This window comes from Cuculus canorus, chromosome 13 (genome assembly GCF_017976375.1).
Source record: "Cuculus canorus isolate bCucCan1 chromosome 13, bCucCan1.pri, whole genome shotgun sequence".
NCBI lineage: Eukaryota > Metazoa > Chordata > Aves > Cuculiformes > Cuculidae > Cuculus > Cuculus canorus.
In genome coordinates this window covers 11,908,984-12,010,000 of record NC_071413.1, presented here as the reverse complement: position 1 = coordinate 12,010,000, position 101,017 = coordinate 11,908,984, and the positions used below count along the sequence as shown (strand labels likewise).

At 38.1% G+C, this 101,017-nt stretch overlaps 2 protein-coding genes across 7 annotated transcripts; one reads left to right on the top strand and one right to left on the bottom strand.

Moving 5' to 3' along the window:
• The first annotated feature begins 22,967 nt into the window (after positions 1-22,967).
• Positions 22,968-37,683, top strand: BRD7 (bromodomain containing 7). The gene is made up of 17 exons (XM_054078640.1): positions 22,968-23,100; positions 23,274-23,488; positions 24,239-24,368; positions 24,743-24,800; positions 26,359-26,503; positions 27,788-27,898; positions 28,246-28,430; positions 29,305-29,428; positions 30,108-30,183; positions 30,852-30,959; positions 31,474-31,606; positions 32,484-32,595; positions 33,728-33,784; positions 34,633-34,744; positions 34,891-35,034; positions 36,053-36,196; positions 37,156-37,683. Exons 1-17 carry the CDS (start codon positions 23,052-23,054, stop codon positions 37,218-37,220), a joined length of 1,968 nt encoding a protein of 655 aa, XP_053934615.1. The 5' UTR covers positions 22,968-23,051; the 3' UTR covers positions 37,221-37,683.
• A 713-nt stretch (positions 37,684-38,396) lies between these two features.
• ADCY7 (adenylate cyclase 7) lies at positions 38,397-100,687 on the bottom strand. Of its 6 annotated transcripts, XM_054078638.1 has the most exons (29): positions 97,685-97,817; positions 94,964-95,092; positions 80,673-80,826; positions 70,389-70,928; positions 68,895-69,095; positions 67,726-67,890; positions 66,460-66,609; positions 64,119-64,267; positions 63,690-63,801; positions 60,684-60,811; positions 60,290-60,448; positions 56,778-56,910; positions 55,329-55,514; positions 54,360-54,403; positions 53,953-54,033; positions 53,095-53,167; positions 52,239-52,336; positions 51,672-51,756; positions 49,950-50,087; positions 48,676-48,738; positions 48,035-48,073; positions 46,490-46,653; positions 45,551-45,632; positions 44,858-45,013; positions 44,032-44,178; positions 43,508-43,615; positions 42,575-42,689; positions 41,852-41,976; positions 38,397-41,730 (listed from the first exon to the last, which is right to left on the bottom strand). In XM_054078638.1, exons 4-29 carry the CDS (start codon positions 70,557-70,559, stop codon positions 41,584-41,586), a joined length of 3,219 nt encoding a protein of 1,072 aa, XP_053934613.1. In that variant the 5' UTR covers positions 70,560-70,928; positions 80,673-80,826; positions 94,964-95,092; positions 97,685-97,817; the 3' UTR covers positions 38,397-41,583. The 6 variants fall into 6 exon arrangements, with proteins under 6 accessions (XP_053934613.1, XP_053934610.1, XP_053934611.1 ...); XM_054078635.1 differs by lacking the exons at positions 80,673-80,826; positions 97,685-97,817 and adding an exon at positions 100,616-100,687; XM_054078636.1 differs by lacking the exons at positions 80,673-80,826; positions 97,685-97,817 and adding an exon at positions 100,364-100,500.
• Between the last annotated feature and the right edge of the window lie 330 nt (positions 100,688-101,017).

Sequence of the window (101,017 nt, the reverse complement as noted above, 5' to 3'; positions counted from 1 at the left end):
ATCCCAAACCACCTAGTGTGCATTTCATGAAGATGCCCACAAGTACTAGAACATCATTCACGATGCTCAGGCTTCACAACTGTACTACGTCATTGGAGAGTCTGTGGGAGCTTTTCTAACTGTCCTCTCATGAACAGGCTACTGTAAAGTTAATAAAATGCCCAATGTAAAATCCTCAACTTAATGCTATTTACTTGACAACCTCTGTGACAGCTCTCTATGCTAATGAGAAAGTAGATTGCTCTTGCACAGCACCTTGTAGTAAAATATCTGCATTTGTTTCAACAACACTAATCAGCTGAGGATCAAACTCCAATTTCTACCCAATTCGGTGTACCCAGTTTAGGTCAAAAAGAGATCTAAAGAAGCTATGAAAGCTAAGTACTATATAGTTGTGGCAGTATGATCCAGAAGCATGGATGTGTGCAAGAATAAGGGAAGGGTTGTACTGATTCGAAACAAACTCCATACATTCTCTTAGAGTGGTCAATAGAAGACTCATAGGGAACAGCGTTAAGGACAGAGTAATCATACAATGACTCTTCAGTCTACTATTCTAACAGCCTCCAGCAACCTGCAGTTCAGGGACCTTGTAAACCACACATGGATGCCTTTCTGTTTAAGTTTTATACTTTGTCATGACTCACACAGCTACAATACGGTTTATTCTTACCTATTTTTGTGAGGACTAGCTTAGCTTTTTCAGGATTGAGTCACAAATATGCCATCCATGATCATATGGTCACATCAAAGCATGGCTCTCTCATCTGACAGGCCTGAAATAACATTTTTACAAGAACTGCACTGATCTGAGTCAAATAGCAGGCGTGCACAGTGAAGATGACAGTGCAATTAGACTGGCTTTTATTAGAGTAAATCTAACAGGCCTAATTAAAAACACTACTAAAGCCACCTGGCACTAACTACATTGTGGACTACAAAACGAGATATAATCCATTTAATGGACCCTTCAACTCCTGCTCAATGATGCAGCCCTATGTATCATATCTCTGCTACTACTGTTACTGAAAATTAAATCTGACTCCAGTATACATATCTGGGCTCCAAAGACACCACAATTTTGATGTGTTGATGTCGCCTAAGTCTCACTTTCCTAAGCAATACAGACATTCACAGGCATAAATATTTCACTGAGAGTCACTGGGACTGGGACACATGGACAGTTTACAAAACATTTATACAATCAGTTCAAATTTTCCAGTTTCCTTAGACACTATGTATTGTCTTACTGAACCTTTCTCACTTATTTGTTAATGCAAGCAGAAACAGTGGTAGTATATACTTAGAAGTTTGAAAAATTGCCAAATATTCCCTCTGTCAATGTTGTCCTTGGTAGAGTCATTTTTAAGCCAAAATATACGGAACTTCAGAAAACAGAAATGTATTTAGCATGTTAACACAACAGAATTTTCAAATTCTTTCCCTCCATTAGTAAAGCTGATGCTGAATACCTTTATATAACGCATGTTATTCTAACTTGGACTGCATACAATATATGTCACAAACAATAACGCAATTAAGTCTCACTTCTTTGTAGTGGCACTTAGGGACTTTTTGGATTAAACATAAATTTCCTAATCACTACTTCTGTGAAAAGATTTAGGCACTATTTTGACCTGGTAAAGCATATCACAAACTATCTTGATCCTCACTTACTAAATTTGCACAGCAATGTCTTGGGTAAGCAATCACGATATGCAGACATCTGTTATCTTTCTTATTCAGACAACTCTACGGGGAAATAATTTTATACAGTGAGGTTTTCAAAGGTAGAAAGGGAGTGAAGGATTCAGTTAATACTGATTCTCAGTCAGATGTCTAACTACCCTTTGTAGTTTCAGAAATTGTTTCATAAACATGGTATTTTACAAAGCAATGAAGCATCCTTATCCAATACACTGAACCATTCTGGCCAGTTTCAAAAAAGATAATAGAAACATGAGGAGGTTTGACAGTGCAACGATAGGGTCAAGGAGAGAGGTAATAAAAGAAAGAAAGGGGTGGCTAGGAATTTGTCTTCAAAAAGGAAAGAAATATAGACTAACATGGTGAAGATTTTAAAGTAACATAGAATGTAACTCAAACAATGCTTTTTATCCTTTCCTTTAAACAAAAAACATTGGGCTCAACCAATGAAGTAGAAGGGCAACGTACCTAAATCTCCCAAAGGACATACATTTTCCACAATAATGAATTGATGAATACTTACCCCTGACAGTGAAAAATTAAAACTTGGAACCAAAGACAGTAACATTATTTCACGGAAGTAAACATGCCATTATTTATTTTTAATAGCACTGTAGCAACCACATATTAGGATTTCACCACTCCAAGACCTTCAATTTTCTTTGCCTTTTTTGTAACCTTTTCCCAAAACTTTACACCCTACAGACACATCTTTAATACCATCTCTGTAAACATACCCAACATGGCTTTAACCTGGTTAGTTCAAAAGAAGACCTACCAGCACAAAGTACAGTACAAGTTAACCATGAAAATATTTATCCTGAACCTCAGCAGGTGCTACAGCTTCTCCTAAATTCTGTGATGGAATTAACGTTCCCAGCCACCCAATCTGGACATATCCATACCACAATAAAGTCTCTACATATTAGTTATTATAGTAATCAATGACAATTGTATAACACTACTTTATGTCTTACATTTTTTTAGTTATTACAAAAGAGCTTTGAGGGGAATTCTAAAAATCAAAGGATGAAAATGTTTAGATGTTTACAGGGCATACATATCACCTAATCATAAGGCAGTTTGGAAGAAACCATAAAGGTTACATCAGATTTATTTAATCTCCTTTTATGAAATAACAAGTTTGGCTGATGAAGGTAGGAGGTACAGACATAGTACACTTCCATTGCTGCACAACCTTTTATGAATTATTGCTCTGAATTTCAATTAATAATTAATAAGAAAAAACATGCAATCAGAAAAATTAAAAACTGAATCATTATTAAGACAACTGAAATCTGTGGTCAGCAGTGTTTCCTGTTTTCAACAGTGGCAATGAAGAAAATATATACATTTTTATAAAGTTTGCAAATAGCAATGGATAGAGAGCTGAATCGTGGCAAGAAAAGGTCATTTATATCCAATTAAAAACAGTTATACAGAAAGTCAGACGTAAGATCATATATCCATTGACAAATATAGGTGGTCATATTTATAACATGAAGTATTCTGGAAAGCAGCAACTCTGAAAAGAACCTTAAGGTCATAACAGTTAGCAGACAACCCAATAGGCATGAGCTCCCTGTGTCATGCTGTGGCTACTGAGATTGCTCTTCTGGTGCAAAAGGAAGGGAAAATGAAATAGGTTTATTTATCGTTTAGATCACTTCTGGAATACAGATCTTGAGGATCTCATTTTCAAAATTAGTAAATACTGACATATTTGTCCCTTTTTTCCTTCACAGGACAATTAATAGTTCTTTTGAAGCAAGCAAACAAAAACTCCATATAAAAGAACAACAGTACTTGAAACAGAAATACATGTGGTTGCACGCGTAAAAGCACTGTGGAATTCTGTCTTTTTTGGCTATCTCTTAAAAACAAAGAAACAAACATGTTTTTACAAGTAAAATCAGCAAAACAGAAATTAGGTTATACTTTCTTTAAATAAAAGCAAAACAATTGAACCAACTTTACATGCAGGACAAACAAATGTAACATTTGCGGAGAGGTCACAGAACACCTGATATACTCATCTATATAAAATACTGTCGGGCAGGGCGATTACTACTATATACAGATCTAGACGGTTCCCTGTTGTCAGGCAGATTGTTGTTGAGAATTTTAGGATGCTTAGAGTAGTTAATTAAAGAGAAGTGCTGGGAGCATTGCAAGGCTATAAATTCCTACCTCATAGCTTATGGGGCTCTGTGCAGGAACTTTCCATATGTCTGTTTTTAACTAGCATAAACTTGTTTTGACCTTAATCAGTATTTTAGTCTAACACTACACAAGGAGCAGAGAGAAAAGGAGGGGAGAAACTAGTCAAAGAGGCTTGCTTTAAGATCTGTGTAAGGGGAAGATCAGCACTCCTGGTTTATCCATCAGTATGTTAAAAGATTCAAAGCAAATACAACATGGCATTTTATAATCTAGCTGTTCGACAAGAACATAAATTAACACACATTTTGCAATCAAACCAGCAAGCAGTTGAAGAACAGGTTTGTTATATGTAGGTATCAAATATCATACGACACATAAATTAACGAGTCTGTAGATTATTAAATGACAGATGAGATGCCTGCTTTCCTTTTTTTATCATGGAAGGTATTCCCAGGATCTGTGACATCTGTGGCGGCTAATCCCTCATAGAGAAACTGACATTAAAAGGAATTCACACTGTGGTAAAGCCATACACCATTAAAATGTCTGCTGTTGGTTTCCAAAGCTCTCCTGGATTCTAGGATACAGAGCAGAACATGAGGGGAAAATGACATGGTTGGTTTCCATATTTGCATTGCAAACAATAGCTTTATAAACATGATTTTGAGTTACTTCACTTTGGTGAAGATTTCCAACATGGTTTGGGTTGCAAATCTCCTCTCTGCATCGCCTTATTGTGTTTTCAGATTCTTTGCTGCACGATAACCTTTCCAGTACAAACTATCTCAAAGACTGACTCTTCCTTCAGGATAGAAGGTTCATGTCATTCAATGATTCCATCACCATTCTTCCAGAAATACAACCTGTAGAATCATACATGCATTTGAATTGGAAGGGAACTTTAAGATCATCTAGTTTAAAACCCCCTGCCATGGGGAGGGGGGGATAGTCAATGTAATCCAAACTAATCATTGTAGTCCTAACTAATTATCACTATAACAAGACTAAAGAGAAGAAACTCAGAAATCAGCAAATGACTTTATAAAAGACCAGTGTTTCAAACTATAGCTTCATTTGTCATTCCTTCACATCAGCTGTAAACAGCCGCCTGCTGTAAGTAGTTGGGTTAGCAGTTGTAAACAAGCTGTTCTCTGGGACAGACACTGTGAAGAAAACAGGCAAGTACCCCAGAACAAACTGCGTCAGTGAAAGCAGAACTGCTATGGAACCCAATGGAATTTGCATTCAACATTTGCCTCTGCTAGAAAGATTTCAAATAGGAAGCTGTTTCTGCTCCATTACTTTTAGAAATAAAACTCCTAAAAGGGACATGACCTTTATACATCTCAACAAGGAATTGTAGGGCTCAAGCTCATTTATATCCCACAACTAAGTCTTTATAGTGGTACGACAGTAACTGCACTCACAAAAAAAAAATCAAAAATACTTCACTTCTAAAGCATTAATCATACTTTCCACTAGCCTTGAAACACAGCATTCTTTCATTCAAAATAACATCTTCAAAGTAGGACTACATATCTTTACTTTGCTGCTATGATAAGAATCGCAATTATTGACTATGCACATAGTTTCTGCTTGTTTAGTTAAAATTACCCATTCTTTTAAAATGAGCATTTTATAGTAGCTTATATGATAGTAAAGATATAAATGAGAACTTTCTATACCATAATATTTACCTCTTACATAAGTTAAATCAACCCTTAAGTATATCTGAATTGCAACTCTGTCCCATCATTATACATTCATACCTCACTAGACCTTCATTCTTCCCTTCAGTACATCAAATAATCTTTCAATGAGTGCTTGCTTCACCGTGCACTCTATACTATGTAGGATAAAAGCATAATTAATTAGCACTGGGGAGAGAGAAGAAACTTCAACAAAAAGCCTCAAATAACTAAATAATTAAAATAAAGGTTCAAGTTACATCAGAAGAATCATATTTTAAGAAAGGCTGACATATATCATTCTAAAAGAATATCAACAATGTAGATAAAACACTGACACAATCCCTCCCCAAATAATCTAAGAAAGGAGGCACCTAGTCATTACATGGTAAACACTGTAACATCAGCAGAATTACAGCTCAGTCCTAGCAATCTCTTTTTTTTCTGTATTCCCAGATACTATCAACTTCAACAATGTTCTGCCCCATTACTCTGAACTCTTTAAGCTGTATAAACACATTACAAACACGCTTCTTCTGAACATTCAATGCTTCTCAGAAACACTGGATCTGTTGAGCACAGTGACAATTACAATGAGTCACTGGTCCTTGAAAGCACCTGTCTGACTGCACACCAACACAACAGCAACCCCGTGCAGCACTACAGGTTCTATCTACTCTTTGGTTTCTTTTATTTTAAATCCTGACACATGACAGATCACACAAGTACAAATCTATGAAGAAATGAAACTGTGAGATGGAATGTTTATGTTTTAAAAGCTTTAGCTTTCTAATGTGAGCTGTGAGTAATGTGGAACTAGGTGAAATATAGAACTTCAGTTCCATATAGAAGCAATAATTTCTATATTACCAAATCTGAAACCCTGTCAGATATCCTTGTATTGAAATCTCAATTCTATGCAGTATTGCGAGAAAACAAATGTTGAACTAAATGTTGAATAATATGCTCACATAAAATGGGTCAAAACCAAGGTAGTACAACACAGGCATTCCAAGTGGTGCCAGCTGTACTCAAAAGCCTTCTAGCTGTCTTCCCAAGGTTTTTTGGCATGAAATAGGCATGCATTCAAGCCCTTCAATGGTTTAATGGCTAAAATGTTAGACTGAAGATCAGATAGCTCCCTAAGAATGGGGGTTTGACCTACTGGTAGGCTTCTAAATAGCCTTTGGGCTAGTAGATACAGGAGACACATGCCATTATGAGAGGAGCTTAACAGCCATTTTTTCATACTAACAGCAGAGCAAGGCAGCCACCTTTCCCAACACAGTTTCTGCAACCCTGAGGTTCTAGAAATTGGGCCAAGTGGACTGAGGTTTTTCCTCACACTTGAATGCTAAAATCAGCCCGCAGATCTGTGGCAGTCATCTGCAACTACATGAAGGCAAGTTGGGGTCACAAGAGGCAAAAAAAAAAAAGTAAGCAGCAGGAAAGTCAAAGGCAAAGGAAGAAAGGCATGGTAATACCTCCCTGAAAGAAAGCCAAGATAGAAACCAAGGGAACAAGTACACTTTTAAAACCAAAGGACTAGGAACTATAAGCAATTATTTGTTCCCATTTGATCCCGACCACGCTTAGATAAGCAGTACTGTATGTATTGTCTGTAAATAAGGAACTGCTTTTATGTGTCTTTGCATATAAAAATTTCTTCTCTTAACAGTAACAGCCTTTAAAACTCTAAACAACAAGTAATAAAGCTCTTACGCTATTAATATCCTGAATTTCTGAAGTACTAGTTGCCATTGAGAACACTCAGTCTACCCGTCAGTCCCAGAGAAACCAACCCATTGTAAAATGTTCAGCAAGTGTTTGTGTGATTAGTAAAGGACCACAACACATAAATCTACATTTGGCTAAAACAAATGGGGAAGAAAGAATACAATCATATTTGCTATGGACATCTGAAATTCCTACATCTTTATTTTGGAAGATACTCTTCCTAAGCACTCATATAGATGGTAAACAATCTGTGTCTCCTAATATATTTAGATAATTTATTAAAAATGAGCAATGTGATTTGTCACTGCACCTGCAGCAGATGTAACACAGAATTCACACTAAGAGCTCACCTTAGCATTTTCCTTCAGGGAAATTCTTTTATCCAAAAGATAATACACTCATTTTAATAATTCAGATATTTTAGAGTCTACTAACTAACAGCGAAACTATTCAGAACTCCCTCTCCCATGCAAACACTGCCCAACCTCTCTCCCATGCCTTTACATTACGTTGAGTCCTAAACAACAGCCTCATCAGAAAAATCTTTGTTTGGTGGATGTCTTTATAGCCTCTGCATCACACAGTGCTTGGAGTGTCTGGAACTGTTCTTGTAAACTGCAGTGTGATCCTGCATTTAGTTAAACTGTATTCTTAGGCAATCATATTCCTCCGGTCAAACAAACAAGATCCATCACTTCTAGTCACACTGATCAGCAGAATTCTATATAAGTAGTCCCCGCTAATAAGTATCCACCCAAAGGATAATCAGTGGGACTAACCTGAGAAGGAAGGCTAACATTATTCAAAAGTATTAAGTAGAATCTGTGCTAAAATTAAAAAGGAACACAACACCCCAGAGGTCCAACATACTTGCCAACATCTTTCCCTTTCGTGTGTCCTCTAGAGGAGGAATCAAAACTGAACTGTAACCAGGAAACCAACATAATAGCATGAACTGAAGTTTCTTTCATCTAAACTGACCCAAAATGCCCTGCTGAAAAAAAAAAAAAGGAATGAAGCAAAAAAAAAAAAAGAGCTTGTCTTCCCACACTACTGCTAAATCTCTGGGTTAAAAATCCATGCAAATCTAATGCAATGTAGAAATGTGATGAAAATGAAATTAATGTACTTTTGTACATTTGAGGATTTGGAAGAATCCCCTTTTCTTTTGAACATATAAAATGAAAAGATCCACAACACCCAGAAGGCTGTGAATAATTATTTTTACTAACAGGACTGCCAGAAATTTTTAAACACTTACTAAGCACAAGATTTCAAGATTAAAAAAAAAAATTAACTTTTAAGTTTTTTTCCCCAGATTCCTTTCCTCAACAGACTTCACATATAGAACTTATTTCAATTTTCCCCTCCATTAAAAATAAATGACATTAATAAAGCCAAAGAGGAGGCATTTCTAGTCATCTAAATTCTGCAAGGAAGCATATTTATGCAGATGGATGTGCTAGTGAACAGTACAAATCATTCAGAAGTGTGGCTGCAGCGCTTCAGTTTTGGCCTTCCTTGTGAAGTAAATAATAAGCTTGATTCTGCTCTGTTCACTTACTGATTGCATAGGTCTCACTTACAGCATATTTTCACAGCTGATAGAATATACATCTCCATCTTATTTCTTGTGAGCTTTCAGTAGTTGAAGCTCTGCACCAGTCAGTGGCAAACGCAGGCTATGGAATAGAACTCAGAATTATTTACAATGAAAGCCAACAGAAAGCTCAGATTCTTCTGTTGTTTGCACTGAAGTAATCCTAAAGTAACTTGATTGTTAGGACAAATTTGAGTTTTGAATGAATTTTTGCCAGAATACTCCAGGAGTTGTACAAAAAAATAACTGTAAAGTAGTCTGTGGGCTAAGCTAAACTCTTCTAAGGAGGCAGCATTTAACTTGTTATGAACTACACCGTACCTGAGAAAAAACGTTGTCCTGTCTATTTTGCTCTTCTGTCTTGCTGGTCAGCAAATATTACTATCAAGTTCTGATCTCCAGAACACGTCAGTGTGGGCTGTGAAATCCCCAACTACAAAGCCTGACATGAAAACTGAAGTATTTTTAGCCTTTGTAAAACCTACTCTCAGTTCTCTAATCTGGTATCAGAGATGGCAGTATTACAAAACCAGAAGCACACCCTGGCTGCGCCTGTAACCTCACACTCACAGAACACGCTTTCTTAGTCAAATGCATGTTACAGTCTGTTTCTAACACAAAGTGGCCTGAAATCTGTTAACAGAGCCTACTGGAAGTCTGACTCTATTTCAAGGTGTGAAGAATCATGCATTTAGCTGAAAGCTATTTAATTAGCTGCCCAGTGGCTAACAGAATTGATATTGTTTACACCCTAACTTCCTAATTTAGCTGAATGAGACAGGAGCGCACCTTGGCCCAGTTAATGCTTTCTTTTCTATAGTTGTAAATGTAAAGATTCTAGACATCAAGATGGTTTATACAGCAAAACATTCAGAACTTCTTCAGTGAATAGCTGCCAAAGAATTAAAGCAAAAAAAACATCACCTGTAGTCAAAAATAGCCTATGCAAGTCCTTCACTGTAAAATGAAATGTACTTGAAGGACACTTAAGACAACTATTCACCTGTGTAAACCAGGTGAAAATATGACATCTGAATTTCAACTCCACACTTACCCTAGAAAAACAACTATTCTGTTTTTTAAATCAGTTTGTGAAGATGTATAAATAAGCATCACTGATAGCATAATATAGTTCTAATGAAAGCCTGAAACAGCCTGAGGAGGCTGCTAAATATGTCATTGTGCTAAAGAAGTGCTGTATTTTGGTGAAATGCTTTAACACTACACAGATACTGGCAGAACCATGAGAGCCTAAGGTAAATAAATATTGCCTCCCTTTTGAGAAAGCTGTTTGCTTCATGTTATCTTATCCTTCATAAAGGCTCCGACTCACTTTATATGTTATACCTTTTTTCACAAAATAATGCTTATTTTAATCACTTCAGTGGAATACACTGAGATGACTCCAGGCAGGTAGGAAGGTGGTCAGGCACCATAGAGTCAGGTATCAAGAACCTGTAGAACATCTGTACGTTAGGTTTAAAGACCAGAGCCATATGCAATATGTACACATTCAAAGAACAGGATAAACCAAAGAAGGGCTATTTATGTATCTAGCACTTTTTATGTAGCTGTCCTAAACACAGTATTTGAGTAAGTTGGAAGTGGTAGTAAAATCAGAAAATAACTTTAAAACAATAGAATAAAGCTATTCTACTTCACATCCTTCTGGTTTTAGCAGATATTATAATTTCAGAGCATAAGCTGTTGTTTTTTGTTTATATTTAGTACTAGAAATCCTTCAAGATCACATACCGTGCAACAACCTAATATACTCAGCAAGAGATGACAGAAAACAAAAATAGTGAAGAGGAAACATGGTGCAGTACTAGTTAAGAAATAGAGTTAATGAGATTAGAGGGAGAAAAAAAAAATCAGTGTAACTCAAGGCTTATGTGAGATTTGGGGTCAGACTATATCTCTCCTTTTCTCGACAGACCTGCAGCCCCACTATGTAGTGTATGCTTAAGCCAGCCAATCTCTGTAATCAGAGATGCTGTAGTCCACCGTGGCTCCCTATCTATGCTGGGCATTTGTCCCTCAGCTCTAACCGTAAGCTTTTATTCTACCACTCCCTGACAAAGTGGAACATCTTAATGGACTACTGCATAAACAGGAACTTCATTTTGATTGCATATCAAAAATATGAAATAAAATACCTGAACAATATTAACTTATCTAGAAAAAATCATTAAATATTCCAGTACGAGGAATCCATCAGGAATTCCATGTAAGAAATCTCAAAAATTGCACAGCAAAATTGCACACCTTCCTTTTTCCTCTTGCCCAACCAAATAACAGCAAACACCATAGACAAGGTTGCACATACAATTCCACTTTTGAATTCTGAAGTGTGACTCTTAAAGTCATGCTTAACCGCCAATCTTTAGCTGGCGGTAGAGGACCTAAATTAAATACTATTAGTTTTGTCTGCACTCCTTCACTGATTATCCCCAAAGAAGCATGCCAGTTTGTATCTGCCCATCAAGGGATGAGGTAGGAAGCTGTTAAAATAGAAGCTATTGTAAATCTTTGGTAGAGTGGCTCCTACAGTTACTATGGTGATACAGCAAAATAAAGATGACTGCAACAAAAAATTCTACAGAAACTACAGGTTAATAGCACTCATATCATTTCTGCCTTCATTGCTGCCTTAGCTGGCTGTACCAATACAGGACTCAGCCACAACTTCATTTTGGTACAGATATTTATAGCTACTTAATATCTGTTCAACTTTGTCGCCTATGTCTACTCAGGCCAAGCACAAAGATATTCATTTCTGTTCTTTCTTGGCCATGAGGTTGGCTTAGCAGTACATATATAGTTTCAGTTTTCACCATATATCCTATTGCTGCACTAGCATTATCCCATGCTTTACATCGTGTATTTTGTCAGAATTATAATGAATCAAACCAAAACACATAATGGCGGTGTTTACCTGATATGAACATGCTCTGAGAATGAAATTAGAGTTGCTAAAATGCACATGCATAAAAATTTAATCATTTATATACATCATTAAATAGTCTTAAAAATATGTAGGTACATATTGTTATTGAAGTGTAGTTCAGCACAACATGAGCTACTGTTGGAGCTGCTAAAAGTTCAATGTCAAACAAAGGTTAGTTGTTACATGCTGTGAGAATACCTCTTTTATCATATTTAAGCCTTAATGGATTTTTGCTACTTTCTCTTATCCTTTCCCATCAAGATTTTCTTGCTACTTTTCTCACAACTGTAACAGAATTTCACAATTTCCAATTATCTGGGATTTTTCCCCTCCTCATTTGCTTCACTTCTTCCCTGAATAAATTATGTCTGTGAAACAAAATAGTTTTAAGTTTATTAGCTGTCAACTCTCAGTGGTTGGTATGTAAACATGTATTTTTGCTCTCATGGTTGCTCAAATGAGTGGTAAATTTGGTCAGGTGGAACTGAGATCCCAGTACTTCCTAAAAGCCACAGTAAGACTGATAAGAATTTGATGATCTTGTAGCCTACCAATGAAAACACTCATTGCAACTATAGTCTCATTGATGTTTGTTTCTTCACCCTATTAAAAGCCAGGCATATAAATGGGGGTAAGGAACTGGAGTAATATCTATGATACAGAAGCCTCTTAAAATGGTCTGCATCAGTACTTCAGTTAAATAACCCCCAAACTTTCTTCTCCTTCACAGTGTCTTTAACGTTAACATCTTTAACCATGTTGTACACTCAGAATAGATTCTATGACATTTTGACTTCTGTGTGTTCTTAAAAACAGCAATGAGACCAAAAATGTATTTTGGTAAGTATTATCATAAAATATTTATTCTAGTTTAAACAGAAAAATAAGCAACCTGACTGGTAATCAAAACATTAAGACTAATAAAAATGCTGTAAACTTTATCTTATTTTATCTTACCATTCTTCCAAATAATGTTTGTTTATAGAAATTAAAATAAGTATCACAATGTGCTAGATAAGAAACTTTCAGATTGACTAAATAAACCCAGTGCTATTTTATCTTTAAAAAGCCACGAGACTTGCAAAGAAAATACTCATTAGTAATTTGAAAACCATGTTATGCTACACTTGCATTTAATAAGGTAACAATTTACATTTATGCAGTACCTTTTATCCTGAAGCAATTTACAATTTACAGCCAGAGATTATCACTTCATCTCCAGTGAAACCTGGCAACTGTGAAGTGTTACTCTGTACTATAAAGCAAGAATTCCGGCAGGTAACAATAAATATAATGTTTCAGTAGAATAGGTATGACTCCTATATTTATGCCCCAAATTAAATCAATCAAAAATGTTAAATTATTTTTCTGAAGTTGCATTGCCCTTTTTCTCTAGCATCCACTTGCAAAATGAGGAACAGGTTCTATAGAAAGCAGAAAAACATTTGCAACACTCCCTCATAGATTACCTGAAACAACTATTTCCAGTAATATTGCTGGTCCAATATTAAACAAAATCAGTTTGGGTTTTCCAATAAAATTTGACATCATGGCAACTATGACTAAAATTCACGCTTTTCTATATGGAAAAAACTAGGGCATGTAAATAAAATTAAGGACAGAAAATTTAAATACTACTAAGAAAGAAAACACCTTCTTGCCCGATCAGCCTGTGGAACCACCTGTCATAAAACAGATGAAGAACAAAATAAGAGTTTAAAACTTCAAATAGTGTTGGACAGTTCCACACACAGCATGCAAGGCAAAGTCCTTCACAGAAATAAATATTCAACATCAGGAAGTAACATCAGGATATAATCACGCCACCACACATTTAAGCTGCCGAATGCAACTCTATGTAAACTTTCATAAGCTGTGAAGATAAGTAGTTTCTAGAATTAGCAGTCTCCTTTGGTGACATGAAGACTGCAAACGGGAAAGAAGGGTTTACAAAAATGTACACAAAAAGTTCATTCCAATGCCAAGATCAGAATCTGATTCTTGCCCCAGGGCCTAGAGTGCTGTAATTTTGTTAACCTTCTACTAGAGAGGGAAACAAGGAAATAACTACAACAAGAGGCAGGTCTCCTAAGAACCTGTAGGTGACAGAATTAGACAGAGCACTGATCTCATTGATTTCATTTCATAGGATACATAAGTATCCTATGAGAAGTTGCCATATTGTTGTTTTCACGTTTTAAATTAATAGAAATAAGAAATAAAGCACTAATTGATCATCTACTGTGAAAAGATTAGGAAAAATACTTAAAGCAGCAATGTGGATACCCTGTCAGAATAAATCATAAAGCATGCATTTCCATATATATTGTAAATTGAATTCTTCATGCAGTCTGACAAAGCCATTTTGAATGATCACATTCAGTTCTTCTTGGACACTCATGCATAAACACTTGGTACAACAACATTAATGAGCAGTGACATAAGGAATTTAGGTCTAACCAAACAGAATCTATCTGAATAGTTACATACTTAAATCCTTAAACTCCTTCCCTCCATTCCCTTGAGCAAATGAATTATCTTTTTATTTAAAAGTGGTCAAAAAATTGATTGTATAGTTGTCATTTAATACATTTTCTTCAGCAAATGCTCTCAATAGAAGGGCAACATGATAAAGAGAAGCATAGTAAGAGTACAGTGGAGCCATGTTCCTCCCCACAGACTGCTTCCATCTCGCCTCTCATTTCACATCAGGCTGTTACTCGCAAAGACTTTGGAAGAACTAAAATTGGTGCAGAGTTCTAGTAAATGAGCCTAGCTGGAAAAATGTCTCCTCGTTTTCATTTCATTTCTGCAACTGTCAACTTTCTAATCCTAGCCAATCTCTTCTAAAGGATCAGCATTCTACTGAGTCGGTTCAGAATTAAAACAACAAAAAAAAAAAAAAAAGCAGACGTTCAAACCAAAAGTTCTTAGTAATTTCTAGCTAGCAGTAATTTCTAAGGGATTCATAGCCTACAACACATCCTTAATTGAAATAGTATTATTTTAGATACATGTAATTAGCAATCTAAAAGGTCAAGTGATCTTATGGCACATTCTGTTTATGCTGCCCTCCTCCAAGCTTTCAGGCAGAGAACAAACTAGCATAGGATAGAGAAACTAGTGCAGCTAGAGGATTATGCCACATATTGCATGTTCCCCATCCACATCCTTGGCTACTAACACCACTTGAAAGTTTTGGGAGACAATGATAGTATTAGAAGATCAATTATTTGCCACCTGACTTGTTATGGGAAAGCTATAATATTTCAGGTCTAATTTCTGTAAAAATCTATGAAGAGCTGGAGGTGTTCGAGGAGAACACAATCCAGGATGTCACCACCCACACCAACAAGCATGATAAGCAACATATCAACCATCACTGATGATGTCTGTCTTTTGAAATACAGAAGTACACTCCACATAGTTTAAAGAGTAAGCTCCTCCCTATAGACAATATGTGAAGGTCTCACTTCAACTACACATTCCGGATTGACAGAAGAACATAATAATATGATACAGACAAATTAATCTAAGCCAAGGTCCAAGGTGATTACTACCCACTTGGACATGACCCTGCTCACTTGTTCTTAAAATTAGCGAGTACCTGCTTCTTATTTTAGTACCAAGATTTGATACCATCATCAAGGACAAAGCTAAATCATATCTTTGGTTTAAACTGAACAGCCCAATTTTAAGTTGTTCTAAAATTTTACTTCATTTCTCGTCTGGAGGTTAAAAAGCCAAACCAAACTCAAGCCAAATACCAGCTAAACATCTTTACTTTCCTCTTCCTCAATCTGAAAATTAAACTTAGCTGTTGTTTTTATGTTTCTGTCAAACAGGAATGGAAACTTCCTCCTTTTCCCCTTTGTTTTCTTACCCCCAGAAAAGAAAATTCTGATTACCATTTCAGAATAATAGCTTGACTAAAACTGACATTCCTTAGCCAGCCCTACTTAGCATGGAAAATGTTTACTTCTGCTAGAATTTGCAGAGCAGCATTATACTGATTCTTTTATGCTCACTTTTCTCCCTTGACACGAACACCAGTGCATACAGTACAGATTTTTGTTTCTGCACGCACTGCTCTGCAGATCCTCTGGCATCCTGCTGAGCTTAAATATTTTGTACCTGCCTAAAAGAAATTTGAACTAAAATGCTAAGGAACGTTGGTCCTTTCATTCTTCCTGTTGCATGAAAAAAATAAACTGGCCCCATCAACCTCATCTCCCACACATCACCCTCCCGTTTGGTATTCACTGCATAAGTGTACATGTGTTTCCGTATTGCCATGCAAACTCATGTACCTTTGGCAGGGGTATGCATTTGCAGGAGAGTGCACTGGTCTGTCGGCCCACATCACTCTGCTTTCTTTCCAAGGCTTGTGCAGTTCAAGATATCACCCAAAACGATACAATGCCACAGCTTCTCCCGAGCTTCTCAGTTGTGTATAAAATACAAAGAGTCAAAGAGACGCGGTTGCACCTGTTGTGAATGTGAAGAACACCGGATGAAAACCAAAGCTGTTACTGAATTCACACACAGGTGAGGGCTGCAGATTCCATGTGGCCCTTTCCATTTTTAAATCATAGATTTTCCACTGTGAACTGGTTCACAATTTCTGTACCAATTGGCAGAACATTATCTTGAACATAAACACTTTCCGTAAGAGCTGAGCTAAAACCAGAATCTATCCTACAAAATGTACTTAACCTCTTGCTTGGAATTAAAGGTCTTTAAAAAGTAACTGTTCATGGCAATGTCTTGTGCTGTGTTCAATCAGATAATAAGCAAATAAAAATGGTCTGTTATGTGCATTTTCTTCGAGTGGGATAGAGTCCTTTTCCTTTGCATATTACACCACCAAGTGGCCTAATGCTCTTATTTTTTTATGATCACTGTGCTTCCTCTATAGACATGATTATGTAAAACAAAATAAAATTTAAAAGCTGAATTGGTACCTAAAGATAAAAAATTGACTGGAGCATAAACTGACAGATTCAGCTGGACACTTGCATCAAACTTTCTCCTATTACAGCTTACAAGTGCACAGTAAAAACAATTATCTGTTTCTCCTCTTACAGCAACTTAAAACTTACTAGGAAAATGTTCATCTCCACCCTTATCTGAGTGGTACAAGTGTATAACAGAATAGCCTGATGTGTCTGCTATGAACCCAGACATTTTTGGATAGTTAATTTAATTTAAAATATGACAAAAGTAAATAAAATGTATACTACAGAAAAAAAAAAGTGGTTTGGAACTTTAAATATAGCCTGGCCAAGCAAGTGAATGAAACAAATTTATAATAGCATTTGATATCTAAATTGACCACACAAAGCTTGCAGGTCTTTGAAATAAGCAGGACTACACACATGAGTGAGGGCAACAGAGTCAGACCCCAAATAAATACTAAATATAAATTGGTTACATCTACATAAAAAAAAATAGGTTGCACCTATCTGCTAAAACTAGAGCTCGTACTTTCAATCCTTATTTTCAGTGCCCAACCTTGCACTGCTACAAGGCAGCATGGCTTCATCTGAAAAACTGTTCCATATTTAGAAAACATTTAGCTCACCATTTAGACAATATTGAGCTCGAATTTTTATGTTAAAATAATGTATTCCTTAAGATATCTTACTGAGATGACAATATCAAGAGTTAAATACTCTTCCAAGCCTGAGAGAGACACTTCTTTCAATATGATTACAGCAAATGCCAAGCAAAATTTTGGACCTTGTTTCAAGCACTGCAGAGAGACAGTAGCCAGGCTGCATGCAGCAGTCACATAGATTTGAGCTAAACATTCACAGAAACGGAGCTCCTTCCCTGCTACGTGGATACAAGCATATCGCAATCACAGAAGGAAACTTCTGTTTCTTATTTGTTCCACGAAGTCCACTCAACAGTAGCTGCTGCTATAAACAGCTTACAGTTGTCTTCTTGGACTTCTGAGGCTGAGGGGGTGACCTTATTACTCTCTACAACTACCTGAAAGGAGGTTGTGGAGAGGAGGGAGTTGGCCTTTTCTCCCAAGTGACAGGGGACAGGACAAGGGGGAATGGCCTCAAGCTCCACCAGGGGAAGTTCAGGCTGGACATCAGGAAAAAAATTTTCACAGAAGGGGTCATTGGGCACTGGCAGAGGCTGCCCAGGGAGGTGGGGGAGTCACCTTCCCTGGAGGCATTTAAGGGACAGGTGGACAAGGTGCTGAGGGGTATGGTTTAGGGAATGTTAGGAATGGTTGGACTCAATGACCAAGTGGGTCCCTTCCAACCTAGTCATTCTATGATTCTATGATTAAGTGAAGTAATGGGATGCAGATTTCAACTACCTCAGCCCAGGTATACAAGTGTGATTTGGATTCAGAGAAGACTAGCTAAATGGAAAGAATGTGGAGACGGAATGAAGATAAAACAAGTAGGGCTGGAACAAGTCACCACAGGACACAATACTCCGCACTGAAAAATGGCCGTGGCCAGCAACATCTCTGCTCCCTAAGGAAATTACCTGCTGCAACTGCAAAGGCAGGCTTCGGTTCCAACTTGCTCACTATCCAGGTTTCTCCTTTCTTTTGCTCCAAATCCTCCACTTAAATAGGAAGAAGCAGGGATGGTGGATAAGTCCCATTTGTCCATCTGTCTCCACTCTTGAGGGAAGCTATGCAGACCAACCTGAATCATGTTTGATTTTCCCAACCTATGCAGCAACATCAGCCAAGAATTAAGGTCATAAATATTTAAATTTCATGCAATTTCATTCATGCCTAGCAAAAATTTTGCTATTTCAGTTCAGAGGTGTGCAACAAGTATTTCTTCAGGTGCATAAAATTACTTCAGAAGAGAGTTATTAAAAGAGCTGCCCACTGGATTTGGACAAGATCACAGGAAAGATATCTATGAAACACAGTCTTATACAAATACAGACACATCTAACAGCATGATCAATATGACTGTTCTATAAGGTATTGGTTCATAATTATGATTTAATCACAATCTTATAGTTTATTACAGTCTTAAGGATCTTAGGGTAGAAACAGATATTACCATGAGTAAATGAATTAGGTTTTCTTTTCTTAGGCAAAGTAAAGTGCCATTTCTTCACCTCTAATAATTTATGATGTGTTTTCAGATAGGACTTACCTGCCCCACAATATGCAGCACTTCAGTGCTAAAGCAAAAAAGGGGAAAATGCATCATAATGACGAGATGGTCTCTTCAAACTAGGAGAAAACTTCCATCTGCCACTCTTGATTTTGTCAGACCATTGCATGTGGAAAATGGCAATGTCCCTTCAATACTCACAGAATCAAGAAAATAGTTATATCAAAGTCTGCAGCTAACAAATAAATTATTTAAAAGTCATATTGATAATAATACATCAATCAAAATATTGACCACATTCTTCACTTCAGCCATATGTGTTTGGATATTTTTTAGGAGGTGCTAGTGTAAAATACTAGGTTTAAATACACGTCTGTCACAAAAACTGTTTATCCCAATGTTTCTGTGTCAGAGACTACAAACCAAACCTGTTTATGAAAAGCTCCCAAGCTTCTACATGCTTGTACGCTCACAGCAACTTTCTTCCAAAGATTTTAGCTCACTTGCCTCCTGTGCTTTGCAGTGGTCTCTTCATCTACCCGCTGTTACCAGAACCTACCTCTTCCTCCTGGGAGACCCTAGTGACTTGAAAGAACACGGCTTCAACAAGTTTTTTTCTCTCTCTGTTAACGTTAAATTAGATTGGATATGCTATATACATACCAATCAAAGACAAACTCACAAATGACTGTGTTTATTTGCACAATGTTTTGGAAAAAAACCCATGACTAATATAAATAATTACATTATTTGATATCTCATTAAATGAATATACACAAATATGACCTTACGCTATCCATACGTTTCGATCCAAGTTCTTTAAGAGATGGAAGAATGTACATGTGAAAATACTTGTATATCTATTTTCAAACACTTTCTCCATTACTCTTAGTGGCTAACAGTGATAACAACATCCATTATTGTCTCTTATATGCAAATGCTAGTTGCTATAGAAACTTGATACTGGTTAAGATGAGGAACAAGATCCTCAGAAAATATGCAGTGAACTGAAACTATTAATCCTACATATTCAACCAACAAGAATGAGACCTTGCATTTCTAATACCAGACAGTGATAAAACTCTTCATAAGTTTAAAATGGCATTTTAGAAATGAAGCCCAAAGAGACTTTTTCCAAATAATATCATGCATGGAAACAATGTGACCTGAAGCAGGTTTTTACACGCTAACAGCTACTGCCGACTATTTGATTGGTAACAAAAAGTATTTCAAAGAACATAGGTAAAGGCTTTCAAAGCAACTATTCAGAAGCAACTGTTGACACAGAGGCTCTTGACCTACCCCAGTTGTACGGTATTTTTGTGTACCTAAGCTGCAACAAATTTCCTTCTTATTTTGTGATGCCATTCTAGAATCCATTCAGTTGACATTTAAAACACCTCTGTCCACATTAGCAAAACACATGCACACTTCATGCACTTCAACTTGCAGTCACAATAACAATTCTACCATTTTATTGCATTAGCTAAAATCATACGGCTTCAGCAACACGGCGATCTTTTACAAAGTGACATGTAGACCAAGTAACAACAAAAGCTATTAACTTTCCCAGGTGACAACACAATATTTTGAAGTCCAAAGTAATACTGCCTTTTTCTTTGTAATTAATAGAAGTTTCTCTATTTCCATTCCCTCAAAGAGTAAATTATGCAGGAAGACTAAATCTACTTTAAAAAGTCACATATAAGAAGTTATAATCTTTGTCATCAACTCCCAACCAAAGTTTCTGTAACCTTTAGAAGAAGCAGAAGACTTCTCATCTATTTAGCCCTGCAATAAGGTTGTCTATGCTGACAATTCTTCTGCGATGGCACTGGGCATACATTGTACTGGTAAAGCTTTAGTGAGCTTTAGCCAGCTCTAAAAACCACCAACCTCCACTTTTACTGGGCAAAAGCGTAATTTGTAAACAATGTCATCTTAATTGAGAATATGAAAAACTATTGCTAGGAAATAAGGAGATCATAGCAAGGCTTTTTTAATGGTGATATAAAAAATTATTCTTCAAACATTTAAATGGCAGCTGTTTCAAGAAATATCCAACCTCCGTGTTGAGTTGTAGGACATTAGGACTTCAATCTTTCCTCTTTGTGCAACTGAATTGCCCTGAAGATGGAAGGGCTGTCCCTGAGCAGGACCAAGAAGACATAATACATCAGAAGAAGAGGAAAGGATAAGATTCCCTTACTTTTCCTCTGGTGCTACAGCTAACAGCAGTTGGTTAAGTATGTATGAACGCTGGCTCATTTCTCAGGGAAGTGAGAAGACCCAGCAACAACGCTCTCAAACACTGCTGAGAAATGCATCATCTTCTGTTCCCAACTCACCCAAGCTGAGCTGTGCTTTGAAAGGCTGCATGAGTGTTTTTGAAAGGAAAGAAATACTGTATTTAAAATGGAAAAGACAGCTAGAGATAAGGATGGCAAAAACAATGTTCATTTTATGTATGTGTTCTGCACTAACAATTAAGGGAAAGTATCTTTCTCTGACCCAGGGGATGTTAGTCAACCAGGAACCTAAAAAGGGCAATGTTGGCAATATCTCACATGACTTGTTTGTGCATAATTCTCTCAAATTTCATTAAATTCAGGACAAGATTAGTCCAGAAATTTCAGAATAACAATTGAACAAATGGTCTTTCCATATAACACAAAAGAAAACTCAGAAAGTCTGCCAGTCCCCTTCTGGGAATGGAGGATATAGCAACTTTTTTTTTCATCCCATAAAACATGTCCTTTAAATATTTACTAGTCTTGTTTCTACATGTGGTCACATCCCCAGCAAAAGCCCTTTCCTCTCACTACAGTATGCTTAAGAACAGTCACTGCATATGTAAGAAAAGTATTAAATCATTCAGATGTGAATTAGAAAAACAATTGTCTCTATTATAGCTGAATTTCAAACTACTGGAGTAAGATCAAGCAGGAAAGTTGGGGTTTGTTCCAGAGCACCACCCACGCCATTCTCTGAGTAGGTTACCAAACGGCCGTAAATCCAACCAGTAAAATGCAAAACAAAGCTGTCACATCTGATTAAATTCCCAGTGACTGAAGGGGCAACGGGAAAGAGATTTTCTCCAGATTCTCAAGCTTTCAGGATAAACGCTGTGTAGATGTACAGCCACACACAGCCTAAACTTCCAATTTACAACTATTATTTTCTTTGGCTAGAAAATATCTACGTATGATTCAACAAGCTAGAGGAATACTTGCAGGACTATTGTGCGGGAATAAAGCTTCTCCTTCAAAGCAGACCTGGGTTACTTTTGCCCTCCGAGCCTGAGAAATGAAATTTCAAGTTTTGTTACAGAAGAGGTGTGAGAAGCAAACACCTACACAATGCTGGTGAAATGGATGAATGAAAGGTCAAATGAAATATCAGCAAATGGACTTTTTAACTTTGGAAGACCATATAATCAGCATTCTATTCGATTTTGAGAACTATTTTCTTGCTTTGAGAAGCGCTGCCAGGAGAACGCCTTAAATTCCACCATCCCTAGGAGGTCCCAACTTCTACCTAAATTATTTTATAGCCCGTAAAAGACCATACACGTGTTGGTTTGCCTCACGGTTATAACCTGATCATGAAGGATTTGCTTCCAAAACTTGCAAATTCAGGAACTCAGAGGGGAAAGGGGGGGAAAGGGGTGAGGGGAGGGGGAGAGGAGAGGGAGGGGAGGGGGAGAGAGAGGGGAGAGGGAGGGGAGGGGAGAGGAGAGGGAGGGGAGGAGAGAGGGAGAGGGAGGAGAGAGGGAGGGGAGGAGAGAGGGAGGGGAGGAGAGAGGGAGGGGAGGAGAGAGGGAGGGGAGGAGAGAGGGAACGCGAGGGGAAGGGGAACGGGAGGGGAGGAGAGAGGGGGGGAGGAGAGAGGGAGGGGAGGAGAGAGGGAGGTGGGGGCGCGAGCGCGAGGAGCTGTAAAGGGAGGGGTTGCGGGAGCGAGGGGAGGGGCCGCTCTGAGCGCCCGGAAGCCCCTCCCGCCCCGCCCCTCCGCCGCCCTCCATCCGACAGGGGGCGCTGTGGGCAGCGCTCAGCGCGTACGGGGCCGCTCTGGGCGGCGGCACCGCGGCCTGTTCCGCCATGGGGAAGAAGCACAAGAAGCACAAGTCGGACAAGCACCCCTACGAGGGTGGGCGGGCGGCGCGGGTCGGACGCGCGGGGGTGAAGCCGGGGGTGCGGGGAGGAGAAGCAGCTGCGGGGCCCGGGGGGGAAATGAGCCGCGGTGACAGCGCCGGGGAGGCGCCTGCGTCCCTCGGGAGGGAGAGGCCGCGCTCAGCCGGGTTTGTTCTCTGCTCCTTTAAGAGTACGTGGAGAAGCCGCTGAAGCTGGTGCTGAAAGTTGGAGGGAGTGAAGTAGCCGAGCTCTCGACTGCCACTGGAAATGCGGGGCTGGATTCCAGCGCTTACGAAGACAAATCCGAACATGAAAAACACAAGGACAGAAAAAGGAAAAAGAGAAAGAAAGGGGAAAAACAAGTTCCCGGAGAAGAAAAGGAAAAAAGAAAGAGAAAAGTTAAGGTATGTATTGATGATGGTGCGTTTTAGAAAATAAAATGCTTCAGCCTTCTGTAGTCTTCAGGTCAAAAAGCGAGAGGATATGACTGTAGCTTGTATCCTTAAACTGGAATACTTTTAAACTCGATATATTTGGTTTGCCAATTACTTTTCTGCAGGTGCTTTTATTAGAAAAAGATGAGTGAATTCATCTGAAATTTCTCATCTGTCAAAAAGTATTGGCAAGTGTAAGAGTACAGAAAATAAGGAGGAAGACAAATTCTGCGTCTAAAGAAACCCATTAATGTAGAGCAGAATGAATACAGGTTCTTAATTAAAATGAAAAAATGTATTTCCCTCTCATAGTTCATAACATAACTAATTATAACACATTTGTTTGAAGTACTATAAGTACCTCAACCCAAATTTTACATTTCCTGACTGTTTCTTACTAGTTTTTCTAAAGCCTTCAAAAGTCATCCCAGCAGCTTCACTGGAGACAATTCTTGCAGAGAGTAGTAGAGTCATTCCTGTTGGGCTGTAAGTGGCTGGCTGTCACACTTTAAAATAAATAATAACCTACAAACAGCTGGATTGCTTTACTGCCCAGCAGATGGAGCCAGTACACAAAGAATAGAAAGTTTTTAACAACTTGGTTTTTTGCTTTTTTTTAAACTATATGAGGCTCTTTTGAAAAATCCAGAGATCATTATGTGCAATAATACTAGTTCTGCAGGTTCTCTTAGGTTTCTGTAGCAATTTTTCTATTTCTAGGAGGATAAAAAGAAACGGGATCGAGACCATGTGGACAGTGAAGGAGAACAGGAGGTGAAGTGTCAGACTCCTGTCAGATTGGAATTGCCACCAGAGAAACCACTGACAAGTACTTTGTCAAAACAGGAAGGTAGAAAAAAAATTCTCTTGCCGATTCCAATTTTCTTCAGTTGACTCACATTTTGTTGTTCTTTGTTTCTATAGCAAGTGACTTAACATCTTTGCCATCTGTTTTTCCCCATCCCATACAAAGTTTTGAAATTATGTTACTTTATACACAGAATGGTACCTATGTCGGAGTGAGCAGCATTTAAGTCAGGCCAATGAGAAGAGTACATCTTCTGCATGCCTTGTGGGTTTTGCCCCTGTATTCTTTTCATTTATGATTCATTCTTAACTTAGATGAGTTTTGTTTAGTTGATTTCTAATATCTTGGAAGTTTGGTACCTGTTGCAGTCAAGTTCTGTCTCACACACTTTCTCCCCCTGCTTCTTTTTGGTCTAGAAGTAGAGCAAACGCCACTTCAGGAAGCTCTGAATCAACTCATGAGGCAGCTGCAGAGGTAAATGTCTGTGTGACAGGCTTTCCGAGCTATCAAATGAAAATAACATACATTGAGGGAAGAGGTATATGAAAAGCTGAGTGAAAATGTTATTGTCGAGTACTTTGTTAACAGGACTATTTTAGGAATTTAAGTACTAGTTTAAGAATGCATACTTATAACTTCTCAGCTGAGGCTTCTTATAAACACCTGCAGTTTCAAGCTTAAAGTGTTCTTTTCCAATAAAGTGATGCTTTGTTTTCAAGATCCTTTTTTTCCCACAGAAGTATAAGAATTTGAATTGAATTTTACAAAACTTCTTTCACCTTGAGTTCTCCTATTTTTAGCATTATTTACTATTAAAAGAAAAACTTAAACCTCGTTCTCTTACTGTCTTCTTAACGAAATGTCTTTTGATTTAAAAAAAATCAGATTTGCAGAATTTGCAGTTTTAGTCTGTGGTTTAAGGTATTCTTTCTTGACTTTAAGAATTAAGAATATCTGTATGTCTTGTACGAGTGGTTGGAAGATCTTTCACTTTACCTGTCTCACCAGATTAAGCTTGAAACTTGGTTTGAGAGTTTTCTCTTAACCCTAAATTTTCAAGATCTCGGTGTCAGTTTGAAGAAACTGCAGCCAACTATCAAAAAGCGCCTCTGTGTGTTCTGGCTGCCTCTCCATGTATACTTCCAAAGAAGCAGCCACTTTTGTTTTTGAATCCTGCCTCAGTTGGAAGCTGTTGTGCAAGCGTTCCTCAGGTGTTGCAGAACGTCTGCACTGTGTGCTTCTGCAATATGTGTAGCGAAATGCTTTTCACTCTTCTTTAGTAACTTGGGGCAGTCATATGCAAGTTATAAGTGAGCCTCGGGAAAAAGGCCTGAAATGCCAAGAGTTTTACCCAGTCTCATGCTACAGAGTTCAGCAAAAACAGAAAAAACAGTGGCTCTGGAGGAGAGATTCTTGCCAGCTTAACAACTGTCCCTGATCCGAAGGAAAAACTACAAACAGTCTTTAGTTTCAATGCTGTTAGAAGCACACAGGACCATCAGTGCATGTTGGAGATCATCAAAACTCTTTTCAGTGTTAAAAAAAGAAATGAACATTGTGTAACCTAAAAATTAACATAATTATAAATACATCGCTTCTATCAAAAGTTTTAACAAGCTTTCCCTCTGTGTTAATTTCAGAGTAAACAATGAGTGACAAGTATACATTCTTATGACATTTGTTCCCTTTATTTTTCATTTACTTAATTATTATAAAAATATTAGCTTTCAAAATGCTAAAACCTTAAAAAAAGTGGGTTTGGGTTTTTTTAATCTTCTTGGGAACGTGGGTAGTTACCAAAATTAAGAACTAACTTCTAAAATATCATTGTAGTGCTTTTTTGGTATATGGATTTGCCTATGGGTCTTTCCAGACTTCAAAAGTGAAAGATTATGCTGACACAAGACATTTCTAGCTCTGTGTTTCTGATTAATTTTCAGCTTAGTCCTTTCCTTTCTTTTTTAATTCCAAGCTCAATATGTTCTTTGTTATAAGTTGAAACATAAAAAATGGTCCTTTCATTTCTTAACAGAAAGGATCCAAGTTCTTTCTTTTCATTTCCTGTGACTGACTTTATTGCCCCTGGCTATTCCATGATCATTAAAAACCCAATGGATTTTAGTACCATGAAAGAGAAGATCAAGAACAATGAGTATCAGTCCATAGAAGAATTAAAGGTAATTCTGTAAGATTTATTTTGCATAGAGATGAGTTTTGCTCAACTGACTTGAACTCTGGTATTTTATGAGAATATGTGGATGCCAAAAGAACCAGTACTTCTGCCTGAAGAAATGTTTCCTGTTGAATTTTTGTGAGCAAATGGGTTCTGGAAGTGAAAGAAAACACTTCTGGTTTGTAAAAAGATGTAGATTGTTTCAGGTTTTATGCAATATTAAATAGAACCTGTCAGTTTGTCCTTCAGTGTATCACTTTAGATCTTTAGTTAGAAATGCTAACGTTCTCTTTTTTAATGTATTGCCTCTCAGAAACAAGAAGTGTGGTGAATTGGCTTTGCCTGTCTGTTACTGCTTTCTTATTTGTTTCCTGCCACCTCTGGGCTAGCCAGGTTAGTCCTGTATGCCCACAACTAGTGATCACAAGATGATCTCAGTCATCTTGGCAGCAACTGCTTAACCCTGTGCTGTAGTCTTTCTAGTGGGTTTGAAGGCCTGTTTTGAAGACCCCTAATCTTTTAAAAGGTGGAAGGCCTTGTTTTGTTTTCTTCAGCAGAAATATTCTCTCATTCTTTACTGGGCTAGATAAGGACCCAAGAAATGTAATTTGTGTATAATTAACGGTTGAATGTAGGCTGATGTTAATTAGTAGTGGGGGTTGTATTTTCTTGCACATTCTTCTTTAGAGCTCCAAAACTGAAGAAGAATATTCCCTTTTGTTTCAGCTGTTTCTGGTTAATTTTTCATTTCAACTTACTGTCTTTGTAAATAGCTGAGAAGACAATAAAATAGATCTACCTTGTAGAGGCTCTGCAGGGAGTAAAGCATTGAGGGTTCCAGCTCAGTCATTCAAAAAATGAACTTGAAACAAGCATACACAAACTTTGGCATATTCTTTACAATGAATATGCAGCTTCTCTGTTTTCAAAGTTAGCTTTATTGTGGTTTAGGTTGCTTTCCTTTTTTTATTCTAATGACTGCCAATTGGTCAGGGAAATGGGTAATTTCAGCTAAGAGGACTTCTTTAAAACTTTAAAAACTGCAAACAAAAGTCAACACACAAGATGACTTTCAGGATGTTTATTGGGGTGCTGGTTTTGAGACCTGAGTCTAATTTACATAATTATTTCTGTTTCATTGTTTAATAAAATAGATCTAATTCATTAATTGATAGTGTTCTTTGAAGGTCTTTTTCCCCTAATGCTCAAGACCCTGCATTTGCAACAAGGATTTTAAAATGATGTACTACACAATTTTAACTTTCATTCCACATTTACGTCTATACAGGATAACTTCAAATTGATGTGTACTAACGCAATGATTTATAACAAACCAGACACCATTTACTACAAAGCTGCAAAAAAACTGCTGCACTCAGGGATGAAGATACTCAGCCAGGTAATAGAAAATACAAGCCAAAATATTTAAAAAATATGCTACTTCCTTTTTAATCTCTCTTTCATTCAAATTTTGTTACAGGGGTCTTAAGAAAACTAATAAAAATGTGTCTAATATTTGTCAAATGCTTGTATATTAGAATTTTAATAGTACATTCTTTTAAGGCTCGTGCTTTAGTGCTGCTATCAGATCAGTTACTGAATGCTTGCATTTAAAATTTTACTTTCTAAACTGCCTTTATAATTTCTAGTTTAAGAAAGAAAGAACTGAAATAAAATCATTCTCTATGAGTAGATTATTAAAAGATTAATTCAAGTAGCAAATAAAAGGATTCTGATGTGTTTTAGGAGAGAATTCAGAGCCTGAAACAAAGTATAGAATTCATGGCTGACCTGCAGAAGTCAAGGAAGCAGAAGGACAAGACAGAAATGCAGCAAACTGGGGAAGATGAAAATGGTCCTGGGAAAGACAAGGGAGAACCTTTGGACTGTGACACCAAAGCTTTCAAAACACCTAGTAAAGAACATAAAAAGTGAAGTATTATCTCAATGATGATTTCAGATACACTTTTTAAATGCTGCTGAAATGAGATGACTTTTAGGAACCAGTGGCTGTGGGTTTCTGTCTTTCTGGTGCTAGGTATCCACTAAGTTTTCTTCATCTCAAGGGAGCAACATTTATATAAAGCATCCTTATATACCAAAATAAGTTTAGACTCTTTTGCGATACCACATTTTTTTAGGTCAATAGCCCTGTGCTGCTCATCAACTCCATTCCTTCAATTATTTTGTTTTAATATCTATTTCACATCAGCAGTGTTGCTTTGGAGGAAGCTTGCAAATGTGACCTTGTAGACATTTTGGTACCAAGAACAACATAGCAGATTTTAGGTACCTTTTGGTTTTTTGTGGTATTAGTTGTATTAGAAGCATGCAAATGGACTCCTACAGACCAGATGTTTCCTGAAGCATCTTTTAATATCTAGAAAAACCTCTCTCAGCGTTCTGAAACACTAGTGACTTTATTTTTATACATTTGAAATAAGAGATAGTGGAATTCAGAGTATCGTTAAGATTTTGTTGTACAAAAATACCTTTGTTAGTTTTGTGGGAGTGACAATATAAAATCTGGCAACATGCTAAACGAGGACATCAGCATGGCTGAAGCAAGCAAAACACAGAAACCTTTGCAGTTCCTAATACAAAAAAGCATTTGCTGATATAAGTCTTTGTCACGTATTTTCCCCAGCTATATTAAATACACTGCTTTTTTCTGTCAGTTGTTTTGTCTACAAAAACAATGTGCATAGTTGGCAAAAAGAATTTCTTCACTGTATCCTTTCAAGATACTCAGCCAATTGGTGCCTGTTAAAGCCCATAACTAAGTTGTGTGCGTTTTATTCACAGGAAGGACAAAGACCTGCTAGAAGACAAATTACGAAACAATAGCTTGGAAAGGGAACAAGAGCAGATTGATCGTATTGTTAGAGAATCTGGAGGGAAGCTAACAAGACGACTTGCAAACAGCCAGGTAAATATTCATATATTGGGTAACTCCTTTAATTTTTTCATTAACCAGGCTTATTTAGTGTTTTATATCACTTGAAATGCTGAGTATTTTTACTACAGTTATACGACTAATCATCTATGTAACATTGTAAAATTTAAAAAAAGGCATATCAGTTGAATGCATGTTGAATTTCATCAGCAGAACAAATTCAGCTTAAATTTTCAGGAGACCTAAACTAGTCTTTCTACTAGTTTAGAATAGTTTCTACTATTTCTAAACTAGTAGAAAAAGAAATAGTAGGAACCTCAAGAAAATAATTCAAATGTGACCTAAAAAAAAAAATGTTAGTTCTGAAACAGCCACGTGTCTGATGAAAGGTTATTAATGTTACAGGAGAAGGAACCCAGTCTGGCAATGCTGGGCCCATTTAATTTACTATGTGAGTTCATATTTTACCTCTTAGTCTCTGCAGAAATATTAATATTTATCATAATTTCTTAATTCCTTGTGCTTATGCTCATAATAAAGTTTTTGTGAAAATAAAAATAGTTAGAACAGCACTCACCTCTGAGCGTGACTGACCTTTCCAAATCCTTTTCTGATTTCTATGGATAGAACTGTTTCATTGGATGTTTTTATTAGTCTGAGGACTATGAATTTCAATGAATATGTAAATTGAAATAGTCTGATCTTATTTCAGTGTGAATTTGAAAGAAGAAAACCAGATGGTACAACAACTCTGGGCCTTCTTAATCCAGTTGACCTTAATGCAGGAGGTAAGTTGGTACAGTGCAGGTAACGAGCCACTTTCACCTACTTGGTCTGCTCCCCCTTTGCTGGGGCAGGTCAGCAAATGCTGGCTGAACACCTAATGCCTCTTTACCCTCTGATAGAGATCTGGATTTAAAAAGCTGCAGCTGAATGAGCAGGTAGATGGGCACCAGTTGTGGCTCTTATTAGGAGCACCTGGAGGGAGCCCTCAGTGACTGTTGTTTCTCCCTTTTTTGTGTCAGCTTTTTGTGGGAGCTTATCTCAGAGCACAACTGACAAGGTCTAGAATAGACAGAAACCAAGCTGAAAACTTGATTTCTTCCCTCCGCCTATTTGTGCAGTAGAAAATATCAGCAAGAATAAATCAAGCGTGGCCTTTCACATCAAGGATCAGATCCTCATTAATGATGCAACCTCTGATAGGGAAGGACACAGGAAGAAGATGAATACTTAAAACTTAACATTGAGGTTAGATCTTCTATACTTAACTGGATTCATGTTTAGGACTACACACACTCTTTAGTATGAAGCATTTGGAGAGGAAAACACACTTTAAAGTTGTTTCCTGTTATTCTGAAGTTTCTGGCTATGAGTATTAAATGAGTTTGGACATCTTTCTATGTCACTTAACTATGCCTTCTTTATTTCCATATTTTGATATATCCTGTTGTAGAACCAGGTTACTGCCCTGTAAAGCTGGGTATGACAGCAGGAAGACTTCAGTCGGGAGTTAATACATTACAGGGGTTCAAAGAAGATAAAAGAAACAAGGTTACTCCAGGCAAGTGCTGATTTTTTTTTTTTTTTTTAAATATAAATCTTCCTCCTTATATATAAACAAAACGTTGATCTCATTATGAGCACACAAATAGTTTGTAACTATCGTGTTTATGATAAAGCACATTATTGCAGGTATCCATCCCAAAACTGAACAGCACACCCCAAAGTCTAGCTTAATTTGCATGTACAAAAGGAGGGGCGTATTTGATAAAATGCTCATCTGTATTGAGAATAGCAACTAGAGCAGATAAAGGTTTTTGCTAGCTTTGAAAGCACATAGAATTTTTATGTTGTGTTAAGGCATACAATACTGTTAATAAAATATTTACAAATAAAAGTGCATTTGTTAGAGAAGTTCCCGTGTGAACAGATGGTATTCTGTGAAAGGTTGTTTTTAGCATAAGAACAGTGTTCCTAAAAGTTGCTTTTAGGGGAGATTGTTTTACAACGCCTTTTCATTTTTATCCGATATGTGTATATCAGAGGTAATAATTAGTACTGTTGTTGTTCATTAGTGACATACTTGAATTACGGACCCTATAGTTCTTACGCTCCAACGTACGATTCTACCTTTGCCAACATAAGTAAAGAAGATTCTGACTTAATCTATTCAACGTATGGAGAAGACTCTAATCCTGGATCTTCCAGGTAAGCAAACTAGGATCACAGATTTCACATTCAGAAGCTTTACGTGCAGCTCTGCAGAATGGGCTTTTCTCTTGAGTGATGTCACTATTAGTAGTTTGTTTGTTTGTTTGTTTTAAGAAACAAATACTTTATTTTATAAGACAATTTGCCTGTAACAGGAAATTAGCCCAGACTGAAGGATTTCGATGCAGCTGGTACATAAGAATACAGTCTAAAGCTTAAGTATATTTATGACTAACTCTGAAGAACTCATGTTCAAAGCCAAAAAATTTTGAGTGATACAAATGTTTATAAAACCAGGATTTTTGTAATCTTAATGAACTTAATTACTGTTCTGAGTGAGATGCATCTTTGTTATTGTAAAACACTGACCAAACTGCTATGGTCGTAGTGGGAGAGTTGAGTCCAGAGATAGTGATTCTCAGTTTCATTCTTAAATAGTGTGGGTATTACTTGATTTTCATGTTCTTCAGTAAAAATAATTCATTCTCTTTGGGTTTGTTATTCTGGATTATGAAAAAATCCATCATTAAAGTCCTTTTGTTTTATGAGAATCTCAAAAATAGACTAGAAAGTCGTATAATTTCATACATGTGGGAATAATTCACATTTGCACTGTACTTAAGTGCCTGTGCAAATTTGCTCTCAGTTTGATGCAGCTGCCTGCGGCACTATGCTTTTCCTAGTTTTTCAGATTTGTTAGGAAACTGAGTGGGTTCCTCATACAAAAGGCACAGATAATTAAACTAAAGCAACCCATTCAAATTAAACTCTGTGCTACTTTTTGTGTTTTGTGCTGTACATATGGGTTTGACTTAACTTTTTTTTCCATTGAACATTTGGTATGAAAGTCCTTACCTATTTCTTGATCTTCTAGCATTGATGATTTTTTGATGAAGTCACAAGATTATCCCTTCTTAATGGCTGATAGTTTGCTTGATGTCCTAACTAAAGGAGGACATTCCAGAGCTCTCAGAGAACTAGAAACGGTAAGGGTGGAGTTGTGAACCGTCTGGTTTTGGTTTTAGCACACAAGCTATAAAACAAGAGAAAGATGATGCTGATCCTATTGATGGGCTGCCTTTCAATTGGTAAAATATGGAAGTGAAGACTGATCTTTGTCTCCAGATGATGGATTTTCTGGAAAGGGATTGTTCTGGCTTCTTAATTAGTTACATGTGAAAATTAACAAAATACACTAAATAGAGACAGTCTTTCTCTGTCTGCTCTCTCACTCCCATTGGCACTGGCTCCTGTTCCATACCAATAAGCATTTGTTGAGAAATGAGGTGACCATACAGAGGGTGTCTATTTCCATGAAAAGTTCATCATGTTCCTAGCAGGCACCGTTTAATTCAGAAGAAGTTCTAAATAGTTCTTACCTTTACTCACTGCAGTGCTTTTAAACTCAAATACGTACTATGTAAAGGTACTAAACGGCTACTCTTCAAATTCATAGGGCATTTCAATACTCGAATGTGCCAAACATCGCTGGAATCAAAGGGGCTGATAGGACTTCACCTAACTGACAACCCATGAGTTAGTTGAGAATCTCCACCAGACAGTTCCTTTTAACTAAAAGTCTTGATCTGAGTTCCACATCAATATTGTTTAATGAAATAAAGAGATCATAGCCTTTTACTAATGAGTCAAATATTAGCTAAATTAATACTATAAATAGTTCATGGCTCAAAGATCAAACTCTAGCCCCAGCTCAGACTTTTGCTTGGCGCTACTAGTTTAGCTCTATGTAAGTACCCAACAGTGACAGTGATTTACAGGGTTCAACAGCTACAGTTATGTATAGAAACACAACACATTTCATCATCTAATTGCCATCCTTCCTTTTCTTCCTGCCTCGCCTCTGATGTGACCTCACTGGGGAAAGCACATGAACTTCACAAAGAGCAACAAAATGTGTGCTATAAAAATGTGGCTTAGTAAACATGAGTATCTGAAGAAAGCCCTCAAAAAAAATAGCTACTTTGTAACTTTGTTTACAGGGAAAGCTCATTATGACCTAGTGTATTTACTTCACTTTATAAAACTAGGTTTTGTAAGGTTTTACTTTGAACTTGATGAAAACATTAATGCCTTCTTTAACATCCTTTCTCTGTTCAGCCATTGGAAGAAGCAGAAGACCCAAATGAAAGAAGTGACACAATAAAAGATGTAAAGGTACAATTTTTCTTTACTAATTAAGTACTGTCTAACCCCGCAGTTACAAAACTTACACCCATAGGGCCTGTGCAGCCCCAATGAGACTTTGACAGCTGTAAACATGCAACGTGAGACTCCTGAATCTCCAGAAAAGTTAAAACATATGCAAGAGTATATGTCAAAAGAACTGGAAGGAAGTGCTTACATATTTTTGTTTGTGATTGTTTAACCATGCATTAAATCATCTGGTTGGCAGCTGTCATTGTTTTATTCCTATCCTAGTCTGATTTGGTTTAACATGAACTTGTAATGTAAGTATAAAACATCACATGATAAATAGCTGTCATTGAGAAGGCTTCTCAAATACATTATGTGCCTTTAGGGGCACAAGGTATCTCTAAAATTGTTCTATCCAAACTTTCTTCAATTAGATGCAGCATAGCAGTAATGCCAGGGAAAGGGCTGCTCTCCCGAGGCCTTCATCTGCATCAGACCAGGCTAGTTTTCAGTTTTGGCCTTAGACCCAAGATAAACCCTGGTTTAAGTAGGCACAAGGATTTTTAGGTTTTTTTAAATTGGGGTGCTAGTCTTAAGTTCCCGCATCGTTTGTGCGTGCCCCCAGTGTTTGTGGCAGATGCCGTTTTCTACTTGAACATGAAATAGAACAGGCAACTGAGTAATGGTAGAATAGTGGCAGATTCAGTGGGTATCTTTTCAGCTTTTGCTCTATACATACGTTTTATTTGTAGAGCAGACTAATCTTACCCAACTTTGTGTTCTGATTTTCCCTAGACATTTGTGTTGTTTCATGGTTGATGTAAATATTATCTCAATTATTACCTGCTGCTTTTTTTTTCTTTTTTTAGATTATGGAAATGGATATTGCTGCCAGGTTGGAGACTGCTCATAACGACAGACTGACAGCACTAAAAGCAGTTACAAACTTCGGCCTGCCTGTTGAAGAGTTTGATTCAGAGGGTGAGTGTTCTTGGTACTTGTACTTCTAATAGGTTTGTAACTGTTTCAACTTCTCAGTCCTTTCACATAGCCAGCCTTTTTTTATATCAAAATGTAAGTAAATATACTCTCTTAGCAGTTAGGACTTTCTTTTATTCGTTAAACAGAGGCTGAAGTCTTCCAGAGGAAACTTGATGAAACAACAAAGCTTCTCAGAGAACTCCAGGATGCTCAAAATGAACGATTAAGTACAAAACCACCCCCTAATATGATTTGTCTTCTGGGTCCATCCTACAGAGAGATGCACTTGGGTAAATACACTTTTTCTCATCATTCTTGCAGAATTGATCAAGTCCCAACTTGTGTGAACTCCAAGAAAGACAAAAGTGTAACAGTTACAGTGCAGAATATGGGCCCTGTTAAGCCTAGAAGATTAATTTTTTTGTGTGTATGTAAAGCCAGATGAAAGATTTGAACAGTAATTACAAGTATTTCCTCTCTATTAATACATTTCCCTAGAACTGATATTGAACTTCCTCTGTGCCACGGGGCAGACTATAGCCAAATGCCTCCAACTTCATGATTTTTACCATGTCTTTGAACAGGGGCTGCTTAGGCATTACCAGGTTCTTAGTGTAAAGCTAGCTTTATTCCAAGTATGAGCTAGTTATCAGTCTATTTTATTATACCACTTAATACCAGTCATACAGTCTTAAAGGACTGTGAGCAGAGGGCACAAGTGCAAGTAAAACTAACTTGTGCAGTATCAGGTACTGCATACATGGCCTAAAATAACCACCTCCATGTGATAAATGCCCTGTTATTGGAAAAATATTACCAATTTGGTATTATACCCAGTCTAAACTAGATTGAATATTACCTTTCTTAAACTTACAGCTTCCTCCTAGAAGGCAAAAACACATTTTTAGCAACAAGAACAGTCTCTAGTTTACATACAGAAATAAATGCAGAATCCCAAAACCCAGCTACTGCAAACCCAACTGCCCTGTGGGTACCACTGGACCTCTCCCAGCAGCTCTATTAGAGGGCCCCAGTGCCATTAGCTTATTCGTTAACTTTGGGTGTTTCTTGGTGGCAGCAAGCCTTGGTCAGCAGCTGTTTCATTCCTCCTGTTCTTCTCAACAGTCTCTTACAGTTCCCAGTATGTCTGGCATGATTGCACACACCACAATAAAACTGTTCTGTTTCAGAAACATTAGTTAACATAGTTCCACTTGTATTTCAGTTAAACTGTTTATAGGGTAAAGGGCTCATTTCAGCATTTTGTGTGTACATTAGCTTATAAAGACATCCACTTATCTTTTCTAGCGGAGAGAGTAACGAATAACCTGAAAGAACTTGCACAACAAGTGACTCCAGGTGATATTGTTAGTACATATGGAATCCGGAAAGCAATGGGAATTTCAATTCCTTTACCTGATACAGAAGACAGCTGGGTGGATTTGACAGAGGGTGAGTATATAAAAATGTATTGTAGCATCTGTTCAACTGAAACAAAACCACATCTGTAGATCATTAGACTGGCTTGTGGTAGAACTTGCAGTAACTTAGTTCCAGCTTTCAGTTCTTCTCCCCTTCATAAATTCTCTTTCTAATGGAAAGTTGCTGTGTCTGGTCTCAGTCCAAAATTAACCTTTTGCATGTGGGGAACTTTGGCTCAGCTGCATAAAGCAGTTATTTTGCCATTTACCTTGAGCACTGCCAAATTTTACAGCTTGGCAATCCATTCAATATTTTAGTTTTTCCATTTAGTGTGAAGTTACAAGAGTAGAGTTTAAAATTCCTCGCTTGCTAAAACAAGACATTGTGCTTCCTTCTTCTCCAAGTTCTGGCTGTGCACTCCTTTTGCTGTATTTGGCAGCCAGCTGTAGTGCTTTGTAAGTTGACAGCATCAGTTCAACTGGACTCATCCAGCCAAAAGTAACTACTGGGTTTGCTGTATTAAGGAGTCAGGTCAGTGGAAAAGAATGTAAGTGCCAGACCCAGATCTCCCCCTTGTGGCACATAAACGGTAGGAGCATACCCAGAGTTTGTGTTTGTCCTGTTTTTAGGGCAGGTAAGAATTTTCTTTCAAGAAACATAATTCACACAATTACCGTGGTTTTTAAAAAGTTTCAGGCGAGATGGTATTTAATGAAAAGAGCAGGATAACTTCAGGAACTTACCTTTTTCAAGGAAACTTGATATTTCTTGAGCAAATTATTGAGCAATTTCTTTTTCGTGGCACTGTACACAAGGCTGGGCAGACAGAACCAGCAGACAGTGTTTTCTTGGACTGTTAACGGAACAGCTACTCAGGACTATCTGCACAAAGAGCAAACACCTTTAGGAGTGTACCCTGTTGTAAATGCATTTCTTTCACTTACCAGTTATTTGTGCTAATTGACCTGGGATCTGTTGTAACCTTTCAGACTTTCAAGAACCTGAAAAGACCATCACCATCCCTGAAAATGAGTGTGGTCCAATTACAGTCTGAAGCTGCCATTAAGTTTACAGCTGTTTGATTCTTTTTATGAACCAGATAAACTTCCTTCAGGTACAGTCACCGAGCATGTGTACAGTGTGTGTTTAACTGCTTTTTTTATTACATTTGGAACTGATGACATTTGAAATCAAATGGTTTGTATTAGAGTTACTTCTGCTACACAAACGTATTAAGTTATTCTTTCTGCATTCCTTCTTACTTTAAAGCAACTCTGCAGCACTGAAGTTTTTTTCCTAGATTGTTGAGTGTCTGGAAAGGTCAAAGCATTAAGTGAGAAACTTGCCTGTATATGGTGCAGGCACTCACTTAAGTTTGTGAAAGCAAGGTATAGACTCTGTATCTTAATTCAGTTTGGGTAAAAATCATTCATACCTGAACATGCAAATTTCCCTTTGTAAAATTACTGTGTAACTCTTACAGTGAGGAGGAAGAGAAATAAACTTTTTAAATAAAACTGATGTAGCCTGATGAATTAACAAAAGATCAGCTTTGTGATGAGATTTTGAATGTGGATGAATCTCCTCTCAGAGAAACACCACCATCTGCTCAGAGTAGTCTGAAACGTGAGGGCAAGCTCAGAAACACGTCGTAACAATAAAGTGGGATGAGCAAACCTGCTGCTGCCGGTAAGTAAAAATACCCCATGAATATAGCACACTCACATAGACAGTTCATATTACTAAACCCTCTCTAGGTAATGATTTTAGACTTATCAGAAAGGATAGCGTAGTTAGAAAACTCTCAGCATTAAAAATCAATTCCCTCTTCACCAAAACTGCAGACAGAGCAGGCTGACACCCAGCTGTCTGGCACAGAGGAGAGTGCCAGCACCTTTGCAGTGTTGTATATGGAGACTGCGACCCCTGTAAAGTAGACATTTACATGTTCCCATCAGTTACTTACACACAATGACACAGTGCTACACATAGGGATGCCCGTGGTAGAACCTAAGTGTTTTTAAATGTTGCTCCTTTTTACCCCAGCGTAACCTTGGACTCCCAACCGGAACGGTGTGCAGTGTTACAGTTCAATCGGATTAGAAACTGCTCATTCTGTGGCACAGAATTGAACTAAGAGGTAATTTTAAAGGCAAAGCATAATCATGAGCTCTACCCTCTAGGCCCAGTCTTACAGCCAACATTACTCTTACGCGCCCTTCCTTCCTCCTTTCTGAAAACAGCTGCAGAAGTGGGTTTTTAATCGTTTTTAAAATTTCACAAGTCTTAAATTTCTTTCTGAAAAGGCTGAACTGTCAGCTTAGATTTTTCTCCAGTAGTTTCAATTTTTCCATAACAGTTCTTTATTAAAAAATTCACTAGAATTTTTTTCATTATTCTGGGTAATGGCAGCAGAAATATTACTCCAGGAAATAAATTTTCCCATTAATATTTAAGTCATTTTCATGCCACAAGAGTAGATACCATGCACAACCACCAGGCCGGGCAACTCAATAGGAGCTCCTTGCAGCTTTGTCCATCACCTACCTTTCATGGAAGGCAGCAGGTGACCATAGGTGACAGAAAATAGAGTACTGAGATTATTCTCTAGCTGTTGAACTCAAGATGTCCCTCTACACGATTTCCATTTACACAATTCTTTTTAAAAAATGCAAACACCAAGTTTATGAGCAAAACTCCTCTCATTGACACTATGGGGGATAAGAAACACAGCTCCTTTTCATGGAAACTCTCATCAAAATAACTGCTAACCCAAACAAGTTTCAGGAAGTGTTTTTTTATTTACCGGTAAAAACAAAAGTTTGTTCTTTAAAATAGATCGCTAATTCAAGACATTATTAGCTCTTCAAATTGGATACAGTGCCATTTTCTCAGTTTAAGAAAACAAAAATGCTGTAAGGAAGATTCTTCTACCAAGGTTATTTCCTCTATCTTAAACATCACAGTTCACTCTCAAATGACTGCTGAAAACAATTATTTAAATACAGTTGCTTCTTAAATTGAACTTTTCCCACAACTCTCACATTACACAGTTCCAGCTCTGATGAGAAATGAGAAAGTCACCCTCAGATACAGCCCCCTTTTCATTGCAGTTTCTAACCTCTCCAGGCGTGCTTCGCACAGTGCTCTGGCACCGAGAGAGTAGTGCAAGTGAGTGATCGCCTTTTTAAACTGCAACAAAACTCTTCTTCCTCCAGTTCGGAAGCTACAGGTCTTGATACCACTTCTGTAAACAAGGTTAAGTTGAAGTTATGCCAAAGCAAGTCACTAGCCTGAAGGGCAACATCATGTAAACAAAAGCAATTCAAAATGCTGTTACAGTCAGGAAATTTTCTTTCATAGATAACTTGCATCTGCATTCTCCGAGTTCTGTGAACACTTCAGAGCCAGCTCTACCTACAGGCATAATGCGCTTCTCAAAATATATTCACGAGGCAGTGACTTCACCTAACATATGACATCAAAGGCTGCTAAAAGGAGTCTTTGACACGTGCGTGGTCCTTATAAAACAATAAATAAATTCTCACAACAAATGCTTGCTGAGCATCTGTTACTACAAATACACAACATACAAGAGGAGCAAAATCTGTTTGAAATTTTATTCAACTACAACACTGACCTTATACTGACAAGACACCAAGTATGAAACTTCCTTCTTCAGCAGAGTCCATACATGAGCCAGGCAACTTCCCACTAAGGTTTGCTAACGTGCCATTTTCTGTTGGAAACTACAAACACAGGTTTGACCTACCCCACTGACAAAGGCTATGAGCACAATTTTAATCCACAGTTGGACAATATTTAGATTTGTTCCTGTTTTGAAACATAGTCACTTAATCATCTAAAGAAATTACACAGTAATTAGAAAGTGGCAGTGATGCACAGGACTGCTTGTTAAACACTTTTCCAGTATGCTATGGTACTAACCCAGAAATACGAGTAAATGCTGCTTTGTAGAAGAGTAAGGCTTAACAAAACAGTTGAACTCATGGATCACCATGCTGCTTAGTCGTGCTGCTACACGTGGTGCATAGCAGGGGAAGGGGGAATCCATCCTTAGTTAATACATATAACGGGCACAAGATGTTGGCCTTACAAAAAGTATCATCTGCATCAACGGAAAGCAGATTGATTGCAATAAGTAGAAAGATGCTAATTTAGCAAAAGCCATAAACAGCTTAAAAATGTTTCAGACTAACCTAACTTAGAGCACGTCCATTTCCATCATCATCTTACTTATGCTCAGTGCATACTTTCAGCATCAAGGCTCTGCTGAAACATTTCCATACATCCTTTTGTAATCTTCAAAACCAGTTTGTTTCATAAACTGCATTGCCTTTAAAAAATACATAAACCAGCCAGTAGCTGCTCAAATCAAAGCAAGAAGAAAAAGGAAAAGGAACCCCAAACAGAATCTATACAGTTTCTAACACTTCTCACTACTTAGTTCTGTCCTTCCATTTCCAAACAATTCAAAACAGTTGGGTTTTTTCTTCTGTAAGTGCCTTCAGCAACGCAGGCAGCGTGCAGAACTCCTGCCAGGTGCCAGTGACACAAGGTGTGAGCAGGAGCTCAGCACTCCTCATGAGTGGGTACGTTTGTTGGAATTTAAAGCCAGAATTTTAAAGACATTTTCCTATGCGACTGTATAAAATGTGCAGGCAGATCCTAAGCACAGAGATACAAAAGAAGAACATGTAATATAATGTAAACACTCTGAACTAGGTGAAGTTATTTCTGAATAGCTGTTAGTGATGAAAACATTAGCATAATACAAAGTTCTACCATGGAGGCGGTGAGGACAATAAAGTGATCCAATGCTGTGCAATTAATATTTTTTCCCCACGGGAGCTCAGCTCAATGATCATAGGATACATTTGAGTTTACTTGTCTTCCTCTCCATTTTTCAGCCATCTTCTGCTGTGAAGTTTGTTTAGCGTTCAAAGCAGGATACGCAGTGCCCCGAGTATCATCTCGCAGGTCTGTGACAAAGGCAATACTGTAAACAGGTGCGTGTCCAAGAACGAAGCAGTGGAATGTTTTAACGTGGTAATGACTTCAACAGTGCATCCATGTACGTTGTTACTGGAGCTGTTAAGACTCCCACAGTGCAGGTAAGGAAATGAAATCACTGAAAATGCTTCAGGGCAATTCCAGGTAAATCCGCAAGTTATTTCAGGAAGAGGCAGCCTTTTTCAGACTAGTGGTCAGGAGTCTTTTGGGAACATTTCAGAAATTCTTTCAAAAGAAAATATTCTCTTTTCTTGAGATGTAGAAGAAATAGGAACAGTACATATATGGTTTTAGAATAAATTCCTTCACATAAGGAGGGAAATTCTACGTCTTCACAGAATGAAGGCAGTTCTAAGTCTATTTTTATTAACGTCATCCTGGCCTCAATTCAGTCCCATACCTTGGAATTTGGCAGTCTCGGTGCAAACAAAGTAAGTCCTCAGTTCTCCCTTGCCTTTGACATTAATGAGTCCCCTGCATTCACACGAATATCCCAACTCCTGTAGTATTTTACTTGTTTCTTCTGTGACCTTTATGTGAAAAGAATTAGAAACTCTTGTGAAATTCTTCTGATTCATCACATTTTTAAAAAAAAAAATCCATAACCGATTAGAAATAATTTCTTAGACAATCCAAGGCTGCTATGTTTACCTGGATTTTCCCAAGCTCGCCCGTGCTCTCCATTCGGCTGGCAACATTGACAGTGTTGCCCCAGATATCATACTGAGGTTTCCGGGCACCGATCACGCCAGCAATCACGGGGCCATGATTTATCCCTTAGTATAAACAAAAGCAGGTGTCATTACTGCAGTAAAAAGTTAGGTGACCTTTCACTTCATTGTTAGCTGTAAGTCATGGTCTTCAGGGGAAAACAACCCAAAAGCTAACCCTGCAACCTTCTCCTAGCTATCAGTATTCCTGCTGTTCAATAAATATTAGTATTGAGGTGCAGGAGATGTGAAGCGGCTCCTTCATTGTAAAATGGGAAATCCAAGAAAGAACTAGGGCAAAGTTCATGCCAAAGCACATTTCTTCCTTTTCTACTTTTAATATATAGAAATAAACCCCTGTATAATGACAATACTGTCTTTAGTCAATAACAGGGTACTCCAATCTTCACCCATGCCCATAGTTCTCTCCAAAGTGATCCAGCTGCAGCCTTTGTACTGCTACCCCTCGTGATTAGAAAAGCCCAGCCTGAAGGAGCTCGGTATATTTACAAAGCTGGCCTAGACAACACTACCTTTCGCTCTTCAGCATTCTATAATCCAAAGAGTGTTCAGAAGGGCCCCACAACACTCAGCAATTGACCCAAGTCATCCTGCCTAATTTTTCATTGTTATGGAGTTTACATTCTTCACAAGCTGAACTTACCAATGCGCAAGCGGAAGTTGTTAAAGGAATGTCGGTTGATGCCATCCAGTTTACTCATCAAGGCGATTCCATATTCCACCATAATCCCAATGTGAGCATGCTGTCTTTCCTTATCCTACACAATTCATAGAACACGTATATATCATCAAATTACAACAGAAGTTTGTGTCAGTCTACAATTCCAAAGCAATACTCTTAATGACTAAAGTAAATATTTATAAGGATGAAACCATTCATCCTTTTAAGTGTGCAGAATTGCACAGTTCAGCAAACATTCAGATATTCAAAATGGATTTTTAAGACCATGTTAAATTTAATTGGAATGGCTAGGAGGCAACAAGCATGATATGATTAAATTTTATAATTATTTTTTGTCTGTCCTTTAGGATTCCCAATTTAATTTTACATGTTGTGTATATATTGCATACGTGCATCCTAACATCATACACAAACCTGTTATAGTGAACGTGAGCATGAGTACAAAACTGATTTTAATTCTTCTGGGTGACAGTGTCAGACTCAGATCTAACATGGCACAGAAGGGTTCTCTTTTTATGCCAGTTCTAGAGTGCCACAAAAAGCTTACTGTCCAGTTCTGAGAAGGCCTTTTCTTTGGCAGCCATTCTTTGACTCCCCTATGATTAGGGCTACGATGTTATGCATCTGACATGTTAAGCTACTGGAATCAAAGATGAAAGATATAAAAATTATGCTGGGGTTACAGACTTAATCCCTGCTTAGGAAAATAATGGAGCTAGGAGGTAAGCTGGGAATTCAAAATGAAACAATACACCCTTATAATCTTTTTCCAGAAAGCTTCAGAAAGTCACTCTTGGCGATTTACTTTTCTCTTATATATCACGTTACATTCTGTTACTTTGAAGGCACTGTGTACACCCAGAATACTGAAGGCAGACTCCAGAGACAACGTACCTGGCTGTTCTCTTGGCCTGGTGTAATGCTGAGACCAGCAGCTGCCATGTAAGTGCTTCCAATGGTTTTTATTTTTTCAACACCACTAAATTTAGGTTTTAGCAAGAGCTGTTTGAAGGGAAGCAAAATAGACACTTGAGACTTTAATACCATATTTCAGTGTGAGATTTAACCACAAATCTTATACTGTCTACAATAAGCATTAAACATCTATAGAAATACTATCAATCGCATGAAGGTTAGATAAGAAAGTACCGAGTTTTGCCTTACCCACTCATAGGGGAAATACAGCATGGAAGTACTGAAATTCTGGATTTTCAGACCATACTACTAATGCGTTAGATGATGTTATTGAAAAATCTCATCAGATAGGAATATATCTTTCAGTACTGCAAAGCTGAACCCAGAATATTAGGTAAGCATAACAGCCTTTTTTCTGCCCCTCTTTTCTTCACAGATCTAGTGACATGTTTTCTTTTGCAGTAAATATGTAATCCAGTCCCTTGTACCAGAAGCTTAATTACCTCATCAAAATCAGCAATGATTTCATTTAGCAGCCGCAGGCATTCCAGACCTTCTTTATTGACATCACATTCAGTATAGAACACCTTAAAATCTGGCACTGATGCAAACATGACACAGACACAGTCATAAGATTGATGGTACCAGTCCTACAGGAAAACAATACATTCACACATTGTCAACAGTCACCTTCTACCAGGTATTCAAAATATGATCATTGTTTGCAAGCAGTAATCAAGTTACAGTTTTCCTATGAAGTAAAAACCAGTACTTTACAGTGAGAGTCTCTGGTTCTGTCAAAATCATTAACAAAGTTTATTAGCCTCAGGAAAAACCAAGAGATCTGTGTATCTTCAAGACTCTCATCTGTTCTGGAAGGTGCTCGTCTTCTACCACGTGCAAGCAGCAATATTTATTCTTGATGACACACTGGCTGATTAAGATGTTGTCTTAAAAAAAATCATTATCGATGAACTTCTCACTGGGGTTGTTACCAAGGAAAGCCTCTGCCTCAACCAAATTCTTTAAAAAAAAAAAAAGCCTAGCATCTCTGGTAAAATGCCATAAATCCTTTTAAAATATTTGCCAAACTCCAACTGTGTCATGAAGCCAAACTATTAATTCTGAAAACAGATTTCGGAGACTGACACGAAGTTTGCATTTTTTGAGGCCATCTGGATAGCAGATTCTTGGGTTTGCAAAGGTCTTGGGATACAAACAAGAGGCAAAGAGTGCAGAACCTTAGTCTTCTGTGTGCTTACTAGCATGACGTTCTGTGCCACAGAAGTCCAAATCTACTGTCCTTCACAAAGCAGAGATAAAACATACCTCATTTCTTTTTTCACCAATGAAATAGGCAGCAACGTGTGCTGGAAGTACATTTTCCAATAAAAGCCTGTTAACATTCTCCATCGTTTCAAACTGTTCATGTTCTTTTTTAAACTTATTCTTCCACAGACAATCCAGTCGACAGTAATAGTCGATCTGCAAAGGGACCATTAGGATAAATTAGATCCATATAATACCTTGCTGAAAAGTATTAGTCAATTTATTCAAAAAAACATAGGACCAATAAAGTTACTTCAAGATTTTTCAAATGTAAAATGTGCTTTGAGAATGAATATCAGAAAAATGCAAAGCAGTCTGTATGAATGAATGCTATTTGGGTACCATCAGGCGTATTTACCAAAATGACATTTTAATAATATGGTGATTATTTTTATCTTGAATTACTGCCTTCATTTATGATTAATATAAATACAGATAGATCCAAATTGGAAGAATTTCAAAGTTCTGACTTCTATAATGTAAATTCTATTGAAAAATGTTAAAATATTCTCAGTAAAAAATTTTGCATTATCTACAACGAAGTATATTATCTATAACTAAGTACAAGAATATTAAAAAAAGATAAAAATATATCGTGATTTAGTGCACAAGTACAACAAACTATTTTTTCATTTTATTTAAATGAACTTGCTACAAGTAAAACAACTAAGCTATTGCTTTTTAAATGCATACCTGTTTTGCTAGTAAAATTAAGGTTACATAAAATAGAACCAGATATAAATTCGTCATTATCCTTGGCTCTTTGACGAAAAGCCTGAAAACAAGAAAGCAATACAAAGTCATCTGTGTCCTTTAAGAAAATCCATATGATTAGGCTTGCAGAGATAGGACCAGGGGCAATGGGTATAAACTGGAGAGGGGCAGATTTGGACTGGACATTAGGAAGAATTTCTTCACCATGACAGTGGTGAGGTATTGGCCCAGGTTGCCCAGGGAAGCGGTGGCTGCCCCATCCCTGGAGGTGTTCAAGACCAGGTTGGATGGGCCTTGGGCAGCCTGAGCCAGTGGGAGGTGGCCCTGCCCATGGTGGGGGCATTGGAACTGAAGGGGCTTTGAGGTCCCTTCCAACCCAAACTATTATATGATTAAGGGGAGAAGCAGAAGAGCATATCAGAAGAGGGTGACTTTGTTCAGACATATACCCCAATGCCATTGTTCACATGTGCCAGTGGCTGTCTAGTTATAGATCCTATGCCAATAACAAGATTATCATTCTGTTCAGCATATGAGCTGCATGAACCTAATGACAAGTGGGTGCTGAAACCTTGTTAAGTAGCTTGTAGTGAGATGTTCAAGAAAACATGGCTTTATTTTAATAAAGCCATCTTAATCTCTGTTGCACTGGGGGGCAGCTTTTCTCCCCGTGCTACCCCACAAAAACACAGCAAACACCACCTTGAGGCAGGAAAAGAAACTTTCTTATTTGTGGAAGGAAAGATAGCAAATAAAACCCAGAATTGCTAACACAAAGACAGCCGTTCCACGTCATTAACTTTACAGAAAGATGTGTAATTCCCGACTTGACTGAGATTTCAATATTCCAGTAAGTGTACAAAAATTTAACAGCCCCTTAATGAAACACTGTTAGTTCTGAGAATCTTTACACTGCACCTGGTACTGTTGCCAGAGAAGCTGTAGTTTCTATGCTGAAGGGTATTAAAAATGACGAGGTACACAGTCACAGCAATGGACAGGAGGAGAACTTTGAGTTCGAAGCTCATTTGAAGAAATACTGAGCAAGCAATGAACCCCAGTATGCAGCAGTAAGCGTAATACTGTAAAAGAATTTAAAGAACAGTTGTATTATTCAGGTTTTAAGTATAAAAGACTTTAAAACTGCAGCAAATGCTCTAAGTTCGTGATCACTGTAATTTAAATAGAAGAAATTACAATCACTTACTAAATACACTTAAAGCTTTATTTTTCATTGCACTAAAAGGCTGAGCTTAATACTTTTTTAGTTTACTTTCTTAATTCGTGAAAGACAAAAAAAAGATTTAAGCAAAAAGTATCACACCAACATAAGCAGTGTCAGATAAAAACTGAAAAGTATTGAGAATTTATCTTCTGCAGGCTATTAAGCAATTATTTATTTAACGTTCAAGACTAACTGAAAGAAGGTTCATATCCAGTGAACTGGCTCTCAACCAGGAGCTCCATCATTCTGGTCCTATTGTGAACAGAGCTCCCTCTTTGTAACCTTAAGTAGATGCCACATCCCCATCTCCCACACCTCTAACGTGAAGGCCATGGCCTGTTACCTAGCCTTAGGCACAGCTTCTTCATACAATTATTTATGCTGATAAGCATTATCAAGCTACAGCCATTATCCAAAGAAATGACTGAGAAACCTCCCAGAGCAATCACAGTTCAGGTGCAGTGTCCAAGGTCAGTGTGCAGCTGTGAGCATTAAAACTGTCAGGCGATACAAAGCGCACTATGCAGGCAGGATTGCTCCCTGCAGCCACAGGTACAGGTAGAGATGCTGAACCAGCATGCTTTATTCTACAAACAAGTCCAAAAGTATCTCTGATTCTGCTCCTCAAGAGTTTATTTGTCTTTACGTACAAGCCCAGTTTTTCAGACACAATAGCACAGACCTACCAGAGACCTGGGAGATTCTTAGCTGAACGGTTAACTTTTCTACTGAAATGAAACCAGAACAATCTATGGGGCAACTCAGGATCAGAGCCCATTTAGTAATGTATTATACCACCTCTGTCATCCTAAAGTCTAACCTCCAAAAAGTAATGAATATTCCCAGTTACAACCTCGAAGCAAACCCCTAAAAAAGAAACCACTACGTAGAGAACGCTGACGCAGGTCTGCTGGCTCACTCTATCAAGAGACTTTACTGGGAATCCGCAAGTTCAATGCCTGTCCCTCAGACTCGAACATAATCATCACCCTGTCCTTCTGCTTTTTCCTCAAAGTTTTGGATCTAATTTTAAGTCTGAAATGTCAACAAAAATGCAAAGCCGTAATTTATTGAGCGCAGCAACGGCAGCTGAAGCAGCTTGATTTCATGAAGAACTTTCCTGCTGTCAGATACCTAAAAAATCTGTGGTTTACACAGCAGCAGAAACTGCCATTTGTCAGTAATCTATAAAATATGCAGAGATCTGGGGTTTAGAGTAACAGGTATTCACTACTTACGGTTTCTTCAATGCAGGATTGAGTTGTGTTTCCAAAAGGCTGATTCACGGACATGCAAGAACACAAAATTACCAAATAAGTACAGTGTGCATTATATATGTGTAGCTTGGCATTTGCCATGAGGTCATGAATGAAAGGGCCCTCACACAACCTGCCACGCATTGCTCAACAACACGTCCATCCTCTAAAGGAGCAGCCAGGCAACAAAGGAGCATTCCAAATATTTGGATGATCTCAAAATAGAATGCTGCTTTGGAATTAAAGAGATAAAAAGGAAACCCTCACAAATAATCATTTTGTGTCATTAATAAATGCCGAATCTATCCTTACAGAAATGCTAGAGAACATCTTTAAAAGATGCCGAGTAATGAAAATAAGCCAAGACTTCAGCCTTATCCATGAGTACTCCAAGATTTTCAAAAATCCCTGAAAGATGCAGAGTAGAGCCATAATTAATGATAGAAACTATCCCTAGAACTACCTTGTAGCATGATTTAATATTTCTGTTTAATGATTTTACAAAAAGAAATCTTTAAAAAGGACGAAAAAGCATCAAAATTCTGCCATTCATCTATATTATACACACCACCCAAGACTAGTTTTGTTTTAATCTTAAAAAATTAAGACAGTGTTCTACTCACATAGGTAGTAGCACACAGGTCATTTGATCCAGTAAAGTTTGCAGGTTTGTTCATTTCAGTAGTCTTGATTCATTGGGGGAAAAAACAGAAAAGGACAAATAAACAAGAAAAAACAAATCCCAGTCCCCCGATACAAACTTGTTAGCAGGTAGTCACTCATTTTCACTTTCTTATCCATATACTACGCAGTGAGTCCTGGTCTGGTTGCCCTTTCAGTGCCATCACAATATGGATATTGAAATTTAATGATATCCCCACATAGTTTTATTAAACATAGATGCACACACAAGGTGCAAGCAGGTTAAGATTGTCAAGTATTTACTTACTTATTTTTGACTTTAGGGGAACATTTCACTTCCTGTCTACACTAATCTAACAGCTAACTGGCACAAACGTGGTTCTGTCTCCAGTTTCACAGCTTCTGTTCCTGTTTTCTTTCAGGCTGTCTCTGATGCTGTTCACATGACAGTACTGAGAGTCAGTTCAAGGACCTAAGCCAGCAGAAAAACAACCCTACAAAAGAAAATTAAGCTTTTTCTGCAGAATAGCTTTCAGAATGAGCTCCCCATGGGATCAGAAGAATGGCAGAGCAAGCACGTGGGATCCCAAGGACATCACTTTGAGTAGCTAACTATGAGACAAGTTTAATTGTTAACATGGTATGTCACATAAAGCTTGTTTAAGAAAAGCACAACAGAGTGGTCTTGAGTACAAGGATACCTCAGAGGGTTTTTTTCCAAATGCAATACAATACTCAAACTAAAGTTAAAATACAGACTCCATTTGCACTTTAGTCTGGCAGTAACAACCTGCGAGATCTTTGGTTTTAAAAGAGAGCCCAGCTATATTCTTCCCTCCCTCGTCTGCTTTATTACTAGCTAGTGCAAACAGCACAGTAAACAGCTTAAACTTCTACCCACTGCAGCCAAACGTTTAAACTCACATTTTAAAAACTGGAAGACAATCTTAGTGATGATAATTGACAGTAATTATAAATGCCATCTTGAATGCAAGAAAAGGTGATGTAAAATAAAACTCAAGTCTATCGCATCAACTTTTAGTTCTACAAACCAGGAACTTTTACTTTTTTAAAGCATTTTACTTTAATGCTTTTCAATAGTATTGTGCGTTATCCTTGTGTAAATCAACTCATGTTGTGAATCACACATTCGGAAAAGCAGCAAAAAGCAAGGTACTTGCAAAGGATCCAGGAAGTTACTTAAGATGTGGATGTTACAATAAGTTCACAGAATAAAGATAATACTATTACTTACCAAATTAAAAATTGCTATAATCAGCAAGGCACCTATAGTGATGACTGCTAAAGGAAGCCTAAGTAAAGGCATTGTTTCCACTTTTTCCGAGATAGCACAAAGACGGCGCAGGGAAGGCCGCTGTTCTGAACAGCATCTCTGTAAACAAAATTATTTTGTTTCAGTAACATAGATAATGCTATGATACATGGGAAGAACATTTATAAACATAAAACCCTTTTTCTCTGCAAGAGAGTGTCAAGAGTCTTCATTGGAATCTAATTTAGAACTCTGAATCTAGTCGGTCAGATTAAAAGCTTAATGCCTTTCACAAATGGAGGTAACTCTTCCTTATTCCAAAGGGGCTGCATGCTAACATTCTGAATTTCTTCTTTAAAAATACAGAATTATTATCTGATTGAAAGTTCTAGAGAAATATTACTAAGAGCATAACAACAACTTATGTTGTAGTTTTAGAGATCTATAACGTTAATACACAGAACGACATTTTCAGGTGACTAAATTGAAACCAGCCACAGAATCCTTTTTCTTGCCATCCTAATATTCTTCATTTGTTGCTATAGAGAAAAGCCTCTAGTAAAGCACATACTGTTAACAACTGCAAGCATTATTCGAGGATGCTATACCAAAACACTCCTAGCATAAAACTCGTGTCTGACACAACTGCAACCTTGGAAATTTCATTTCCTTTTCTCAATGTGGTTTTTTATATATATATATATATATAAAAACCGTATGTGCAAACAAATACATCTCTCTCTACATAGATGTATACATGCACACGTATAAAAATCCATCCACTCATATATAAACACCATACACAGTATCTAACTATACTTTTAAATTAATCATAAAACTTTATCCTATGTACAGAGTGCATTTTTTTTTCCCCCTTTCCCTTTAACACAGCTGGAACCTGGCTCTGTAACAGACCATTCTCCCAGGAGACCACCATTGCCACTCTGCAAGAGGAGGATGTTGGCATGTTCTCAACAGAACTTCAGAACTCCCGCTCACTCTTGGTCTAGCAAAACATAGATTTGATGAGTGGGAGGAACACTAGAAAATCCCTTCCTTTTCCCACCATCCCTGCCTTGGATTAGAGAAGGATTTTCTGCATTATTTTGTATCACTGAACTCTCTGTCACTATGAGCTGTCTCCATGTCAATATATTTTTTAAACGGTAATCATATACGTGTAATGACACAAAGAAAAATCAATCTACAAATGCAAAGTGTCCTAATTAATGTAATGGTGAATCTGGAACTCTAACAGCTGTGAAATTATTGCCAATAAATTATTCATATGTTCGTCACTTTTATGGAGCTTTATAAACAAGTATGAAAACTAATCTTGCCTTCAAACTTATTTTTATACTGTTTCCAGTATAGAAAATATTAGAATTTACAACCAAAATTACTGTCAAGGACAAACAAAAACAAAAATAAATTTTAAAAGCCCACCCCAACTCAACAAGTGTTAACATCTTCCTCCTCTCTCCTACCCATCTATCCTGGCACCCAAATAATTCTGAATTACAGTGAGAATTTTCTGACATGAAAATCTGTTTTAGGCAATGAAATCTGGTAACCAGAGGTTCGAGGCTCCCGCAGCTCCTACTGAAATTCACAGCTTGATTCATCATCCTAAAAGACAGACCAAGCTGCCAGATCACACCCATCCATTTTTGAAAACAGGAAACTTCTTTAAAATAAACTTACCATACATTTCTCAGCAAAGCACACAAACAAAATGAGTGCAATGATGACTGCAACAATGCCAAAGGAAATTCCTAGTTTTGCAGTTCTAAATAGAAGAGAAGGCATTAAACAAACCAGTGTAAAATGAAAGAAAAAAAAGACTTCAAACTTCAACCCAGACTCATGTTTGCCAACTTCAGAATTATCAAATATCTGCTTTCCTGGAGGTATGAAAAGTTCCCTCCTTGTATCACTACAAACTAAAAGATCACTGAGCACATTTTAACCACCTAATCCCATTTTTATGTTGCTTGCTTAATATGCTTACAGTCAACTATTCTTAGAAAAGAATATTTCTTACTTAATTGATCATCTCCCTGTGTGTACTAACCAAGCACCACATTAAAGAATTATTTCTGTTTGCTTTTCATTTAGCTTGGCTCTTTTTGCTAACAACATGTATCCAATCCTTTATTACGACGTAAATGAATCGTAGGAGGTGTAAGTTTCTTAAATGTAAGCCCTCAGGAACTCCACTTTAGCTATTGGTTAATTTGAATTATAAATTATTAGAATACTGACACTTACTTTGGCATTATAAACATCTGTATCAGGAATATGCAGAGGAACACAAAACCGGCACACGCAAAGTAACTCTTCAGTTTTAGAATAGGAATGGTGCGATACTGAAATGCAGATTATAATAAATCTTAATGATAATATCAGCAGGGGGTTAAAGTCTATTAAATTTTTGTGGTGACATATGTAAGCACTGTACTATTAAAAATATACACATAAAACTAAAAGAGAACAAAAGAAAACTACCAAATAAAATTCACATAAGCACTTCTCAAGATCAGCCCAGTCCAAAGGATCATTTCAAACTAGTATGTAAATAAGAACTTCATAGATGTAGATAGTCAAAATCCTTATAAAAAAGGATATACACAAAGGAAACCTAAAGTACACATATATGCATACACACACACACCAGTAACTACATAGAGTACAGCACAGCAAATTACAGAATAGTTATTCAAATGGAAAAAGCACACTATACCTAACAAATAACAGTATTACAGGTGCAATGAAACAACCACAGAAAGCAAAGTGATTCCACTGTAGATGCAGAAATAATTTAAAAAAAGATGACAACAAAACCTCATTACTTTTGAGGTAATTGTTGCTAAACTCCTACTAATTCCTTATAGAAAGCGTTTAACCACAGATAAGAGACAATCTGTAATCTACAGAATCAGCATTATTGAGGGAAAATGACCAACTCGAATCATGATATCTGCTTTCCATTATTTACCAAAAACCTCTGTGGATGTGCAGGCATCTCCACAATCCACTTACAGAATGAAAACAGTTTCAAATATATTCTTACACGGCTCTGAAGTGCAAACTGATGACCAAAAAGGATTATTTTGCTCTTACCAACCTCTTTTTCAAGACCGGGTTCTGCAAAAATGAGTGAAAATCCACAGAAGCCATCTGATTTGCCGCACCACGGACTGCATTCAGAGAGACACACATTACAAAATGCACATCACAGGCCGAGGAAAGTATACAAGAGCATCGTTACAGTTGAGACTCCGCTGAACACAGGATGAGAGCGCCACTGTGCTACACACATGGCTGTTCTACAAGGTCTTTATGTTTCAAAGCACAACATATGAGCAGTTAGGTTTTTATGTAGCTGATCTGGGTAGATCCAGGATGCTCTCATACATTTGATGGGAATTTAAATACTGTGTTTTAAATAAAAAATAAAAACAAACCACCAAACAACATTGCCTGTGTTGAATGCAAATACAGTGCAAATACATCTGCTACTGACAAACCATTTACCTTCAGCAAAAGCCATTTTTTTATTACCCCAAAATTGTGTTTTGACTATATACATATGTTTTGTTCAGGATTGCACCTCATTTCGTGACACTTCTTATTTGAATAAGCAGAATACAAACATGAACTTCCCATCCTATCACTGCTCTTTGGCTCATTACTTTGGACAATCATAAGAAACAAAGCAGTAATTTTGCTTTTTCATGGTCCTATACCAACCACACTGAATTACTGGCTTCTTGCTCCAATAAAGCAGTAATATTCTCATTATATTCAAAATAAAACCAAAAGGCAACAAAAATAAGTAAAAAAACAAAGACCAAGAGAAGGCAAGACAAAAATCCTGTAAAATAAATTTTTGAGAAGTAGATTTTATATCTAGACTGAAGCTACAGAAAATGTAGCTTATTCTCAAAGAAAACATGGAAGAAAAAAATAAAATACTGCATACTTAGCTGAGCTGAGGCCCTCAATGGTTGACATCATTTCATCATAAATATCTTCCTCTATCCTTCCCTTTTGAGATGAATTTCTGAGAATGAAATGAAGTCCACATCACAAATGCTATTAAGAAACAATTTGTGGCTACAGAGAACAGTACTTTCTCAGTACAAAAGCGGGTTAAGCTACCAGGGCAAAGTTAAACAAGAACGCTCCAAACTGGTGGACATATACACCCATAAGCACTTTACTAAGCATTTCTCTGGTTACTCAAATCATGGATTTGTTTCACAAGTAAAAATCATCTATGTAGTTAACACAGTGATCGCCTACCAAAAGAAGACATGGTTACAGTACACTGTACTGCAAGAGGAACACAAGATCATATATTTTATAAAAAGAAAGTACTCAACAAACCTATCAGAAGTTCTCTGGCGCCCAGTGGAACACAAAGGTATTTCCTAAATCAAATAAGGAATTAAGAATAAGTTACACACTTAGTAAATGGCAAATAACTATTAAAAGTAAACTTCAAAAAGCTGCCAAAAAAAACATTTTTATGCACAAGTAAAAATCAAGAACCATTCTGAAATGGAAAAGTTTATCAAAATCAATCCTTTCAAGCAATGTTTTCTGCTTTTACAAGTGGTAAAAATTGTTAAAAATTGTTAGAAAATAATTGAACAGATCTCCCTTCTTATTTTTCTCCACACCCCAAAATAACACCAGCAGCAGCAAGTAGACTGGAAACCACTGCCACAAATCTGAATGGATGGATACTTAGTTAAATCTTTTTACAGCTGTCTGTCTACAGAGAGTATCACAGCACCACCGCACCTCTAGGAGCACACCTATGAGTTTGTATGTATCCTCCTTTCAGGTTTTGGGAAGCGCAGATGGCAGGAAAAGTAAGTTTTCTTAAATTTGAAAACCTTAAAAATCTGAAGAATTCTTAAACTTGAAAATTCTTTGCTGGTAAACTCCTGTTGCAGGCAGAGCACAGAGCATGTGGAGGGAACTGTATTTTCTATACATTTTAAGCAAAAGTTGAGTGTATCTAGAGGCTGCAATAAACTATCTTTTTTCCAAATCCACATGTAGCAAGCAGGACCACAAGATGGAAAAATACCAGGAGAAAAAAAAAACAGTTTCAAAGCTTTACTTCAAAGGTTTACTGTAAGTATAACATGCCAGAGGTCAGTAGAGTCTGAATACTGCGAAGTTCCAACAGAAATACTTGCTGCATAGATACCTTCTTCATTCTGTGTCCATATTTCACACAAGAGTAACAGCAGAAATTCAGCCACAATAAAAGTCAAGTTTCACACTATAGAAACAAGAAGCAGTTTGCAATTGTAAGATTACAATCATTACTCCAAACCTCACCTTTCTTCGCCTGCCTTGTGAACTTGAGGAGTCACTGCTCACACTTTCTCTGTGGTTCAGGTGGGCAAAGGGTCTGGCTGCTCCCCAGGACTCTAAATAACGCGTCATCCGAACAGATGCTCGCATCTTCAGCCCATCATTAACTCTTGTTTTAGGGAGATGATTATTTGACACACATTGTTTGGACTAAGAGAAAACAGAAAAGGATACAAATTACAAAGAAATGAAGCTCTACAGACTCGAGTAGTTTAGGACTATAAAAATCAAGCTGCTCAGTAAGCTTAAAACATCTACCAGCAATGTGTCAAGCCACCCTTCATTCCTTTATCTGATTTAATTAATGTGAGCTAAAGCAAATCATGACATAATGAATTTGCTTCAGATGCCTTTACAAGCCTTTGCTTGTAACGCTGCAATGTTCAGACTTTCTGGTTTTATTTACGATGATGCACGAGATCGTGGGATCTTATGAACAGATAGAATTTCCTGGCAGTCAACACAACAGCAGGGGAAAAAAGATTTCCAATTCCTAAGCTAGGGTGTATCAAAAGAGAGGCTGGGAGAAGATCCCACAAATTATGAAGCTGACATCAGATTATAGCCCTCCATCACAGATGATGAGTCAGGCAGCGTGTACAGGGTACACAGCAATACACTTCTGGGTCCAAAAGGAAGCTAGAACTACAAAATAAACCGATGCTCCAAGTGAATGGTTGTTCTCTAACATTGCACAGGTATCTTCAGGTGAGCAGGGATCATTTTAGTAGACTTAGATACTCATTCTAAGACTATGTGCTGTGTACATGTAGGGAGGGTTGCTGTGCTGAGTACATAAAACATGCAACAAAGATAAGATTAAGTTCTTGCTAATTAGAAGTGGCTCTGTTACTGTTTCTTCCTGTAAAGATCCTGAAGGAAAGTAGTCGCAATTTTCATTCTTTTTCTTTTTGAAATATTTTACTCAACCAGAAGCCAAATAGCAACACTACAAGTGTTTGCAGTTAGCAGGCTCGAAAGAGGCAACAAACAGTTGGTAACTTTTCACCTTGAAAAGGTGTATCTCTTATCTAAGATAGTGAGAGGAAGATGATGTCAGAAGCTATTTCACAGGAAATGTTTTCTCTTAAAGTGACCACACAGCACAGGTATTCTTTCGTGACATCATCCCACCTTTTGACCTGGATTTCAGAGACACACTTCATGGAAATACATAGCAAAATATGTCGTTTTACTCTATGTGGACCACATAAGAGGTTTCAGCATAACACTTCTTACCTTCAAGCTAATAGTCGTGTCATAGAACAGAGGTGCTTTCAGATCTGATGCTACTCAGACCATGCTTTAATTCTGTTCCCGAATTAAAAGGGTGCGTGCAGCACAGACATGTATGCACTTAAAATGTATGTGTATATTTGAATAAATATACACGTTCAAAAAACACACACATACCCTGGGATCAATGACTAAGTAGGTTTTGATATTCATGGATTCAAGGTAAGGATCCCTCAGGTGTCCATTTCCTTCTTCTACTTCATAAGCCTTGCCTAGGTGATTTAGCGTTGCTTCAGTGATGTGCACGCGGCTGAGAAAAGGAGAAAGAACAAGAGACCCAAACACTTAGAAAAAGGTCACATTAAGCATTTAATTTACATTTCAATGGCTACTGCTGACACTTCTGCTTTTGAGCTTTCTCGTGCTTTGGCAGCCGACTGCAAAACTCTGCCAGTACTGAAAAACCGTATTTGCAATCCCTTACTGCAGTTCCTTACCTATTTTTCATAACAAGTATGCTAAAAACACTTCCCAGAATAAGATGCTATCAGTATAAAATTAAATTGAAATAATCAGATACACATAAAACACAAGAAGAAATGTGATCAAAGGAGATCTAATGACTGACAAGGTGGAATTCACAGGCAGGTTGTTTCAGATGACAAAAGCTGCAAGGAAAGCTCACAAACAGAACACAAGCAGGACTGTTTCATGCTAGAAATGTATGCAGAGGGGAGGAGATGGTTACAAAGTCTGGGGGAAGAAAAGCTGGAAGGGGTTTTTGGTCAACTAAGAGAATAATTCTGAAAGTGTCTTTTCTGACTGAAACAGAGCAGAGGGTAGCACAGCAACAGCAGCAACATGCCTCTAAGGGAGCAGCTGGTAATTTTTCTGTATGCATTCAACGCTTTCCCTTAAACATGGTTTATAATAGTTCAGTATCCCGAATCATGTATTTCCATATATTGTCTTCACATACAACTTCTTGACAGGGGAATTGTGTGTGTTCGTAAGAAAAGCGCTTATTTTCTTATATTGTTTTCCCATTGTTCATCTTCCCACAGATTCTCTCGCTTTTCTTTGGTACAAAGTGGTTAAACACTGTGCTGATGGTCCTACAATCTGTCAGCATGGAACTGGGAACAGCATATTTCCAGGATGGAAGCTTACAGTGTGCAGCACTCCTGCCTAACTACAGAGAGCAAGGAGATTGCTGTCCCATCTGCCTCTACTTTCTTACCCTTGCGTGTAGGTTTGCCTACAGATAATTTAGCCAAGGCCTGAGATGACTGGCTGCGGCTTCAAACAAGGAAGAACAAAAAATTCCTCAATCCTTTTGGAGCCAAAAGGCAAGGGAGATGGAATACAGAGGGTGCATGTCTTTATTTGTTTACTGGTAATTTTCTCAAAACACTTCTTCACTGATACCTTGATTATGCAGTTTTGCAATAGAGGCCATCCTTCAGATCTGAAATTTTAAAGCTTGCTCTAAAGAATCATTTTCTCCTATAGGAACTGAAGCATGCTGAGTGATGTTGGTATTAACTGAGCTTTTAAGTGTAGTCATGTACTGCAGCAAGTTTTCTGTGGTTTTCCACTTATCTCAAAGGCAGTACTATCTACCATTTTCCACTTTACCAAGCTTCCTCTTCCCCAAATCACACACTGCCACAGCACATATCAGATCTTACTGCAAATGTCTTCCCATTTAAATTACTCTACCAATGATTTCTCAGCAGTTCTTACTGGATTCCAGGATCAGCACATCATCAAAAGCTGCTACCACCAAGGCTGCCTCTCAAAGGCAAGCTGTAACACGCACTATTGCACTTACCACGCCAGTACAGAATACCTGACATACTGCAATTCCCTATGCTAAAAGGCCTGAGAATAACATATCCTCATCTTTCAGGCATGTACATGTTAGAGAGAATTGGTCACGAATGGTTTTTTATTTTTGGTTTTATGTGGGTCCTTTCTGCTTTACTGGGGTATTACATTGTTATGAACACCAAGAATTTTTAAAATCAGAAGGAAGATGAATATGTGCATAATTAATAGAAATCCTCCCTCCCTGTGACGCTCAGCCTTCCACAAGTGGAAGATTTCCTCTGGCTAGTTTTGAAACACATGATAAGCAAGTGCTAGACACGTATAGATATAGGAATTATTAAGTATAATGTTTCAGAATCAGCATGCCAATCTAAACTAGCTTTATTTTTTAACAGATTATCAAACATAAGCACGAAGAACGTAATAGAATCGTAGAAGTTTTCAAGATTAGGCAACAGTCCTAAATGCGACTAAGAAAAGCATGTTTCCGTGCCATATTCAGAGTCACGTTGTTTGCTTTACCAACAAAAGAAACTTTACAACTCTGTATTCCTGTTTAACTATGCTGAGTCAACACAATAAAACACTCAACCTGGATGGTATTGCAACTGCTAACCAAGCTCCAATTAGGTTTCTTTCTGTTTCAGTTACCAATGTAAGAAAATAATTTGATATTCGTTTCCCCTTATCACTTTGCAGAAGTTAATTTTTAAGTTACAAATATCTACCTAAAAGCTGTCTGAAGTATAGGAATAGTAAGGAACCCTCTATTGCTACTGGTTAGAATCACTTTCCAGAAGAAAACAGTACTTTAATGCTTAAACATGCCAATCAACTAATAAATACTAAACTTCACAGACTACCAAGAACCTACAAAATCATGGTCTCATTTGGGAATATAAATGAAACTATGAAACCCTTAATCTGTTTTTTATAAGTTTCTTAGCTGAATTCTCAATTGAACCTCAGGTTCAATTTACAAAAAATTTAAAAAATATATAGAAAACAGTATCCTTTCACTAAATGAGGAAAGTACAAAACGCTACTGCTTTGTTAAAAAAAAAAAGTTATATTTGTCTTTTTCAACGAGCATCTTCAAAAAGGCAGCATGAACATCAGCTTCAGACCCAACCCTCCGCACTACTGAGCAGCACTTGGCAAGTTACATCACTGCTTTGTCTCAGCTTTTCCACTCAGGACTACTCACTTTCCTTTCCATTCTGCCCATGACAAATGCTATGCAGAGAGAATACACAACAGCCAACATCTCCCGACCTTCCTTGCTGCATTTTAATTTCTGAGTTGTGTTTTCTTGGGGAGTGGGTGGTGAATACAAAGCTAAAATAAATCAAGCGGGATGAATCAGTATACTAACAGAAACACTAGGTAAATATGCAGCTTTGCCTTGTTTATGCATATCTATTCTTTAACTAGACTTACACATATATAGCAGTATTATCCCTATAAAACTATTATATATACACTATCAGTACATATGTATATATACTTTACATATACTAATATATATATATATAGTGTATATATATATATATATATACACACACACTATAACACTCCCTAACAAAGTCGACATAATGCACTGCTGAGGACACACAAATTTCCACAACGAATGGAAGGTCAAGAAGCAGTCATTTGCCTAAGAATAGAATTTTATAGTTCATTGAAAACAGAATCAGAAAATATTAACATTTTACAGCTCTGTTAAGTACACATTTGCCTCATTTTCGCCATCCCATTACGATGTGTCACAGCACCGTTACAAATCCCAAACACAAAGCAGGACTCTAAAAACCATCATGACAGAGTGACTCGGTACAGACAGGGAAGATCCTCACCCAGGTACACCTGCAGACTCCATGCGGTTCGCTAAGGACACGTCGTGCGACCAGACATCGTACTGCCACTTACGGAGGCCGATGACACCACACAGCACATTCCCAGAATGAATGCCAACCCTCATGTTGATGTCCACTCCTGTGGCTTCTCTCACCTGCCTATGGAGGGAGGAGGGTATGAGAGCAAGTTACGCTCTTGACTTTCTCCCCTTTTCCTGGGGATCTGTTAAAGTTTAGTCTCATTATGCAATTAGCCCATAAACAACAGACAAACTCAGACTATCCAACTACAGCTAACAAATACACTTGAAATGTTGACAGGAAAACTAAGAATTACTTTATTCTATATCCTCATAGCCTCAATACATTAAAAAGTCTTTTGTGTTCTACTTACTTTATTGCTTCACACATGTCGAGTCCCATTTTAACACAGTTCCTGGCATGAACTGGTAAAGACACAGGCAGGCCTGAGACACAGTAGTAACAGTCTCCCAGAATTTTTATTCTCATGCATTCATTCTCCTGTGAAGTTACAGAAAGCATATTTAACAGGAAAAAAAAAAAAAAAAAAAAGAACTGCAAGCAACAAGTAAGCTTAATGACAGCAGAGCTTCTCAAAACTATACAGACAAATGGAAAGTCAGGCTTCATTCAATCCTTGTTGAAGCAAAGCTTACTTTTCTTTCCTCACACCCAGGTGCATAGATATTGCTCACTGGAGATCAACAGAGATGACCACTTCAAGCATTTCTGAAATGAAATCATCTTACTGGTTCCTGACTTTATTATTGGAACTGTTTGCAATTGAGAAACTATAAATAAAACTGTCACAGAATTTACCATCTAAAGGATGAAATCTACTTATCTATCTTATACTCACCATCTTTATTAACACTTGAATTATAGGCAGTTTTTTCACCTTTTCCTCAATTTTTGCATGGCAGCTTCATAAGTAACATTATGCTGTGTTCTAAAACCTGCACTGGATCTAAGGAGAAGTCAGGAATTAAGATGCCCAACCTGGCAGCTTTGCAGGAGCAAACTGGGTTTTTTTATTTCAGATATGACTGATGAGGAAGCCAGCACACACTGCAGTTTGCTAATTGCTAATGAAAGCCTCACAATGCTATGTGGCAGCAGAAAACTCTCTGAAGTGTGCAACAGAGGATACTGGTGCCCATTACCAGCCAGAGGAAAGGGGAAGAAGAAAGAGCTCCTCATACTGTCTTTTGTTAAATTACAGAAGAATTTTAACTACAAAGCTTGCAAGTCAGCCAGGGTTAATTCTGTGAGACTGTGTACTGTTTGACTGATGAGTAGAGGTGGCCTAATTTGGGCCAGCTGACACCAACCCTCCCTCTGTGGAAACAGCCCAGCAATTCATAGTATCATAGTACCGTGGTATAGTAAGGGTTGGAAGAGACCTTAAAGATCATTCAGTTCCAAACCCCCTATCATGAGCAGGGACATCCCACTAAATCAGGCTGCCCAAGGCCCCATCCAACCTGGCCTTGAACACCTCCAGGGACAGGGCGTAATTCTTCAATCAGCTCCCAAATACCCTAATTTACAACCAGCCCTAATCAGCTACAATTTAGCAAACTAAGCTGTTCTCCCTCTTCAATGGAAGGCTTAAGAGAACATCCATCATTCACTACAGTCTTATGCCATCTGGTAGGTTCTGAGCATTGCAACAAGTAACGAGTTTAAGACAACCTTGTGCTTCAGTTCCAGAGATTAGCAGGGAAACTCAGCCTTAGGTTAGGGTTGTTAGACTTCAGTATGCAGCTCAGTGTCCATGTTAGAAATCAACTTTTATTATGTGAACTGGAGCATTTTTACATTACGGAAAAGATGACTGAGAATACTCCTCAGAGGAACAGAAATAGCACAGAAAGCAGAAATCTCTTCTCATGGCTCAACCACAGAGTTGCAAAAGACCTTGACTCACTAAATCCAGAGGTCTTTTAAAGAGTGCAGTTTGTAGACAGGAGTGAGAAATTAAAACATATCACTCAAAATCTGGAATATTTTCTATTTTTTTATATGAGAAACAGTTGCAAAAATCACCAAATGTCTTCAACCTCAGTTTCTACTATGGCATAAAAAGCTCATGGCAACTAAGATGAGATGATTTATTCTCTATGTTCCCAAAAGCCACTTCAAAACAACACAGTCATAATAGTTTGACTCCTATTGGCCAGTACTTGAAGTTTCAACAGCAAGTCAATTCATATAAATACAAAGACTAGCAAAGTCATTTAGTCAAAAATGTTACCTAGGATTTTAGTCAGGTTTTAATCAGTGATATACATCAGAATTTATTCAATCCACAAAGGTTTAATTAAAACAATTTCACTATATGCTATATTAATAATTTCAGACTTTTCTCACTTTTCTTGATGATTTTTCAGAACTTTGCAAAACCACTGTTTTCTAAGTCCATTAATTCTCTAGTTTGCATCCAGTATATACAAATATAATCAATTATGAAATCAAACCAACAATTTAAACCCATGGGAAGTTTTGACAGGTCATCACTGGTCCTGACTTTGCCAATGCTAAATTTCTAGAACCAGAATTTGAGTTGGTATTTGGTTTTTTGATGTCAGATAGAATGCAGCAAAATGGAGCATTTATTTTCCTAAGGCTGTATTTGCCTTATAATACTAACAGAAATATCAATGAATATGACAGAACACATCCCAGATTAGAGTCAGTTTTAGAGGATGACAGAAAGCATTACACAATCATTCATGCAAAGATATATACAATGCGGTCCCTGTAATCTGTAAACTCAAACACTGAGTTTGTGATCACAGTTACAAAGAAATTAACCTTACCACTTCCAGGTGCTGCTTGAGAACTACTGTCAGCCTGAGGGGTCAGTAGTGAGGGTATGTCTTAATAAATCTACTTCCCATTCTTACATTCTCTGTAGTTATTCTTTACTAAATATTACTCCTAAGCTAAAGAACTCCTTGGTCTGATGCAATGTGACTGAATTCACAAGTTTAAGTGTGTGCTAAGAGTTCTCCATTTATAGCACCAACAAATAATCCTTCTAACTGGACACAGCAGAGCTGACCCTAAAGCTTGCATACAGTACCTCCTACAGCTCTATTACAATCATTCATTGCCATTAGACAATTCCCTGAACAATAAAGATGAACCTCCAGACTCGAGAATTGGCATTACAATTACAACTTGCTAAGTTTCCCAATTTTTGTTTTAAATTTTGGTTTGATGTGACTTTGCTGGTTAGGTTTAAAGCCAAAGTAGTCATCCCTTCGTGACTTCAGAAGCACTAACACCAACTGCCTTCTGTTTTGTGGAAAGACTTCCCCTCCCCGCAGTGGTGGCCTTCATCTTCTACTACACAATGAACTGCAACACCTACCTTTGCAATCTGATCAAACTTTCCAAAAAGTTCATTCAGCATCACTACCAGCTCCTTAGGAGAGCAGTCACTGGCAAGGCGAGTAAATCCTACAATGTCTGCATAAAGAATGCTAGAGAAGAACAAAAGGAAAAAACAATATAACTGAAATACGAAGATACAGCTGTTCCACAGTCAGCTTAAATATCAAAACGCATTTAACAGAGTATGTCACTTTCTGACAAAGAGCTCCATAAAAAAAGGATTCAAGTATCTGAACGGATTTAGAAGCCAGCACATCAGTTTGAGACATGTTATATTCTTGCAACAGGAAAGAAGCTCAGTTCAGCCTGAAAGGCTGCCTCCAAATTTTAATTTCACTAGAACATATGTGCCGTCACAAGTCAGCACCTTATATTAATACAATTACTTCTAGAGTTCCCCACCTACCTAACATTTTGGTGCCTTTTTACATACAGACTGTGGAAGTTGTTGTCATGCATTTGCCTATTATCATTGGTTTCCTTCAGCCGCTCGATGATTGCTAGCTTCATTTCCATTGAGATATGAGCTGGCAGTATGGACAAAAGCAAGTTTTCCTAAAAAAAGACAAGAGAAAATGTTTAGCGATGCAAAATTGTTAACACAGTAAATTTGAAACTGCAGGATTTCAGTAACTGCAAGAAAGAATTAAAAAAAAAAATAAAATGCCCTTAATCACATAGCTTTTGAGTAACGTGTGTCAGATTTTTACACTTATGCAGAAGTGTTGCATATTTTTTTCTTTTGTTCCTTGAGACCTAGATGTGACATCTCTCTGTAATCTTGAAACAAAAAAATTCAATATTCAGTACTACAATTTCTGGAAAAATGAAAATTTATTTTGTCCACCAGTCTCAGTGTTACGTTAGCTTTATCTGATAAAGCTTCTGGTAAAAGATTATATCCTGTAACAAAGAAACTATACAGTATTAAAAACCTTTGTGAATTCTCAAACGCTGGAAAAGCAGCAACAGATACAAAAGTGTCAATAATATGCTGCTGTAGCTTAAATGAACCTGGAACTGGTGCCACTGCATTAAAATCTTTTGAACCGAGTGAGAATACAGTCTCTTCAAAAACCACTTGCATTGTTCGACTATCCAGTGAACAGTTTTTCGCTGGCTTTGACTTAAAAGCCTCTTGTTCAAAGAAGACCCTGCTAAGTTGCTGGGCAGCCAAGGAAAACAAAAAGAGAATACTTTTAACCTAGGAAGGAATCTACCAGCCCAGAGGCAGGTTCACCACAGAAGAGAAAACATCATGTGGAGCAACTACAAGCAGGAACTTTTTCAGATGATAATGCCAGCAAAGTCAATACATGGTATAAATGGGAAAACACTGTCCCTTCTGACCAAATCTTTGTCCCCTTTTCCTGAATACTGAAGCAGCAGCATACAGATGGCAGTAAACTGCCAGGGTTACTTAACCAAAAAGAAATGACTTGGTATCCGACTGGGAAGAGGGAGTCCTTGAGCATCAAAGTACTGAACTATACTAGATATAGGCAGCAGTTTAGTTTGAGACTGCCCCCCAAAACACCTCCTCCCCCTCCTCTAGCATTTTAATACTAGGAGAGTCAACCTTGGGCATACATTTAAACTGATGGCAGGGCCCCAGTGAATGTAATGGGGCCATTTGAGGCTGACACATAACACAGTTTTCAAGGAAGTGATGATGAACACTGACCTGCATTTCTCACATCATTTTCACAGAGAAAAACAGGGTGGCAAAAAAAAAGGAGACTCAAGATTACAACACAGATGAAAATAAAGCTGTCTATAGACTTAAGCACATCTACACTTCAAACAAGCAGCCATAAAAAAAACAACCAACCAAACAAACAATGCTACCATGAAAGTTACCACATCACCCAGAGAATGCAAGTACGCTGCCTGTATAAGCTGATTAGATCCTACCCTGGCTGATGCGTGGGGAAATTCTGCCAGGACTTTCATGCAGATTCACCATCTCATCTCACAAGATTAGAATCAGAGGACAGATTCGCACTAGCAGTGTTCTCTGCAATTCGCTCAAGTCAGCCACTTTTCAGCCTCTTTATTTTATCTTATAATTGGTGGCCAGAGAACTCTGTACATACCAGCCTTATAGAGCTGTTGTTCTTTACCCTGCTGACAGCAGGATAGAAGAGGAAAGGCACTCTAGTTTTGGCTCTGATACTTCTTTAGACTCTTTCCTCCATAAGAAATTCATGTTCCTTGCTTATTCTTTAAATATCACTGGAGTTAATGGAAATAAACCATGTCATACTTGAAACCTGTAACCTACAATTTTTTTTTTCCTTAGGCTCCAATTTTCTCCTTGTAACAAAAGAAAAATAGTTTGTGAGACAAGAAAATACAAGAACAAATACTACTTTGGAATTCAAAAAAAGAATGTGACCAAGGAAACTCTTGAAATGACCTTACAAATATTTTTCAGGGCATTAAGGGCATGCTCTTAAGTTACTTTGGGCCAGTCCCAGTGACATTTTACACTAAGAAAAAAGTAACTAAAATAACTGACAATTACATTCTTGTTACAAATACTGTGATTCTCACAAAGACAACAGAGAACAGCTTCCTCCCTTTAACTTCCTTCTTTTGTTACGAATGGCACAGCTTTTATTTTTGGCATTAGGTGGGTACACAAAGATTGGACCAAGCCTCTCGCACATTAGCCACCAACCTTATAAAATCATAACATTTACACACAAACCCAAGCAATTCATAACAGGAATTAGTTCACTCACTTGTTGCCTCTTTTCAATCTTCAGTTTCATTCGGACCTGAATGCACTTCAATGTGTATCTATACAAATCCCAGGAAGCAACTTGCATTTGGCGTTTGTGAAATGCACCCATCAAGTTACCACAAAGAAAAATGACAGCATTGGCAAGCAGCTGCACAAGAAGAAAGAATATTTACCTATTGCAGAACAGTCATTGACACTTCACCAATACTCATACCAGTCCCTTAGAAACAATTAATCCCAGACCATATTCATTTTTCCCCTCTTATCACACCAAATTATAGCATTGCAATTAGCCAGGATGTACCTGGGAAATACAAGGTAACTTTCAGTCATGGGCATTCCTAAACAAACATACAGTAGGACAATAGAACAGAAAATGCTGCTATATCATTTAACATTTATTTGCAGGTACCAATGTTTGATTTAGGAAGAAATCAGTCAACAAACTCACATCAGAGTGCTGTGTGAAGTCTGACACACATGTGCATCAAAAGACCTGGAGTGCTCCTTTGAACACACCTTATTAATAAGCATTGGGAACCCTGAAGCACCCAGGCCCTGCTGACTCCCCAGGGCAGCAATGGCCCTTTTGATCCACCCTGTAGGCAGTGCCAGATGATGTTAGATAAATCCATTCGAAACAGCATAGATTGGAAAGAACGATTGTGACTAGGTTTGTCATATTTTTAGTAGCTTAGTTAAAAAAATAAAACAATAATTCTGCTTCTTCCACTTAGGTCAGGACACCAAAACACATGATAGATTAAAATAAGTGCAATTTCATGAAAGGCATGCAAAACATATACTAGACATAAGGAGGAGTTTCTTCACTATGATAGTGGTGAGGCACAAAATTAGGGTTACATAAAATAGAACCAGATATAAATTCGTCATTATCCTTGGCTCTTCGATGAAAAGCCTGAAAACAAGAAAGCAATACAAAGTCATCTGTGTCCTTTAAGAAAATCCATATGATTAGGCTTGCAGAGATAGGACCAGGGGCAACGGGTATAAACCGGAGAGGGGCAGATTTAGACTGGACATTAGGAAGAATTAGGCAGGCAGATGGAACTAGATGATTTTTAAGGTCTCTTCCAACTCAAACTATTCAATGATTCTATGAAACACATGCCCAAGCTCCAACTTCGTGAGTTGCAACATCCACGTGGAAGGTTGGAACTTGCCTAAACAGAATAACTATGCCAATATCAAATGGTAATATGACTAAAGTATTTAATTACTTAACCAAGTCATATTTCCTTACCTGAAATAGAATGGATTCCTTATTTTCCTTAGAAGTCATGCTTACCACAACGCTTAGAACAATAATATGGGAAAGAGCAGAGAGAACACTAATTATGACAGCATCTCTCATTCCAAAGGGCAGCATGGTATAAACTGTGAAGATCATGAAGAGAAAGAATGGCACCTTTGGAAAGACAGAAAGAAGAAAAGAACCACAAATACACATTATTAGGTGCCTGACAAAATGCAACATTAAGGAATTATTATCACATGACTAAAACACAAGACATTGGCTTGCAGCACTGAAAGCACCAAAACCAAATCTTGCTTTGTTACGTTTGCACTTCTATAGTTAAGAACAGCAAATTCTGTTTTTTCCCTGAGGTAAAAGCTTCTTCCTTAAGTTAAAAATACTGAATAGCTACTGTAAATCCATGGTTCTGGATCTAGGCCATAATACAAATCAGATTTTTGATATTTAACTGATAATTTTTATCTTTATTTGAAATAAAGAGGGGAAGGGGAAGAGTCAGTAAAACAAGATAAAAAGTCATTTTGATTTCATTAAAATCTCTTCTATTTACATTAGGAGAGTTTAGGAGGAGTTTCCTACACATTATAATATTTTTGGCATCGTGAAATCACCAGTCTTCTGATCAGAGATACCAAGCAATGAACTTTAGCCACACCCAGCTATGCCAGGATGTGTCATTAATTCTTATTGTTCACTTCACCTCTCCTACTGATTTGAAAACATGCTCCCTAGGGCACACCCAGCAGTGGAGCCCTTTATACATTTCTTGAACACCACTTTGACCCACATAAATCAACAAAGTAAGTATTATTAATGAAAAATTCTCTCAAAGATGAATTCATAGTAATTAAGATTTAGTAAAAATCTTAAATAGAAATACAGTTCAATTACAACTCAAAGATTAAATTCCCACATAGATTTAGGCAGTTATCCAATTTTCTCAGCTGAACTGCATTTTCACTATAATAAAGAATACAAACTAACATTAACTATAATAAACCAATAAAACCAATTTAGGAAAGTGAATCTAAACCTCAAGAAAAAAAATTATTATGCAGTTCTACCATTCAGAAAAAAAATAAAGCCCACAAAGACATTCATACATACTGAGTACCAGTTCTATGGAAGTACCTGAATGAACAAGATAGACATACCTGCTCCCACAGTTGATAATCATTTTCCTTTTCAAAAAGAGATACATATCCCACAATTAAGAAGCAAATCCAAATCATAACTCCAAATAACGTTAGCCATCTCCGAAAGAGGGATTCAATACATAAAAGTAAGTACATTACTGCAAATATGACAAGAGCAGCACATACTGCAATGATGAAGGCAAGATGATCATGTGGTTCCTGCAAAGGCAAAACAAAAGTGTTATAGCTGGTCCAAATGTGCCCCTTATAAAAATAGGGAATGGATCTATACTGTCCTGGAAACAGCTTAGATAGTTTTAAAATACGCCAACTTGAGTTCCCAAGCAGTTTAGCTGTGGCAGTATCAACACTTTCTGATATCCACATATACAGAGATGATGTAATAAATACTACTATAGATACCCAGTCTACTCCAGTTCCACCATTATAATTTACCAAACTAGTGGTTTGGGGTTTGTCTTTTAAGCTAAGTTCTAGCTATACTATCTTGCACAATGCAGATGTACCCAAAGAACTGCATTTAAGAAGTTCAAGCTTTGCTAAAAAGAAGCGTAACAGCTCCTTTCTCAAGTTTTACAGAAGAGGACTTGTAACATACAAATAACGTTGCTACTTTTTTTAAGACATAAAAGCTAAAAGAGATGCAAGTGCAATTGGCAAGATTACATTTGTTGCTAAAGAGAGACTCAAAGACACTTTATCATGAAGAACAGTATTTGGAAAGCAGTGTTAGAAGGCATTGAAGAATTATAGAACTTCCTTATTACCTTTTTACAACATTATCTTTAAATCAACTCCCCTTTTTGCCAACTGTCAACTGGGCTGGCTTGAAGAACACCCGACTCCTTTACAGAAAATCATCTTCTGCTACACAACAAAAAATTCTTTAAGTTGCATCTTTCCTATGCCTATAGGATTCCTGCTCTTTGCTAACTAACTATTAATTCAACAGATCACCTGTTGTACTGGGATATTTGTTGTTTTAATAGCCCCCCAAAACAGGAAAAATAATAGGAATTAATATCTACAAATTCTTAAAAAAAAAAAAAAAAAAAAAAACAAAACACCTCAGGAATTCACAACCAGTGAATCACTATTATTTTATGTTTCTTTGATGACTCTAAAAAGAAAAGGTTAGAAACGTAAGACATTTTAATCAACGTTCTTGTTTAGTCCTTGGCCCCTTTACCCTCTGTTACTTATTTACTATCATACCTACCATTCAGTATAGACTGATTTGTTCACAATATATAGGAAGGAGAGAACAATCTTTATAGTAACTGAGGCAGTGTCTGACAACACTTGTCTTCTCACCTGTCCCTTCAAAAACATACACAGCATTACATGCACACTTACTCGATTTCTTTCAATATTTCAAATTCAATACCATGTGGCTTGAAAAACTATTTAGCTAGAAAAGTTGTGTGCTCTTATAGCGATTCCTCATCATCTACGAAAAAACACTGAACACAAAGAAAAAATTATACTCACATCAGTGACAAAAAAGATTATAATTAGAGTAGTCCAGAAGATGATTGAAATGAAGAGCAGCAATAGCAGGAGTGGATGCTGCTGGCTTGTATAGTGGTACTTCTCATAGAGCGGGTCCGATATCCTGCAGTCGTCATTTTCGTTGAAGAAGTATTTACCTTTAGCTGGCATTTTCTCGCAGGCTGGCTGCTATTTCTCTCAGTTCCCAGTGCACACAAGAACACACAGCTGAAGTTACTGCTTCAAAGAGAAATTTTGCCTCTTTGCTGCTGCCTCCGAGATCTTTAGGTGCGCCACGTAACCCACGTTCTCTGGTTTTACTTCTCATGAGCATTAACTTCCGATTTCCAATGCAGCCAAAAGCAAGAATTAACCTCCTCAACACCACAGGCGATTCATCATCAGGTCGATGCATTAATCTTTAGATCAACTTGTGTTTGTGCAGATAGGAGATTTTGGCATGGGGTTTTCTTAATTATTATTTTCAAGCCTCTAAAGTCTCCTTTCCACAAGCTTGAATCTCAGTTCCTGGGACGAACTCTGCAGAGAGACAGTATCATTAAATTAATGTATTCGGGTAAGCATATACAGTACGAGGATTTAAAAAACCACCCTACATTCCTTAAACTTCCTATCTGCATGCTCTAACCAGCAACCAAAAGCTGTTTCTTATTGGCGGGGTGGAAGCCCAACAGCCTTGTGCGTGGGCAATGCTGCCCAGCAGCTGTAGAGGCAGGGCTCAGGCAGTGCCCACCAATGGCTGCTCTGCACACACCACTGCTCCTTTCTCTGACAACTGAAATGTTTTTGTATGAAAAATGTACTAATATTGGTTTGTTTCCTTTTGAGCAAATGACAGTTTGCACAAGCAGGTTGTGTAACTGAATACCAACAGCTCTTTTGAAACAATGTGTGCACATGTGTGTATGTATCTATTTAAAATCTTTAATCACAATATACGGTGCCTGTATTCTTTCTCAAAACATGCATCTTAAAATTTAAGAAAACCTTTTTTATTCCTTTCACACTTCTAGTTAAAAAGCATAGAAAATGAGAAAAAATACTGCTGCACAAGCCAAAATTCATTAAAAACTTTACTTTTTAAAAGTAAAGATGACTTAACATCTAGTTCTATGCATTTCATTCAATAGTGTTTCCAGGGCAATAGATATGTTCTGTTAACAATGAACATGAAGGAATGAATTGTATTGTTAATTACTAATGACCAATGTATTTCAAACAGATCCATCAATATAGTTCACTCAATGCCAAGAGATGTGAAAGACAAATCAGGGGGATGGGATGGACAGAAGCAAGGAAAACAGGATTTCAGGAGAAGTCTTATTTAAACTTGATAACAGGACAACTTCTTTCCTACTTGATTGCCATCACCATGGTACCAAGGCCATTGCTCTGGAGAGAAGGAACCCACTAAAAGACTTGTAGAACAGCCAAATCCTAGCCAGTTTGTCTTGGGCTACTTAATATCCAAGAAAAATTACTTTACATCTTGCTTTCTGTAACTTATTCTACTATGTCAATGAGAAAAACAATATAGAAACCATCTCCATCACACAGATCTATACTTTGTGGCTGTGCTTCACTTATCTAATGTTCCAAATATGAAAAAGATGTCAAACGTCAGCTTGGACTTACCTCAGAATATTATTTAAGAGTTTTACAGGACATAAGGTTGAGGAGACATGCCTCTTCAACGGTTTAATCCATTGCAATTAAAAAAAAAAAAAAAGAGATCGCTACCTCATCGATTTGTTTATTCCTCCACTGATCTTTATAGATATCCTGCACAAGGAATTATGAATGGCCTCTGGGTCATAACGTTTTTTTTTCTCAAAACTCTATTAGGTAAAGAGCCCCCCAAACCATACTTTATTGGTTTACTATAATGCACTGCACAAATGCTACTTGGAGACGAATAGTTCAACTCTGAATGAGTTTCAATTCGCATCCCATGTTCCACTGCCACTGCCATCCCCTTCTTAAAAGGACCCCAGCGCAACTTGTGCTCATTCAGTACAAGTTAAATATTTTTAAATTACAAATTACTTGCAAAGCACAAAATCAGCTATTTGAGAATCATGCAATTACATATTAGCTAAATAAACACATTTTTACATGTGACAAAGCTAATGACGTGTCAATCATCATCTTACAGTCAAATAAAGAAATACACACACACTTTAGTATAGAAATTCAGCTGCCAATTCACTACAAACCTTTAAAGAGCTATTTGGTTTTCCGCTTTATTTCTTTTCTTTAACATTAGTGGCATTACCTCTTCCCATTAACATACAAGACAGTCTTGCATTCGAGAAATTTTAACAGACCTAGCTGAAAGTCACCACTTTTTGTGTCTTTCCCCCTTCTCTAATTTTTTTCCAGGAACTTTTCAGAAAATTTAGAAGACAGACTAGAGAGAGAAAAAAAGATTCTGTCTCACAGATAGCATCACATGCTAGTAAAATCAATGTAACACACTCCTGTTTACATGTTTAAGAATCATGTGAGCACTGTGCACTACAGCATCACTTTTGCTTTTTTTGGCTATCGTTTCTTGGAGATTTTCTGTTCTGACACCACAAGAGAGGTGTAACCCTGAAACGGCAACAGGCCACAAAAAACAAAGGGAGCTCTTAAAAGCACCAGTGGCAAACACACCAAGCCAAATAGGGACTGGATATGGGCTCCTGCCACAAAGCCATGGAGCTGTCATCTTCTGTTTATGGAGAGAAAGCTCCACTTCTTCAGAAGCCTCCACTGCATTCTGAAGAATTAGAAAGGAGAAGGAACAACTCAGCAACTAAATTAGTACATATAAGAAATAACCCCAGCAGCGCGAGTTGGAAACTGCACTGAGAACCAACAGAAATGTCAAACAAACAAACGAATATGATTTAGTCAGATCTGGGTGAGCTCCACAGCCATCTGCATGCCAATTCAAATGAAAAACATTTGGTCAGATAAAGAAATTTGCCCAATGAATATGTAAGAACAAACACTGGACATGTGATAGGCATAAAAAAAAATTGGACAATATCATTCCTTCCAGAACATGAATCAGAACAGCTACAGCCTTCCAAATCACTCTGCTTCACACACCTAAGAATAAAGCTGTGTCAGATCCAGCCACCGAAACTTACCTAGTTAAGCAGTGGGCGCACACACACAGACACCCTCCACTTGCAAGCAAGAATGACATTTCTGTCTTGGACAAATCTGGGGATTTCAGACTCATGCATGCTTTCCTTCCCCTAAGTAAGAATTCTCAAGCACCGATAAACTCTCTGGTCTCCTACTGACAAAGCCATAGGATTTTGTAACAAAAAATATGAAAGCAAACATTTCAATCGTCTAACAGGCTTGGACTGAAGTTCTTTTGTTCTCCTGGCCTCACTAAAACTGTCCACAGTGCTTTGTGTCAATACACGACTTTTTCTTAAGAACTGGCCTGGACTCAACTGTCGCAGAATAGACACAACTTTACTTCAGAGCTTACAGAGACCAAGTGTTTTAAAGAAAACTAACTGAAACACGATCTCATGGGCTGCACTGACAAGTCCTACTACAAAAGTCAGAGAAGCCTCTTTCTTTTGCAGTTTGCTCAAGATAAGTAGCTACAAAAAAAAAAAGCAAGTCTCTTCACCAGGAAAACTAATCTGGGATCGTGTAGCACACAGACAAGCCCCTTACTGAGGCAAAGCAGAAAGTTCAGGGCAGACAAGGCAAATCTGCTGATGGGGCAACAACACAATTCTTTGTACCTCCAAAGCAGCAAGGACTTTGCTCATTTCCCACCTCCAGCCTTGCCGTAAACAGTAGGCAATGTATCACCAGGTAACAGCCCTCCCATGTGTTTGCACTGTGGGTATGCTGTCACAACATGGGTAGTTACTAAACAAAGCATTCTTCCTCCCATTTAATGTTCTAAATAGGCTATTACTACTCTCTAAGGCACATCAGCACCGTATTTTCCATTCTAACTCTCAACTGTCAGCCAAATAATTGTGTTAGCTCTTCAAATTTCATTCTCTGGTTAGGTGACCACCTGTAAAATAATATGTTTGAGAAATGGAGGCGATCTTCGCCTCATAGTGATTTACTCAGCCCTACCTGTGCACACACCAACCAGCACAGATGAAGCAAGTCCTGATCAGCCAGGAAAATAAAGGCAATTTTTCAATCAACTTGAAATAGAATCACAAATTCTTGCATTTTATGAGCCCTTTGAATTTCTGGCTGCAAAGGTTTTATTTATCTGAAACAATAGCAAATGGGCAAATGCTGTGAAGTTCCACGTTCCTCAAGATGCCTCTCAAAACGCATTGAGATTAAAACTTTGGCTTGAGTCTTTATTCTGGTAAGAACTGAAGGGTCTTGCCCTTGGGCCCCAAGTCTTCCACCCAGCTCTTTTGTTTCAGTTCCAGCAACCTTTCCTGCTCAAGGAAAGACTGCCTCACCTTCAGAAAGTCCCTACTCCTCGCTGCCTGCTTGGAGACAAAGGTAGAAGCTGCTTTTCTACACACATACAACCCATGGTCATCTACTTTCCAAATAGAGCTCATATCAGTATCAATGGCCGATCAGTTTTCCCTCCCAATATGCAGGTGTAATTGTTTTAGGCAATTCTTTTTTCATTCTTTTTTTGAAAGCACTGCAGGTCACACCTCAGCCCAAGGTGTTGATGCGTGGGGTCACTTCAGCACCTTCCTCTTCACCAGCTGTCTGCAAGGAGCAACGTGAGGGCAGAAGGAGAAGAGAGAAAGGACAGAACATTGAAAGCATTGAGAAAGCAGAGCAGAAAGCCACTCACCACAGTGACTTCTCTCGAACAGTGACACAAAGAGCACTCTCCAACCCCCACCCTGGAAATACAAGGTGGAGCAACAAAAAGTACGATGTGCTACCTGATAAGAAAAATCAGACTGATGACAACAAAACAGTTCTTGGTATGGTCCTCCTTTATACTTCTATATTTGCAGACCATGAACAGTTTTCAGGTGGCAGCTCAGTTGCAGGATGGGGAGTGGGTTTGACAGACCTGCACCTTCCTGCCCACTCACTCACACAGCAGTGATCATGCCCTTTCTCCCCTCTCAAGAGAACTACTCACAGCAGCTACTGACCAAGTTAACGTCTTTCCAAATGGGATCCGAGTATGTTGCACTTCGGTTCTCCATTTCATAACTACTGATGGATTCACAAACACATCCACAGTAACCACATGGACAATCTTCAAAGTCTTTCTTTCATGTAGCTGTTCATTTGCCAGCAGCTGAAGTCTCGCTTACCTAAAGCTGTCTGTTTACTAAAAAGCAGCCTCAACCATGAAATACCTCATAGCAAGAACTAAGTGAAGTGATACATGCTGTCTTATTTCTTTCAATAATTGCTGCACAAATGCAAGCAGAACCAGTTTTTCCATATTTAACTATTACAGCACCAAAGACAGCAGGTACAGTTTTGATTTCTATTCCCTCTTCTGTTTTGCACAAATGACAACAGTGATTCTGAAATTACTTTAGCAATTTCCATGACAACTGATTGCTGATCATAATTACACCCATTAGCAAATATTAAAAAGGAATCAGGAATCGATAAGCATCTAGTAGAATAATTGAAGGAGATCAGTATATGAATTATGAATCTTGGGCAAAAATAATCTCTAGTGTAGTGGACTTGACAACAAATTCAGTCTAGGAAATGAATGTTAGCAATCCAAATGTCCACCACAGGAAATACCATTTATGCTAAAGATAACACTTCTTCCTTTTAGACTTCACTTTCAAATGCTGGCCTGCAGTCACCTTAGGTTTTCTACTCCTACTAAAACATGAAATGGAGAACAGATGTGTTTTTAATGGTCTATCTGTTAGCAACGGTACATATTACTTGTACAGGAAAGTTTCTTTACAAAGGTAAACCTTTTTTGTATATGTTGAAGGGTTTTATGTGAAATTTCAACTTGCTTAACTGTGTTTACTTTCTGAAAAGCTCCTTCTGCAATACAGTCAAATCTTAATTATATTTACTTTCTATTTTCTTACAAAAACTGAGCATACCTACTTCAACATATCATTACTCTAAACTACATTTACAGAAAAAAAAAGCCAAATCAATATAAAGCAGTAGGCTATCATTTTGGGGAAAAAAGAAAATCAGGAGGCAGAAGAAATCCCACAACATATCAGAACAATCAGAGTAAAATACAACACTACACCACCTAGACTGCACCCTTGATGATTGAGAGCCACAGCAATAATGGTGCTAATATACTGCAAAGAAAGCACTGAAACTGAACTTTTTAAATTCATGTTCTTATTTCAGTAGATTGCTGCTTCTTGTGACATTTGTTCCACAATAGCCTTTAAAACAGGAATAACAAGTTATTAGTCACTAGTAGAAATGGAAGATGTGAAATAACAGGGGCTGTGGTTTCACAGACCTCCAAGGTCAGCAGCCAGCTCAGACCACTAAAGGGAGCAGGTCTCGCCCACTTGGACCCCTCATCCTGTGCCCACTGCAAGGTTTGACAGCCTGAGCACTCAGTTTCTGCACCCACCAGGCTCTCTTTGGATCCTGTTCACCCAATACAACAACAGAAATCTCTTTTTGGTAGGTCACTGCTTAGCAAGGGTGGTGGAGTGAGTGCAACTCTAGCAGAGGTATAGAGGAGCTCTGGAGCTGGCCCAGTGTTTGGAAAGGAAAAGCAAAACAAAAGTAGGATCGCAAGTGCAGCAGTGAGTTGTTAAAATGAGTTATCACTTCTCCCAGATCCACAGCCTAAGAAAATTAATACTAAGATACCACTGGTGGAGCTGGTGGGTTTGTTGCTCATTTTTAAATACCACTGTTATTACAGGATGTGTTTTGAGGCAAGAGATCACAATCACAGAAAGAAATCTCTATAGTACTGATCCAGGTAGGACAGAGAAATAGTGACAGAAGATGGTTCAGGAAATGGAAGATTTGCAATTGAAGAGTGGATCACAAGCTAAGTGAGAAAAAAAGAAGAATCTGTATAACCAGATGGGTAAAACTGAGTTACATGAGAGGATTTAATACTGTTCTAAAGTAGTTTATTGTGCAAACACAGGATGGTTCAAACAACAAATCTATTAAGCCTTATAATTAACTGTTGGATCTGCTCTGCAGGGGGGGAAGTCCTTTTATAAAACTGGTTTTCATAAGCAGCAAACTTCAGGGTGTAAAATGACACATCACACCAGAATGGAACTGAGCTGTGCTCTGCACCTTGCAAAGTCCAAGATGCGTGATTATTTCTTGATTCCCGGACCCCCCATCACATCTTGCAGATAGATTTTCTGACTTTAGCTGCTTTAAAATTGAATTTACCACTACGAAAGTCAATACTCCACTTGCACCAAGTTTTCTGTGACCTATTTAAAATTCATGTCTTAGAACACAGCAGCCTCAGAAGTCAGCATAGTTCTTCATTGTGTAATTTCAGTTTCATTATATCAAAAGCAGAATGCTTGGGCAGTTATTTATAGTAACAAAACCCACAATATCAAGCTATGTAAACTGCAGGGGGAAAAAAAACCTGAACACAGAATATTTAACTTGAACACTATGGGGAAAATTAGTGTCTTCAACTGAGACGGGAATAGGAGAGGAGTGTGTGTGTAAGCCTCAATAATTTCTACTGAAATACCCCTGACTTTTACAGAAATTAAAATCCATTATATTTTTCAGAATTTTTTTAAGGATGAAAGTATATTACACTAGGTAATAGTCAGCCTATATCAAAAGCGGTGATAAGAAAAAAATCACTTCATGAAATATACATTTATACTATCAAGAGAGTTTTTTTCCAGACACTACCATTTAGGATACAGAATTATAAGCATACAGCAAACAAGTCTCAGACTGACAAACTTTCTAAGCTCAAGATCATTACCTAGTTATATCTAGAATGAAATGTCTCTCATTGCTGCAGCAGTATGTGAAATATGCCTCAGCTCTTCTATCTCACTAAAGCAATCAAGAAGCACAGATTGCTGATGTGAAAGGTCCAGAGTACAAGGACATAACTTGACCCTTCTAAACACAGCAAGATGCCAGACAATGTTAACAAAGAAAAAAAACCAAAATAAAACAAAAATCACTGTGAACAGGAATATAATGAGCATTACACAGTACTCTTACTTTTCCTTGTCTCAGTTATTTAGGGATAGTGCTACAGTTCAACATAGAAACAGATCTTTCCCACCTCTAGGATAAATAGTGTATTTGCACAGAACAGGTGAATTAAATAATACAGCAAGGGATGAGGGCCATGCTAGGGGTGGGAAGAAGACAAAACCCACCCTGAGCAAGATAAAACCACTTGCTGTTTAGGTCAGTCCAACTAAAACCAGTAAAACAGAGAGAGGCTCAAAGATAAAAAATTCTCTCTCCTATCTATAATACTTCCACCCTACTAAAGTGAGTAGAAATATATATGGGCACCTAAAATTCAACTAATGCACTGATGCCAACACCTTCAGTTCCTTTGGCTTTTTTTTTTTTTTTTGAAGAACTAACATTGATACATACACTGAAAATGTGTCACTGAACAGCATGTAACAGAGCTTTAAGGCAGCTCAAAGCACACATCAGTGCTATTCAGAACCCAGTATTTTTGAAACTGATTTTGCCAAGTGTCATAACCAAAACGCAAGAGCAAATCGTAATGTAAGAATAACACCACTTAGGTCTGCTGTCAAAGGCCGAAATAGTTGTTTCTATCTGAATTTCTACTTACTCAACAGAACCATCTGTATCATCCTTCAGATTAGTATTCCTCCTGAAACAATCAGTCCCACTGGCAATCCCACTTTGGAAATAAACCTCAGCCCAAGGCCAAGAGATGGACAAAAGAACGAACACAATTGTGCATTAGTATCCAGAGCAGTGTACTGCAGGGTGATATCAGAGTACATTTTTAAATTATAAAATGCCCTGTGAGTTCAAGGAAGCAAAGCCTATTTATGAAATAAGAGGTAAAGGAAAGAGACAGTTAAAATCCAATCCCCCTTACTTAACAACAAGCATTTGAAGACTAAGTCCTACCAAGTACAAGTTTTAAAAATCTTATTTCTATATACTGCTTATTACAGCGGAATTTTAATGATCCCCAAATTTCTTCACGTGTCAGCCATGCAACATTTGTTACACCATCACATCCGTCCTTCACAGCCAAAAAAACCTAAAACTAACACTTGCAACAAGGAAGTTCCCTCCCTTGGAGGTTAAGTATTAAAAACACTACCAAGCAGACATACCCTCACTTCTAACAGAAGCATTGTTTCTACATTAATACTCTACATCATGACACAACAGCAGTCAAGCACGCTTCCAGAATGTAACATTTGGTTTAGGAAAGGTCCTTTGCAGACCCGTTCTGAAATAAGATAATGATAATGGGATGCAAACCTCTGAAAACCTCAAAAATCTTAGGACTTGTACACAGTTTTCACTACATTTCATACGTGCCAAGCATTAGTGCCTGGGTCTCTTGGATCACGGAAAGAGCCAAGTCATGCAGAAGCAGCGAGAGCTTTCCTCAGACAACTAATATGTCTCACGGGATATTTTTTTTCCCCACACTAAGTTTTGATTGTCTACTAAGATAATGGATGTCTGAACACAGATCTAATAATTACCTTTCTTCTTGTTTCATCTTATCTTTCATTTTACCATTTTCAAAGCTTTGCTTGACAGCCAGACCTACTGTTCTCAACTCCAACAGGCTACTGGAAACCCGCACCATGTAAAGCACTGACTCGCCATGAGAAACATGGGTATCTCACCTGGCAACAGCAAAAATGAAGCAGACACATTCAAATTAAGTTTTCCGCAAGCAGCTTTATCCTTTGATTTTGCTGATACTAAATCCAGTTAGCTAATTTTCAAAGGGAATTAGTTAATACCAAAACCATTAAATAATATAATAGTCACCAGAAAACTCCAGGATATGGTAAAAGTCACTTTTCAATAAAGCTATGCAGTTCCTGCCACAAAGCCACGTGAAGTCCACAGAATAACTTCCCAAAATAGCAAAGCATGCAGCCGCTACCCTAGTGAAGGTTATCTCTGATCAGTACCTAACCAATCCTCAGGGCTCTGCACAGCCATCGAGAAAGCACTTTATACCTGGACTGCAATACTGAGCTGTGCATAACAGATTACTCTGGGGTTTTATGCTCCTAAATCTGACTGAGACTACCGATAAAAAAAAACACGTGCTTGTTGTTTGCTTACCATTACAGGCCACTGGATCCATCAGCAAAATCAGTATTTCTCCACTCCGCTATGGTCTGTTCAATCATTTTGAAATTCCTGCAGTAGTCTGAGTGCAGCCCACTCAGATGTGGATCCTTGACACTAAATCTTTTGATGTTTCACATGTATCAACCTGCAACAAGACAGGGAATCTTTACCCCAAGGATCATAAGCAATAACAATGCTTCTATTTCTTTCCCTTGTAGATCAAGAAGGAAAAAAACTATTCAGTCCCTGTCTCAACATATTATGAGCCTTTTACCTAGACAACCAACAAAGGAAAAAGTATTTAACTATGGTATGACAAGCTGGAGCATGAACATAACTTGATTGAAATCCTTAATGATAGAGGAAACGTCTGAGAAAAAGGCTGAAGACTGGCAAGAGGTATCATCTTTACACTAACTGTTCCCAGTGTTTTTCAAGCAAGGCCTGTGTGACACCAAAGGTTACTTTGCTCAAAAAAAGAGAAGAATGTTTTACTAACTTTGAGAGCATTCTTGATAATGAAAGCCCTAAGTTTTTCAGTAAATTTTATTACACACAAGATCAAATACCAGCAATTAAAAAAACCATCCCAAGAAGAAAAGCTTGGATAAAACAGTGTATATTTCAGTACAGTGTAAAATACTATTTGGTACTTTGGATGACAGATCAGCAAATATGAAAATATGGAAGGAAAACCAGCTAAATAAAAAAAGCCCAAATCTCAAACAACAAGCAAACAAACGTAAAACAACCAAAAACCATTCCCTCCCTGCACAGTGCAGCTCTAGATAAAGACATATCGACTGCTAATGCAGAAATTAAGAGATTCTGATGACTAGATTTTCTTGTTTTGCAGCACAAGAGAGGCAGAAAGGCACATTCCTATGACATCGTGAGCAGAAAATTGTATCTGCAGGTAGGCAGACAATCGGAAGACATGGCAAGGTTAGCATTCTTGAACTTAGCACACCAGCTCTCTAGCTGGGGAATCCATATCATAAATCACAGCTCTTGGCTTTGTCTTCTTCTCTTCCTACTTTATCATCCTTACACGTACTATGGGAACAACTGTTTGGATATGACAAGACTCCAAAGCTCAATATCTCAGCAAAGTACTAAGCACCAGTAGGAGGCACGGTTGCTCACTATTCACTGTTCAAATCCAGCACACACCAGGGACAGGAACCAAGAAGGGGAGTAGATGGTTATACAGCAGAGTTGAAACAACGACCCAGAGAAAAGGCCCAGAGCAGGTAACTGGACTTAAGATATCAATGGGAAACCTGATAGAAGTTAAATAGCTGTGCTGGGAAGGGCAAATATCAACATCAACTTTGTTGTTCACTAGAAACCCACTTTGGAAACCGAAAGGATAGGGAAACTGCCAAATGATCTGGAACACTGTCAGAGAGGATACAAAATATTTTACTACAGAAAGATTTCAAATAAACCTATAGTACTTCCCTGTGAAATTTTTGCTATGGTATACAAAATACTTTAATAACCACTCAAAATAGGCGTTCCATTCCTTTACAGTGGATTCAACGTCCAGTTCATACCTCAGCCTTGGGACAACTGTGACCAAGTCCCATTACCTCTTGGTCAGGAATTAGTTCCACCTAGCTGAGCCAAACAGGCATCAGTACTTGTATAAGTTAAATGGAAACTGGAGACGGTTCTTAAGAAAAAAGCTCAGGATCCCAACCAAGACTTCTGGCACCTTTGGAGACAGATGAGAGGAAAAAACAATAAGACATTTCTGAGCTCATCTGAAAAGGCAGATGCAAATCTGTGCATCTGCAAAAGCAGATAAAAATAAGACTTTGTTTAACCACTATTACACGTTCAATACGGAATGCCCAAATAAGCTGCTTCTCTAATTCCACCTTATTATGCTCCCTCATCCTTATTAAGGATGAGCCTCTGGTAATCAGCAAAGAGATGCCTCATGTTCCTTTGAGGCAGGCCAGTGCTGTCTGAGAGCACTACGGCGTGGCAGTTTCCTGGTATTCAGCTGGGAAAATGAGGAGAGTGCCCAAATAGTTAGGGTGTCCCAGAAATTTCATAATGCCTTTTAGAAAGACATACTATGACAGTTTTTTAAAATCATCACAGAAACAACACTTCTGGGATTTCAGAAAAAGAGCTAGAGGACCTGGAACCATTGTTTTCAACACTTATGAAGGTGCTTAACTGTAGCAAGTTGTACTTTGAATTTACCTAGTTATCTTTTGGAAAATTAATTCAAGGACGATGCCAAATACACAAAGTTTCACTGATTTTTATTTTTTTTAAATTATGCTTTTTTTTAAAGACATGCATAAACCCATAACTTTTGCCAGAGCCCCGATAAACATCTATATGCAAGATCCACTGCAGTTCCTGAGGACAGTGTACTTCCTATCATACACAGATGTTAGAAACAAAGATAACAAGAGAGGGAAGGGGAAGGAAAAAAAAAAAAAAAAAAACAGAAAAAGGTCTTCTGTATTTGTAACTGAAACTTCTCAGAGACACAGAGACCACATTGCCGATAAGTAGCAAGTTTCCGGAAGTAAAGTGATCCTCAGACTATGTACTTTGAGGCATTTTTTTAATCTGTGAGACAGACAAACCTCTCTGCATTCAACACTAACCACAGGGGCCTATTTCCCTAGCAACAGCTTGCAGGCCATTTTCATTTTGACTGAAGAACATTTAACCAGTTACATGACGAGCACCGAGTCTTGCTGCTGTAACAGCAGGTCCTTTTCACACCTCCCAAATTGTTATTTGTGCAGTATTGAGCTGGTGATCAATGCTGCATCTGCAGCACAGATCTGCTTCATTGTGCTTTTTTTAAAAAAGTATCTAAACTGTGTCAAGTTCATACCATTAAAAGGTGAAAAAAAAACCTCTAAGAAAGTACTTTCTTGGTACTAAGAAAGTCTTCCTTTTGCTCCTTTGTAATACCTCCCTCTGTTAATTTATTTTTTCAAGATTTCTACTTTGCTTTAGGTTTGGAGTACCAGAGCACAGACCAGAAAAGGACATGAAAATAGTTCTTGGTTAAATTTTAGGGAAACTTCCTTAGCTCATTAGTTCATGCTGTCCTTACTTGGACTTTCTGACTGGTTCAGTGGACATCTCCACAAACCTCTGCAAAGAAACACTGTGGTGCACCAAGGGTTTCTGGTTATCTACTTAGTTTATTTATTAACTTAAAAGTTGCCTTGTGTCTCCAGAGTTTACCTGGCTAGTAGGCATAGCAACAACACCAATACCGCTGGAGCCGTAATCTGAATGCTCATCTTGAATATCCACAATTGTAGAAATAACTTAATTTAGCTCAAATTAATCCCATTTACACTGAGAAGTGAAATGTTCTGCAGGAAATAGCTTGTATCTTTTTTTAATGACTTTACTAATAAATATTCATTTAAAGTCTTCATTCATTTGAAGTCTTTTTTGGCAAAATGTATTGGCATAACATGTAGCTGATACAGGTCTGGAATTGTTTTATATCAAATCTGTACAAAACAAAAACATTACAATAACTTCAACTGAACAAAAGTATTTTAAAACAAAAGCGTGATTCGTATTCTTAAAATACCATCCTATATTTCAACTACATCTTAACAGACAGATTCCTCACACTTCATTTTAGAACACTGCCAAAGTTACTTACCCCTCAGCTACATAAAGACTTTATTTAAGAATTATCAAGATTTTTCAGAAGTGCTGAAAATATATTTCATAAGGTCTTTAAAAAAAAAAAGACAAAAAACAAACACTTATAAATCAAACTAAAACTATTATAATACTAAGAGGCTTCTTTATACTTTACCGAATTTTATCCTAAATGATAGTAAAGACATATAAATGGAACTGATGCTCAGCTTAAAGTTTACCTTATTCAGAAACATCCAAGGCAGAAACAATATAAAACACCACAAGAAGAGTTGAGAGTGTATTGATTTCTCCCATTAAAGGCATTTTAAAATTCCTAAACTACAACATGAAGGAACATGCTGGCAGTACACGTTACAGCCCACTGAACAGCCTTCAGTTCCCTTCTTTTTAATCTCTTGCTGCATTTAAACTTGGCTATCACTGTCTTATAAACTCACATGAAATGAGATCTTCCTCTGGATTTCTACACAAAGACTGGTTTCTGGACTCTTGGAAGTAAGATTTAATTAAAGCAGTAACTACTTCCTTAAAGCAGGAACTTTGCAGTAAGAATACAAACAGACAGAGCCTATCTTCAAAGTCATAAGATCTCCAAAAGTTTCTGGTACAATCTTTCTTGCTCTGACAGGTCTAAGGGTTATATAGCACTGCCGGGGTGGTTTTCAGTTTCAGTAATTAGGGTATTTCTACCTGGTACAAAGGGTTAATTAAGAACTTTAGAAAGGGTAGTTCAGATTCAAACTACTTGCAACTTCTTAAACAAGCAAATACACAACAGAAACATCCTTACTGCAAGGTTGTTTTAAAGAATACACAGTTCCCACTCTTGCAGCTGCAGGTCTCCAGCTTCTGTGGAAGCTCTATGGCAAAACTCAGCCTGGATGTATCCAAAGGTCTCTCAGCACATTCATACCACAGTCTGGTTTACGCCTGTGCCTTGACAGGGTCGGTAGTGACAGGGATTCACACCAAAACTAGCCCGAGTGAAAAGCACCAGAGAGTTGAAATCCTATAGGATCAACCAAAGGAGACAGAAAATGTGTCAAACCAGTAACACAACAGTGGACTTCACCAATTCACCTACAACCAGGTCAAATGGCATAATGAGATAAAAAGTTAAAAGTGACAGGAAGTCAGAAATTACAGTCTAAGAAGTAACTATTCAAAACTGAGGAAATGCAATATTCTTTAATGAAAATGTAATTAAATTAAATTTTTTCCATAGAATCCCTGGTTTTATCTCTTGATGTTGAGGGAGAAAATAAGAAGTTTTTATGAATGCTATATCCCAACAAAGCACAAACTAATAATGGACTTGCATAGGCTTAAGACCTGGGCTACTGGGAGTTTCCTGAAAGATATCCTCTGATTCAAAGACTTCACATTCTCCGCAGAAACACAACACAAAAACAAGTAGCTACACATCGGGAAAACCTACGCAACTAAGCACGTTAGGAAAAGATCTGAGAAGAGTCTTGACCCAGAAGAAGAGAAGAGACTCTGAGAAGAGTCAAGAACCCAGGCTTGATAGTTCACTGGCCAAATATCACCTGGAAGATTAGGGAGCTCCTGGAGAAGCACAAATCACCCACTTAGTGTCACAGCCATCTCTTGTCTTTTCAAAACGCTAGTTACTTTTACCTTTCACTAAGGTTGTTCTGCACAGTTCAAGAGCAGGCCTGGGATCCAAACACTGCCAAAAACCCAAGAATATTATTTCAAAACCCACATCCTGTGGTTAAAGCATAATACATTCCAGAGGTATTTTTCTCAACGGTAATCCCATCTTCCCCATTCTGTGCAGATACAAATTCTCAAAACCTTCTGAAGCCCTTAAACCCATATGAGAAGGATGACAACTGTGGTTAAAGCAAAGAACTCAAAGTCCATTTCCTAGATTTCAGCTCTCTCACAGACTTCCTGCACACTCGCTGGCTCTCAGTGTGTGGTATTCCTTCTCTCTCAAGGGAATTGACCTAATACCATCATCTGCCCACAAAAGGTGCCAGCAAGATAAATGAATACTCACAAGACATTTTACAAATAGAGCAGTCCCAAACTTGTAATACAAAAATAACTGGACTATAACAATGTATTACAGTAAACATCTTCACTGGCACTTAAATTTTTTTATCAGACTTTTCATCTCATACTTCCAGAAACTGATATAATACCTGCAGGAGACTATCTGTTCAGCTGTGGCAGAAATCATAATGCTGGGCTTTAAATGTCACATAAAATAATAATTAAGGTATTAATTATTGTGTGTGATATTATTATATTGTGTGATATTATTATATTGAAAAATAAATACATCATCAAATAAGTATGCATGATATTAAGGATAGCAGAATGTCACTCCTTCGACTCACGCTGACAGACATGGTAGTTACAAAAACACCACCGTGAACCAGTGCTGTAAATGCAGTCACAAAAGAGGTGGAATCTTTCCTTTAACGCCAATTTTTTCAGGAGCAACTGAAATCTGTATCTCCAAGAAATGGCAAGACAGAACAGTAGATGAACTCATAAAGTTCCTTTCATTCCTTTCACACACTTGTAACACAATCACTATGGTTTCACAGAGTTCAAGCTGACACAAGTATCATTACTGTCACTTCCTTATTTTTAAAGTAAAACTCGCTGCTCAAACAAGCAAATCCTAATATAACGGGGAGAGGCCGACATGTGAAATGAGAGGTATCACTAACGGGGATGTATTCAAATACAAATACCTACTACAGCAAATGCATGTTTATTAATCGCCACTCTCCTCTCCCTACATACATAGTTTAAATTAGTTCAATGAACAAAAATCTAGAGGGGAAACTCTTGAGGCTCATTTTAAACAGCTAAACCCACAAGTCTTGGCTTATGGCACTGCAACAGAGGCTTCTCCAGTAATTTTTGCTCAACGAGTTCCTCCTCCTCTGCCCCCTGCCACCACTTGCTATTAACTTGTCACTGCACCACACCATTCTTTCATTATGTGTATGTCACTGTTTCTAGGCAGTCAGATCAGCTCAAAAATAACCATTTGTGTCTCTTAGGTTTCATTTCTTTTCACCTAGAAGGCAGGCTGGATCAGTGATTGCGGGCGATGCAGCTTCAGGGGCAGCGTCGCCAGCATAGCTGAGAGCAGGGGGCCGCACAGCAGAGACAGAACAAGGAGGCAAAGGCAGGAAGGAGCTCCTTAACCTGAAAATGCTGCTGCAGACATCTCAGGAAGGAACTGTGCTCCCACATGAACCCTGAGATGAGGGACAGCCCAGAGAGATGCCAGGCAAGGGCCAGCAACATAAAAATCAACTTCCTGGGGCAAAACAGATCTCTCGATGCCTTTGCTAAACATGTAGTCAGGGTGGTCTGTAATACTCTATTTTAACACCTGACAAAAACCTATAATAGTTTAGTTATATCCAGTCCGTAATCTCCGGGAAATATTCAAGAATTTAATACATGCAAGCAAGGAAGACTCACCCCAGTCAGACTGGCTCACCTCATCGCTGAAAACTGGAGCTGTGAATGAGGAGACCCAAGATGCTTCCCCAGACTAGGGAGGAGAGTCATAATTGCATCATTTTTCTAGATTAGCAGTGTCAACGGTTTAGGCTCTGAGTCAGTACTGAGCCAGTCAATGCCCTACAGTGGTCCCTGGGGCACTGTGCTATTAGAAGTGATGACTTTCTCAGCAGGCTGCCGAGCAGGATCCAAGCCGACTTACGCTTATTAAAAAAAAAAAAAAAAAAAAGAGAACTGCTACTTTATTTTTCAGTAAGAGCAAGAACAGACTGCCAGTATTTTGGGCAACTTCCAGCAGCCAAATTACTGTTAATGTCCAGAACACTTTCCACTTTTGTCTGGGGGCCTCCAAGATGAGTAAATAAAACTTGACGTACTCATTTCTATCAAAATTCTGCAAAGTAAAAAGCCAGGAAAAAGTCCAACTTGCTAGAATCACTCTAGGAACATTGTTCACATCTTTTGACTGCCAGGTTTATGCTTCTACCACTAAATTACACTTCAAGTTTGCTGCCTGAAAACCCAGTAATTTCACATAGGGAAAGAAAAAAAGTGTTCTTTACTTAAAACTGCTGCACAGCAAGATGCACACCAAAAGTTCAGATTTAAATGCAGGAAAAGGAGGAGGATTAATTGAAAGAGTTCTAAGAACAATTTTAAAGAACAATTAACAAAAGAAAAATTTTGAAAGCTTAAATGATGCTTTTAGTCAAAAGCGAGCTAAGGACACAAACTGAAATAATAACAATAATTTTGTGACTATTTTGTAGTCCATAAAACATCATACACACCTTCCTCAGGCAAATCTCGAAACCAAGTATGTTTGCATTTGACTACCCGTATAGAAAGACAGATGAGTTCCCAATGAGAAAGAAAAGGCCAAACTTTTATGTGTGTGTGAATGTTTCTGAAGTAACGCTCCACAAATATTTACAAATCCAGAAGCCACTTTTACATGAATACTTCCCTCAGACATTTCTGTTAGTTCTAAATCAAGACATTTAAATGACTTTCACAAAGATTCATTATGAAATACTATGATGCTTGAAAAACAAAGTAGCTCCAAGGTAAAAATCTAACAAATTAAGCAGAAACCACTGAAATACAATATAACACACAATATGACAAATCCTGTATTCATATCTGTCACTGAGCCAGCCCGCCTCATCCAGGAGCTAAAAGCATTTTCCAGAGTAAGAAAAAACATAAACCATATGCAACCCTTCAGTGACCTAAACCACGCATAGACCAGCACATCTACATTTTTAGCTACTCTATACATATTACATAAAGACATAAAAATGCTGTAACATTTATTTAAATCAAAAATAGTGGTTTACACCTGGACTGCTACTACTTTATCACAACGTTAAGCCTAGATATCCAGACACCATAGCAGGTCAGAAATGAGGAAGCGAAAGGACAAAATGTAAGTGAAAATGTCTGGTATGTATTTTTGTTTTTAAAAAAAATCTAATCAACTCCTTAGAATGACTGTAAGTAGTTACCATTTGAGGAGATACACATTGAGGTACGTATATGTTCAACTACACCAATAATTTCATCACTGTTTCTTTGTTAAATATACATGTAAGTGTATTCAAGCACAAAAAAAAAAAAACAGTTGAGAAAATAAGTTGAAACTAAATACAAGCAAAGTCAAAAATTGCTTCAAAACATTAGAGCTGCTCCACAATGTTTTTACAAAAAACTACAGCTGCTTAAATGTGTTCAATGACAAGCATGGAAAAAGGTTGTCTTCTATACAAACTCTCAGCTTTCGACGGAGTTTAAGCAAAGCGTGTTTGGGGGAGGCATAGCAGATTTGTAAGAAAGGCACTAACAGGTCAAGTGATGCTCCAGAAAAATCAGTGGGGTAAAAAGCAAAAAGCATCCCCTAGGGAAAAACCATACACTGTCAACAGCAGACATCCAGCATAAATTAAGAAATCATTAAGAAAAGTATTTTCTAGTCTGACAATAGCCAGGGACAAAGAATGTAGAAACTAACATTCACTGAACTTTCCAACCAAAACACCGATTTATGAAATCCTGAATTCTTAGACAGGATGACATGGAGAAGTAAAATAAAGTAAAACCAAAGCTGCAATCAAGCATCCCAAGTACAAGGGATATTTTACATGTACTGTGAATACTACATATCTGTTTTACCAACACCATGGCTGAAGATAAATCTGTCCCATGAACATAAAGCAAGGATTCAAGTCACCACAACAAATATTAAGATTTACAGGAAATTATATTCATGATCGCAAACGTAATAATTAATACATCAACTCTTTTAATTTTTAAAAATTATTATTACTATAAGTTTCCCCTAAAGTATCCTTCCTTAGATGAGATGAAGCCTGAAAGCTAGACCAAAAACGTGTTTAGAAACCCATCATTTAAACAAACAGCAATAAAAACTCTGAATTAAATACCACTACATGTGTGTATTTCTAATGTTTCTTCCTCCATTTTATACTGTGAAGGCAGACTGTGGCACTGGGGCAGAGCTCTCCCCACTCCCAAGGATTGCAGCCATGCATGACTTCCTCAGAGCTGATAGTCTGGACCAGAAGTCTGATCCTTCCCTCTTACAGACAAGGAGCAGTAGTTGGCCTGATGACTGCTCCCCTCCAAGCACTTGAGTAACTTTCTTGGTTTGACCTTATTTCATAACCCTACAGAAGCAATCAAGAGGAACCTAAGGAACAGGGATGATTCCATGAATGACACATCATCAAACTCAGACTGCATGGTAAATCCAGGTCAAGAAATCCCAAATAAGAAAAGGTATACTCTCATTCTGGCAAAAGTCAGAAAAAAGAATGGCCAGGAAGCTCACCAGTGAAAGTAGACGCTCGTGTCAGTACTTCTACTTCGATAAGGCTGTTCTTGTTCAGATATTAGTCTCTTGCACAAACAAGCTATTATGAAGTACAAACCCAAGGTAATTGCATCAATACAAATGTGGCAAATTCCAGAAGCATGACACAGAATCTTAGCCATATAGTAATCCATTTAGTGTGCCTGAAATCTAAAAGGAAAACATTTCATTGTAGGGAAAGAAACGTAAAAATGTAAGTTACAGGCCCAAGGAAAGCACTGAAAAGTTTGCTGACTTCTCCATTGAGACGGGAAGGAAGTTGTAAGAATGATTCAGCCAGCTAGCTCACAGGGTTAGTACTTTATCAGAATATTAATAATAGCAGACATTTTTAGCAGAATGCTAAATCACAAAATTCTGTTTTAAACAGTGCTTTTAGCACTTGACTGCAGAGAAAAACTGAACTTAGGCCAAAAATAGATCAAAATTCATAAGGAACATGAAAGATGAGCCTTACAGTTTTGAAATGCCTTTTTTGTTGTTGTTGTTTTGAACAACTCACAACCAAAAGCTATGTTTGGCAATATGGCACAGAGGGTGCTCCCTGCCCAGGTTACTACCTTGTAAAACAAGACTTGGTTTTTATTTTTTTAAACAGAGAAAGGGTAGTTGAGTAAAAAAAAATCACTGTTGCCTACTTTTCCATCACGTTTGCTATATAAAAACATAGAAAAGAATTAACAATAATAAATAGTTTGTGGTTATATAGGCAGATATTCCAAGCATCTTAGAACTACATGAAACTACATCTTGGGATCGTTCTGACACAAGTATTACTTCCAATGAAAAGGCATACAACGTACTTTTTGTTCTACAAACAGTCTGTCCAAATTATCCAGATCTGAAAGGTTGTTTTGTTGGGTTTTTTTAAAGGCTACCATGGTAAAGAAAAGTTACTACCTGTTTACACAGATAAATTAGTAATAGATCGATTACAAAGTGAAGATGAATAGCACGCAAATCTCCCATAGTAACCACCAATGCACAAACTTATAGCCTTCTGTAAAGGAAAGTAGAATAACCTGTCTCACATTTACCTTACATAGTTATTACCTGTGTATAATGTTATCCTAAGTCATTTTAGCTTGTTCCCTGGCAACACTTTGTGCAGTCTTCCTCCTAGGTTAGAACGCAGATCTGTTACCTGTCCAATTATTGTCTAAAACCTAGTGTGGCCATAATTACTGAGTTACTCCCCTGATGCAAGAATATACATTTATGTTAGAAGACATACAGGCAGCCTGACTGCACACACTCCTAGAGTGGGTGAGGAAAAAAAGCAATCATAAGCAGCTCTGCTCTGCAATCACGAATCCCTTACAACTGTTGCAGGAATCTATACACTTATTCTGAAGTTCCTTACTAACTCTCCTTAAACATAATAATTTTTTGTTCAAGAAGGCGAACACAGTTAGGAAAGGCCGATTGTATGGTATTGCATGGAGAGAGGAGTGGTGCTCAGCCCCCGTTGCTGAACAAGACATCATTAAAGACCATCCACAATTACCTGGGCCATTCCCTAGCAGAACAGGAGGTTAATGCCTACAAAAACCAGTTTTTCAGGTCTGAACTCAAATTGTGTGGTAACCATGCAACAGACCACCCAAGGGTTTGCGACTGACCAGAGGGTCACACAGCAGCAGTGGGAATAGCAAGAGAATCTAAGCCTGCTTAGATCCTTCTTGTGGAGCAAAGAAAAGCCTGCACTGGGGGTATCAAGTACAGAAATGGGGACATGGAAACCCTGGAGAGCATCAACCAAATCCCAACGAACACTCCAAAGGAGGGAGATTTAGGGAACACATACAGCAGAGCTTGTTTTGTACTGACCAACCATCCCCAACATCACTTGGAAAACTGCTTTAAAAATTGCCCCACAACTAACTGCGCATCTTTGTGACTGTCAGCTACCTCCTGCTTCGAAGAGGTAAGTGTTCCTAGCAGATAGGACCCCAGAGAAGTTTGCTGCAAATAGATGCATAGTGCCAGCAGCAATCCAGGGCAGTGGTCCAGGGCAGTTGTTCCCAAGGTCTAGGCTTAGTGAGCAAGCCCTCAGAGGCAGCACCTAGAACTCGAAAGTGCTTAAAGCACTCACACATGGGGTGGACACAAATACATCCAGCTGGTGTTTTGCAGAGAAGGCACAAATCAGGGCAGTAACACCACTAACTAGCATAGAAAAGTAGAATTTCCCAAAATTCAACCGTAACAGTGAAAAGAGGGATGCAGTTGTTCCCCACTCAGAGTCTGCACGCTCCCCCTGCCCACTGCTCCGAGAGCAGGATTCAGCTCACAGCAACTGAATAGTGTTCTTGGACAATTTGATCTCCAGTGCGTTAGGTAGCTGTACGCAAAAGTGCCTTTAAAACGCACCAGGTTTCTAGATGGTATATACTGCCATCCTCCTTTATGGTATCTCCATCTCAGCATTGTCACTAACCTATCCTGACTCTGGGTCAGTTTTTCCCAGGTCCACTGTAGTATCATACAATAGAATTGTCTCTCCTCCACCTGCAGCCTACAGTTATCCCATTTCTGTGAGGGCAGCGCCACAGGTAAAGAAATCCTTCCTCCTACCCCTGCTCCTCACATTTTTTCCCCTCTTGAGAGCCCTATTTCTAGCAAGAATGTTTTTATAGTGTGTAAGAACTGCAACACTTCACCCTCTTCACTCAACACTATTATTTCAACATGCAGAAAGCTATGCTGAACACACTGTGCTAGAGAAGTGCTCCCTTGGTTTGAAAAAGAATGCAAATTAACCGATTCCCAGCTTTCCAATTCCCCAATTTCTGGTACTTTCTACAGCCAACGCTCCTCAAGAAGTTTGGTTGGGGTTTTTGAGCTGATGTTTGTTTTGTCAAGTGCTTCTTAAAAGCTTGATTACCCTCTTGTAAATGCACAAGCCCAAAGAATGACACCTGGGATACTGATAGAGAGAATCCATCCAGAAAGATGAAAGGAAACAAGTGCACTATCTTTTGGACTCTGTAGCCTCCAGAAATTACACTTGAGTTTTCTTTTTTCATACACACACATGTATACACAAAAACACATATGTATTTTCATTGGCAGCAGAGACAACTCCAAGAAAAGCTTAACCATCACTGATTAAGGTTCCATATTTCAATGTAAGTAATAAGTACAGCAGAAGGCATTTCTAAATACAACAGCCTACATAAATGTAGGGCAAAACCTAATTCAACATGTAAAACAAGCATTTAATGCTGCTCTGGTAAACCAGTTTAGCTACAACGACATCCAAATTCCCTGTGTAAACATGCCTGATAAACAGTTACAGAACATACAGCCAATATAAGAAAAGAGCAACTCTTAATTCTCGCGTAAATCTGCTCTTGAAAAGCAAAATTTTCCGCTTTACTCTTCAATATCTTATTCATGACTTGTAGTTTAATCTCCTTTATCTAGCAACATTGTTAATTTGTGTGTCTGCACCTGACCGGAAGCAATTAACACCCACATGCAGCTCTGCTCAGGCTGACAACCTGTGTCACTAAATCATGTTCTACAACTCCGCAAGTGAGCTCTGAACATGCAAGTAAACAACACATCAGCTTGCCAGGGAAAATATAACTAACTATGTGGATTTTTGCCTATCCTGGCACTGCAACAACTGCATCATTTTGACAAAGCAACTATAGGTTTGGTTTTTTCCTATTTCATGAAACTAAATGTCATTTATATTGCTATCAAATTAAATTCTCACTTTCTCAGAGCGACTCTGATCTTTGACTACCTTTCAACAGCTGTGAATTTTGCATTATTACGTCACATGTAGTAACACTGGACTTTGTTAACTGAATCACAACATATGCCAACACAACTGTTATAGCTCTGCAATGCTTCTTCTGTCTTATAAGTGCAGCATACTGAGGAAAAAGGGAGTAGGGAACTCGTAACTCTTACTGTATTGCAATCCGTAGACTGAAAATAAAAAGTGAAAACTACTAAATCTAAAACAGGATGATAGTCAGGAACTTGCCAAAATTTTGATTTTTAAAAAGTACTACAGTGAAATAGTTTCATATTCATTTCCTGCTGTAAAAGTCAAGCAGAGGAACAGAGCTCTTTCTTAAGAAGTACTGAAAGTGAGCTAACAATTCAACTGGCAATACCTCAAATCAAAACACAGTCTAGGTCACTTTTCCAGCACATCTGCAGAAGCATAACTTACTGCTTGGATAACCTGGAGCACAGTTTTACAGCACAGCCACCACTGAAGAGGAGGGAACTGTCGCCGTCTGTCTCTCTAGAAGTTCAGCAATACGTTCTTGCCACTTCCTCTAGTCTGGCTGTTCTGTTCCTACAGAGAGAAAAAAAAAAAAAGAAAAAGAAAAATCAGACTTAAGAAATGCTTATCCTATTAAAAAAATAGGGGTTTGCCCATTTAGTTTCATGAATCAGCAGGTCAGAGGAGCACCCGTGCTGACTTCAGCAAGGGGTGGGAGCACAGGGGCAGGAAGACAGCAGTGCTGCCCACTTTCAGTGACAGTTGCTTGTTGAGCCAGCTTAGCTACACCATAAAAATCACACCCTTCATTGCATTTCCTCTTGCATTTATACTAAAAGTCATAGAAGAATATTTCTAAAAAAAAAAAATTTTTTTTTTTTACACAGCCATAATTACATATTTTTATATAACTTGTGAGCAGAAAGGAATTGAAAGTTCCCAGGACATTCCCAGACTGCACCCTCCTGTACATACACAAGCTCTTGCTGAAAAAAAAAAATTGTTAAATTCATGCACTATATGGATACTTCAAAACAGAGCAAAATCAGGCCCCATAATCCCAAACATCCATTGGCTCACAAGACGGCAAAGCAACTGGAAGATTCTAGAGTATGAGAAAAATTTAGGAGGTTAAAACTCCACTGCCAAACCTTTGGGGCTCTTCTCGCACCCAGCCAGGCTCCATCAGAGCTCCATCAGAGCTCCAGGGGTAAGGCTGTCTGCACAGTCCTCCCAAGGGGCACGTTGACCACCACCTGCCCGGTGCCAAGTGATGCACCTCAGCATCACACCTCATGCCTACAAGACACATTTGCTCATTTCCCACCTTGCCAGCAGAACTCCAGGTTCTACTCTGACTCAACACGAGGGAAAAGGCTCGCATGCACCCCAATGCCTACCTGCCTTCCTGAGGGTGGACTGAAATAAATCAGGCCAATAACCTATGAATTACAAATTCACAGAAGCAGTCTGTGCCTCTGCTTTTCTCCTGTCTTCTAATAAACTGCACAGGGCCTAAATGCACAAGTATATGTACAACACATAGAATAATCAAAACAATAAGAATTTGCACAATTAAAGTATCAGAATTGATTCACTAGCTTGATAAACACTTCTAAAACATTATCACCTCAAAACCCAGTTCCTCATTAAAATGTACTAGTAATGACTGCATACATTTCTATGTCTTCTGCCATTTATTTTAGTTTATTCCAACAAATGTGTATCTCACAAACACGTTTGCCTCCTCAGCATTGAAATGACAGACATTGTTTGTGGCAGCAGGCTAAAAATGCCAGCAAAGGAGGAGCAGAAGATCAGACAAAGTGTCAGGAAGTGAGAAAGTTTTGATAGAAGTACCTCAGCTTCCTTTCAAATGAGGAAATTGAAACAGACATTCTATTCAGCTACTGGAATTTATTTTTTTCATTTAACTCCACATAAACTCAGTAGCAATAAAGCCAAAAAAGACACAGATACACAGAAAAGCCCCTGTACCAAGTCTTCATCTTCTTTCAACTTGACCCAATCTTTTTTTTCCCCTCAGAGCCTAAGTTTGAGCAAGCAGGTGCTGCCTGAAATACCGTAACAGATGAAGTCAGGTTGACATGAGCCAGGTGCTAAGAATACCTGGAATTTAAATGACCAGAGTTTTATTGCCCATTTCCATTAATTTCAGCTGACTTTAAATAAACCTCAGTGAGCTCAGCCTACTAGAATCCACCTTTGCAGGCTCCTTCCCAGGTGCACTCATTGCCCAGCCTTTCCAGGTGCTTTATCATTCTGTTGGCACCCTTATTACCTCACCATTTGGGTTACTCGGATGGAAAACTGTATCGGAGTAAAAATTAGTCACCTGCTAAGTGGTTTGATCAAATAATTCTTTAAAAGAATCCCTCTAGTATGAATATATTATACTTTCATATAAATAAATAAAGCAGAAAACTTAAGATCACAGGTTGGACATCAAGCAAATAACTAAAACCCAGGCTATGTTACAAATGAAGAGCATCTTCCTGCTTTTAATGAGAATATGTTACTTATTCATTTACTTTTATGCCTAGAAACAGAAGTAAAACACACCCTGCTTGTTCTTTCTCCCTAATCACAGACCAGAAGCTACTTTTAATACTCAAATGAGGATTACAGAACAGCTGTTAAAGAGAGGAACACTGGCCATTAGCTGTGAAGGAAGCTCTTAGTTAAAATGCTGTTTGGCTCTGCATCATATGAGGCACCGCTTTGACTTTGTTTTGTCTTTAAAGCACCAGCAGACCTCAAGCCTCTGAGCTGCATGGCCTGCGCTGTAAAAATCAGAACAGTACCCTTGTTGCCACAGAGAAGATTTATATGGTTTTCATAAAAATGCTACGGAAAACAGCCTAAACAAAATGAATAAATTTGAAGGATACATTTTGACACGTTCTCTTACCACAACTCTAAGCTGCTGAGGTAAAGCAACGGGTTGATCAGAAAAACAACAGCAGCCCTATGTTCCACCTAAACTTTGCCATTTATCTTTGAGTAACCCAGATGAAATTATTTCACCTCTTAACACCTCAATTTTACAAAGTCTGAAGAGATAACGCTCAGCAGTAGCAACCTACAGGAAATGTGCACAAAATGTTAATACAGCGTATTTACCCTATTGCCTCTTACACTTACTAAGTGAAGAAAAACTCTTCCAAAGGAAAGATCAAATGTACTGCTTGCTCCTCCGCCTGCATATACAGACCACCCTGCTGCTTTGCGCTGCAGGACAGAGCTGGATCCTACTCAGGGTGACTCAGGGCACAACGGCAAGAGGCATCCTATAAAACAGGAAATAATAACATACAAGATGCAAAAGGCAAGCAGCAGCAATAGCTATTTGAAGTGATACCCAAGTTTCTGGAGATAACAGTGATGATGATTTTTATTATTAAAGTGCTATAAAACTATTTTTCTAAAGACATTTATTCCACCTGAGAATGTTGTAGTCTATAAAATAAGAGTATGAAGAAATCCCAGATCTATGTCCCTACAAATATATAAAACATTTTTCAGCAAACAGAAGACGTAGAACATTCACGAAGTTTACCATAATGATCTAAGGAAGAAGTTGCACTTCCTTATTTTAATACAAGATCATCTAACTGCACAGTCGCTACAAACTATTTCATGCTGTAACATCCTGCTAGCTTAGCCAGTAATCATCTTCAAACTTTGCAGATGCCAGTTTAATAGATTATCTCCCAGTCACTTACAGGCCCTTGCACTTTGCCAAGTCAAAGCAGCGCTGAAGCAGACAGCTTTCTAACCCAGAGAACACCACCAATTCCCTTGGCCATCCACTCTTCCGCATCTCATCTCCCAGAGGGATTTCTTATGATGAATAAGAGTGTCTTCAATTTACATGCACACAAAAAAAGTTTCTATATAGAAAAAATCCCAAATGCCACTTTCAATATGCAAGCCCTGCAGATGTTTAGTGCAGTTTGACCATTACATTTTATTAATCTGAAACACTAAACAAATCCTTTCAAATCATTAGCTAGACTGGAGGTTTTCCCAGAAAGATAAAACACACCTTCAATACAAACCATGAGACTGAGGGAAGAATCGCCGAGTGAAGTATTTCAGCCTGTGTTTTAAATAAGAATGAGTAATTTTGATTAATTCTGTAATGCTAAATCGAAGTGAAACATGTAATCCAAGAAATAAACCTAAGAATTCAATTTAGAGATTTTTTTTTTTAATTCCACAGAAGACAGATTAAAAAAAAAAGGAAAATAAATTAAGAGTGACCAGCAATTACACAAACACTCACATTAACAGACTCCAATGATCATCTGTCTCCAGGCTAACACCTAAACTAATTAGCTCTCAACCAGCACCTGCTCTTTCACTTAGCACAAACCATGAGACCATAAATATCTGCATACATTAGGGAATTAAGTATCTTCCTTCGGTAGTCTTAATGGTGTTGACATTAGCTTCATTAAGGAAAAAATTAAGAAGTTTAATCAGTGCCTTACAAGAACCCCCAATGACCCTAACTGCTGTCAGTAATGGCTCCTGGAAGCATAAATAACATGCCACAATGAGCATTAAAAATCAGTACTGGCTTACTATTTCCAGAGTGGTATTTCACATAGTTCTCATTTTCCATACTACATTTTGAGAGAGGGGAAACTGTCAGTGTGTGGTGACTCCAGTAAATACCAGTTTTAACATCACCTACTGCAACGAAGATGTTTTGCAAAGTACATAGTTCACTATACACACAAACTCACAAGCACACTGCATCGCAGGTTTGAGTGCAGACACGCAACACATTCACCTTCCATCTACGGGGGGATTCTATAAAGCCTTCTAGATGAGCACTTCACTATTTGAAAGGTCAGGACACCTAAACAAACAAACAAACCCCCCAATACAGGCACAACCGCTGCCACATTATGTATTCGTTTCTGACCTAGACAGAATCATTAAGCCCCCTTAGAAACTTTCTCTCCTGGAATCCTATTTGCTAAAAAACAATAATAATAATAAAATTATAGCCTCAGATTATTCTTATTTATCCTCAAAACACAACATTTCTATTTCTATTTATTAAGTTATAGAACATCTTTCTGGTACTTCTCCTTTTTAGATACAAAACCAAGTTCATAGCTCCTTTTTAAAACAAAACAACCCTCCCCAAAACCAGCATCATCACTAATCTTAAGCACAAACCAGTAAAGTTACCAACACAGGTATATCCCATTCCCCACTCTGAAGAAAGTTTCATATTCCAGCATCCAATACAGGACGCCGCTTCCTGTAATAAATTACAACCACTTCAGAATGAAAAACATAGTTTTCAGGTATATTTGCATGGATTTCCTCTACCTCGAGTTTGCAGAACAATGAGCAAAGCGTGGTCTTGGGCCACAACCGTGCGGGTCAGGCACGCAGCAATAGAGACCAACCAAAACACACCTGGCAGGAGAGAAGCAGCTTTCTTTGCTGAACCAAATCCAAACATCACACTGCTTATTTACTTTGTGTGTCTAAAAAAATGCTCTTAAAGTGCTTTTTCCAGCCTTCAGCCTTTCTGCCAACCACATCCTTAAAAGAAGCCTCAGTCTCAGTGGACTTTGGCGCCGGGTGGGAGGTGATGATGTGCTCTGATAAAAGACACCTGCCACCAGCAACCCGAGCCCTGGCAATAGCCACCAGCTGACCTCCTACGCCTATTAAACCACTTTAATCCCTTTATTAACACTTGTTAGAGAAATGCCACAAGGCGTCCTACCGAGATTAGTAGAGAATCACCTGTTTGGCAGTGTAAAAAAAAAAAAAAAAAACAAAGACACGAACCAGCTTTTTGCAGGCAGATATTCCAAGTTTTCCTTGGATATCCTCGATTTAAAGCCCGATTGTGGGCTCCGTCATCAATTTCAAGCCCGACTGTCAGCTCTATCATCAGTTTAAAGCCCGATTACGGGCTCCGTCATCAACTTAAAGCCCGAGTATGTTAAAAAAGCCTAAGTGAAAGAGGCTCCCCGTAGAAGAGGAGCAGTTTTTCGGCTCCCGACAGAGCCCGACCCCAGCTCTCCCCCCGTCTCTCACCTGCGGGCGCAGCGGGACCGGCGGCACCTCCCCCCCCCCCCCCCAGGGCCCCGCGGGGCGCGGCGGGGGCGGGGCCGGAGGAGGGAGGGGCCGCTCAGCCTCGCCCTCAGCGCGGGGGGGGGTGGGGGGGAAGGGGCTGTGGGAGCCTCAGGGGTTCAAGGGCGAGGGGCTGCACCTGGGTCAGGGCAACCCCTGGGTGCAGTGCAGGATGGGGATGATGTGATGGAGAGCAGCCCCGCAGAGAAGGACTTGGGGTGCTGGGGGGGAGAAGCTCGACATGAGCCCAATGTGCTCTCACAGCCCAGAAACCAACCGTGTCCTGGGGGTGAATCCAAAGCAGCGCGGCCAGCAGGGCGAGGGAGGGGATTCTGCCCCTCTGTCCTCTCTTGTGAGCCCTCATCT

What these genes read in the sequence shown, in the direction of transcription:
- BRD7 (XM_054078640.1), top strand. Translation starts at nt 23,052, where the DNA reads ATGGGGAAGAAGCACAAGAAGCACAAGTCGGACAAGCACCCCTACGAG. An exon ending in GGATGAAGATACTCAGCCAG is followed by an intron (nt 27,899 to 28,245) that starts GTAATAGAAAAT and finishes GATGTGTTTTAG; the next exon opens with GAGAGAATTCAGAGCCTGAA. An exon ending in CCTAGTAAAGAACATAAAAA is followed by an intron (nt 28,431 to 29,304) that starts GTGAAGTATTAT and finishes TTTTATTCACAG; the next exon opens with GAAGGACAAAGACCTGCTAG.
- ADCY7 (XM_054078635.1), bottom strand. Translation starts at nt 70,559, where the DNA reads ATGCCAGCTAAAGGTAAATACTTCTTCAACGAAAATGACGACTGCAGG. An exon ending in ACTTAGTCATTGATCCCAGG is followed by an intron (nt 55,515 to 56,777) that starts GTATGTGTGTGT and finishes GTTTTCTCTTAG; the next exon opens with TCCAAACAATGTGTGTCAAA. An exon ending in ACCTGTGTGCTACTACCTAT is followed by an intron (nt 48,074 to 48,675) that starts GTGAGTAGAACA and finishes TCCGTGAATCAG; the next exon opens with CCTTTTGGAAACACAACTCA.